We start from the raw sequence: 144,179 nt of genomic DNA on the forward strand, positions 1-144,179 counted from the left end.
CCGACTCGCACTAACTATTGGCGGCAACATCTCTTCTCCTCTAAATGTGCAGTCACTGGCAATTTGCCAGTAGTTTAAAATAATGATTCATTTGGAAACCACCTTAAAACTTACCTCAGAATGATGTCTTCCATCAACTGGGGTGGCACACCGCCGCTTGTGTCCTTTCTTCATCCGTTGTTTGGTCTGCTGCCGTTATCGTAGTCAAGTGGCACCGGCACCTGAGTTTTTTTTTTTTTTTTCACTGGCACCTGAGGTATTAGCGATATTTTCCTCGGCATGACCCGCCCTACTCTGCCTCTGATTGGCTCATCAGTCCTCATGCCTAAAGTTAACCAATCTAATCAGTGAAAGCAGCGAGTACCAGCCAATTAGAGGCAGAGGAGGGTGGGTCATGGCTTCACTATCCCCGAGGAAGAAAATAGGCAATCTGACTCACAGATATTACTGAATGATGCGCATCAGGGGGGATTTAGAAGTGGGTATACGCAATGCTGACTGAAAAATAAGTAGGTATACGCCGTATACCAGCGTATACCCTGGACTACACCTCTGGTCTCAACCCCGTTACCATCTTCAAACCTGTTACCCTAGTCTCAACCCTGTTACCATCTTCAAACCTGTTACCCTAGTCTCAACCCCGTTACCATCTTCAAACCTGTTACCCTAGCCTCAACCCTGTTACATTACAATTTTGTGATAAACTTTTGGAAAGGTTATGAAATACGAATGTAATGTTTGTTGAGCTCAGTCTGAAATGTTTAGAGCAATCATGATAATATTGATTTTTGTAAAAATTCTGAAGAGAAACCATACTTTTGATTTTAAAAAATGATGCGGCCACTGACACACAAAGTGTACATTTTAGATGGATCGTGGCCCATGAGTCAATGTTTGAATTAACAGCTTGGTACCTTCACAAAGACTTTGTGAAAGTGTGAGATTTTATAATGTTTTTATATATTTGCGATTATTGAATTTGTTTGAGGGACTTACATTAGCTAATTGGCATGTCACAGTAACCACCTTTCTATCCACAGATTTTATGCGGTCACACCATATAAAAAATCACCTCAGCTGTGATGGAAACAGGACGTTGAAATGCCTTTATGCGTAAATATTGACATAATAACCATCATATCGAAGTAAACTTGGAGTCACGCAATGATACGTTGTGTGGTCCTCCCACTACGACTCGGGAAACCATGCAGTTTATTAGGCTACAGATGAAATCACTTATGAACTTCAAAAGGGTGGAGAAATTGTACGGTGATCTTGATCTCCACGACCAAACAGTAGATGGTGCCATAGAGCTTTAAAAAATAAAAACACGCCTGGCAACAATGAGAGGAAAATGTTGTAACTATTGTGAATCAAACCGCTGTGTTAGAGAGAAGTGTGTTGAGACAGTTTTGATGGTTCAGGAGACAACGACTCGTCCAACTTCTACTCTTTATTTGATCTAACCCTTCAATCCAATAGTAGTAGAGTTCTGTACATTTTGTAATGGTATGTAGGTATGAGGTTGGGCTGGGCTAGGTGGTATGTAGGTATGAGGTTGGTTTGAGCTGGGCTAGGTGGTATGTAGGTATGAGGTTGGGCTGGGCTAGGTGGTATGTAGGTATGAGGTTGGTTTGAGCTGGGCTAGGTGGTATGTAGGTATGAGGTTGGGTTAGGCTAGGTGGTATGTAGGTATGAGGTTGGGCTGGGCTAGGTGGTATGTAGGTATGAGGTTGGGTTGGGCTAGGTGATATTAGGTTGGTTTGGGCTGGGCTAGGTGGTATGTAGGTATGAGGTTGGGTTGGGCTAGGTGGTATGTAGGTATGAGGTTGGGTTGGGCTAGGTGGTATGTAGGTATGAGGTTGGGTTAGGTTAGGTGGTATGTAGGTATGAGGTTGGGTTGGGCTAGGTGGTATGTAGGTATGAGGTTGGGCTGGGCTAGGTGGTATGTAGGTATGAGGTTGGGTTGGGCTAGGTGGTATGTAGGTATGAGGTTGGGTTAGGCTAGGTGGTATGTAGGTATGAGGTTGGGCTGGGCTAGGTGGTATTATGTTGGTTTGGGCTGGGCTAGGTTGTATGTAGGTATGAGGTTGGTTTGGGCTAGGTGGTATGTAGGTATGAGGTTGGGCTGGGCTAGGTGGTATGTAGGTATGAGGTAGGTTTGGGCTGGGCTAGGTGGTATGTAGGTATGAGGTTGGGTTAGGCTAGGTGGTATGTAGGTATGAGGTTGGGTTGGGCTAGGTGATATTAGGTTGGTTTGGGCTGGGCTAGGTGGTATGTAGGTATGAGGTTGGGTTGGGCTAGGTGGTATGTAGGTATGAGGTTGGGTTGGGCTAGGTGGTATGTAGGTATGAGGTTGGGTTGAGCTAGGTGGTATGTAGGTATGAGGTTGGGTTAGGCTAGGTGGTATGTAGGTATGAGGTTGGGTTGGGCTAGGTGGTATGTAGGTATGAGGTTGGGCTGGGCTAGGTGGTATGTAGGTATGAGGTTGGGTTAGGCTAGGTGGTATGTAGGTATGAGGTTGGGTTGGGCTAGGTGGTATGTAGGTATGAGGTTGGGCTGGGCTAGGTGGTATGAGGTAGGTTTGGGCTGGGCTAGGTGGTATGTAGGTATGAGGTTGGGTTGGGCTAGGTGGTATGTAGGTATGAGGTTGGGCTGGGCTAGGTGGTATGAGGTAGGTTTGGGCTGGGCTAGGTGGTATGTAGGTATGAGGTTGGGTTGGGCTAGGTGGTATGTAGGTATGAGGTTGGGCTGGGCTAGGTGGTATGAGGTTGGTTTGGGCTGGGCTAGGTGGTATGAGGTTGGGCTGGGCTAGGTGGCATGAGGTTGGTTTGGGCTGGGCTAGGTGGTCTGAGGTTGGGCTGGGCTAGGTGGTATGTAGGTATGAGGTTGGGTTGGGCTAGGTGGTATGTAGGTATGAGGTTGGTTTGGGCTGGGCTAGGTGGTATGAGGTTGGGCTGGGCTAGGTGGTATGTAGGTATGAGGTTGGGTTGGGCTAGGTGGTATGAGGTTGGTTTCGGCTGGGCTAGGTGGTATGTAGGTATGAGGTTTTAGGGTCTTGTGGGTGGATGTTATTGTTATTGTTTACACAATTTCACTTCAATTGAGGAAGACAGATGTTTTGCGTAGAGGAAATATCATAATTCCAAACCTCTCTCGTATTCACACTCTCACACGAACGTCAATCGCAGCACTCTTGCTAAGACATTTCACTTGCCGTCAGAACTATTCAAAGCTGTCTCATTTATTTTAGTGGTGATCGGTTGAAGCACCCATTAGGGAGACAGTGTCATTTCTTTAATGTTTACAAATAACAAAGAGTACCACAGCAAGTGGTTGCCTCCAGACTTCTCATAATGGTTCGAGGCCCATGAGTCGATGTTTGAATTAACAGCTTGGGCCCTTCACAAAGACAAGGGGTTGTCAGACAACGGGGCTGTTAGACATGGATCTATACCAACGAGCCCAGGTCATTTCCGTTTCCTTTGTGTGACGGAGATGATTTCATATGGTCTATTGTGCCAACCCTTCAGGGCTAGAGGCTTGGAGCTCTGGCCCTTAGAGTTCACTGTTAGTCAAAAGGGTTCCAAAATGGTTCTTCGGCTGTCCCCATAGGAGACAGGGTTCTACCTGGAACCAAAAAGGGTTCTTCAAAAAGTTCTGCTATGGGGACAGCCAAAAAACAATTTTAGGTTCTAGATAGCACCTTTTTCTTTTTCCTATGAGTGTTGAAGTTATTAGAGATGCGTTGGAAGATGCAGCCCACCGGAGCGACTTGGCTCAAGAACCATCTACTCCAGCTTTAGGAGGTGATGACTGAGGTGACTACATGATGTGGAAATCAGAAGTTTAGGCCTAGATTAAATCTGTATTGCGAAAGATGCGCGCTATAGCGCAATTTAAAGGCAATGTTCCCGTGTTAGTGGAGACTGGATTCACGGTAAACGCTGCATATGTTGGTTCATTCGGAAATTACCTTTACATTTAAATTGCGCTGTAACGCGAATCTTCCATGATACGGACTGAATCTAGCCTTTAATGTGTCATGGGTTTGGTTTGGAAAAAAAGGTCATGACTATTGCACCACCAGGACAGTTGGTCTGAAAAAAGTTAACTTTTATCCCCTAGATGGCAGGCTTGCTATTCGTGAACAGAGGAATTTATTCATGAACAACGCTTTGATACAGTATGAGAAAATGTTTTGTTTTAATAGCAAAGAAATGATCACAGGATCAGTAAATGGTAGTGCAGTGTACTGTTAGGCATCACTGTAATAGTGTTCAAAATAAATGGAACATTTCAAAATATTCCTTGAATGACTTCAGCAATAACAATGACATCAATAGATGTGGAAACATTCAGGGCTACAGTCTGTGATCTGGGAAGCTGTTTAAAAAGGGGCAATCTGCAATTTCAAACAATAACAAAACGTTACCCTGCCACTTTTGTGGTAAACAGCTGAGCGAAATGTAACCACTCAAACTCATAGACAGAGCTATGGGTACGAGGACTGACCACCAATGATATCAAAATTAGGCCTAGATTCAATCAGATCAGCGTTATCCTGCGGTAACTGACAACCGCGTCACATGAATAGAAATCCCATGCAGCTGTGTTACAAGTTCGAACCCCGGCATGTGTGATGTAATCTACACCTCAATTAGGGTGATAGAAATCCTTATTATTTAGTTCCCCAGCCCCAATCCAAAAGCTGTATACCAGTGCTGCCATTTTGTCAACAACAACAAAAAATATCTTAAATGTTATTTTTAATGTTAGTTCAATGTCAGTTTAAATGGATCTCAGTAGGAAGTGGTGTTTTGGGACATTACGAATGGAGCCACATTTCCGGAATTCACTTTGAATGTCTTTTGATTCGCAAAACAAGTTGCTAATTATTTGGCGCTCACTATTCATCAATGGTGGCTCGCCATTTTGGAATGTCTACACGCTAATCAATAGTGACACTGACAATATACAGTGTGAACGTACGAAACTGACATAGTACCGAGTAGAATCCTGCGTAAAAAGCTGAACTGACATTGTGGCACTGAGAATGTGTACCAAAACCTAACTGACATGGCCTGGAGAATGTACCGCGGTAGCTCAGCACGAGGGTGTGAAGTATGTGTGTTATGACAGAGCTGGTTTGCCAGAGGTGACGAGAGATGTTAGATAAGACAACAGACGGACCTGAGATCAAGAGAACAGCAGAATCCATTTTTTTTGTGTTACACCGGGGTGATGCAGTAACGTCATTGTGCGTTACGACAAATGTTTGAGGACATTTCAGAAATATTTTTCAACTGTGCTCTGCGTCTGTCCTACAATAGAACAGAAATACTCAACTCATCCAAAGGGCTCACATCCAAACCAATGTTAAGCTGTATTAGATAAAACATCACATTTCATCGAATTGTATAATATAATTGTGGTATGATGGAACACTTGGACCAGAAGAGATGGCAACCCACGATTTGGGTTTGTATACAAACTAACGGGAGCATGGACTAAACTGTCTGCCAATAACAATCACTTCACAGTGACAGAAATCTGTGCTCCCTTAAACATTCACAAATGAACATCCACATCCAAGCTTTCATTTTGTGATTTTTGCAGTTTTACCGGTTAATTCATACAACTGCAGAGATGACAGGGGTGCAGAGCAGGAAATAAAGCCCAGCAGAGCAGGAAATATACTTATCCTCCTCTCTTTCCCTCCTCCTCTGCCCTGCAGGTATTTCAAGTGCTAACACTCCTTTCCACAGCACTGCTGCCCACTGAACCTTGCCAGCCTGAAACTGAACCTTACCAGCCTCACACTGAACCTTACCAGACGCACACTGAACCTTACCAGACGCACACTGAACCTTACCAGACGCACACTCACAGGGCCAAGGAATTCTGTCTGCCAATGTTGTCCTGGGTGAGGGTAGTAGTAGCAGAGGGATCCATTTAGGGTCAAGCCCATTACATGGCCGGAGAGTATGCCACAGCGACTACATGTGAATGTGTGCGCTCACTTTTCAGCATGTCTGTATTGCATAGTGTATTGCATAGTGTATTGGGTTTGGTGTATTTGTATACTGATCTCAAATGAATGAATTTCTTTGCAAATGGACAATAACGTTATTGTGACTTATTCCCTATTAGGGGTGAACAAAATGACTCCAGTGGGTTAAGGTAAGGGATCCATTTGGCTTTTAAAATGGATCTACTGTGCTGACCTGTGTGTGAACCTGACTTGAGCGGTGCCACCCTTTTTGCCACATTATTGCATTATGTCTGGCATTACTGACCTGTGATAAAGTTCTATACAGGCATGCTGTTACCAGTTAATATAGATTACAAGTAAATATAGATTACCAGTTAATATAGATTACAAGTAAATATAGATTACCAGTTAGTATAGATTACCAGTATATATAGTTTACCAGTAAATATACATTATTAGTTCATATTTTTACCAGTAAATATAGATGACCAGTTAATATAGTTGACCAGTAAACATAGATTACCAGTTAATATAGATGACCAGCTAATATAGATGACCAGTTAATATAGATGACCAGTTAATATAGATGACCAGTTAATATAGATGACCAGTAAATATAGTTTACCAGTAAACATAGATTACCAGTAAATATAAATGACCAGCTAATATACAGTGGGGAGAACAAGTATTTGATACACTGCCGATTTTGCAGGTTTTCCTACTTACAAAGCATGTAGAGGTCTGTAATTTTTATCATAGGTACACTTCAACTGTGAGAGACGGAATCTAAAACAAATATCCAGAAAATCACATTGTATGATTTTTAAGTAATTAATTTGCATTTTATTGCATGACATAAGTATTTGATCACCTACCAACCAGTAAGAATTCCGGCTCTCACAGACCTGTTAGTTTTTCTTTAAGAAGCCCTCCTGTTCTCCACTCATTACCTGTATTAACTGCACCTGTTTGAACTCGTTACCTGTATAAAAGACACCTGTCCACACACTCAATCAAACAGACTCCAACCTCTCCACAATGGCCAAGACCAGAGAGCTGTGTAAGGACATCAGGGATACAATTGTAGACCTGCACAAGGCTGGGATGGGCTACAGGACAATAGGCAAGCAGCTTGGTGAGAAGGCAACAACTGTTGGTACAATTATTAGAAAATGGAAGAAGTTCAAGATGATGGTCAATCATCCTCGGTCTGGGGCTCCATGCAAGATCTCACCTCGTGGGGCATCAATGATCATGAGGAAGGTGAGGGATCAGCCCAGAACTACACGGCAGGACCTGGTCAACGACCTGAAGAGAGCTGGGACCACAGTCTCAAAGAAAACCATTAGTAACACACTACGCCGTCATGGATAAAAATCCTGCAGCGCACGCAAGGTCCCCCTGCTCAAGCCAGCGCATGTCCAGGCCCGTGTGAAGTTTACCAATGACCATCTGGATGATCCAGAGGAGGAATGGGAGAAGGTCATGTGGTCTGATGAGACAAAAATAGAGCTTTTTGGTCTAAACACCACTCGCCGTGTTTGGAGGAAGAAGAAGGATGAGTACAACCCCAAGAACACCATCCCAACCGTGAAGCATGGAGGTGGAAACATCATTCTTTGGGGATGCTTTTCTGCAAAGGGGACAGGACGACTGCACCGTATTGAGGGGAGGATGGATGGGGCCATGTATCGCGAGATCTTGGTCAACAACCTCCTTCCCTCAGTAAGAGCATTGAAGATGGGTCGTGGCTGGGTCTTCCAGCATGACAACGACCTGAAACACACAGCCAGGGCAACTAAGGAGTGGCTCCGTAAGAAGCATCTCAAGGTCCTGGAGTGGCCTAGCCAGTCTCCAGACCTGAACCCAATAGAAAATCTTTGGAGGGAGCTGAAAGTCTGTATTGCCCAGTGACAGCCCCGAAACCTGAAGGATCTGGAGAAGGTCTGTATGGAGGAGTGGGCCAAAATCCCTGCTGCAGTGTGTGCAAACCTGGTCAAGACCTACAGGAAACGTATGATCTCTGTAATTGCAAACAAAGGTTTCTGTACCAAAAATTAAGTTCTGCTTTTCTGATGTATCAAATACTTATGTCATTCAATAAAATGAAAATTAATTACTTAAAAATCATACAATGTGATTTTCTGGATTTTTGTTTTAGATTCCGTCTCTCACAGTTGAAGTGTACCTATGATAAAAATTACAGCCCTCTACATGCTTTGTAAGTAGGAAAACCTGCAAAATCGGCAGTGTATCAAATACTTGTTCTCCCCACTGTAGATGACCAGCTAATATAGATGACCAGTTAATATAGATTACGAGTTAATATAGATTACCAGTAAATATAGTTTACCAGTTAATATAGTTCACCAGTAAATATACAGTTGAAGTCAGAATTTTACATACACCTTAGCCAAATACATTTAAACTCCGTTTTTCACAATTCCTGACATTTAATCCTAGTAAAAATTCCCTGTCTTAGGTCAGTTAGGATCACCACTTTATTTTAAGAATGTGAAATGTCAGAATAACAGTAGAGAGAATTATTTATTTCAGCTTTTATTTCTTTCATCACATTACCAGTGGGTCAGAAGTTTACATACACTCAATTAGTATTTGGTAGCATTGCCTTTAAATTGTTTAACTTGGGTCAAACGTTTCGGGTAGCCTTTCACAAGCTTCCCACAATAAGTTGGGTGAATTTTGGCCCATTCCTCCTGACAGAGCTGGTTTAACTGAGTCAGGTTTGTAGGCCTCCTTGCTCGCACACGCTTTTTCAGTTCTGCCCACAAATGTTCTATAGGATTGAGGTCAGGGATTTGTGATGGCCACTCCAATACCTTGACTTTGTTGTCCTTAAGCCATTTTGCCACAACTTTGGAAGTATGCTTGGGGTCATTGTCCATTTGGAAGACCCATTTACGACCAAGCTTTAACGTTCTGACTGATGTCTTGAGATGTTGCTTCAATATATCCACATAATTTCCCTTCCTCATGATGCCATCTATTTTGTGAACTGCACCAGTCCCTCCTGCAGCAAAGCACCCCCACAGCATGATGCTGCCACCACCGTGCTTCACGGTTGGGATGGTGTTCTTCGGCTTGCAAGAAACCCCCTTTTTCCTCCAAACATAACGATCGTCATTATGGCCAAACAGTTCTATTTTTGTTTCATCAGACCAGAGGACATTTCTCCAAAAAGTACGATCTTTGTCCCCATGTGCAGTTGCAAACCATAGTCTGGCTTTTTTATGGCGGTTTTGGAGCAGTGACTTCTTCCTTGCTGAGCGGCCTTTCAGGTTATGTCGATATAGGACTCGTTTTAGTGTGGATATAGATATTTTTGTACCTGTTTCCTCCAGCATCTTCACAAGGTCCTTTGCTGTTATTCTGGGATTGATTTGCACTTTTCACACCAAAGTACGTTCATCTCTAGGAGACAGAACGCATCTCCTTCCTGAGCGGTATGACGGCTGTGTGGTCCCATGGTGTTTATACTTGCGTACTATTGTTTGTACAGATGAACGTGGTACCTTCAGGCGTTTAGAAATTGCTCCCAAGGATGTACCAGAATTGTGGAGGTCTACAAATTTTTTTCTGAGGTCTTGGCTGATTTCTTTAGATTTTCCAAAGAGGCACTGAGTTTGAAGGTAGGCCTTGAAATGCATCCACAGGTACACCTCCAATTGACTCAAATGATGTCAATTAGCCTATCAGAAGCTTCTAAAGCCATGACATCATTTTCTGGAATTTTCCAAGCGGTTTAAAGGCACAGTCAACTTAGTGAATGTAAACTTCTGACCCACTGGAATTGTGATACAGTGAATTATAAGTGAAATAATCTGTCTGTAAACAATTGTTGGAAAAATTACTTGTGTCATGCACAAAGTAGATGTCCTAAACGACTTGCCAAAACTATATTTTGTTAACAAGAAATTTGTGGAATGGTTGAAAAATGAGTTTTAATGACTCCAACCTAAGTGTATGTAAACTTCCGACTTCAACTGTAGATTACCATTAAATATAGTTTACCAGTAAATATAGATGACCAGTTAATAAAGATTACCAGTTAATATATTTGACCAGTAAATACAGATTGCCAGTTAATATAGATGACCAGTAAATATAGATTACCAGTAAATATAGATTACCAGTTAATATACTTTACCAGTAAACTATAGTTACCAGTTAATATAGTTTACCAGTTAATGTAGGTTACCAGTTAATATAGTTTACCAGTTAATATAGGTCACCAGTCAATATAGATTACCAGTTAATAATAATATAATATGCCATTTAGCAGACGCTTTTATCCAAAGCGACTTACAGTCATGCGTGCATACATTTTTTTTTGTGTATGGGTGGTCCCGGGGATCGAACCCACTACCTTAGCGTTACAAGCGCCGTGCTCTACCAGCTGAGCTACAGAGGACCACTGGTATATTAACTGGTAACATATATTAACTGGTAACATATATTAACTGGTAAACTATATTACCAGTAAATATAGATTACCAGTTAATATACTTTACCAGTAAACTATATTACCAGTTAATATAGATTACCAGTTAATATAGTTTACCAGTTAATATATGTTACCAGTTAATATATGTTACCAGTTAATATAGATTACCAGTAAATATAGATTACCAGTTAATATAGATTACAAGTAAATATAGATTACCAGTTAATATAGTTTACCAGTTAATATAGATTACCAGTTAATATAGATTACCAGTAAATATAGATTACCAGTTAATATAGATTACAAGTAAATATAGATTACCAGTTAATATAGTTTACCAGTTAATATAGATTACCAGTAAATATAGATTACCAGTAAATATAGGTTACCAGTTAATATAGATTACCAGTTAATAGAGTTTACCAGTTAATATAGGTTACCAGTAAATATATGTTACCAGTAAATATAGGTTACCAGTTAATATAGATTACCAGTTAATATAGATTACCAGTTAATATAGGTGACCAGTTAATATAGGTTACCAGTTAATATAGATTACCAGTTAATATAGTTTACCAGTTAATATATTTACCAGTTAATATATGTTACCAGTTAATATAGTTTACCAGTTAATATAGATTACTAGTTAATATAGTTTACCAGTTAATATATTTACCAGTTAATATATGTTACCAGTTAATATAGATTACCAGTAAATATAGATTACCAGTAAATATAGGTTACCAGTTAATATAGATTACCAGTTAATAGAGTTTACCAGTTAATATAGATTACCAGTTAATATAGCTTACTAGGTAATATAGTTTACCAGTTAATATAGATTACCAGTAAATATAGGTTACCAGTTAATATAGATTACCAGTTAATATAGATTACCAGTAAATATAGATTACCAGTTAATACTGCTTACCAGTTAATATAGGTTACCAGTTAATATAGATTACCAGTTAATATAGATTACCAGTAAATATAGATTACCAGTTAATACAGTTTACTAGTTAATATAGATTATCAGTAAATATAGATTATCAGTAAATATAGGTTACCAGTAAATATAGGTTACCAGTTAATATAGATTACCAGTTAATGTAGATTACCAGTTAATATAGGATACCAGTTAATATAAATTACCAGTTAATATAGTTTACCAGTAAATATCGATTACCAGGTAATATAGATTACCAGTAAACGATATTACCAGTTAATATAGATTACCAGTAAATATAGATTACCAGTTAATATAGGTTACCAGTTAATATAGATTACCAGTTAATATAGATTACCAGTTAATATAGATTACCAGTTAATACAGTTTACTAGTTAATATAGATTATCAGTAAATATAGGTTACCAGTTAATATAGATTACCAGTAAACGATATTACCAGTTAATATAGATTACCAGTAAATATAGATTACCAGTTAATATAGGATACCAGTTAATATAGATTACCAGTTAATATAGATTACCAGTAAACGATATTACCAGTTAATATAGATTACCAGTAAATATAGATTACCAGTTAATATAGATTACCAGTAAACGATATTACCAGTTAATATAGATTACCAGTAAATATAGATTACCAGTTAATATAGGATACCAGTTAATATAGATTACCAGTTAATATAGATTACCAGTTAATATAGATTACCAGTTAATATAGGTTACCAGTTAATATAGTTTACAAGTTAATATAGATTACCAGTTAATATAGGTTACCAGTTAATATAGTTGTGGTCCTCTGTAGCTCAATTGGTAGAGCATGGTGCTTGTAACGCCAGGGTAGCGGGTTCGATCCCCTGGACCACCCCATACATAAAAATGTATGCACACATGACTGTAAGTCGCTTTGGATAAAAGCGTCTGCTAAATGGCATATATAAATATATATGTTAATATAGGTTACCAGTTAATATACTTTACCAGTAAACTATATTACCAGCTATATATATAGATTACCAGTTAATAAAGGCTACCAGTTAATATTGTTTACCAGTAAATATAGATAACCAGTTAATATGGATTACCAGTTAATATACTTTACCAGTAAACTATATTACCAGCTATATATATAGATGACCAGTTAATATAGATTACCAGTTAACTGCTGTAGCTTCACTTATTTCCCTTCCTGTGTCTCAAAACGTTGGATCCCCTTAACATTATTTTGTTCCTTTCCACCAATAAACAGTAGTGTTGTGCAAAGCGGATTTGCTCACCATGACAACTACCCAACAGCATTACCCATCTGACCCCAAAAATAAAATGGACATAGCCATTTTTGTCACACTGCTTCATACAGTGCCCATTGACACAGCACAGGGTGGTGTGATGGCAATTTGGTGCTCTGTGGAACATTTGGTTGCCCTCTGGCCTAAGAGTCACTTCCTGGAGAGAGAGAGCTGATCAGGGTGACATGGAGGATTAGTGGGACTGGGCATCACCCGAAAACCGCCCGAGGTGAAAGCCACTGCTCCTGGTCCACATGAGGGACACACACACACAGACACACAGAGAGACAGCCATCTATATAAGTCACAGCTCGCTAGTCTTGGAAGAAATTAGTTTTTCATAAATGACACCAACTGTATTTTGTTAAAGCAAACCGATAATTCTGTCTGATAGCAACAGCAAATGACACAGTATGTACACAAACTCATTTGTTTCAAATACCTTCTCCATATCTGGTAAATGGTATTTATTCTGCGTAAAGAGACTGTTCAGACCTGTTTAGAAATGTGTTTTCTTTCCAGAAACTTTTGCAGATTGATCTTGCAAATGGAATAGTCCCGAAAGTGCACACCATACCCGTCTGGCACTCCAGGCAGGCTCAATCAAAAGCTCAAAGTAGAATCTCAAATCCTACTTGAACCCAGGTCTGGTAGGGATAGTGAGAGGCGTTCCAGCTGGACTGTGTTGACCTCCTTCAGTGATCCTGGCTGGGAGCATCAGCTGTGACCCCCAATGACATTACATAGCTATCTTAAACCAACAATAAACAACAATATATAAACAGCAACTGCTATCATTATTTTGCTGTCAGGCGCATGACGAGCAACTTGATGCAAAGTGTGACCCTACAACGCTATGGCAAATGTATTTTTCAGAGAAAGATGTTAGCAACCCTCGTGAAATTCAATTCCATGATATTGTAAAAGCCACAATCTGTGAAATGTGCACATGCACATACGTATAAGTTTTAGAAATGACTAGAAATCTAGACTGCGGCTTTACAAGATTAACATTTGGACTAAGTTTATCAAGGATCTGCCTGGCCACAAAATGTATTAATGAGAAAGAACAAGATGGGCTAGTAGGAAACACTTGAGAACTCCAAGATATTCGGAGCCGGACAAATTGCAACTTCATCAACTTTGGGAGTTTAACCATCGGCGGAGGGTGGGGAGTGACGGGGGGGACATCCACTTCAGGAGCCACCGAGGCATCAGCTTCGTCCCGCTTATTTCCCGGGCTGGAAACTGACCGGCCGGTTTGTGTTAGAGCCCCCCAGGAGTCCCATTCATTAAACATCACTTATACACCACGCTGAGAGGAGAGAGAAGCCAGACAACACACCTGGCCCCATCCTCCACATCGCCTCCCTCTTACTTAGCATGGCAGGAACTCAGGAAAAGGGACAGATTTCATAGGCATTTGTGGTTTGCTTTAAGATGGGAGGTTGGGACTGAATATGTTGAGAAGACAGCTTTGAAGTTTGCCATGCAACAACAACTAGTAGTGTGTGGTGGGGGAAGTCTCCTTTTTTCATGTGCTATTTTTGTATTTTTATACCCTGCCCCTGTGAGGATCTGATGTTTACACTACATGCCGAAGGATCATTAAAGTTGTATTGAATTTGAATTGACAATAGGTGAAATGGTGCATACAGACATGGATTATGGGTGGAAAGCTCTGCTGTACACTTCTATCAGCAACATTGCCCTGCTTCGTGTCTTCTGAAGGGGCACTTCAAGCTATTCTGTTGCAGATGACACTATAAGAAACATGTTTTTAAAGAGAAAGGCCAGAGAAAGGCAAAGGCAACGCATATGAGCAGAATTTATATAATGTCATTGTATTAAACAACATCAACAAAAATGCTGTAAAAATGTCATACATTCTCTATCTGCCTCCCATTGGGACAGTCGGAACAAACATGATCTGTTCAACAGACAGTGCTTCATTCATTATTTTACAGTCCATAGATACAATGCAGAAAAATAATAATTGTATAGGTCACAGTAAAAAGTACAGGTAATAATTTCCTTTTTTTTTTTTTTTTAAATCATAAAAATCTGTCAGGTCGTACCCCTTCCTAACCCCTCGCTACCTTTGCTCACAATAAGTAGTTTTGAGAGTTTTCTTTCAGACTCGAAAGTATGGAAATGCCTTGCTTACATAATCACAGCAACTCAGCAGAACTGGCATTGATTGGTAGTGAGCCCCTATTTTAAAGGTTTCAGGCACTGAATGTACTATGGCCAAAGCAGGTTTCGTCATATCATTTAATTAACCCTGAATGTAATCGTTATCTATATACAAATAAAAATGCAAGGATGTTCCCTTTACATACCAATGTACAACATAAGTCTGATTAAGTTTACATCTTGATACATAGAGAAGAGTAGAAGCGAGGGATTTAGTATTTTCATTGTCCTGATGCCTTCGGTTTTCACTCGAGCCATCGGTATGCATTCGACACTAAAATGTAGAATTGATTTGTAGGCAGTGGATGAACAAGGTTTAGTTGATTGACACTGGTGTTAACGCAACACCGTGGTCCTCTGACCCGTCCAGAGTTCATGGGATTGATGACAACAGGGGGGGATGAGTTGCATTCCTTCATCTCTTTCAGAAGAGGATTACAAGTCCCGCTTTTTCTTGTTTTCTATGTCTGCACATTCGTAAAAGGACAAAGTTAACTTTAGCTCTGATATGGCTGACGAGTGGAGACCCTTCTGTGAAGACATGGGCGTTTAAGAGGCAGCTCTTTAATCATCTAGGACCATGATGCATCTCCCTCATAGCCACAGAAGTAAGGATACTGCAGTACCCCCTGATAAATCTAAATAAAATAATAATACAAATATATTTTCCACAAAATTAGTGAACTAGGCCTTTATTACTGTATGAGCAGAGAACTAACCCCCCCAACCAAAAACATCTCGCCCCCAACCAAAAACTATCTTCCTGCCCCCCAACCAAAAACATCTTCCCCCCAACCAAAAACTATCTTCCTGCCCCCCCAACCAAAAACATCTTCCTGCCCCCCAACCAAAAACATCTTCCCGCCCCCCCAACCAAAAACATCTTCCTGCCCCCCCAACCAAAAACATCTTCCTGCCCCCCCAACCAAAAACATCTTCCTGCCCCCCCAACCAAAAACATCTTCCTGCAGCCATGACCTCCCTCTCTTTTTATTCCTTATAATCTCTTCCTCTATTCTATCTCTTTGATTGTGACACTCTTCCCTTGGCCTTCAGCTCCCTCTGCTGTGTTCAGCCTCACTGTGCGAGTCAAGTCAGTCAGGCTCCAGACAGTGGCTCCAGGGTCCGGGCTCCAGACAGTGGCTCCAGGGTCCGGGCTCCAGACAGTGGCTCCAGGGTCCGGTCTCCAGGGTCCGGGCTCCAGACAGTGGCTCCATGGTCCAGGCTCCAGACAGTGGCTCCAGGGTCCGGGCTCCAGACAGTGGCTCCAGGGTCCGGGCTCCAGACAGTGGCTCCAGGGTCCGGGCTCCAGACAGTGGCTCCATGGTCCAGGCTCCAGACAGTGGCTCCATGGTCCAGGCTCCAGACAGTGGCTCCAGGGTCCAGGCTCCAGACAGTGGCTCCAGGGTCCGGGCTCCAGACAGTGGCTCCAGGGTCCGGGCTCAAGACAGTGGCTCCAGGGTCCAGGCTCCAGACAGTGGCTCCATGGTCCAGGCTCCAGGGCCGGGGCTCCAGACAGTGGCTCCAGGGCTTCTCCTCTACTGACCTGACTTCTTCTCCTTCTGAAAGCTGAAACTGGTGCGCCGGCTCAGTTTACGTTGCTTCTGGGCAAAGTATTCCGCCCGCGACGTGCTGGCCCGAGACTCCAGGATGTAGTTCACCTGAGAATGAAAAACAAGGGATTGTGGGTAGTGTTTCAATTACAATAATATGTAGAAATATACGTATACTACGCTACATACAGTGGGGGAAAAAAGTATTTAGTCAGCCACCAATTGTGCAAGTTCTCCCACTTAAAAAGATGACAGAGGCCTGTAATTTTCATCATAGGTACACCTCAACTATGACAGACAAATTGAGATTTTTTTTCTCCAGAAAATCACATTGTAGGATTTTTAATGAATTTATTTGCAAATTATGGTGGAAAATAAGTATTTGGTCACCTACAAACAAGCAAGATTTCTGGCTCTCACAGACCTGTAACTTCTTCTTTAAGAGGCTCCTCTGTCCTCCACTCGTTACCTGTATTAATGGCACCTGTTTGAACTTGTTATCAGTATAAAAGACACCTGTCCACAACCTCAAACAGTCACACTACAAACTCCACTATGGCCAAGACCAAAGAGCTGTCAAATGACACCAGAAACAAAATTGTAGACCTGCACCAGGCTGGGAAGACTGCATCTGCAATAGGTAAGCAGCTTGGTTTGAGAGAAATCAACTGTGGGAGCAATTATTAGGAAATGGAAGACATACAAGACCACTGATAATCTCCCTCGATCTGGGGCTCCACGCAAGATCTCACCCCGTGGGGTCAAAATGATCACAAGAACGGTGAGCAAAAATCCCCGAACCACACAGGGGGACCTAGTGAATGACCTGCAGAGAGCTGGGACCAAAGTAACAAAGCCTACCATCAGTAACACACTACGCCGCCAGGGACTCAAATCCTGCAGTGCCAGACGTGTCCCCCCTGCTTAAGCCAGTACATGTCCAGGCCCGTCTGAAGTTTGCTAGAGTGCATTTGGATGATCCAGAAGAGGATTGGGAGAATGTCATATGGTCAGATGAAACCAAAATAGAACTTTTTGGTAAAAACTCAACTCGTCGTGTTTGGAGGACAAAGAATGCTGAGTTGCATCCAAAGAACACCATACCTACTGTGAAGCATGGGGGTGGAAACATCATGCTTTGGGGCTGTTTTTCTGCAAAGGGACCAGGACGACTGATCCGTGTAAAGGAAAGAATGAATGGGGCCATGTATCGTGAGATTTTGAGTGAAAACCTCCTTCCATCAGCAAGGGCATTGAAGATGAAACGTGGCTGGGTCTTTCAGCATGACAATGATCCCAAACACACCGCCCGGACAACAAAGGAGTGGCTTCGTAAGAATCATTTCAAGGTCCTGGAGTGGCCTAGCCAGTCTCCAGATCTCAACCCCATAGAAAATCTTTGGAGGGAGTTGAAAGTCTGTGTTGCCCAGCGACAGCCCCAAAACATCACTGCTCTAGAGGAGATCTGCATGGAGGAATGGGCCAAAATACCAGCAACAGTGTGTGAAAACCTTGTGAAGACTTACAGAAAACGTTTGACCTGTGTCATTGCCAACAAAGGGTATATAACAAAGTATTGAGAAACTTTTGTTATTGACCAAATACTTATTTTCCACCATAATTTGCAAATAAATTCATTAAAAAATCTTACAATTTGATTTTCTGGATTATTTTTCTCATTTTGTCTGTCATAGTTGACGTGTACCTATGATGAAAATTACAGGCCTCTCTCATCTTTTTAAGTGGGAGAACTTGCACAATTGGTGGCTGACTAAATACTTCCCCCACTGTAGCTTGTACAATTGGTTATTTTTCACACAGAAAAAAACGTATTGGTGTTGATGGGATGGTCAAATGTCAAATAGTCACAATTAATAATCAATTTGAAAATCCAAAAAGCAGGACATATTGCTTTTTCAAGTGGCATGGGACACCAGATGACTGACAGTCAGGATGACACCCTGATGTCTCGTTACATCCAGTAGATGTCACTAAATGGGAACATATGCTATTTAAGGAGAAACACGGACAGCTCATAAACGGCAGACTTATGAGCTGGGAGATCTGAGGCGAAGATAACGTAGATAATTTTAATGGAGGTTTAATGCCTAGACCTGAGATATAATAAGCTAAGCCTTAAGAGAGAGAAGGGATACTTCAAAAGACTCGTTTTAAAGGCGGAATTACCACGCCCTGTGGGATCCTCCTCATCCATGATGTTTTATTGGTAAATGCATAAACATGCTGTCAATAATTTCATGGCTAGTAAAATCCTTGGCATTCACATGGAAACCCTGTGCTTCGGACCAAAACGTTCACACTCAGGTAATTTTTTTTTAATATGGTCTGGTGTTTGGTTATAATGTGCCTCATGGGAGGCAGCTGTGATGTGTGTGACTATACCTTTTATGATGGTGGGAAGCGAGGGGGTCCGTTCCAAACAACAGATATGAGGGGTATGAGTTTGGATCAGATGAACATTCAAAATACTCAAGAGAAATATTGTTGCTGTAAAGTACTAATGTTTGTTTCTCTCACCTGCTTTATACGGAGGTCTCCCCGATATCCTGCCCTTCTTTTTAAACCCCCAGGCCACAGTGACTTGTAGTAATGAAAGCATTATTCCCTGCAATGTGTGGTCACACTCAAAAGGAATACCCCAGGGGTCAACTCCGGGCCCGCTGAGATTTCCCGAGATGGAATCATCAGGATAAGGGCACTTATCCAACCGCCAGCTCATGGGTCACACCTGCCAACCCCGGTGACATGCCTCCACCGAGCCACAGTGATGACATGCTACTGAAAGCCCTGTCCCCTGAGAGTAGGTAACTAGAGTCCTCACAATTACCTGCAATTTTCACCCCACCTGCTCTGACTTTCAACATGCACCCCACCTGCCCTGCCCTGGCCTTCACCCCACCCACCCACCCTGACCTTCAATCTTCACCCCACCTGCCCTGGCCTTCAACCTTCACCCCACCCACCCTGACTTTCAACTTTTCACCCCACCTGGCCTTCAACCTTCACCCCACCAGCCTTCAATTTTCACCCCACCTGCCCTGACCATCAATCTTCACACCACCTTCCCAGGCCTGCAACCTGCACCCCACCTTCCCTGGCCTGCAACCTGCACCCCACCTGCCCTTCAATCTTCACCCTAACTGCCCTTCAAATTTTCACCCTAACTGCCCTTCAATTTTCACCCTAACTGCCCTTCAATTTTCACCCTAACTGCCCTTCAACCTTCACCTCACGTCACCGCCCTTCAACCTGCACCCCACCTTCCCTGGCCTGCAACCTGCACCCCACCTGCCCTGGACTTCAACCTTCACCCCACCTGCCCTTCAGGAGATGCTCTCCCATGCTCCACTTTCAAGACTTATTACGGAAAAGTCCTTAAAAGTCAATTAATCATCAGTAACACTAATTAAAGAGAGTATCATTATCTTCCGTATTTTAATGGTTACAGTTGAATTATCATAGGCCGATGTGGTAAAAATGCCTCACGGCCTTAATCTACATTTTTAATAGGATATTTCATATTTGCATCTCTGAGTGCGCATACAATTAGGTTTTTTAACCCTACGGGTATGTGGGAGACTGCATAATAATATAGTACAACTGTCAATATCTGTCAATAGTGACTTGTACCCTGCAGACCTGACTTTGTAAAGTACATGAAGAGGTAAAACAACGTATTTCCATGTGACGTGGAAGCAAAAGGCACAGCGACCCACCCCATTACTCACCTTCAGCACGATCTCATTGACAGTAGCAGCATCAGACTCAAAATACAGGGGCTTGTAGTCGTGGTTGCTGAGGTGTGTGAGCTTGAATATTGCATGACCTGCAAGACAAGGAGGAAGAGGACGTTAAATACAAGACAGTAAAATAAGGAATTCACACAAACCAAGAGACTGTAAAATCATTGTCCCCACAGCAGGGATAAGGTTCACTTTTATATTACAGTCAAGGGACAGGACCTTTATATTACAGTCAAGGGACAGGACCTTTATATTACAGTCAAGGGGCAGGACCTAGACCTTTATATTACAGTCAAGGGACAGGGCCTAGACCTTTTTATTACAGTCAAGGGACAGGACCTAGACCTTTATATTACAGTCAAGGGACAGGGACTAGACCTTTATATTACAGTCAAGGGACAGGACCTTTATATTACAGTCAAGGGACAGGACCTAGACCTTTATATTACAGTCAAGGGACAGGGCCTAGACCTTTTTATTACAGTCAAGGGACAGGACCTAGACCTTTATATTACAGTCAAGGGACAGGGACAAGACATTTATATTACAGTCAAGGGACAGGACCTTTATATTACAGTCAAGGGACAGGACCTTTATATTACAGTCAAGGGACAGGACCTTTATATTACAGTCAAGGGACAGGACCTAGACCTTTATATTACAGTCAAGGGACAGGACCTAGACCTTTATATTACAGTCAAGGGACAGGACCTTTATATTACAGTCAAGGGACAGGACCTAGACCTTTATATTACAGTCAAGGGACAGGACCTAGACCTTTATATTACAGTCAAGGGACAGGACCTTTATATTACAGTCAAGGGACAGGACCTTTATATTACAGTCAAGGGACAGGGCCTAGACCTTTATATTACAGTCAAGGGACGGGACCTTTATATTACAGTCAAGGGACAGGACCTAGACCTTTATATTACAGTCAAGGGACAGGACCTAGACCTTTATATTACAGTCAAGGGACAGGACCTTTATATTACAGTCAAGGGACAGGACCTAGACCTTTATATTACAGTCAAGGGACAGGACCTAGACCTTTATATTACAGTCAAGGGACAGGACCTTTATATTACAGTCAAGGGACAGGACCTTTATATTACAGTCAAGGGACAGGACCTAGACCTTTATATTACAGTCAAGGGACAGGACCTTTATATTACAGTCAAGGGACAGGGCCTAGACCTTTATATTACAGTCAAGGGACAGGACCTAGACCTTTATATTACAGTCAAGGGACAGGACCTTTATATTACAGTCAAGGGACAGGACCTAGACCTTTATATTACAGTCAAGGGACAGGACCTTTATATTACAGTCAAGGGACAGGACCTTTATATTACAGTCAAGGGACAGGACCTTTATATTACAGTCAAGGGACAGGACCTTTATATTACAGTCAAGGGACAGGACCTAGACCTTTATATTACAGTCAAGGGACAGGACCTAGACCTTTATATTACAGTCAAGGGACAGGACCTTTATATTACAGTCAAGGGACAGGACCTAGACCTTTATATTACAGTCAAGGGACAGGACCTAGACCTTTATATTACAGTCAAGGGACAGGACCTTTATATTACAGTCAAGGGACAGGACCTTTATATTACAGTCAAGGGACAGGACCTAGACCTTTATATTACAGTCAAGGGACAGGACCTTTATATTACAGTCAAGGGATAGGACCTTTATATTACAGTCAAGGGACAGGACCTAGACCTTTATATTACAGTCAAGGGACAGGGCCTAGACCTTTATATTACAGTCAAGGGACAGGACCTAGACCTTTATATTACAGTCAAGGGACAGGGCCTAGACCTTTATATTACAGTCAAGGGACAGGATCTTTATATTACAGTCAAGGGACAGGACCTTTATATTACAGTCAAGGGACAGGACCTTTATATTACAGTCAAGGGACAGGACCTTTATATTACAGTCAAGGGACAGGACCTAGACCTTTATATTACAGTCAAGGGACAGGACCTTTATATTACAGTCAAGGGACAGGACCTAGACCTTTATATTACAGTCAAGGGACAGGACATTTATATTACAGTCAAGGGACAGGACCTAGACCTTTATATTACAGTCAAGGGACAGGACCTTTATATTACCAGTCAAGGGACAGGACCTTTATATTACAGTCAAGGGACAGGACCTTTATATTACAGTCAAGGGACAGGACCTTTATATTACAGTCAAGGGACAGGACCTTTATATTACAGTCAAGGGACAGGACCTAGACCTTTATATTACAGTCAAGGGACAGGACCTAGACTGTGGGAACACTACAATGTACCACATCTATTGATGGGAAAAGTGCTTCTAGCCAAATCAAAGCTAAGGTGATGCATTAAACCACCAATGTGAAGCAGTAAACCCAATGCACAAATCATTAGGCTGCTATCAGTCTACTGGTAGTTCAATGTGCTTATGATACAGTGGGGAAAAAAAGTATTTAGTCAGCCACCAATTGTGCAAGTTCACCCACATAAAAAGATGAGAGAGGCCTGTAATTTTCATCATATGTACACGTCAACTATGACAGACAAAATGAGAAAAAAAATTCCAGAAAATCACATTGAAGGATTTTTTATGAATTTATTTGCAAATTATGGTGGAAAATAAGTATTTGGTCAATAACAAAAGTTTCTCAATACTTTGTTATATACCCTTTGTTGGCAATGACACAGGTCAAACGTTTTCTGTAAGTCTTCACAAGGTTTTCACACACTGTTGCTGGTATTTTGGCCCATTCCTCCATGCAGATCTCCTCTAGAGCAGTGATGTTTTGGGGCTGTCGCTGGGCAACACAGACTTTCAACTCCCTCCAAAGATTTTCTATGGGGTTGAGATCTGGAGACTGGCTAGGCCACTCCAGGACCTTGAAATGCTTCTTTACGAAGCCACTCCTTCGTTGCCCGGGAGGTGTGTTTGGGATCATTGTCATGCTGAAAGACCCAGCCACGTTTCATCTTCAATGCCCTTGCTGATGGAAGGAGGTTTTCACTCAAAATCTCACGATACATGGCCCCATTCATTCTTTCCTTTACACGGATCAGTCGTCCTGGTCCCTTTGCAGAAAAACAGCCCCAAAGCATGATGTTTCCACCCCCATGCTTCACAGTAGGTATGGTGTTCTTTGGATGCAACTCAGCATTCTTTGTCCTCCAAACACGACGAGTTGAGTTTTTACCAAAAAGTTATATTTTGGTTTCATCTGACCATATGACATTCTCCCAATCCTCTTCTGGATCATCCAAATGCACTCTAGCAAACTTCAGACGGGCCTGGACATGTACTGGCTTAAGCAGGGGGACACGTCTGGCACTGCAGGATTTGAGTCCTTGGCGGCGTAGTGTGTTACTGATGGTAGGCTTTGTTACTTTGGTCCCAGCTCTCTGCAGGTCATTCACTAGGTCCCCCCGTGTGGTTCTGGGATTTTTGCTCACCGTTCTTGTGATAATTTTGACCCCACGGGGTGAGATCTTGCGTGGAGCCCCAGATCGAGGGAGATTATCAGTGGTCTTGTATGTCTTCCATTTCCTAATAATTGCTCCCACAGTTGATTTCTTCAAACCAAGCTGCTTACCTATTGCATATTCAGTCTTCCCAGCCTGGTGCAGGTCTACAATTTTGTTTCTGGTGTCCTTTGACAGCTCTTTGGTCTTGGCCATAGTGGAGTTTGGAGTGTGACTGTTTGAGGTTGTGGACAGGTGTCTTTATACTGATAACAAGTTCAAACAGGTGCCATTAATACAGGTAACGAGTGGAGGACAGAGGAGCCTCTTAAAGAAGAAGTTACAGGTCTGTGAGAGCCAGATATCTTGCTTGTTTGTAGGTGACCAAATACTTATTTTCCACCATAATTTGCAAATAAATTCATAAAAAATCCTACAATGTGATTCTCTGGATTTCTTTTTCTCAATTTGTCTGTCATAGTTGACGTGTACCTATGATGAAAATTACAGGCCTCTCTCATCTTTTTAAGTGGGAGAACTTGCACAATTGGTGGCTGACTAAATACTTTTTTCCCCCACTGTATATGACCATACACAGTACTGTACACACAAACATCAGATTCTACTACACATGTTGTCCAAGAGTGAGCGGTAGAAGTTCCCAATTGAAGGCACATTACTATGCTATGTCATTACTGATTGATTGGGAGTCTTTTAATTCAGCTTCCTTGAGCATCTCTGTACAATCCACAACAATGAAACTTTACATTAACTGAGTGAATTCTGTCGGACCTTCTCCTGCTTGGCTACGTTTCCTCGTCTTTTTACTCCCTTGGTATCTCCTGTAGTCGTTTCTGATTTCATGGCTAACCTTGTGCTCTGGACAACCAATTCATTACTGTTAATGCATCGCCATCTGATGTAAATCAACCAGGGGGCTCAATAAGCAAGTGAAGGCTAACATATGCAGATGTACAATTCCCAAAAGTATCACCCCCATCATACATCTCAGAGTCTAGCCAATTGGCCACAATCAATTCTGGGGGATTTAAGTGGCTGGTATTAATTCATTTTTCTGCCCGCAACGTTCCTCAAAAAGGGGTCCGGTCTACAAAGAACTGGACCCTAGAATCATGCATCTTGGGCAATAAAAATCTGCTCAAAGACAACATGTCAAAGCTGGGGAAAAATGGCTCTTGCTAATGGATTCTCAAAAGAAAATAGCTTTTAAGCAATCAATCTTTACGTTTTTTTTATTCGAGAAAAAAACGAATTTTCCTCATTAAAGGAGCTGGGTGTCATAGCCTCTTTGTGGCTATGTGGCGTAATGAAAACACTATTAACATTGATCACAATTATAAGGGCTCATGCTGATATCCCTTCGATTACCACACCACTTTCTGGTTTCACTAACAAATATGTAAGCAGAATAATTTAAGATTGCTTGCAGCCACTCTGAAATGCACATTTTGAATTATACCCAAGATAGGAAAAAGAACGATTAACAAAAATAAACGCAACATGCAACAATTTCAACGATTTTACTGAGTTACAGTTCATAGAAGGAAATCAGTCAATTTAAACAAATTCATTAGGCCCTAATCTATGAATTTCACATGACTGGGCAGGGGCGCAGCCATGAGTAGGCCTGGGAGGGCATAGGCCCACCCACTTGGGAGCAGGGCCCAGCCAATCAGAATGAGTTTCTCCCCACAAAATGTCTTTATTACAGACAGAAATACTCCTCAGTTTCATCAGCTGTCCGGGTGGCTGGTCTCAGACGATCCCGCAGGTAAAGAAGCCGGATGGGGAGGTCCTGGGCTGGCGTGGTTACACGTGGTCTGTGGTTGTGAGGCCGGTTGGACGTACTGCCAAATTCTCTAAAATGACGTTGGAGGCGGCTTATGGTAGAGAAATGAACATTAAATTATCTGGCAACAGCTCTGTTGGACATTCCTGCAGTCAGCATGCCAATTGCATGCTCCCTCAAAACTTGAGACATCTGTGGCATTGTGTTGTGTGACAAAACTGCACATTTTAGAATGGCCTTTTATTGTCCCCAGCACAAGGTGCATCTGTGTAATGACCATGCTGTTTAATCAGCTTCTTGATATGGCCTCCCGAGTGGCGCAGTGGTCTAAGGCACTGCATGGTTAATCTGTAACTATTGAGGATTATTCTAGTCACCCGTTAAAGAGATGTCAAGTGGTTAATCTGTAACTATTGAGGATTATTCTATTCAAGCATCAAAGAGATGTCAAGTGGTTAATCTGTAACTATTGAGGATTATTCTATTCAAGCATCAAAGAGATGTCAAGTGGTTAATCTGTAACTATTGAGGATTATTCTATTCAAGCATCAAAGAGATGTCAAGTGGTTAATCTGTAACTATTGAGGATTATTCTATTCAAGCATCAAAGAGATGTCAAGTGGTTAATCTGTAACTATTGAGGATTATTCTAGTCACCCGTTAAAGAGATGTCAAGTGGTTAATCTGTAACTATTGAGGATTATTCTATTCAAGCATCAAAGTGATGTCAAATGGTTAATCTGTAACTATTGAGGATTATTCTATTCAAGCATCAAAGAGATGTCAAGTGGTTAATCTGTAATTGAGGATTATTCTAGTCAAGCATCAAATAAATGTCAAGTGGTTAATCTGTAACTATTGAGGATTATAATCTGTATCACCCTCAATGCCATCGCTAGGTCCCAACACTAGTATCTCTTCTACATATCCACGTCTCAAATAGGAAGATGGGAAAGTGACTCAGCCTCCTCTCCGACACAGGTACTCTCTCAGACTCTATTCTAGCGGCCTGGCGATGTGGAACAAATATCTCGCCCAGTGGGGAAGGCAGAGCAGGGGGGGAAGACAATGGAGGAGGCGCACTGTGGCTGTCTTCCCTCAATGTGTGTCTGCAGAGAGGAGCAGGGCCCTCATTAACTCTGACACCGGCTCTTATGTATGCCTTCATTAGGGGGATAAGAATAGAGACTCATGTATGCATTCATTAGGGGGGTAAGAATAGAGACTCTTATTTATATATGCCTTCATTACGGGGGTAAGAACAGAGACCCTTATGTATCCCTTCATTACGGGGCTAAGAACAGAGACCCTTATGTATCCCTTCATTACGGGGGTAAGATTAACTCTGACACTGGCAAGAATAGAGTCTGGTTCCAAAAAGTGGGGCGCTAAGCCGTAACTGATGCAGCCGTGTGGAAAATCTTTGTGGGAGTGTCATGGCAACCCCCTTAGCTCCATCCTATCAGCCATCAGTCCATTTTACCACAGAACTAACTCCTTTATACTTGTACATTTTAATGCAGGAAAACTGAAATCCATTTGACCTAATTTCTACCAGTATGTCACCTATGAAACTAGAGGGGGAAAAAAACTCTAGATCACCTTTACACCACACGCAGAGACACATAAAAAGCTCTCCCTCTCCCTCCATCTGTCAAATCTGACCATAAGTCTATCCTCCTGATTTCTGCTTACAAGCAAGAACAGGAAGTACCAGTGACATGCTTAATTCGGAAGTGGTCCGATGAAGCGGATGCTAAGCTACAGAACTGTCTCGCTAGCACAGACTGGAATATGTTCCGGGATTCAGGGGTTTACCACATCAGTCAACAGCTCCATTAATAAGTGAATCGACGATGTCGTCCCCACAGTGACCGTACGTACATATACCAACCAGAAGCCATGGATTACAGGCAACATCTGCACTGAGCTAAAGGCTAGACCTGCCACTTTAAAGGAGCGAGACACTAACCCAGAGGCTTATAAGAAATCCCGCCATGCCCTCCGACGAACCATCAAACAGGTAAAGCTCAATACAGGACTAAGATCGAATCCTACTACACCGGCTCTGACGCTCGTCGGATGTGTCAGGGCTTGCAAACTATCACAGATTAAAAAAGGGAAACCCAGCCATGAACTGCCCAGTGACACGAGCCTACCAGACGATCGAGGCAAGCAACACAACCATGCATGAGAGCACCAGCTGTTCCGGACGACTGTGTGATCACGCTCTCCGTAGCCGCTGTAAGACCTTTAAACAGGTTAACATTCACAAGGCCGCAGACAGATTACCAGGACGCGTACTTAGAGCATGCGCTGACCTGGATCCTGGACTTCCTAACACGCCGCCCCCATGTGGTGAAGGTAGGCAGAAAAACATCCGCCACAACACATCCTCCACACGGGGCCCCTCAGGGGTACGTGCTTAGTCCCCTCCTGTTCTCCCTGTTGACCCACGACTGCGTGGCCGCGCACGACTCCAAACCATCATTGAGTTTGCCGACGACACAACGGTGGTAGGCCTGATCACTGACAATGATGAGACAGCTTATAGGGAGGAGGTCATAGACCTGGCAGTGTGGTGCCAGGACAACAACCTCTCCCTAAACATCTGCAAGACAAATGAGCTGATCATGAACTACAGGAAACGGAGGGCCGAGCATGCCCCCATTCACAGGGCTGTAGTGGAGCGGGTCGAGAGCTTCAAGTTCCTCAGTGTCCACATCACTAAGGACCTATCATGGTCCAAACACACCAACACAGTCATGAAGAGGGCACGACACCGCCTCTTCCCCCTCAGTAGGTTGAAAAGATTTGGCATGGGCCCTCAGATCCTCAAAAAGTTATACAGCTGCACCATCGAGAGCATCTTGACTGGCTGCATCACCACTTGGTATGGCAACTGCTTGGCATCTGACCGCAAGGCGCTACAGAGGTTAGTGTGTACGGCCTAGTACAACACTGGGGTCGAGCTCCCTGCCATCCAGGACCTCTATAACAGGCGATGTCAAAGGAAGGCCCAGAAAATTGACAAAGACTCCAGCCACCCAAACCACACTGTTAATCTCTGCTACTGCACGGAAAGTGGTACCAACACACCAAGTCTGGAACCAGCAAGGCCCTGAACAGCTTCTACCCCCAAGCCATAAGACTTATAAACAAGACTGCTAAATAGCTAATCAAATGGCTACCCAGACTACCTGATTTGACCCTTTTTTGCACTAACTCTCTTGCACTGACTCGATGCACAACCAGTGGACTGTACCGACACACTCACACTGACACCCCAACAAACACACACACAGAGACACTACATACGCCAACACACACATAACATGCAACACACAAGCATACTGACACCACACACACACTTTCACACTCACCACATATGCTGCTGATAGTCACTTTATCCCTACCTATATGTACTGTACATAGCTACCTCAATTACCTCGTACCCCTGCACATCGACTCAGTACTGGTACTCCCTGTATATAGCCATGTTATTTTCTACTCCATATACAGTGAGGGAAAAAAGTATTTGATCCCCTGCTGATTTTGTACGTTTGCCCACTGACAAAGACATGATCAGTCTATAATTTTAATGGTAGGTTTATTTGAACAGTGAGAGACAGAATAACAACAACAAAATCCAGAAAAACGCATGTCAAAAATGTTATAAATTGATTTGCATTTTAATGAGGGAAATAAGTATTTGACCCCTCTGCAAAACATGACTTAGTACTTGGTGGCAAAACCCTTGTTGGCAATCACAGAGGTCAGACGTTTCTTGTAGTTGGCCACCAGGTTTGCACACATCTCAGGAGGGATTTAGTCCCACTCCTCTTTGCAGATCTTCTCCAAGTCATTAAGGTTTCGAGCCTGACGTTTGGCAACTCGAACCTTCAGCTTCCTCCACATATTTTCTATGGGATTAAGGTCTGGAGACTGGCTAGGCCACACCAGGACCTTAATATGCTTCTTCTTGAGCCACTCCTTTGTTGCCTTGGCCGTATGTTTTGGGTCATTGTCATGCTGGAATACCCATCCACGACCCATTTTCAATGCGCTGGCTGAGGGAAGGAGGTTCTCACCCAAGATTTGACGGTACATGGCCCCGTCCATCGTCCCTTTGATGCGGTGAAGTTGCCCTTAGCAGAAAAGCACCCCCAAAGCATGTTTCCACCGCCATGTTTGACGGTGGGGATGGTGTTCTTGGCGTCATAGGCAGCATTCCTCCTCCAAACACGGCGAGTTGAGTTGATGCCAAAGAGCTCCATTTTGGTCTCATCTGACCACAACACTTTCACCCAGTTCTCCTCTGAATCATTCAGATGTTCATTGGCAAACTTCAGACGGCCCTGTATATGTGCTTTCTTGAGCAGGGGGACCTTGCGGGCGCTGCAGGATTTCAGTCCTTCACGGCGTAGTGTGTTACCAATTGTTTTCTTGGTGACTATGGTCCCAGCTGCCGTGAGATCATTGACAAGATCCTTCCGTGTAGTTCTGGGCTGATTCCTCACCGTTCTCATGATCATTGCAACTCCACGAGGTGAGATCTTGCATGGAGCACCAGGCCGAGGGAGATTGACAGTTGTTTTGTGTTTCTTCCATTTCCGAATAATCGCACCAACTGTTGTCACCTTCTCACCAAGCTGCTTGGCGATGGTCTTGTAGCCCATTCTAGCCTTGTGTAGGTCTACAATCTTGTCCCTGACATCCTTGGAGAGCTCTTTGGTCTTGGCCATGGTGGAGAGTATCTGATTGATTGATTGCTTCTGTGGACAGGTGTCTTTTATACAGGTAACAAACTGAGATTAGGAGCACTCCCTTTAAGAGTGTGCTCCTAATCTCAGCTCGTTACCTGTATAAAAGACACCTGGAGCCAGAAATCTTTCTGATTGAGAGGGGTCAAATACTTATTTCCCTCATTAAAATGCAAATCAATTTATAACATTTTTGACATGCGTTTTCTGGATTCTTTTGTTGTTATTCTGTCTCTCACTGTTCAAATAAACCTACCATTAAAATTATAGACTGATCATTTCTTTGTCAGTGGGCAAATGTACAAAATCAGCAGGGGATCAAATACTTTTTTCCCTCACCAAGCTGCTTGCCTATTGTCCTGTAGCCCATCCCAGCCTTGTGCAGGTCTACAATTTTATCCATGATGTCCTTAGACAGCTCTCTGGTCTTGGCCATTGTGGAGAGGTTGGAGTCTGTTTGATTGAGTGTGTGGACAGGTGTCTTTTATACAGGTAACGAGTTCAAACAGGTGCAGTTAATACAGGTAATGAGTGGAGAACAGGAGGGCTTCTTAAAGAAAAACTAACAGGTCTGTATGAGCCGGATTTCTTACTGGTTGGTTACTTAAAAATCATACAATGTGATTTTCTGGATTTTTGTTTTAGATTCCGTCTCTCACAGTTGAAGTGTACCTATGATAAAAATTACAGACCTCTAACATGCTTTGTAAGTAGGAAAACCTGCAAAATCGGCAGTGTATCAAATACTGTATACAGTGGGGGAAAAAAGTATTTAGTCAGCCACCAATTGTGCATGTTCTCCCACTTAAAAAGATGAGAGAGGCCTGTAAGTTTCACATTGTAGGATTTTTTATGAATTTATTTGCAAATTATGGTGGAAAATAAGTATTTGGTCAATAACAAAAGTTTCTCAATACTTTGTTATATACCCTTTGTTGGCAATGACACAGGTCAAACGTTTTCTGTAAGTCTTCACAAGGTTTTCACACACTGTTGCTGGTATTTTGGCCCATTCCTCCATGAAGATCTCCTCTAGAGCAGTGATGTTTTGGGGCTGTCGCTGGGCAACACAGACTTTCAACTCCCTCCAAAGATTTTCTATGGGGTTGAGATCTGGAGACTGGCTAGAGCCACTCCAGGACCTTGAAATGCTTCTTACGAAGCCACTCCTTCGTTGCCCGGACGGTGTGTTTGGGATCATTGTCATGCTGAAAGACCCAGCCACGTTTCATCTTCAATGCCCTTGCTGATGGAAGGAGGGTTTTCACTCAAAATCTCACGATACATGGCCCCATTCATTCTTTCCTTTACACGGATCAGTCGTCCTGGTCCCTTTGCAGAAAAACAGCCCCAAAAAATGATGTTTCCACCCCCATGCTTCACAGTAGGTATGGTGTTCTTTGGATGCAACTCAGCATTCTTTGTCCTCCAAACACGACGAGTTGAGTTTTTACCAAAAAGTTCTATTTTGGTTTCATCTGACATTCTTCCAATCCTCTTCTGGATCATCCAAATGCACTCTAGCAAACTTCAGACGGGCCTGGACATGTACTGGCTTAAGCAGGGGGACACGTCTGGCACTGCAGGATTTGAGTCCCTGGCGGCGTAGTGTGTTACTGATGGTAGGCTTTGTTACTTTGGTCCCAGCTCTCTGCAGGTCATTCAATAGGTCCCCCGTGTGGTTCTGGGATTTTTGCTCACCGTTCTTGTGATCATTTTGACCCACGGGGTGAGATCTTGCGTGGAGCCCCAGATCGAGGGAGATTATCAGTGGTCTTGTATGTCTTCCATTTCCTAATAATTGCTCCCACAGTTGATTTCTTCAAACCAAGCTGCTTACCTATTGCAGATTCAGTCTTCCCAGCCTGGTGCAGGTCTACAATTTTGTTTCTGGTGTCCTTTGACAGCTCTTTGGTCTTGGCCATAGTGGAGTTTGGAGTGTGACTGTTTGAGGTTGTGGACAGGTGTCTTTTATACTGATAACAAGTTCAAACAGGTGCCATTAATACAGGTAACGAGTGGAGGACAGAGGAGCCTCTTAAAGAAGAAGTTACAGGTCTGTGAGAGCCAGAAATCTTGCTTGTTTGTAGGTGACCAAATACTTATTTTCCACCATAATTTGCAAATAAATTCATAAAAAATCCTACAATGTGATTTTCTGGATTTCTTTTCTCTCAATTTGTCTGTCATAGTTGACGTGTACCTATGATGAAAATTACAGGCCTCTCTCATCTTTTTAAGTGGGAGAACTTGCACAATTGGTGGCTGACTAAATACTTCTTTCCCCACTGTATATAAAAAAAAATAAGAATCTTCCGAAATGCATTTGGGGAAATCGTTCAGTTAAAATCAACTGACACTGCGTAAAAATATACTATAAAGTCGGGTCAACTCCATTTAAACTGGACATGGCTATGCTTCTGCTGTCTGTTCTGTCATCACAAACCTAATCAAACCTGCATGAGACCATCTTAGTTGCACTCCTATTCTCCAGAGACTCTGGTGTACCTCAGGGCTCAATACCGAGACCTCCCGAAATGACCCAGGATATCTCCGCCTCCCTCCCCCTTCCACTCCACCTCCCTGGAGAGAGGGACCCAGGATATCTCAGCCTCCCTCCCCCTTCACCTCCCTGGAGAGAGGGACCCAGGCGGTCGACCCCCCTTTTGAGGAGCAGTTGATGAATAGATCAGAGGAGCGATGAGCACCTCTTGCGACGCGACAACCACGACTCCCTCTCACCGTCCGCACCTCATTAATCACGCTATTGTCTGATTTGAAAGGCAAGCCATGTAAGTGTCATATCCACTCAAAGCCAAGGAGAGGCCTAGCCGAGGGGATACGGCACACCATCAAAATAGACAAAATCTTCAACATAAACCACAAAGAGAAACAGACATAGGTCCTTAGTTATGAATAGGTCTAGGGACTGGTTTGTTAATGAGCCGAGGTAAGATGTACCATCTAAGCGGTCAGAATTTATTTTCATTTAATAGCTTAAAGTTAAGGGGAAAAATATAAACATTATTCAATTTCTGCACTTTATTTTTTGATAACTACAATTGCATAGTACGAACATAGTACCAGGCCAAATGTCCACAGTATAAAGTGGTGTTCATAACATGCTTGCTGCCGTACTTCTGGACTGAAAAATAAACAGGTCCTTGAAAAACAGAGAACGTCATCATATTTGTACTTCCCTGCAGGCGAAATAGGCTATCCTTGTCAGGTGCCACAGGCTGCACACAAAAACATATGCACTTTTGTCAAAAGGCTTTGAGAAAAAAAGTGACTGAGTGGGGTGGGCAGCAGGGGGGGTGGGGCGGGCTGACTGCTTGTTTGGTGTGATACTGATTATGGGAACATGAGACTTTTGGGGTCTTTCATAGCCACACATGCTTCCCATTTAAAGTCAATAACTCCATTCTTCCCCCCGCTTGTCGATGTGACAGTGAACGCTTGCCCCAAGTTCCAGTTTCATTGTAATCACTTACACACTCCCTCCCCTGCAAAACCTCCTTTTCAAATTAAGAGAGAAGTCCACTTTGGTCACTGCTGTTCTCATCATCATCCCCCACACATGTGCACACACACCACACACACACACCACACAACCACACACACACACACACCACACAACACAACCACACCACACAACCACACACACAACCACACATACACACCACACAACCACACACACACACACACACACACACACATACATACAAACACACACACACCACACAACCACACACACAAACCACACACACACACACACACACAAACACCACACAACCACACACACACACACACACACACACCACACAACCACACACACACAAACACACACACACAACACAACTACACCCCCGCATACACCACACAACCACACACACACCACACACACACCCACCCACACACCACCCACCTCCCACCCACACCACACATCCCTTGGAGAGTTCACAGTATAGCCATGACCATACTGGGAAAAGGGTTATTAAAGCTACAATATGTAACGTTTTGGGCGACCAGACAAATGCACATAGAAATGTGAGTTATAGATCTGTCATTTTCATTAAAAGCAAGTCTAAGAAGCGGTAGATCTGTTACATGTGGGCTATTTCTATGCTTCCTGTTCTTAAGTTTCGTTTTTTTGCGTTTACGGTTTCGTACACCAGCTGAAAATACAATATTTTTGGTTATGGAAAATATATTTCACAGCGGTTTAGATGGTACAACGATTCTCTAAACTATACTTGCGAGTCACATAAACTGAAATTAAGCGAACTATTAGAATTTTAGCAACCAGGAAACGGTGGAGCGATTTCTGCATAGTGCACCTTTAAAGTTGATTCCTGAAAGTAAACGGTGTCTTGCAGTGGCATGATTTTAATTCGTCTGAAAAATTTCAGCCACACCAATCATTTTTTCCCCCCCGAATCGTTCGTTAGAGTCAGGTTACAAGGACATTTACCGACGTATCAGGGCGTTAGGCCAGACTATTTCACAAGGGTGCCCTATTAACGAACATGTGCTAATGTATTGACATCAAGCATATACCGACAGAAAGGTGAACAAATTGCAAAGGACCCTTGGCACATTCTAACACCTAACAAATTAAACAAAGCATGAGTTAAACATAATATATAAAGACACCGAAAGAGGATCCCGTACCATGGAACACAGCGCTAAGCACAGACTGCAGATACATTTTCTGTGACTGAACGTTACACAAAGACTCCTTTACTAAATTCTTCCCCGCGGAACTCAAAGAGAAAACCTAACAGATGAGGTAGGAAACCTGCAGAACCAATCACATTGCCTTACAACAGCTGCTGGTAACCATGAAGCAAACACGGCAAGGATACGACAACACAACCAAATTAAATAAATAAATAAAAATTTGACACAGAGGCAATGAAAGAGACACTGTGACGACTACAGTTCTAACTTCCACTCAGTGGAGGTGTCGGAAAGCAGCATTCCCCCATCCCTTCCCTCCTCTTCCTGCACACTCATCCCCCTTTCACTCCTGCATTAGCCGGCCTTCATTAATCTTCGTGCCGTCTTCTTTACCTAGTCATGTAGAACCGCTCGATGGAGAGAGAGAGAGAGAGAGAGAGAGAGAGAGCTGGGCCCCTGTGCCAATTACCAGGTCAACGGAGTGTTGAGCCCCAGCGACGCAGAGGAATGAGCTCTTAGAGGGAGATGTGGGTTAGCTGGGGCCAATGAAGGGCTAATATTGATGGACACGGGTGGGAGAAGAGGTAAGCAGGGGACGTGTTGGGGAGAGGAGCATAGGATCAGGGGTGAGGTGGATGCTGTCTATGTAAGGAAAACGTTGAAATAGGTAGTGGAATGAGTTGCATGATATAGTTGAATGTACAATGATATTTTCTTTCCGTATTTTACTCATTTTCATAAATGTTATCTTCAGTTGTTCGTACTACATCACGCTACGTACTGTAAACATAATCAGTGGAGTCATATTCCAATCTGTTGAATGTGCAGAACCTCAAACACAATGAATACACCCTCCAATAGACCTAAAGGACTGGAGTAGTGAGGAGCGTTGGGCAGCGGTAGTGCTTCAGCCTGCTAAGAACATACTGTCCCACAGGATCAAATCCCACCGTGACACTTTCCTTCTTTATCCCCTCTACAACTGTACCCCGTTCTCCCTACCTTCTAACCTGCTCCGTTCTCTCTACCTTCTAACCTGCTCCGTTCTCTCTACCTTCTAACCTGCCCCGTTCTCTCTACCTTCTAACCTGCTCCGTTCTCCCTACCTTCTAACCTGCTCCGTTCTCCCTACCTTCTAACCTGTTCCCGTTCTCTCTACCTTCTAACCTGCCCCGCTCTCTCTACCTTCTAACCTGCCCCGTTCTCTCTACCTTCTAACCTGCCCGTTCTCTCTACCTTCTAACCTGCCCCGTTCTCTCTACCTTCTAACCTGCCCCGTTCTCCCTACCTTCTAACCTGCCCCGTTCTCCCTACCTTCTAACCTGCCCCGTTCTCTCTACCTTCTAACCTGCCCCGTTCTCTCTACCTTCTAACCTGCTCCGTTCTCTCTACCTTCTAACCTGCCCCGTTCTCTCTACCTTCTAACCTGCTCCGTTCTCTCTACCTTCTAACCTGCCCCGTTCTCTCTACCTTCTAACCTGCTCCGTTCTCTCTACCTTCTAACCTGCCCCGTTCTCTCTACCTTCTAACCTGCCCGTTCTCTCTACCTTCTAACCTGCTCCGTTCTCTCTACCTTCTAACCTGCCCCGTTCTCTCTACCTTCTAACCTGCTCCGTTCTCTCTACCTAACCTGCTCCGTTCTCTCTACCTTCTAACCTGCTCCGTTCTCTCTACCTTCTAACCTGTTCCATTCTCTCTACCTTCTAACTTGCCCCGTTCTTTCTACCTTCTAACCTGCCCGTTCTCCCTACCTTCTAACCTGCTCCGTTCTCCCTACCTTCTAACCTGCCCCGTTCTCCCTACCTTCTAACCTGCCCCGTTCTCCCTACCTTCTAACCTGCCCCGTTCTCCCTACCTTCTAACCTGCCCCGTTCTCCCTACCTTCTAACCTGCCCCGTTCTCTCTACCTTCTAACCTGCCCCGTTCTCCCTACCTTCTAACCTGCCCCGTTCTCCCTACCTTCTAACCTGCTCCGTTCTCCCTACCTTCTAACCTGCCCCGTTCTCCCTACCTTCTAACCTGCTCCGTTCTCCCTACCTTCTAACCTGCCCCGTTCTCCCTACCTTCTAACCTGCCCCGTTCTCCCTACCTTCTAACCTGCCCCGTTCTCTCTACCTTCTAACCTGCTCCGTTCTCTCTACCTTCTAACCTGCCCCGTTCTCTCTACCTTCTACCCTGCTCCGTTCTCCCTACCTTCTAACCTGCTCCGTTCTCCCTACCTTCTAACCTGTTCCGTTCTCTCTACCTTCTAACCTGCTCCGTTCTCTCTACCTTCTAACCTGCCCCGTTCTCTCTACCTTCTAACCTGCCCCGTTCTCTCTACCTTCTAACCTGCTCCCGTTCTCTCTACCTTCTAACCTGCTCCGTTCTCTCTACCTTCTAACCTGCTCCGTTCTCTCTACCTTCTAACCTGCTCCGTTCTCTCTACCTTCTAACCTGCTCCGTTCTCTCTACCTTCTAACCTGCTCCGTTCTCTCTACCTTCTAACCTGCCCCGTTCTCTCTACCTTCTAACCTGCCCCGTTCTCCCTACCTTCTAACCTGCTCCGTTCTCCCTACCTTCTAACCTGCCCCGTTCTCCCTACCTTCTAACCTGCCCCGCGTTCTCCCTACCTTCTAACCTGCCCCGTTCTCCCTACCTTCTAACCTGCCCCGTTCTCCCTACCTTCTAACCTGCCCCGTTCTCCCTACCTTCTAACCTGCCCCGTTCTCCCTACCTTCTAACCTGCCCCGTTCTCCCTACCTTCTAACCTGCCCCGTTCTCTCTACCTTCTAACCTGCCCCGTTCTCTCTACCTTCTAACCTGCCCCGTTCTCTCTACCTTCTAACCTGCTCCGTTCTCTCTACCTTCTAACCTGCTCCGTTCTCTCTACCTTCTAACCTGCTCCGTTCTCTCTACCTTCTAACCTGCTCCGTTCTCTCTACCTTCTAACCTGCCCCGTTCTCTCTACCTTCTAACCTGCTCCGTTCTCCCTACCTTCTAACCTGCTCCGTTCTCTCTACCTTCTAACCTGCCCCGTTCTCTCTACCACCTAACCTGCGCCGTTCTCTCTACCTAACCTGCTCCGTTCTCTCTACCTTCTAACCTGCTCCGTTCTCTCTACGTTCTAACCTGCCCCGTTCTCTCTACCTTCTAACCTGCTCCGTTCTCTCTACCCTAACCTGCCCTGTTCTCTCTACCTTCTAACCTGCCCCGTTCTCTCTACCTTCTAACCTGCTCCGTTCTCTCTACCTTCTAACCTGCCCCGTTCTCTCTACCTTCTAACCTGCTCCGTTCTCTCTACCTAACCTGCTCTGTTCTCCCTACCTTCTAACCTGCCCCGTTCTCCCTACCTTCTAACCTGCCCGTTCTCCCTACCTTCTAACCTGCCCCGTTCTCCCTACCTTCTAACCTGCCCCGTTCTCTCTACCTTCTAACCTGCCCCGTTCTCCCTACCTTCTAACCTGCTCCGTTCTCTCTACCTTCTAACCTGCTCCGTTCTCTCTACCTTCTAACCTGCTCCGTTCTCTCTACCTTCTAACCTGCCCCGTTCTCTCTACCTTCTAACCGGTCTCAATAAAGAAGACAATACATAAGGACCCACATTGTTTTGGGGGGACGTTAAAAAGGACTTGAGTATCCACAAATACAAGTCATTCAAAAAACCACATGCGATAATAACGTATCCTCCTTCCTCCAGAGAACGCCGACACACACAACCCCTTTTCTTCCACTCTCATTCCTGGGAGTCCAGATAACTAATTCAGTCATACTCATCCAGCGCCTACATCCTCCTCCCCCACCCCCTTGGCTTCCAATGTCTGTTACATACATAGATACATCTGTAGATAATGATCAGGGCTGGGCGGAGATGGAGACTGGGTATTGGTAATGCAGTGTGAATAGAGGGGGAGAGATGGAGACTGGGTATTGGTAATGCAGTGTGAATAGAGGGGGAGAGATGGAGACTGGGTATTGGTAATGCAGTGTGAATAGAGGGGGAGAGATGGAGACTGGGTATTGGTAATGCAGTGTGAATAGAGGGGGGAGAGATGGAGACTGGGTATTGGTAATGCAGTGTGAATAGAGGGGGAGAGATGGAGACTGGGTATTGGTAATGCAGTGTGAATAGAGGGCGAGAGATGGAGACTGGGTATTGGTAATGCAGTGTGAATAGAGGGGGAGAGATGGAGACTGGGTATTGGTAATGCAGTGTGAATAGAGGGCGAGAGATGGAGACTGGGTATTGGTAATGCAGTGTGAATAGAGGGGGAGAGATGGAGACTGGGTATTGGTAATGCAGTGTGAATAGAGGGGCGAGAGATGGAGACTGGGTATTGGTAATGCAGTGTGAATAGAGGGGCGAGAGATGGAGACTGGGTATTGGTAATGCAGTGTGAATAGAGGGCGAGAGATGGAGACTGGGTATTGGTAATGCAGTGTGAATAGAGGAGAGAGATGGAGACTGGGTATTGGTAATGCAGTGTGAATAGAGGGGGAGAGATGGAGACTGGGTATTGGTAATGCAGTGTGAATAGAGGGGGAGAGATGGAGACTGGGTATTGGTAATGCAGTGTGAATAGAGGGGGAGAGATGGAGACTGGGTATTGGTAATGCAGTGTGAATAGAGGGGGAGAGATGGAGACTGGGTATTGGTAATGCAGTGTGAATAGAGGGGGAGAGATGGAGACTGGGTATTGGTAATGCAGTGTGAATAGAGGGGGAGAGATGGAGACTGGGTATTGGTAATGCAGTGTGAATAGAGGGGGAGAGATGGAGACTGGGTATTGGTAATGCAGTGTGAATAGAGGGGGAGAGATGGAGACTGGGTATTGGTAATGCAGTGTGAATAGAGGGGGAGAGGTGGAGACTGGGTATTGGTAATGCAGTGTGAATAGAGGGGGAGAGATGGAGACTGGGTATTGGTAATGCAGTGTGAATAGAGGGGGAGAGATGGAGACTGGGTATTGGTAATGCAGTGTGAATAGAGGGGGAGAGATGGAGACTGGGTATTGGTAATGCAGTGTGAATAGAGGGGGAGAGATGGAGACTGGGTATTGGTAATGCAGTGTGAATAGAGGGGGAGAGATGGAGACTGGGTATTGGTAATGCAGTGTGAATAGAGGGGGAGAGATGGAGACTGGGTATTGGTAATGCAGTGTGAATAGAGGGGGAGAGATGGAGACTGGGTATTGGTAATGCAGTGTGAATAGAGGGGGAGAGATGGAGACTGGGTATTGGTAATGCAGTGTGAATAGAGGGGGAGAGGTGGAGACTGGGTATTGGTAATGCAGTGTGAATAGAGGGGGAGAGATGGAGACTGGGTATTGGTAATGCAGTGTGAATAGAGGGGGAGAGATGGAGACTGGGTATTGGTAATGCAGTGTGAATAGAGGGGGAGAGATGGAGACTGGGTATTGGTAATGCAGTGTGAATAGAGGGGGGAGAGATGGAGACTGGGTATTGGTAATGCAGTGTGAATAGAGGGGGAGAGATGGAAACTGGGTATTGGTAATGCAGTGTGAATAGAGGGCGAGAGATGGAGACTGGGTATTGGTAATGCAGTGTGAATAGAGGGGGAGAGATGGAGACTGGGTATTGGTAATGCAGTGTGAATAGAGGGGAGAGATGGAGACTGGGTATTGGTAATGCAGTGTGAATAGAGGGGGAGAGATGGAGACTGGGTATTGGTAATGCAGTGTGAATAGAGGGGGAGAGATGGAGGCTGGGTATTGGTAATGCAGTGTGAATAGAGGGGGAGAGATGGAGACTGGGTATTGGTAATGCATGTGAATATAGGGGAGAGATGGAGACTGGGCATTGGTAATGCAGTGTGAATAGAGGGGAGAGATGGAGACTGGGTATTGGTAATGCAGTGTGAATAGAGGTGGAGAGATGGAGACTGGGTATTGGTAATGCAGTGTGAATAGAGGGGGAGAGATGGAGACTAGGTATTGGTAATGCAGTGTGAATAGAGGGGGAGAGATGGAAACTGGGTATTGGTAATGCAGTGTGAATAGAGGGCGAGAGATGGAGACTAGGTATTGGTAATGCAGTGTGAATAGAGGGGGAGAGATGGAAACTGGGTATTGGTAATGCAGTGTGAATAGAGGGCGAGAGATGGAGACTGGGTATTGGTAATGCAGTGTGAATAGAGGGGGAGAGATGGAAACTGGGTATTGGTAATGCAGTGTGAATAGAGGGCGAGAGATGGAGACTGGGTATTGGTAATGCAGTGTGAATAGAGGGGGAGAGATGGAGACTGGGTATTGGTAATGCAGTGTGAATAGAGGGGGAGAGATGGAGACTGGGTATTGGTAATGCAGTGTGAATAGAGGGGGAGAGATGGAGACTGGGTATTGGTAATGCAGTGTGAATAGAGGGGGAGAGATGGAGACTAGGTATTGGTAATGCAGTGTGAATAGAGGGGGAGAGATGGAAACTGGGTATTGGTAATGCAGTGTGAATAGAGGGCGAGAGATGGAGACTGGGTATTGGTAATGCAGTGTGAATAGAGGGGGAGAGATGGAGACTGGGTATTGGTAATACAGTGTGAATAGAGGGGGAGAGATGGAGACTGGGTATTGGTAATGCAGTGTGAATAGAGGGGGAGAGATGGAGACTGGGTATTGGTAATGCAGTGTGAATAGAGGGGGAGAGATGGAGACTGGGTATTGGTAATGCAGTGTGAATAGAGGGGGGAGAGATGGAGACTGGGTATTGGTAATGCAGTGTGAATAGAGGGGAGAGATGGAGACTGGGTATTTGTAATGCAGTGTGAATAGAGGGGGAGAGATGGAGACTGGGTATTGGTAATGCAGTGTGAATAGAGGGGGAGAGATGGAGACTGCCTGGCTGATTAAAGCAGCCTCTACAACGGACAGAGATGGAAGCTAGGGAGGCGGCAGCTTGGGGAGAAAAGAGAGGAGGCCTCGTCTACGGGGCTTTATTACAGATGGCAGGAGATGATGGTGGGTTAACAGAGATACGAGAACACACACACAGGCGATGAGCTAGGTTCTATCAGCCTGGTGGACGTGTGGGGGAGACCGTCGTGGAAACGCCGGGCGGCTTCAACGATTACAATCTGTATTTGATGGTCCGTATTGCTGTCAGTTAAAATAAGACATCTGCTTAGTCGCAAGGTGCAACCTGAAGATAGATCACTCTATCCAGTATCACCATTGACTTGTAATACAGGTTATGTTTACTGACTGCTACTAAACGCAGCTTCTTCAACTGAATCTTCTGGTATTTACAGCCTCTTATGGAAGGTCTCAGCACTCTGCCAAAGTCAAACCAGAGGAATATACAGTCAAAGGTGACTAAATGAATATGATCCCCCGAAAAATGAGTGCTTTCAGTGTGAGGGGGATACAGTGGGGAAAAAAAGTATTTAGTCAGCCACCAATTGTGCAAGTTCTCCCACTTAAAAAGATGAGAGAGGCCTGTAATTTTCATCATAGGTACACGTCAACTATGACAGACAAATTGAGAAAAGAAAATCCAGAAAATCCCATTGTAGGATTTTTAATGAATTTATTTGCAAATTATGGTGGAAAATAAGTATTTGGTCACCTACAAACAAGCAAGATTTCTGGCTCTCACAGACCTGTAACTTCTTCTTTAAGAGGCTCCTCTGTCCTCCACTCGTTACCTGTATTAATGGCACCTGTTTGAACTTGTTATCAGTATAAAAGACTCCTGTCCACAACCTCAAACAGTCACACTCCAAACTCCACAATGGCCAAGACCAAAGAGCTGTCAAAGGACACCAGAAACAAAATTGTAGACCTGCACCAGGCTGGGAAGACTGAATCTGCAATAGGTAAGCAGCTTGGTTTGAAGAAATCAACTGTGGGAGCAATTATTAGGAAATGGAAGACATACAAGACCACTGATAATCTCCCTCAATCTGGGGCTCCACGCAAGATCTCACCCCGTGGGGTCAAAATGATCACAAGAACGGTGAGCAAAAATCCCAGAACCACACGGGGGGACCTAGTGAATGACCTGCAGAGAGCTGGGACCAAAGTAACAAAGCCTACCATCAGTAACACATTACGCCGCCAGGGACTCAAATCCTGCAGTGCGAGACGTGTCCCCCTGCTTAAGCCAGTACATGTCCAGGCCCGTCTGAAGTGCATTTGGATGATCCAGAAGAGGATTGTGAGAATGTCATATGGTCAGATGAAACCAAAATATAACTTTTTGGTAAAAACTCAACTCGTCATGTTTGGAGGACAAAGAATGCTGAGTTGCATCCAAAGAACACCATACCTACTGTGAAGCATGGGGGTGGAAACATCATGCTTTTGGGCTGTTTTTCTGCAAAGGGACCAGGACGACTGATCCGTGTAAAGGAAAGAATGAATGGGGCCATGTATCGTGAGATTTTGAGTGAAAACCTCCTTCCATCAGCAAGGGCATTGAAGATGAAACGTGGCTGGGTCTTTCAGCATGACAATGATCCCAAACACACCGCCCGGGCAACGAAGGAGTGGCTTCGTAAGAAGCATTTCAAGGTCCTGGAGTGGCCTAGCCAGTCTCCAGATCTCAACCCCATAGAAAATCTTTGGAGGGAGTTGAAAGTCTGTGTTGCCCAGCGACAGCCCCAAAACATCACTGCTCTAGAGGAGATCTGCATGGAGGAATGGGCCAAAAATACAAGCAACAGTGTGTGAAAACCTTGTGAAGACTTACAGAAAACGTTTGACCTGTGTCATTGCCAACAAAGGGTATATAACAAAGTATTGAGAAACTTTTGTTATTGACCAAATACTTATTTTCCACCATAATTTGCCAATAAATTCATTAAAAAATCCTACAATGTGATTTTCTGGATTTTTTTCCTCATTTTGTCTGTCATAGTTGACGTGTACCTATGATGAAAATTACAGGCCTCTCTCATCTTTTTAAGTGGGAGAACTTGCACAATTGGTGGCTGACTAAATACTTTTTTTCCCCACTGTATGTGTTTACCAGTCAGTGACCTTGTGTGTCACCACACACAAACACAGTGCACACAAACACACACACACACAGTACACACACACAGTACACACACACACACACACACAGTACACACACACACACACACACACACACAGTACACACACACACACACAGCACGCGCACACACACACAACGGTGGTACTCACTGGGGCTCCTCTCCTCCACAAGGTCACAGGCACAGAGGTGGTCTGAATCGATGGAGATAGGCTTCTGTCGGATCCAGAACTTGGTGCTGGTCTTCTGGTTGGTGACGGGGTCAATCTCCACCTTTTCCCCCGAGATGCCTGCATGGGGGACAGGGAGTGAGGTGAGAGCGTAGGGGAGAGAGAGAGATGGCAGAGGTCAAATCATCTACTCCACACCGATTCTACTCTCCATCCTCCATTTTGTTGTGGGACACAACAGCATCTCTCGTGGATTGTCACTGCGTAAAGCGTCGGCGTAATCCGTTTTTGTGAAAATGATGGTGCTGTGTGGCGTTAATGGCCATTCACAGTGCTAATCTGTCATCACTGTCGCCTAGGCTCTGCTGCTGCGCACAAACACACACTACACACACACACACACACACACACACACTACACACACACTACACACACACTACACACACACTACACACACACTACACACACACACACACACACACACACAGAGAGAGAGAGACAGTAAAATGGATGCTAGAGATGTCCATGGACATAGAGATGTGACACAGCAGATTAAGTACAGACAGATTCCCCAGGAGGGGATCTATAGCGGGTCCTATTCAATCAAAATCGCTAACCAGGTTTACGAAAAATGGCATTCCTAACACATTGCGAAAAAGCAGGTTTGAATTTAAAGGTTCCATCCATTTTTTGACTTTTAAATTAATGATATACGCATTGATTCTCGAAGAATACAACTTATAGATGCCCTTCATAAACGGCCCTTTGATAAATAACTTGGTAACCAAAGCAACAACGTCACAAACGTGAGGACATTTAGCGTTGATTTTTGTCATTAAGCTGAGGAAATGTATTTTAAAAAGCTAATCTATTGAATTACTTGTTTATTTTAACTGTTGTGCCGGATACATGGCCATAAAAATAGCACCTTAAATTCCCTGAACGGGATGACTCGACAGAATGGGGACATATCGGGCTCTTGCAATGCCACCAATGGAGACAGGTTTGGTAATTCTTTGTGTGTTTCTCTCCTGTTTTGTTCATGTTTTCATCAGGCAAGCCAGTGGGTTGGATGAGAATTACATTTTGATGCTCTCTATAAAGGTAATGGAGACTAGGCTACACACACACACACACACACACACACACACACACACACACACACAAAGAGAGTGGGGCCTGTGGTCTATGACAGATGTGTCAGCTGTCAATCAGAGCGGTTAATGTGAGGGAGTGATGAACCCGGCTGTCAATCAGAGCGGTTAATGTGAGGCAAAAGGGGGGCGGAGAGATGAACCAAGGGATTTGTTTTGTATTGAAATCCTTGGGTAGGCTGCCTAAGTGTTTTTTTTGGGTCGCCTAAGTCCAAATAGTGTATAAAAATACATTTTCAATGTGAAAAAACGCTTTCAGTGTAAACTTAAACGACTAAACAAGATATAAAGTAATGGAGCTATATATTTTAACTAACAATCACCAAAATAAAGGCTAGACAGTCAGGGAGTATTGAAAATTCCCAAAACAATGAATTTAGCAGTACTGATTGTTATGTTTGAGCAAAAGAACACAGCATTAGCCATGGCAAAATGCATAGAATTGCAGGAAATGTGCTTTAAAACTGCAAAATGTTCTCTTAACTCCATGGCAGAATACGTAGAATTGCAGGAAATTAGCTTCAAAACTGAAACAATGTATCTTCGCTCCATGGAGAAATGTGTTGAATTACAGGAAATTGCCATATATATATATATATATATATATATATATTTTTTTTATCTCTACACTGCCAAGATGGGGGGGCCTAAAAAATTATTTGAAATCCAGCTCCCATTGCCACGCCCCTGCCACACCCACCACCTAAGCCACTTTTTGAATCCAGAAAGAACCCTGGAACCCAACTGTCAATCAGAGCGCTTAAAGTGATGGAGTGCAGGAAAAAGGGCAGAAAGATGATCCCGGCTGTCAATCAAACGATGGTCACCATTTCCACGGGGAACAGAAAGATCCGGGTTGCGTCTCAAATGGCACCCTATTCCCTATTTAGTGCACTACTTTTGACCAGAGCCCTATGGTCAAAAGCAGTGCACTAGTAATGAATAGGGTGCCCTTTTTTGGGACTCAGACCCAATCGCAGCCGCATGGAGTGCTGGGAGAAAAAATGTAGTACTGGGAGACAACATGGAGTACTGGGAGACAACTGGGACCGCTTTGATGGAGGAAGTCTGTTTTTTGTGTGTCATCATTGAAAATAGAGGTCGCTTCCCTTCACCCCCCATTCTTCTGTAAAAGGTTGAGTTCAGTTTTCTGTAAAAATCTCAGTTTGGATTTTAGAGGTAAGGCATTTGAGACCACTAGTGCCTCTTCCATTGCCTCAATTTAAAATGCAAAAATGAGTCATTTTGACAGATTCAAATTAGAAAAGTATTGCATTTCGGTGTCCATTTTTATGTTTATGTGCAAGTTCCACGTTGGTAATAAGTGTGTCATCCAAAGTGTATACGGTCTTATGCAAATCACATGAATGACCCTGTCAAAGCTATTCGCTGCTCTGGCACCCCAATGGTGGAACAAGCTCCCCCACGACGCCAGGACAGCGGAGTCACTCATCACCTTCCGGAGACACTTGAAACCCTACCTCTTTAAGGAATACCTGGAATAGTATAAAGTAATCCTTCTTCCCCTACCCCCCATAAAAAAAAGAAGGAAAAAAAAGTGGTTGTCCCACTGGCTATCATAGGTTGAATGCACCAATTTGTAAGTCGCTCTGGATAAGAGCGTCTGCTGAATGACGTAAATGTAAATGTAAATAAAATATCTGATTAAAGATGAATTTCTTTCTGCTCTACTGGAATGACAATTACAGATTACCACTAAAAGGGAATCAGAAGGATCCCGGCAGAACCTATTCTAACTTCCACTCTATACATCACAGCCACTGATGTAATATGGACTCAGTCACTTGTATTGATGATAATGGTTATTAAATTGCCACCCTATTTTTCCATGGCCACATGGAATTGGTTGCTATAACAAGCCCTAATCCAATTCCGTGACAGAGGCCTCGCCTAATGCTATGTGAAGGGGGCAGATTGAGCATCACATTGAGGGTTATTAGAAAAATTAAGATGGGGCTGGCACCCCCAGACCCCCCTGTCTTACACGACCTCCTCTATAACTGCTTTCCAGGGCCATCAGTCCGTTCTCTTATAGTGGGAAAAGAGAAGACCGCCGACCATCTGTGAGTGAGTTGTTCTGAACTATAACGAGAGACGACACTTTCCCAATAACCGCACCGGTAATTCGGCCCATTCATTTCCCTCACCGCGGTTAACAAGCTTTTATTAAACCAGCAGCATTGCATGGCTGCCGCCACCATCTTTTCTCATTTGCATCAATTAGGAATAAGCCCAGAGCTGAGCTCTCTGGGCGGAGGTGGACTCCAGCAGTGACGCTGGGCAGAGTGTTTTGTTACGGAGGTTGGGGGGAAAAGCAGCGTGAACCAGTGTCTGCAGACAAAGAGACGACAGTGGGACGCGACGTGCGTCAAGAATCTGAAGCCCTGAGGAAGAAGCGCACCAGCCATGGGAGGCAGAGGATACCAAACAGTATGAAGTGGAAGGTCTGCAGGCTTGGTTGAGTAAAGATAAAGTCAAGTCCACCTCTCTAGCCTCTCTCTCTGCCCCTTAGTGCTGAGCCAAATGTCGGTTATTTTTCGTTTTTTTAAACAACTAATTGACCAATTATTTGAATTCCATTGTGTTCTGAGTTTTTCTGTGAGATCAATGCGCTGCAGTTTCTCTAGAGATAAATCAGATCCAGCCTGAACTGTGCGATGTAGTGAGGAGTTGTAGTTTCCAACAGGCCAATATTCTACATAGTTTAGGGCAGAAAATGTGGTAATTAACTACAATGACCATAATCCATTGCGCGGCTACCTGTCCGGCCTGTGTTTCTTTTACGCTACGTAAGAGACAGAAGAATGTGCGATCAATAGGGGATACATAGAGAGCAGTTTCTTCACAAGGTGTCTCTACCTGAAAATACATGATCTAAGTGATTGATAGTTGGTATTCAGCAGTCATAAAAGTATGCCTTATTTACCTTGAAGAACTACTAAAATAGTGATTTTGTCAGACAGCATAGTCAACAGCTCTATAGAGATGAGATGATAGGCCTCCTGTAGCTGGTAGAGCATGGCGCTTGCAACGCCAGGGTTGTGGGTTCGATTCCCACGGGGGGCTAGTATGAAAAATGTATGCACTCACTGACTGTAAGTCGCTCTGGATAAGAGCGTCTGCTAAATGACTAAAATGTAAAATGTAATGATGACTTGGAATGAAATAGTAAATTAATCAAATAAAACAAAATGTAATATACACAACTGAAATATTTTAATAAAGTAAAGAAATGTGAATAAATGATGGTTAATAAGTGATAAGCAGTAATGGGCGGTCACTACAATCATGGGACTTTTATCAATTGTTTTATTCTGTGTTGTTACAGCATTCAATGCACATAACGCATAGTGCATTTAATGTTAGTTTTTTTTAATTATCGAAACTGAAATCATGATTTCTTTCATAATCGCATCGAAACCGAACCGAGCTCAAAAAGCACTAATCGCTCAGCACTACCGCCCCTAACACAGCTTCCCTCCCTGACAACATCTGTCTTCCTTCACCTGCAGCGGCCCCTCCCCCCTTTCTCACATTTGACAGTGTCCAGATACAAGCGCACACACACACACACACACACACACACACACGACTTTTGCACACTGTCTGCTCCTAAAGCCTCTAGCTCAGTCCACATAAATCCCAGAGCTATGGGACACTGGGACATTCCTGCCTCTGTGAATGTGGGATTGGGATTGACCTTTCCCCCCCGATGTTGACATTAAGTAACATCAGTTTGTACCACTAGCTAGCAACACAGGACACTGCCCATCCACTTTCCCTAAATGTCTCTCCTGCTTCTTTGTTTTTAGTCCCACCCAGCCACCCTCAACCCCTCCCATCTATCTCTGAAGACCATCCAGTTCTGATTTCTAATTGCCATATATTTTTCTAAGCCTTTCTATTCTCATAGTTTCTACAGATTGTTAATTCAAGATTAACATTTTTACTAAGAGTATTATTATATTATTGATCGATTGACTATGGCTTTTCACGTCACCCAGCAGTGCTATTTGCAGAGTTAGCTCCAGGTAAATGTTGCAATTCTTCAGCCATTCCTGAACCTGCGACCAGAAACAAGCTACATATGGGCAGTACCAAAACAAGTGACCTAATGATTCCATCTCTCCTGCTTCTATTTCTTCAGCGCTTGGGACTGTAATAGAATCCCTCCGATGTCATCGTACAGTCAGAGTGGTGTCTTCTTGGAAAATACGTAATGGCGCTAAAGCACAGTAGGTGGTGTGGGATGGGTTGAAAAATACAAACCCCACAGCCATTACAAACGCCACAGCCATTACAGACCCCACAGCCATTACAAACCCCACAGCCATTACAAACCCCACAGCCATTACAAACCCCACAGCCATTACAAAACCCCACAGCCATTACAAAACCCCTCAATGGTTTGTCAGCAAGGCTTAGCGCCAACACCCGCCCCCCCCCCCACCTTTCTGCTCTTCTCCAACTTTGTTTAATCTGACACGCTGAACGTATCTGTTGACGGTTAAGCCGTGGAGTTCGCTAGCTGCCGTCGCCTCTGAAACCCCAGGAAACCCCCTATCTCTGAGAAACACTGGGGAGAGCATCCGACAGGTCTTTTGGTTTAAGAACCCATCCTCTGTCAGCCTAGGGAGAGGAGGCTCCACAAAGCTGGCAGCCTGGTTTCAATTCAATAATATCAGCATGAATGCAAAAAGCGGCTATAATATGTGAAAATGTGAGGCGTTGTCGTTACATGTGTCTGACAGCTGATGGGTAACACTGTGAATGAGATAAATCATTCATTTGAATTCGAAAAAATGTGCCCAAAAGCCAACAGTTTATGGCTTGGCAAAGCCTCAGGTTGAGATGTCAGATGTTGAAGTTTATCAAACATGAAACAACAGTATTACTATTCATTCTACTTTACAAATACAGTTCCATCAAATTATCCTCAATTTGCTATTGGCTGTGACAGTTAGAGAGGGGTTAAGAGATGGGCTGTAATGGGCTGAGACAGAGAGAGAGGGGTTAAGAGATGGGCTGTAATGGGCTGAGACAGAGAGAGAGGGGTTAAGAGATGGGCTGTAATGGGCTGAGACAGAGAGAGAGGGGTTAAGAGATGGGCTGTAATGGGCTGTGACAGAGAGAGAGGGGTTAAGAGATGGGCTGTAATGGGCTGAGACAGTGAGAGGGGTTAACAGATGGGCTGTGACAGTGAGAGGGGTTAACAGATGGGCTGTGACAGTGAGAGGGGTTAACAGATGGGCTGTGACAGTGAGAGGGGTTAACAGGTGGGCTGTGACAGTGAGAGGGGTTAACAGATGGGCTGTGACAGTGAGAGGGGTTAACAGGTGGGCTGTGACAGTGAGAGGGGTTAACAGATGGGCTGTGACAGTGAGAGGGGTTAACAGATGGGCTGTGACAGTGAGAGGGGTTAACAGGTGGGCTGTGACAGTGAGAGGGGTTAACAGGTGGGCTGTGACAGTGAGAGGGGTTAACAGGTGGGCTGTAATGGGCTGAGACAGAGAGAGAGGGGTTAAGAGATGGGCTGTGACAGTGAGAGGGGTTAACAGGTGGGCTGTGACAGTGAGAGGGGTTAACAGGTGGGCTGTGACAGTGAGAGGAGTTAACAGGTGGGCTGTGACAGTGAGAGGGGTTAACAGATGGGCTGTGACAGTGAGAGGGGTTAACAGATGGGCTGTGACAGTGAGAGGGGTTAACAGGTGGGCTGTGACAGTGAGAGGGGTTAACAGATGGGCTGTGACAGTGAGAGGGGTTAACAGGTGGGCTGTGACAGTGAGAGGGGTTAACAGGTGGGCTGTGACAGTGAGAGGAGTTAACAGGTGGGCTGTGACAGTGAGAGGGGTTAACAGGTGGGCTGTGACAGTGAGAGGGGTTAACAGATGGGCTGTGACAGTGAGAGGGGTTAAGAGCAGAGGATATTTGTCCCATGTGCTGGTTACGGCAGGAGTAACAGAGTATCCAAAGCACATGTAAAAACTGCACTACTAGACTGACAGACTTTGATTCAAAATAGCGCAAGTCCAACTGTGAACAAGGACTGTGTGGTTTGAACAAAGGACATGTTCACGCTCACAGTCCTCATCAGTCAGACCAGGAGGAGACAGTCTGCTTCCCAAACGCCACCCTATTTCCTATACAGTGTACTACGTTTGACCAGAACCCTATGGGCCGTGGTCAAAAGTAGTGCACTAAATAGGGAATAGGGTGGCGTTTGGAACGCTGCACGTCTCCTCCTGGTCTGAATTAGCGCTCATTACCACAGCCAATGGGCCAGTGGGGGGGGTACAGTGGTTACCATGGCAGATTGTTGTAAACAACAAGATTGATCCTGCTTTCCAGGAAGTGACCCGGTGACCCTGGGTTGACCTGTGGCAACGTGATTGGAGGGGGAGATTTAGTTTCTTTCTCATGCCATACCTAAGTCCTCTGGCTGAAACCTAACCTGGGGTAAACGCCTGCCTGACTAATTCGAAACAGAGAGGGACCCAACTATTAAGGTATAAACAGCATTTCATAAAAAGGTCTCTATTTTTGATATTGCCTTGGAAGGCTGGACCAACGTGTTGTCTGTGGCAAAGGAAGAATGGAGAGCAGGGTTGGGCCGGGATGGGGGTAGGGTTCAGCAGGATCGGGCCCGTGTGGGGGTAGGGGTAGGGAGAGCAGGGTTGGGCCAGTGTGGGGTGGGGGTAGGGAGAGCAAGGTTGGGCCAGTGTGGGGTGGGGGGAAGGGAGGGAGAGCAAGGTTGGGCCAGGGGTGGGGTGGGGTGGGGGTAGGGAGAGCAGGGTTGGGCCAGTGTGGGGTGGGGGAGGGAGGGAGAGCAGGGTTGGGCCAGTGCGGGGTGGAGGGAGGGAGGGAGAGCAGGGTTGGGCCAGTGTGGGTTGGGGGGAGGGAGGGAGAGCAGGGTTGGGACAGTGTGGGTTGGGGGGAGGGAGGGAGAGCAGGGTTGAGCCAGTGTGGGGTGGAGGGAGGGAGGGAGAGCAGGGTTGGGCCAGTGTGGGGTGGGGGGAGGGAGAGCAGGGTTGGGCCAGTGTGGGGTGGGGGTAGGGAGAGCAGGGTTGGGCCAGTGTGGGGTGGGGGTAGGGAGAGCAGGGTTGGGCCAGTGTGGGGTGGGGGTAGGGAGAGCAGGGTTGGGCCAGTGTGGGGTGGGGGGAGGGAGAGCAGGGTTGGGCCAGTGTGGGGTGGGGGTAGGGAGAGCAGGGTTGGGCCAGTGTGGGGTGTGGGTAGGGAGTATTTACCGAGCTGTACGTCAGTGGTGAAGCGGAGCTTGTGGATCATGCTGATCTTGAAGGACTTGTAGCGATGGCTACTCAGCATGTCCTGCACCGTGGTGATGTCCATGGGAGGATCTTCCTCTGAACTGTCCTCTCCTCTAGAGCCTGACAGAGAGAACGGAGAGACAAACAGGGTGGGAAAGAGAGAGAAAAAGGAGGTGGGAGAGAGAGAAACAGGGGGTGGGAGAGAGAGAGAAACAGGGGGTGGGAGAGAGAGAAACAGGGGGTGGGAGAGAGAGAGAAACAGGGGGTGGGAGAGAGAGAGAAACAGGGGGTGGGAGAGAGAAACAGGGGGTGGGAGAGAGAGAGAAACAGGGGGTGGGAGAGAGAGAAACAGGGGGTGGGAGAGAGAGAGAAACAGGGGGTGGGAGAGAGAGAAACATGGGGTGGGAGAGAGAGAGAAACAGGGGGTGGGAAAGAGAGACAAACAGGGGGGTGGGAAAGAGAGAGAAAAAGGAGGTGGGAGAGAGAGAGAAACAGGGGGTGGGAGAGAGAGAGAAACAGGGGGTGGGAGAGAGAGAAACAGGGGGTGGGAGAGAGAGAGAAACAGGGGGTGGGAGAGAGAGAAACAGGGGGTGGGAGAGAGAGAAACAGGGGGTGGGAGAGAGAGAAACAGGGGGTGGGAGAGAGAGAAACAGGGGGTGGGAGAGAGAGAGAAACAGGGGGTGGGAAAGAGAGACAAACAGGGTGGGAAAGAGAGAGAAAAAGGAGGTGGGAAAGAGAGAGAAACAGGAGGTGGGAAAGAGAGAGAAAAAGGGGGTGGGAAAGAGAGAGAAACAGGGGGTGGGAAAGAGAGAGAAACAGGGGGTGGGAAAGAGAGACAAACAGGGTGGGAAAGAGAGAGAAAAAGGAGGTGGGAAAGAGAGAGAAACAGGGGGTGGGAGAGAGAGACAAACAGGGTGGGAAAGAGAGAGAAAAAGGAGGTGGGAAAGAGAGAGAAACAGGGGGTGGGAGAGAGAAAGAAACAGGAGGTGGGAAAGAGAGAGAAACAGGAGGTGGGAAAGAGAGAGAAACAGTAGGTGGGAAAGAGAGAGAGGAAAGAGAGAGAAACAGTAGGTGGGAAAGAGAGAGAGGAAAGAGAGAGAAACAGTAGGTGGGAAAGAGAGAGAAACAGGAGGTGGGAGAGAGAGAGAAACAGGAGGTGGGAAAGAGAGAGAAACAGTAGGTGGGAAAGAGAGAGAGGAAAGAGAGAGAAACAGTAGGTGGGAAAGAGAGAGAAACAGGAGGTGGGAAAGAGAGAGAAACAGGGGGTGGGAAAGAGAGAGAAACAGGGGGTGGGAGAGAGAGAGAAACAGGGGGTGGGAGAGAAAGAAAAAGGAGGTGGGAAAGAGAGAGAAACAGGAGGTGGGAAAGAGAGAGGAAAGAGAGAGAAACAGTAGGTGGGAAAGAGAGAGAAACAGGAGGTGGGAAAGAGAGAGAGGAAAGAGAGAGAAACAGTAGGTGGGAAAGAGAGAGAGGAAAGAGAGAGAAACAGGAGGTGGGAAAGAGAGAGAGGAAAGAGAGAGAAACAGTAGGTGGGAAAGAGAGAGAGGAAAGAGAGAGAAACAGTAGGTGGGAAAGAGAGAGAAACAGGAGGTGGGAAAGAGAGAGAAAGAGGGTGTGGGGGAGAGAGAGAGAGAAGAGAGAAAGAGGGGGTTGGAGAGAGAGAAAGAGGGGGTGGGAGAGAGAAAGAGGGGGTGGGAGAGAGAAAGAGGGGGTGGGAGAGAGAGAGGGGGTGGGAGAGAGAGGGGGGTGGGAGAGAGAGAGGGAGGGAGAGAGAGAGAGATGGGGGTGGGAGGGAGAGAGAGAGAGATGGGGTGGGAGAGAGAGAGGGGGAGGGAGGGAGAGAGAGATGGGGGGAGGGAGAGAGAGAGAGATGGGGGTGGGAGAGAGAGAAAGAGGGGATGGGAGAGAGAAAGAGGGGGTGGGAGAGAGAAAGAGGGGTGGGAGAGAGAGAGGGGATGGGAGAGAGAGAGGGAGTGGGAGAGAAACAGGGGGTGGGAGAGAGAAAGAGGGGGTGGGAGAGAGAGAGGGGATGGGAGAGAGAGAGGGAGTGGGAGAGAGAGAGGGAGTGGGAGAGAGAGAGGGAGTGGGAGAGAGAGAGGGAGTGGGAGAGAGAGGGGGTGGGAGAGAGAGAAAGATGGTATGGGAGAGAGAGGGGGTGGGAGAGAGAGGGGGGTGGGAGAGAGAAAGAGGGGGTGGGAGAGAGAGAAATAGGGTATGGGAGAGAGAGAGGGGGGATGGGAGAGAGAGGGGGGTGGGAGAGAGAAAGAGGGGGTGGGAGAGAGAAAGAGGGGGTGGGAGAGAAAGAGGGGGTGGGAGAGAGAGAGGGGGTGGGAGAGAGAGAAAGAGGGTATGGGAGAGAGAGAGGGGGTGGGAGAGAGAAAGAAGGGGTGGGAGAGAGAAAGAAGGGGTGGGAGAGAGAGAAAGAGGGGGTGGGAGAGAGAGAAAGAGGGGGTGGGAGAGAGAGGAAGAGAGAGAAAAACAAGAGACTACTTTCAAACCAACAGTAGGTGAAACCTTGCATTGAAGAAACATTTAAGCACAGGCTACAAAAATATGTTCAGATGAGAGATATTCAGGCCTTTAGAGGTGGTATTGAATCAAACCAGGAGGAGGATACTCTGTGTAGGGTGAAGTTGCACCTAGATGCTGATCTTGGGATAGTTTTGATTGTTGATTGTCACTAATTGTTAAGGCTATGGTTGGGGGAGGTGAAGCTGATCCTCGATGACGCCGGAGCAGGATACTCACTGTTTTCCCTGACCAGGCAGAACTCCAGGGTGCTCTGGCTCTCCAGGCTGCTGTCCAGATCCACAGCCATGTTGGGCTCTGTCTGCCTCTCCAGACGGTACATGGGACCTGTGGCACAGCAAGCACAGGGTCAACGCAATGCAACGACTGACTCCACAGAGACCCATGGATTACCATATACAGTCGACTGCTGTGGCGACGCAAGTGCACCTATACAGGCTTTTATACAGGAAGTAAGAATAATGTACAATACTTTAACTCCAACATCTGAAGGCTTGGTCCGTCTTTTAAAGTTTACACTATGGAAGCATTCTTGGCAACGACACCGGTGTGATTTAGAATATTTCATGTTTTGTGTACGTGCGTTTGTTCGATATAGACAAAAAGAACCGAACCAAGACACAGGGGGAAACAGGTGAGAAAGGGATGGGGGCAGGCAGACAGGAAGAGGACTTGGGAGTTCAAGAATTAGCGGGACACGCAACAAAGATGCTCTTTGGCTCCTGCCACACTCGTCAAGACCAAGGGCACAGGGGTCACAGCTCCTCTCCTCTTCCAATACCCACAATCCCATCCCCATCCTGGGCGCTCCTTTGGCTCAGCTCAAACAAAAGGCTGCATTCAGCCTCTCCCTCCCTCTCCTCCCCCTGGTCTCTATTCATCTCTGGCTCCAGGCATGTCAAGGTCAGCGCTCCACCGCCGTATTTAGACGAACGTAACCGGGAGCCCAATTAGATTCGCAACCTTTTCTTTTCTTCCCGGCGACTCCGAGCTTCCATAATGGGGACCCATTTTTAGGTGACCTCTTTGGGCCCGGAGATGCAATTATATCCCCTCGGAAACGACCAACAAAGAAATAAAGTAAAACTGTACGACGGTAACAGAAGAAATGATACTAGATCAGGAACAGAGAATTGGCGTCCGCTGCTCCTGCCCTGCTTTGCTGTTGTTCTTAAGAGTTCGACTGGGCAGGCTCTCTTCATTTCAGGCATTCAAGAGCAGAAAATGTTACATTTACAGACGCAAAAGTACACATTGGATAAAGCACACCCGAAATGTCCACTGAAGTTAGGTGACATTTTGCATCCTGTCTGCAAGGCCAAAAAATGCACTCAGCCAGTGATCAGTCAAGCGATTGATTTGCTCGGAAATAATTAATTTACGATATGTAGATGTGGTGATGTCATAGCTTTTTTTTTTTTTTTACAGTCTTTAAAGAAGTAGCCGTGACAAACAGAGATTGAATTAACAAGTAACTGGTGATGTGGCACAGGCACATTGCATTATATCTAAAGATATACATTTAATCAAATTTGTCCTTCTGAATCAATAATACATGTTGCTTCTGAAAGATGGCACAGGACGTAGACGTCTCTACCTGAAAGCACCTCGCCGTCCAACCACCCCAGCAACGTGCCAATATTATGTAAGGTGGACTAAAAATCCACCAGGAATGTGTTTTTAATTCTTCTCCTGCTTTCTTTCCTACAAAAAAGGAGGCAAAAATCCATATAAAAGCAGCCAAGTCTAAGTATGGCAAAAGACTTTGGGCAATATTTACCCTTTCTCAAATACCGCGGGTTTCCAAAATGTCACCCGAGCCTCAGCGAGCCAGCAAAAGAATATGCCTCGAAGACCTGGAGCGTATCGTGCGTTCACAAGGTAAACAAACACGCTAAGAACGTGCTAAAACCAGCTGTATCGCACAGTGGTGGGTAAAATATTGTAATGTTATCCTAATAACAATTTGCTCTAATCACTGTTTGACTGAGGGTAGCGAAATCTTCGCTACAACTTTGAATTGGGTGTAGAATACGCTTGAAGTTGCATGTGAATTCTTCATCAGCGTCTTCGGTAGAGGCCGCGAACCTCAAAGGGGGGTCACTGCCGAGATGTGGAGTCGGAGGGAGGGCGAAAGAGTGTGACTAATGGTGAACACGGAAAATGACCTTTTAGATTTCTGCCTGACGATGGTGGTGGTGGGCGAGCCTTGGTAAAGGACATGACGTGACCACCAGGATAAAGAAAATGAAAAGCCCTCCTGACAAAAACCACATGCTGAGAGGAAAAGATGCCCTGCCTTGGTGTATGTGTGTGTGTATAAAATGTTTGTTACTGGGTGAATGTGTGTGTGCATAACCTTTCAAGGGACCGTGGAGGAGGTGTGGGCTTTTAGTGCAGTTCATAGGAGTAAAACCAACTAATAGAACTAAAATGAAACAGTGACTGAAACAGAACGCTGGCAAGAAAACTGTTGAGCCATCCTTATTTAAGCCTGGGGGCAACTAACATCTGATTGGTTAACGAGACTGTCTCCATAAGGACAACTGCACATCATTTATTTAACTGTTTATAACACTTTCCTATAGATTCATTCATTGCTCACATACCAATGAGACAAAATTCTAAATAAACTAAAAAGTAACACCCTTGCCTTTCGTGAACTAACAGTCACACTTCACTTTTTCCTATTAGCTGATAGGTATTTTATTGAGGAAAAATGCACTTACTATAACTGAGACGTGGTTGTCTCACCTAGCCATCTTAAGATGAATGCACTAACTGTACGTGGCTGTGGATTAAAGCATCTGCTAAATGACTAACATGTAGAAAACATATAAGAAAAACACAGACATCTAAAAAAAACATGGACACACTGTTTTACTCAGACACACTGTTTACTCAGACACAGACACACCTACTCACGTAGACAAAGGCAAGGTGCACACACACACACCATCTCCCCCGAGCTTCAGACCTCATTTGCAGTTCAAACACACGTGTCGTCCTAGGCCCAGCCATCACCTCCTCCCCAAATGTCACCACAGTTTGCCCGATAATGTGCTCGAGCCCCATTCAATACCCCCTTATCTTCTGGCACAGACCCACCCGTTTTATATTCCCCCAACCTTCACACACCACGTCATATTTCATAGCATTTAGAGCATCCGCGTCTGGCCATTTCATTCAGTTTACCCATTTATACACTGCAAATTTAGCCCCTTTTATACATGTTGGGTTACTGGGGGGATTTTATTTCTTCATGTGATATTTGGGTATGTTTTTGAGTGTTTCTAACGTCCTTATGGACTGGGGCCATCTGATTATAAGCACATTTAGAGGAGAGAGGGGAGAGGGGCTGTCAGTGATAAGCACTCTGCCCTTAAGGAAGGCGAGGTCGTGTCACCTTGCCGAGTACCGAGATGAATTTCATACATAAAATGGCCGCATGGCTACATTCAATTGCATCCCGGGTCTGTCTAGACGAATTCTGAACAGCACGTTATGATGAAGTATGTTTGGTTCATGGCAATTTTTCACTGTTGCTGTTCTTTTGACCTAACGGGTGTTTGGTAGAACTGGGGATTAGCACAATCAGTCAAGGAGCACGCATTTATGCTAAGCTCCCACTACAGAAAAACAAATACAAAGATGCTACGATACAAAGGATTCTGTTAAAAATGGCACTTCATCAGACAATGAAAACTAAAATTGCCAATACCAGTATTTTTTGGCGCAAACTCAGGCCATTGATCCCATTCTAGACGTAAATCACTGGAGGTAAAAACACAGAGGTAAAAACTGTCATTCAAGCACTGCAAGATGGCGAGACCTTGAACTCTTATTGTGAAAAAGAAAGTGAGGGAGAGATTGAAAGAGAGCACGAGAGACAAAGAAGATTGGAAAAGAGTCTCACTCTAGTGAGTAAATAAATAATCAATACTCATCTAAATGTAAATGAGAGAGTAGCCCTCTCTTGATAGTGTGTGTGCGTGTGAGAGTGTGTGTATGAGAGAGGTGGTGTTTGGGGTTATCAACCGGCCAATTTTCCACAGACACTGGGCCACAACCTAATCACCATCACTCAGGTCCTGGACTGCAATGGATCTAGAAATAAATCCAAAGCATCACCTGAGCTCCCACCATGTTAGCTAGGCCAGGCAAGGAGACCACGCTTCACTGGCCTCAAAGGTTCTTCTATGAGATTTGGTGGGCATCTGTGTAGACGTATGGCAGCTTTGCTAATGACACCAGATAGAGCAGGTGCTGAGTGAAAATTAAAAGGGGATTGGGACTAAGCCCTGTGGTACTCCATTGTATCTTTTTACAGAAGAGGCATACTTCTACCTTTGACCCATGTCTGTTTGCAGATTGTTTGTGTTGGAATTCCCCCTGAAAGGCTCAGAGCAGTGACACTGCTCAGGGAAGATCACACAAATGTTGAGGTCTAAGGCAAGGTTACTCATCCGGCAAGTGTAGTTCACCAAACACACCTCCGCAACACCAGGAACATTTAAGTCTAACATTAACATTTAGAGCGAAGGAAAAAAACATCTAAAGAATACTAATCATTTGGGCAGACTGACTGAAAAAAATAAACCACAAGTGTGTGTGTGTGTGTTTTTGTGAGAACATCTGTGGATGACTGTACTGCCGAGAGGATCAGATTTGTTTTCCTCTAACTTGTTAAAAACAAGGAAAGACCATAGAGACAGGTGGTAGGCTGAGTTGACACCCGTTATTGCAGAAAAAAGCTGTCAGGAGGAAGGGAAGTCTTCCACATTCACCACAAGTCAGGAGGAAGGGAAGTCTTCCACATTCACCACAAGTCAGGAGGAAGGGAAGTCTTCCACATTCACCACAAGTCAGGAGGAAGGGAAGTCTTCCACATTCACCACAAGTCAGGAGGAAGGGAAGTCTTCCACATTCACCACAAGTCAGGAGGAAGGGGAAGTCTTCCACATTCACCACAAGTCAGGAGGAAGGGAAGTCTTCCACATTCACCACAAGTCAGGAGGAAGGGAAGTCTTCCACATTCACCACAAGTCAGGAGGAAGGGAAGTCTTCCACATTCACCACAAGTCAGGAGGAAGGGAAGTCTTCCACATTCACCACAAGTCAGGAGGAAGGGAAGTCTTCCACATTCACCACAAGTCAGGAGGAAGGGAAGTCTTCCACATTCACCACAAGTCAGGAGGAAGGGAAGTCTTCCACATTCACCACAAGTCAGGAGGAAGGGAAGTCTTCCACATTCACCACAAGTCAGGAGGAAGGGAAGTCTTCCACATTCACCACAAGTCAGGAGGAAGGGAAGTCTTCCACATTCACCACAAGTCAGGAGGAAGGGAAGTCTTCCACATTCACCACAAGTCAGGAGGAAGGGAAGTCTTCCACATTCACCACAAGTGTTTAATCCGTCAAGTTGTCATGTCAGACCGAGACAGATACTCTGGGATGCCCCCATGAAGCAAGTACACAAACACACACCCACACTTGTAGAGAAGACATGTAGTTAAAGTTGATAGGATAAGTGCTCAAAAGTAGCTGGATACAGTATAACTAGACGCTATACAGTATGTCCTAGAAGATATGGCGTTGTCTGACCAACAGAGAGCCAGAGTGTTGGTGTGTCTGACCAACGGAGAGCCAGAGTGTTGGTGTGTCTGACCAATGGAGAGCCAGAGTGTTGGTGTGTCTGACCAATGGAGAGCCAGAGTGTTGGTGTGTCTGACCAATGGAGAGCCAGAGTGTTGGTGTGTCTGACCAACGGAGAGCCAGAGTGTTGGTGTGTTTGACCAATGGAGAGCCAGACTATTGGTGTGTGTGGTATAGTGTCCGCTGAGCTCACTGTTATTTCAATGATTATCTGTTATTATCGTTAATCGCCGGCACATTATACAGTCAGTGTCGTATTACCCACAAGGAGGAAGATTCTTAGTTAAAATTGCTGCCTTGCTTGCCTAGCTTTCCATTGTGCTATCCTTCGCACTTAACCTATTCAATTCTCAGAGGAACGGGCAACCCTTGGTTCTATTCACAGGCAGCTCTCACCTGAAATGAGGGCTAAAAGTGACACTTTTGAAAACGTAAAGACAAAATCTGGAAACGTTACAGGGATAATGGCCCCCTACTCAGTAGCTGTGGAAGAGCTCCCCTGCTGCTGGAAGGTTGATGTTAACTGGTGATGTAGTTTACCTCAGGAGACCGTGAGGTATTTCTCAACACATTTATCCTTCGCCCCGGCACTACAGAGGGCCTTTCAAGATTAAACAAGTTCAAGTTTATTTTCTTTCAGTCAAATGAGCAATTGGGAACGCTTTGACGAATTAGATCATTTCAAACACTTTTGTGGGAAGAATGATCACTGGGCACTGTGTGTGTGTGTGTGTGTGTGTGTGTGTGTGTGCGCGCGCCTTATGCGTGCGTGCATGAGCATCTGTGTCTTAATGGTAGGGGGCTTTAGAAAAATATTTTTTCCCGTAGACACGGCCATTGAGGCAATTTCAGTAAGCGGTGGGGAATGGTTTCAGTTTTGATCCAAGGGGCTTCCCCTGGCCCCAATTCCCGTAGCTATTCCCAACTACGACTTCACACAACTCAAGCAAAAGCCCCCAGAAAGTGAAAAAGTAGTCATCCGTTATACCCACCGTTTTAGTCATCCTTTATACCCACGGCATTAGTCATAATTTATACCCACCATATTAGTCATCCTTTATACCCACGGCATTAGTCATCCTTTATACCCACCGAATTAGTCATCCTTTATACCCACCGTATTAGTCATCCTTTATACCCACCGTATTAGTCATCCTTTATACCCACAGTATTAGTCATCCTTTATACCCACAGTATTAGTCATTCATTATACCCACCGCATTAGTCATCGATTATACCCACGGCATTAGTCTTCCGTTATACCCACCGCATTAGTCATACGTTACACCCACGGCATTAGTCATCATTTATACCCACCGTATTAGTCATCATTTATACCCACCGTATTAGTAATCCTTTATACCCACCGCATTAGTCATCCGTTACACCCACGGCATTAGTCATCATTTATACCCACCGTATTAGTCATCATTTATACCCACCGTATTAGTCATAATTTATACCCACCGTATTAGTCATCCTTTATACCCACCGCATTAGTCATCCTTTATACCCACCGCATTAGTCATCCGTTACACCCACGGCATTAGTCATTATTTATACCCACCGTATTAGTCATCATTTATACCCACTGTATTAGTCATTTATACCCACCGTATTAGTCATCCTTTATACCCACCGCATTAGTCATCCGTTACACCCACGGCATTAGTCATCCTTTATACCCACCGCATTAGTCATCCGTTACACCCACGGCATTAGTCAGCCTTTATACCCACCGTATTAGTCATCCTTTATACCCACCGTATTAGTCATCCGTTATACCCACCGTATTAGTCATCAGTTATACCCACCGTATTAGTCATTCTTTATACACACAGCATTAGTCATCCGTTATACCCACGGCATTAGTCATCCTTTATAACCACTTCATTAGTCATCCTTTATACCCACCGTATTAGTCATCCTTTATACCCACGGCATTAGTCATCCTTTATACCCACTGCATTAGTCATCCGTTATACCCACCGTATTAGTCATCCGTTATACCTCGGCATTAGTCATCCGTTACACCCACGCCATTAGTCATCCTTTATACCCACCGCATTAGTTATCCTTTATACCCACGGCATTAGTCATCCGTTATACCCTCGGCATTAGTCATCCTTTATATCCACTGCATTAGTCATCCTTTATACCCACGGTATTAGTCATCCGTTATACCCACCGCATTAGTCATCCGTTATACCCACAGCATTAGTCATCCTTTATACCCACCGCATTAGTCATCCGTTATACCCACCGCATTAGTCATCCGTTATACCCACCGTATTAGTCATCCGTTATACCCACGGCATTAGTCATCCTTTATACCCACTGCATTAGTCATCCTTTATACCCACGGCATTAGTCATCCGTTATACCCACCGCATTAGTCATCCGTTATACCCACAGCATTAGTCATCCTTTATACCCACTGCATTAGTCATCCGTTATACCCACCGCATTAGTCATCCGTTATACCCACCGTATTAGTCATCCGTTATACCCACTGTATTAGTCATCCTTTATACCCACCGTATTAGTAATCCGTTACACCCACGGCATTAGTCATCTGTTATACCCACCGCATTAGTCATCCGTTATACCCACAGCATTAGTCATCCTTTATACCCACGGCATTAGTCATCCTTTATACCCACGGCATTAGTCATCCTTTATACCCACGGCATTAGTCATCCTTTATACCCACGGCATTAGTCATCCTTTATACCCACGGCATTAGTCATCCTTTATACCCACGGCATTAGTCATCCTTTATACCCATGGCATTAGTCATCCTTTATACCCACCGCATTAGTCACCCTTTATACCCACCGTATTAGTCATCCATTATACCCACCGTATTAGTAATCCGTTATACCCACCGTATTAGTCATCCTTTATACCCGCGGTATTAGTCATCCTTTACACCCACGGCATTAGTCATCCGTTATACCCACGGCATTAGTCATCCGTTATACCCACGGCATTAGTCATCATTTATACCCACCGTATTAGTCATCATTTATACCCACCGTATTAGTAATCCTTTATACCCACCGCATTAGTCATCCGTTACACCCACGGCATTAGTCATCATTTATACCCACCGTATTAGTCATCATTTATACCCACCGTATTAGTCATAATTTATACCCACCGTATTAGTCATCCTTTATACCCACCGCATTAGTCATCCTTTATACCCACCGCATTAGTCATCCGTTACACCCACGGCATTAGTCATTATTTATACCCACCGTATTAGTCATCATTTATACCCACTGTATTAGTCATTTATACCCACCGTATTAGTCATCCTTTATACCCACCGCATTAGTCATCCGTTACACCCACGGCATTAGTCATCCTTTATACCCACCGCATTAGTCATCCGTTACACCCACGGCATTAGTCAGCCTTTATACCCACCGTATTAGTCATCCTTTATACCCACCGTATTAGTCATCCGTTATACCCACCGTATTAGTCATCAGTTATACCCACCGTATTAGTCATTCTTTATACACACAGCATTAGTCATCCGTTATACCCACGGCATTAGTCATCCTTTATAACCACTTCATTAGTCATCCTTTATACCCACCGTATTAGTCATCCTTTATACCCACGGCATTAGTCATCCTTTATACCCACTGCATTAGTCATCCGTTATACCCACCGTATTAGTCATCCGTTATACCCTCGGCATTAGTCATCCGTTACACCCACGCCATTAGTCATCCTTTATACCCACCGCATTAGTTATCCTTTATACCCACGGCATTAGTCATCCGTTATACCCTCGGCATTAGTCATCCTTTATATCCACTGCATTAGTCATCCTTTATACCCACGGTATTAGTCATCCGTTATACCCACCGCATTAGTCATCCGTTATACCCACAGCATTAGTCATCCTTTATACCCACCGCATTAGTCATCCGTTATACCCACCGCATTAGTCATCCGTTATACCCACCGTATTAGTCATCCGTTATACCCACGGCATTAGTCATCCTTTATACCCACTGCATTAGTCATCCTTTATACCCACGGCATTAGTCATCCGTTATACCCACCGCATTAGTCATCCGTTATACCCACAGCATTAGTCATCCTTTATACCCACTGCATTAGTCATCCGTTATACCCACCGCATTAGTCATCCGTTATACCCACCGTATTAGTCATCCGTTATACCCACTGTATTAGTCATCCTTTATACCCACCGTATTAGTAATCCGTTACACCCACGGCATTAGTCATCTGTTATACCCACCGCATTAGTCATCCGTTATACCCACAGCATTAGTCATCCTTTATACCCACGGCATTAGTCATCCTTTATACCCACGGCATTAGTCATCCTTTATACCCACGGCATTAGTCATCCTTTATACCCACGGCATTAGTCATCCTTTATACCCACGGCATTAGTCATCCTTTATACCCACGGCATTAGTCATCCTTTATACCCATGGCATTAGTCATCCTTTATACCCACCGCATTAGTCACCCTTTATACCCACCGTATTAGTCATCCATTATACCCACCGTATTAGTAATCCGTTATACCCACCGTATTAGTCATCCTTTATACCCGCGGTATTAGTCATCCTTTACACCCACGGCATTAGTCATCCGTTATACCCACCATATTAGTCATCCTTTATACCCACGGTATTAGTCATCCGTTATACCCACCGTATTAGTCATCCTTTATACCCACCATATTAGTCAGCCGTTATACCCACGGTATTAGTCATCCTTTACACCCACGGCATTAGTCATCCGTTATACCCACCATATTAGTCATCCTTTATACCCACGGTATTAGTCATCCGTTATACCCACCGTATTAGTCATCCTTTATACCCACCATATTAGTCATCCGTTATACCCACGGCATTAGTCATCCGTTATACCCACGGCATTAGTCTTCCGTTATACCCACGGCATTAGTCATCCTTTATACCCACCGTATTAGTCATCCTTTATACCCACCGTATTAGTCATCAGTTATACCCACCGTATTAGTCATCCTTTATACCCACCGTATTAGTCATCAGTTATACCCACCGTATTAGTCATCCTTTATACCCACGGCATTAGTCATCCGTTACACCCACGACATTAGTCATCCGTTATACCCACAGCATTAGTCATCTGTTATACCCACGGCATTAGTCATCCTTTATACCCACGGCATTAGTCACCCTTTATACCCACCGTATTAGTCATCCGTTATACCCACCGTATTAGTCATCCGTTATACCCACCGTATTAGTCATCCTTTATACCCACTGTATTAGTCATCCTTTGCACCCACGGCATTAGTCATAATTTATACCCACCGTATTAGTCATCCTTTATACCCACGGTATTAGTCATCCTTTACACCCACGGTATTAGTAATCCGTTATACCCACCGCATTAGTCATCCGTTATACCAACCGTATTAGTCATCCTTTATACCCACCATATTAGTCATCCGTTATACCCACGGCATTAGTCATCCGTTATACCCACGGCATTAGTCTTCTGTTATACCCACGGCATTAGTCATCCTTTATACCCACCGTATTAGTCATCCGTTATACCCACCGTATTAGTCATCCGTTATACCCACCGTATTAGTCATCCTTTATACCCACGGTATTAGTCATCCTTTGCACCCACGGCATTAGTCATAATTTATACCCACCGTATTAGTCATCCTTTATACCCACGGTATTAGTCATCCTTTACACCCACGGTATTAGTAATCCGTTATACCCACCGCATTAGTCATCCGTTATACCAACCGCATTAGTCATCCTTTATACCCACCATATTAGTCATCCGTTATACCCACGGCATTAGTCATCCGTTATACCCACGGCATTAGTCTTCCGTTATACCCACGGCATTAGTCATCCTTTATACCCACCGTATTAGTCATCCGTTATACCCACCGTATTAGTCATCCGTTATACCCACCGTATTAGTCATCCTTTATACCCACGGTATTAGTCATCCTTTATACCCACGGTATTAGTCATCCTTTACACCCACGGCATTAGTCATCATTTATACCCACCGTTTTAGTCATCCTTTATACCCACGGTATTAGTCATCCTTTACACCCACGGTATTAGTAATCCGTTATACCCACCGCATTAGTCATCCGTTATACCAACCGTATTAGTCATCCTTTATACCCACCATATTAGTCATCCGTTATACCCACGGCATTAGTCATCCGTTATACCCACGGCATTAGTCTTCCGTTATACCCACGGCATTAGTCATCCTTTATACCCACCGTATTAGTCATCCGTTATACCCACCGTATTAGTCATCCGTTATACCCACCGTATTAGTCATCCTTTATACCCACGGTATTAGTCATCCTTTATACCCACGGTATTAGTCATCCTTTACACCCACGGCATTAGTCATCATTTATACCCACCGTTTTAGTCATCCTTTATACCCACGGTATTAGTCATCCTTTACACCCACGGTATTAGTAATCCGTTATACCCACCGCATTAGTCATCCGTTATACCAACCGTATTAGTCATCCTTTATACCCACCATATTAGTCATTCGTTATACCCACGGCATTAGTCATCCGTTATACCCACAGCATTAGTCTTCCGTTATACCCACGGCATTAGTCATCCTTTATACCCACCGTATTAGTCATCCTTTATACCCACCGTATTAGTCATCAGTTATACCCACCGTATTAGTCATCCTTTATACCCACGGCATTAGTCACCCTTTATACCCACAGCATTAGTCATCCGTTACACCCATGACATTAGTCATCCGTTATACCCACATCATTAGTCATCCGTTATACCCACAGCATTAGTCATCCTTTATACCCACGGCATTAGTCATCCGTTACACCCACGGCATTAGTCATCCGTTATACCCACGGCATTAGTCATCCGTTATACCCACCGTATTAGTCATCCTATATACCCACCGCATTAGTCATCCGTTATACCCACGGCATTAGTCATCCGTTACACCCACGGCATTAGTCATCCGTTATACCCACCGCATTAGTCATCCGTTATACCCACCGTATTAGTCATCCTTTATACCCACCGCATTAGTCATCCGTTATACCCACCGCATTAGTCATCCGTTATACCCACCGTATTAGTCATCCTTTAACACAGAGCTCACGTCTGGGAGAGAGAGGTGAAAATAGAGCTCACGTCTGGGAGGGGGAGGTGAAAATAGAGCTCACGTCTGGGAGAGAGAGGTGAAAATAGAGCTCACGTCTGGGAGAGAGAGGTGAAAATAGAGCTCACGTCTGGGAGAGAGAGGTGAAAATAGAGCTCACGTCTGGGAGAGAGAGGTGAAAATAGAGCTCACGTCTGGGAGAGAGAGGTGAAAATAGAGCTCACGTCTGGGAGAGAGAGGTGAAAATAGAGCTCACGTCTGGGAGAGAGAGGTGAAAATAGAGCTCACGTCTGGGAGAGAGAGGTGAAAATAGAGCTCACGTCTGGGAGAGAGAGGTGAAAATAGAGCTCACGTCTGGGAGAGAGAGGTGAAAATAGAGCTCACGTCTGGAGAGAGAGAGGTGAAAATAGAGCTCACGTCTGGGAGAGAGAGGTGAAAATAGAGCTCACGTCTGGGAGAGAGAGGTGAAAATAGAGCTCACGTCTGGGAGAGAGAGGTGAAAATAGAGCTCACGTCTGGGAGAGAGAGGTGAAAACAGAGCTCACGTCTGGGAGAGAGAGGTGAAAACAGAGCTCACGTCTGGGAGAGAGAGGTGAAAACAGAGCTCACGTCTGGGAGAGAGAGGTGAAAACAGAGCTCACGTCTGGGAGAGAGAGGTGAAAATAGAGCTCACGTCTGGGAGAGAGAGGTGAAAACAGAGCTCACGTCTGGGAGAGAGAGGTGAAAATAGAGCTCACGTCTGGGAGAGAGAGGTGAAAATAGAGCTCACGTCTGGGAGAGAGAGGTGAAAATAGAGCTCACGTCTGGGAGAGAGAGGTGAAAATAGAGCTCACGTCTGGGAGAGAGAGGTGAAAACAGAGCTCACGTCTGGGAGAGAGAGGTGAAAACAGAGCTCACGTCTGGGAAAGGGAGGGGTGACCAAAATGATCTTGCCTGTCATCTGACTTCAGCTAGTTGGGCATAATCAATATTATTTCTTTAACCCTTTACACTGGTGGGAATTGGCCTATATAGATAGGGGTACATTGAAATGTTTCTTACAGAAGAAATATGAAATGCATATGCATAAGCATGGTAGCAATTGAAAGGGAACAGTTTGGAGATCATGGGAAAATTATTAGACCAACGTTAACGACAACAGTTACCCCCCTGACACAAAGACTGAATCTAAACATTACACTGTTGATTTTATGTGCATTTTACATTTACTGTACTTTTCCGGCGCATTTGTTGATAAAGAAACCTGAAAATACTCTGGAAACATTAAGTAACATGATAAGAATATTCCTGGAAAATGTGTGGTAGGTGCAACAAAAGACTAATACATGACAAGGGCTTGAGTGAGAGGACTAACTGGTGTCTCCAAGTGGCCATACACCTCTCCAGACTGTGCACAGTTCCTAAGTCATTTCAATGCACTTATGACTCAAAGAAGAGTCTTCAACTATAAGGTGCTTTTTTGAGCTCTCCTGGCTGTGATGTTGAGGAACTATAGTAAGCAGACTGGTAGTTGATTTGTTTGGAACACAACCCTGCATCCCCGCCATCACACAATTACTGTTGTTTACGCAATCCAAAAATGGCCCATTTTATAAATCGCAGTCTGGGTCAGGTGTGCATCGTTTTAAAAGTTTGTTCTATTGCCAACATGACTTGCTAAGTTCTAAAATATTAGCTTACAGTGTTAGGCTTTCACAAGGCAATTCAGAGAAAGAGATCGTAATTTTGATGCACATTGAATGCATTCAGGTGCGTGTTCCACGGCTAATTTCCTTCACAGTAGACAAACATAAGGAATTTGTGTTGCTAAACAGAATTTCACTCCCCATATTTCAGGTGATATGTCCAAATTCTAACAGAAACATATTGGTTCATATTCAAAATAAAAATAAACAAAATCTATTTAGAAATGGTGTATCGTGAAGCTCTTTACAAAGTGCCCTGTAGTTTCTAGAAGCAGAGTGCTGAAAAGGAAGATTCAGTCATCGGCAAAGCACATCCACTTCAACTCACTTAGTAAGCATGTCCCAAGAACGGTGCTTCATTCAATTTTCATGGAGTTAAATGGAACTCGGCTTTTGTTAACCAGAGGGTATGCATGCTATTACATTCCTAAAGAATGCTTTTAGCACAAATGACATTTACAACAGGATGTAAGTTCAAGACACAGACTTCTTTTTCCTTAACTTCTACTAATAGCTGTGCAGCACTGCATTTTGGGAGAAAACCCCATTGATGTTTTTTCTCCAACTCAGTCCGAGAAGACAAAGACAAGATGGTTATCTTGGTGCAAGGACATTGAACACGATATCCCAACGAAAATGAAATTAATGGCAACAACAACAAAAAAACTATAACAAAAGGGGTAGGACAAAGCCACTGGCAAGGTTAGTTCTGTGGAAAGGTTAGCTCCATTTGAGGGAGCTAGTTAGGGGATTGCTAATGTCTTCATCACTCTAGGCCCTGGTAGACAGTAGGCGGAGGTCTCAAGCAATACAAAAAAAATAGGTAGACATGCCATGGCCTTGTCCAGTCTGAGGGGATCGTCGCCATCATCACCACCATCATCATCATCATCAAACATTGTCTTCAGTGGTTGTGACAGCAAGCCACTGAGGATGGAGGAGGTCATTAGAACAAGGGGGTGCAGGGGCACGCTGGTGATCAGGTGGGGACACATCAGCATCATCACCGGCAGATGAAAGGGACAGCCAGTTGTAGTACAAGCCGGGGAGGAGGGGGGAGACGAGGACAACGAGAGAGAATAGACCTCCCTCCCTCCCACACTGCTCTCCACTCAGCACGTGGACTGTGCTCTCCACTCAGCACGTGGACTGTGCTCTCCACTCAGCACGTGGACTGTGCTCTCCACTCAGCACGTGGACTGTGCTCTCCACTCAGCACGTGGACTGTGCTCTCCACTCAGCACGTGGACTGTGCTCTCCACTCAGCACGTGGACTGTGCTCTCCACTCAGCACGTGGACTGTGCTCTCCACTCAGTATGTGGACCTGTTGTGTGTTTTATTCTCTACTGTGCGCTCCGTGCCTTCCCGACATGACCCCTTTCAGGCGGGAGAGTACGCCCGCCCCCCCCCCCCCCCGCACCTGCTTCATCTGTGTCCTGGCATTGGAGAGGCGATCAGTTCCGTCTGACTTTTGTATTAAAACCTCAGACGCTATCAGATCCCCAGGTGATCTGGGCATGACAAATTAAACTCCGTATGGCAGCGCTATCAGAGATCGCACCCTGATGGCTTTTCTGGGGGGACGCTTTGTGTGAAGACAGCAACACATAAGTGGGCATGCGCAAACTCAAGTACACACACACACTTGTGCATGCACTCGCACACTCAAAATATGAAGCACACTACTTACTAACAAATGCTACTTTTGTTGTTTGGTGCTTTACAATGGCGTTAATAGGACTTTATAAGCATGTAATAAAGCATCTAAGTCCCATACCTGAGCCTTTCTGAGAGCCTTTCCTCTTCTTCAGCGCCTTCTGCAGGATCTCCTTCATGGTCACCTTCAGGCTGTCCACTGGGATGAGAGAGAAACCATGAACAGCATTTCTGTAGAAAAAACAGGGGAGAGAAAGAGAGAGATAGAGAGAGACGGAGGGAGAGAGAGAGAGGGAGAGAGACAGAGAGAGAGAGAGAGAGAGAGAGAGAGAGAGAGAGAGAGATGGAGGGGGAGAGAGAGAGAGAGACGGAGGGAGAGACGGAGGGAGAGAGAGAGAGCGAGAGAGACAGCGAGAGAGAGAGAGAGAGACGGAGGGCGAGAGAGAGACAGCGGGAGAGAGAGACGGAGGGAGAGAGAGACGGAGGGAGGGAGAGACGGAGGGAGGGAGAGACGTAGGGAGAGAGAGACGGAGAGAGAGAGAGAGACGGAGAGAGAGAGAGAGGGGAGGGGGAGAGAGAGGGGAGGGGGAGAGAGGCGGAGACAGAGGAAGAGGGAGAGGGGAGGGGGAGAGAGGCGGAGGCAGAGGAAGAGGGAGAGAGAGAGGGTGAGTCAGAGGAAGAGGGAAAGAGTGAGGGGGGAGAGAGAGGAGAGAGAGAGAGAGAGAGAGAGAGAGAGGGGGAGGGGAGGGGGAGAGAGGCAGAGACAGAGGAAGAGGGAGAGAGAGAGGGTGAGTCAGAGGAAGAGGGAAAGAGTGAGGGGGGAGAGAGAGGGAGAGAGAGAGAGAGGGGGGGAGAGGGGGAGAGACAGAGGAAGAGGGAGAGAGAGGGGGGAGAGGGAGAGAGAGAAGGGGGAGAGAGAGAAAGAGGGAGAGAGTGAGGGGGGAGAGAGAGGGAGAGATAGAGGAAGAGGGAGAGAGAGAGAGAGAGAGAGGAAGAGGGAGAGAGAGAGAGAGAGAGGAAGAGGGAGAGAGAGAGAGCGGGGGGGGAGAGAGAGGGGGGGAGAGAGAGGGAGAGATAGAGGAAGAGGGAGAGAGAGAGACAGAGGAAGAGGGAGAGAGAGAGAGACAGAGGAAGAGGGAGAGAGAGAGAGCGGGGGGAGAGAGAGAGGGGGAGAGAGAGGGAGAGATAGAGGAAGAGGGAGAGAGAGAGAGACAGAGGAAGAGGGAGAGAGAGAGACAGAGGAAGAGGGAGAGAGAGAGAGACAGAGGAAGAGGGAGAGAGAGAGAGACAGAGGAAGAGGGAGAGAGAGAGAGACAGAGGAAGAGGGAGAGAGAGAGAGACAGAGGAAGAGGGAGAGAGAGAGAGAGACAGAGGAAGAGGGAGAGAGAGAGAGACAGAGGAAGAGGGAGAGAGAGAGACAGAGGAAGAGGGAGAGAGAGAGAGACAGAGGAAGAGGGAGAGAGAGAGAGACAGAGGAAGAGGGAGAGAGACAGAGGAAGAGGGAGAGAGAGAGAGACAGAGGAAGAGGGAGAGAGAGAGAGACAGAGGAAGAGGGAATGAGAGAGAGATTAGTTATATAAGGGAAGAAATAATACATCTACAGACAGTGACAACAAAGCGCCCGCCTCAGCAGAAGTGAAACAAATATCAGTAGGCTCTCTCCAGTTGACTCGTGGGACACAAACACCTGATTCGTTATCCTAAAAGCATCACGTCGCATTTATCAGATTGTTAGGGCCAATAGCACACGTATTTACTAGCACCACTTGGGACACTTCATTTTGGGCACTTTTAAAAGATAGGAGCGCTATTTATGATGCCATTAAAGCAGGCGAGTGGGAAGCGGTCTCGCAAAACAGTTTAGTCAGAAGAAAGCCTTTGTTCTATTGGATAAGGGGCTCGCAGATTTGTTTCGCTATCCATCAATCATGCAGATGCCGTGTCTTAACCCATAACACATGAGGGTATGATGTCATAACAATCTCAGTAGTAATTCAGGAAGGTTAACCTGCTACAGTTCTGAGTGAATTGGAATGCGTCACCTTCCTAAAAGTAAATGATGATGAAGGAAGGTTTTAAAGTAGTATAAAGCCAGCATAAAACAAGTGCACAGACAAAATTAGACCAACAAAATGGAACATGGAAATTTAGACAACGTGGACCAACTAGACCAAATCATGTAAACTAAGTGTGTGTGTGTGTGTGTGTGTGTGTGTGTGTGTGTGTGTGTGTGTGTGTGTGTGTGTGTGTGAAATTCCCTCTAACACTTCTGCACCACACACCCAAAAAAAAACAGTGGTCACAGAACAGGAAAGAGTACAGTCCTCCGTCCTGGTTTCAGTCAGGTCTGGACAGAACAGTCCTCCGTCCTGGTTTCAGTCAGGTCTGGAGAGAAGTCCTCCGTCCTGGTTTCAGTCAGGTCTGGAGAGAACAGTCCTCCGTCCTGGTTTCAGTCAGGTCTGGAGAGAACAGTCCTCCGTCCTGGTTTCAGTCAGGTCTGGAGAGAAGTCCTCCGTCCTGGTTTCAGTCAGGTCTGGAGAGAACAGTCCTCCATCCTGGTTTCAGTTAGGTCTGGAGAGATGTGACCATCCATCCTGGATTCAGTCAGGTCTGGGCAGAACAGTCCATAGGCCCTGGATTCAGTCAGGTCTGGGCAGAACAGTCCTCCGTCCTGGTTTCAGTCAGGTCTGGACAGAACAGTCCTCCATCCTGGTTTCAGTCAGGTCTGGAGAGAACAGTCCTCCGTCCTGGTTTCAGTCAGGTCTGGAGAGAACAGTCCTCCGTCCTGGTTTCAGTCAGGTCTGGAGAGAACAGTCCTCCGTCCTGGATTCAGTCAGGTCTGGAAAGAAGTCCTCCGTCCTGGTTTCAGTCAGGTCTGGAAAGAACAGTCCTCCATCCTGGTTTCAGTTAGGTCTGGGCAGAACAGTCCATAGGCCCTGGATTCAGTCAGGTCTTGGCAGAACAGTCCATAGGCCCTGGATTCAGTCAGGTCTGGGCAGAACAGTCCTCCGTCCTGGTTTCAGTCAGGTCTGGACAGAACAGTCCTCCGTCCTGGTTTCAGTCAGGTCTGGAGAGAACAGTCCTCCGTCCTGGTTTCAGTCAGGTCTGGACAGAACAGTCCTCCATCGTGGTTTCAGTCAGGTCTGGAGAGATGTGTCCATCCATCCTGGTTTCAGTCAGGTCTGGACAGAACAGTCCATCTGCCATGGTTTCAGTCAGGTCTGGAGAGAACAGTCCTCCGTCCTGGTTTCAGTCAGGTCTGGAGAGAACAGTCCTCCGTCCTGGTTTCAGTCAGGTCTGGAGAGATACAGTGCCTTCGGAAAGTATTCAGACCAATTGACTGTTTTCCCATTTTGTTAGGTTACAGGCTTATTCTAAAATTGATTACATTGTTTTTTTCCCTCATCAATCTACACACAATACCCCATAATGACAAAGCGAAAAGAGGCTTGTAGAAATGTTGGCTAATTTATAAATATTTTTTAACCGGAAATATCACATTTACATAAGTATTCAGACCCTTTACTCAGTACTTTGTTGAAGCATCTTTGGCAGCAATTACAGCCTCGAGTCTTCTTGGGTAAGACACTACAAGCTTGGCACACCTGTATTTGGGGAGTTTCCCCCATTTTTCTCTGCAGATCCTCTCAAGCTCTGTTACGCTGGATGGTGAGTGTCGCTGTACAGCTATTTTCAGGTCTCTCCAGAGATGTTAGATCGGGATCAAGTCCGGGCTCTGGCTGGGCCACTCAAGGACATTAAGAGACTTGTCCCGAAGCCACTCCTGCTTTGTCTTGGCTGTGTGCTTAGGGTTGTTGTCATGTTGGAAGGTAAACCTTCGCCCCAGTCTGAGGTCCTGAGCGCTCTGGAGCAGGTTTTCATCAAGGATCTCTCTGTACTTTGCACCGTTCATCTTTGCCTCGATCCTGACTAGTCTCCCAGTCCCTGCCGCTGAAAAACATCCCCACAGCATGATGCTGCCACCACCATGCTTCACCGTAGGGATGGTGCCAGGTTTCCTCCAGACGTGACGCTTGGCATTCAGGCCAAATAGTTCAATCTTGGTTTCATCAGACCAGAGAATCCTGTTTCTCATGGTCTGAGAGTCTTTAGGTGCCTTTTGGCTAACTCCAAGGGGCTGTCATGTGCCTTTTACTGAGGTGTGGCTTCCGTCTGTCCACTCTACCATAAAGCCCTGATTGGTGGAGTGATGCAGAGATGGTTGTCCTTCTGGAAGGTTCTCCCATCTCCACAGAGGAACTCTAGAGCTCTGTCAGAGTGACCATCTGGTTCTTGGTCACCTCCCTGACCAAGGCCCTTCTCCCCCGATTGCTCAGTTTGGCTGGGTGGCCAGCTCTAGGAAGAGTCTTGGTGGTTCCAAACTTCTTCCATTTAAGAATGATGGAGGCCACTGTGTTCTTGGGGACCTTCAATGCTGCATAACTGTTTTGGTACCCTTCCCCAGATCTGTGCCTCGACACAATCATGTCTTGGAGCTCAACAGACAATTCCTTCGATCTCATGGCTTGGTTTTTGCTCTGACATGCACTGTCAAGTGTGGGACCTTATATAGACAGGGGTATGCCTTTCCAAATCATGTCCAATCAATTTAATTTACCACAGGTGGACTCCAATCAAGTTGTAGAAACATCTCAATGATGATCAATGGAAACAGGATGCACCTGAGCTCAATTTCGAGTCTCATAGCAAAGGGTCTGAATACTTACTTAAATAAGGTATTTCTGTTTTTTATTTGTAATACATTTGCAAAAATGTTCTGTTCTCAATTTGTCAATGTGGGGTGTTGTGTGTAGATTGCTGAGGATTTTTATTTATTTAATCCATTTTAGAATAAGGCTATAACGTAACAAAATGTGGAAAAAGTCAATGGGTCTGAATGCTTTCCGAAGGCACTGTATGTCCACTCCTATTTGCCTGGGCCTGTCCTCCCCCTAAGGTTGAGCCTGACAACTTCAGCAACTGGCTGGCCTTCACATTGGCTTTGGTTGTGTGGTCAGAGGTCTTCTTGCTGACCACAGCCCAGCCTTCAGGTCAGTCTGGGAGTCTCTCCATCCTTCTCACCTTCTCCCTCTTTCTTAGCCCCCCTGTCCATTTAATCTTATTTATTGTCATAAAAAAAATATTGAGGCCAGGCCCAGTGGAGCGTATTGAACCCTCGCAGCACCATGTACTGAGACAAGAGACCCATTCCTATTCACCCCCCTTCTCCCTGAAGTGTGCAACTGTTCATTCCCTTCACACTCTTTAGATAGGGATCAGCTCAGCACCCCTCACACTGCTTTACTCCTCAACCAGGGCAATGATCCAGGGCCAAGCTTGGGTTTAGCCTAGCCTAGCCACCAGATGGAGCGCTTAAAGGGCCCAGCTAGCCTAGCCTAGCCTAGCCACCAGATGGAGCGCTTAAAGGGCCCAGCTAGCCTAGCCTAGCCTAGCCACCAGATGGAGCGCTTAAAGGGCCCAGCTAGCCTAGCCTAGCCTAGCCACCAGATGGAGCGCTTAAAGGGCCCAGCTAGCCTAGCCTAGCCTAGCCACCAGATGGAGCGCTTAAAAGAGTCCAGCTAGCCTAGCCACCACTAACATTGGGTGAACAGCTGCAGTGATTGTTCTCTATCTGGTTTACATAAGACTACACGTTGTGCATTGTTTTACTAAATAAATACTGTACCAAACACCTTATTTAGATGTAAAATTTCTCAACTAAAACATCCTCGGCAAAAACATCAATTATTTACAGATTTCTTGAGTTATCTTAGATTAAGTCTGGGGATTTTGAGGAAGTGAACTCGGCTCACGGGGGACAAACATCATTAACCAAATGCTGAATCGGTCCGGGAACACACCTCCAAGACTGAAATCTTGTTTTTCTAATGAGCAACAGGAAAAACAGACGTGCCAATTGGCATGTTCTGTGGCTCTTTAACCTCTACGGGATCGGTGTCCCTATACTGGGAGAGTTGCTGCTCAATATGCGATATGTGACAAGAATGGCGTTGTAAACAACAGCCAACTTTCAGGGACATAGACATGTCTTATATGGGCAGAAAGCTTAAATTATTGTTAATCTAACTGCACTGTCCAATTTACAGTAGCTATTACAGCAAGAAAATACCATGCTATTGTTTGAGGATAGTGCACAACAACAAAACACTTTTATCATGGCAACTGATTTGATACATTCACCTTTGAAGGTAAATAATGTACTTACATTCAGTAATCTTGCTCTGATTTATCATCCTGAGGGTCCCAGAGATAACATGATGTGTAGTTTTGTTTGAAAAATAAATTTTATATTCAAATGTAGAAACTGTATACATTTACCAATTCGGCACATTTGGGAAAACTTGTGTAGTGATGTAATTCTTCACTGGATCAGTCTGAAACTTTGCACACACACTGCTGCCATCTGGTGGACAACTTCTAAATTACACCTAGAATTCTACATCACTGTCTGGCTTTTCTCTTGCATTTCAAAGATTATTCAACAACAACAAAAATAAATGTATTTTTGTTTGTATTATCTTTTACCATATCTAATGTGTTATATTCTCCTACATTCACATTTCCAGAACCTTCAAAGTGTTTCCTTTCAAATGAAATCAAGAATATGCATATCCTTACTTCAGGTCCTGAGCTACAGGCAGTTAGATTTGGGTATGTCATTTTAGGTGAAAATTGAAAAAAAGGATCCAATCCTTAAGAGATTTTAGAGATTTTAGTCATTTAGCAGACGCTCTTATCCAGAGCGACTTACAGTTAGTGAGTGCATACATTTTTCATACTGGCCCCCCCCCGTGGGAATCGAACCCACAACCCTGGCGTTGCAAGCACCATGCTCTACCAACTGAACTACAGGAGGGCCTTAAGAGGTTTTAAACAGTCCAGCTAGTCTAGCCATCAGACGGAGCGCTTAATCTGTGGTTAAAGAGCAGAGCCTTTTGGGCCCAGGCCAAATGGTAATCTACAGTAGTGCATGTCTGTAAAGTAGAACCAGGGGTGCTCTGTGATTTAGGCTACAACAGACATAGATACACACACACACACACACACGCACACACATATATTTACAAACACACACACTTTAACACTTGTATACACAAACAAGGACACAGGAAGACACACACACACATACCGCCTGAGTCTCTGGCCATCATCGAGTGCCAACTTCTCCCTGGCAGAGGCAGCCTCTCCAAACCCGATTAGCAATTAAAATGAATAGGAGCTCCTTAAACAGCTCTCTCCGATAAATTAACACAACAAACTGATTAGAGTAAAGCCCCTGGGCACAACACAGAAAAAAACATCTCTAACTGGGGGGCAACCTGCTCTAACTGGGGGTAAACTGCTCTAACTGGGGGTAAACTGTTCTAACTGGGGGTAAACTGCTCTAACTGGGGGTAAACCGCTCTAACTGGGGGTAAACTGCTCTAACTGGGGGCAACCTGCTCTAACTGGGGGTAAACTGCTCTAACTGGGGGTAAACTGCTCTAACTGGGGGTAAACTGCTCTAACTGGGGGTAAACCGCTCTAACTGGGGGTAAACTGCTCTAACTGGGGGCAACCTGCTCTAACTGGGGGTAAACTGCTCTAACTGGGGGCAACCTGCTCTAACTGGGGGTAAACTGCTCTAACTGGGGGTAAACCGCTCTAACTGGGGGTAAACCGCTCTAACTGGGGGGCAACCTGCTCTAACTGGGGGTAAACTGCTCTAACTGGGGGTAAACTGCTCTAACTGGGGGTAAACTGCTCTAACTGGGGGTAAACTGCTCTAACTGGGGATAAACTGCTCTAACTGGGGGTAAACTGTTCTAACTGGGGGTAAACTGCTCTAACTGGGGGTAAAATGCTCTAACTGGGGGCAAACTGCTCTAACTGGGGGCAAACTGCTCTAACTGGGGGTAAACTGCTCTAACTGGGGGTAAACTGCTCTAACTGGGGGTAAACTGCTCTAACTGGGGGTAAACTGTTCTAACTGGGGGTAAACTACTGGGGGTAAACTGCTCTAACTAGGGGCAACCTGCTCTAACTGGGGGTAAACTGCTCTAACTGGGGGCAACCTGCTCTAACTGGGGGTAAACTGCTCTAACTGGGGGTAAACCGCTCTAACTGGGGGTAAACCGCTCTAACTGGGGGCAACCTGCTCTAACTGGGGGTAAACTGCTCTAACTGGGGGTAAACTGCTCTAACTGGGGGTAAACTGCTCTAACTGGGGGTAAACTGCTCTAACTGGGGGTAAACTGTTCTAACTGGGGGTAAACTGCTCTAACTGGGGGTAAAATGCTCTAACTGGGGGCAAACTGCTCTAACTGGGGGTAAACTGCTCTAACTGGGGGTAAACTGCTCTAACTGGGGGGTAAACTGCTCTAACTGGGGGTAAACTGCTCTAACTGGGGGTAAACTGTTCTAACTGGGGGTAAACTGCTCTAACTGGGGGCAACCTGCTCTAACTGGGGGTAAACTGCTCTAACTGGGGGTAAACCGCTCTAACTGGGGGTAAACCGCTCTAACTGGGGGGCAACCTGCTCTAACTGGGGGTAAACTGCTCTAACTGGGGGTAAACTGCTCTAACTGGGGGTAAACTGCTCTAACTGGGGGTAAACTGCTCTAACTGGGGGTAAACTGCTCTAACTGGGGGTAAACTGTTCTAACTGGGGGTAAACTACTGGGGGTAAACTGCTCTAACTAGGGGCAACCTGCTCTAACTGGGGGTAAACTGCTCTAACTGGGGACAACCTGCTCTAACTGGGGGTACACTGCTCTAACTAGGGGTAAACTGCTCTAACTGGGTGCAACCTGCTCTAACTGGGGGTAAACTGCTCTAACTGGGGGTAAACTGCTCTAACTGGGGGTAAACTGCTCTAACTGGGGGTAAACTGCTCTAACTGGGGGTAAACTGCTCTAACTGGGGGTAAACTGTTCTAACTGGGGGTAAACTACTGGGGGTAAACTGCTCTAACTAGGGGCAACCTGCTCTAACTGGGGGTAAACTGCTCTAACTGGGGGTAAACCGCTCTAACTGGGGGTAAAATGCTCTAACTGGGGGTAAACTGCTCTAACTGAGGGTAAACTGTTCTAACTGGGGGTACACTGCTCTAACTGGGGGTAAACTGCTCTAACTGGGGGTACACTGCTCTAACTGGGGGTAAACTACTGGGGGTAAACTGCTCTAACTGGGGGTAAACTACTGGGGGTAAACTGCTCTAACTGGGGGTAAACTACTGGGAGTAAACTGCTCTAACTGGGGGTAAACTACTGGGGGTAAACTGCTCTAACTGGGGGTAAACTGCTCTAACTGGGGGTAAACTGCTCTAACTGGGGGTAAACTAATGGGGGTAAACTGCTCTAACTGGGGGTAAACTACTGGGAGTAAACTGCTCTAACTGGGGGTAAACTACTGGGGGTAAACTGCTCTAACTGGGGGTAAACTGCTCTAACTGGGGGTAAACTACTGGGAGTAAACTGCTCTAACTGGGGGTAAACTACTGGGGGTAAACTGCTCTAACTGGGGGTAAACTGCTCTAACTGGGGGTAAACTGCTCTAACTGGGGGTAAACTACAGGGGGTAAACTGCTCTAACTGGGGGCAACCTGCTCTAACTGGGGGTAAACCGTTCTAACTGGGGGTAAATTACAGGGGGTAAACTGCTCTAACTGGGGGCAACCTGCTCTAACTGGGGGTAAACCGTTCTAACTGGGGGTAAACTACTGGGAGTAAACTGCTCTAACTGGGGGTAAACTACTGGGGGTAAACAGCTCTAACTGGGGGTAAACTGCTCTAACTGGGGGTAAACTACTGGGAGTAAACTGCTCTAACTGGGGGTAAACTACTGGGGGTAAACTGCTCTAACTGGGGGTAAACTGCTCTAACTGGGGGTAAACTGCTCTAACTGGGGGTAAACTACTGGGGGTAAACTGCTCTAACTGGAGGTAAACTACTGGGGGTAAACTGCTCTAACTGGGGGCAAACTGCTCTAATTGGGGGCAAACTGCTCTAACTGGGGGTAAACTACTGGGGGTAAACTGCTCTAACTGGGGGTAAACTGCTCTAACTGGGGGTAAACTGCTCTAACTGGGGGTAAACTACTGGGGGTAAACTGCTCTAACTGGAGGTAAACTACTGGGGGTAAACTGCTCTAACTGGGGGCAAACTGCTCTAATTGGGGGCAAACTGCTCTAACTGGGGGCAAACTGCTCTAACTGGGGGCAAACTGCTCTAACTGGGGGCAAACTGCTCTAACTGGGGGTAAACTACTGGGGGTAAACTGCTCTAACTGGGGGCAACCTGCTCTAACTGGGGGTAAACCGTTCTAACTGGGGGTAAACTACTGGGGGTAAACTGCTCTAACTGGAGGTAAACTACTGGGGGTAAACTGCTCTAACTGGGGGCAAACTGCTCTAACTGGGGGCAAACTGCTCTAACTGGGGGCAAACTGCTCTAACTGGGGGTAAACTGCTCTAACTGGGGGTAAACTGCTCTAACTGGGGGTAAACTACAGGGGGTAAACTGCTCTAACTGGGGGCAACCTGCTCTAACTGGGGGTAAACCGTTCTAACTGGGGGTAAACTACTGGGGGTAAACTGCTCTAACTGGGGGCAAACTGCTCTAACTGGGGGCAAACTGCTCTAACTGGGGGCAAACTGCTCTAACTGGGGGCAAACTGCTCTAACTGGGGGTAAACTACTGGGGGTAAACTGCTCTAACTGGGGGTAAACTGTTCTAACTGGGGGTAAACTACTGGGGGTAAACTGCTCTAACTGGGGGCAAACTGCTCTAACTGGGGGTAAACTGCTCTAACTGGGGGTAAACTGCTCTAACTGGGGGTAAACTACTGGGGGTAAACTGCTCTAACTGGGGGCAAACTGCTCTAACTGGGGGCAAACTGCTCTAACTGGGGGTAAACTGTTCTAACTGGGGGTAAACTGCTCTAACTGGGGGTAAACTGCTCTAACTGGGGGTAAACTGCTCTAACTGGGGGTAAACTGCTCTAACTGGGGGTAAACTGTTCTAACTGGGGGTAAACTGCTCTAACTAGGGGTAAACTGCTCTAACTGGGGGTAAACTACTGGGGGTAAACTGCTCTAACTGGGGGTAAACTGCTCTAACTAGGGGTAAACCGCTCTAACTGGGGGTAAACTACTGGGGGTAAACTGCTCTAACTGGGGGTAAACTGCTCTAACTAGGGGTAAACCGCTCTAACTGGGGGTAAACTACTGGGGGTAAACTGCTCTAACTGGGGGTAAACTACAGGGGGTAAACTGCTCTAACTGGGGGCAAACTGCTCTAACTGGAGGTAAACTGCTCTAACTGGGGGTAAACTGCTCTAACTGGGGGTAAACTGCTCTAACTGGGGGTAAACTGCTCTAACTGGGGGTAAACTACTGGGGGTAAACTGCTCTAACTGGGGGTAAACTGCTCTAACTGGGGGTAAACTGCTCTAACTGGGGGTACACTGCTCTAACTGGGGGTAAACCGCTCTAACTGGGGGGTAAACTGCTCTAACTGGGGGTAAACTGCTCTAACTGGGGGTAAACTGCTCTAACTGGGGGTAAACTACTGGGGTAAACTGCTCTAACTGGGGGGTAAACTGCTCTAACTGGGGGTAAACTGCTCTAACTGGGGGTAAACTGCTCTAACTGGGGGTAAACTACTGGGGGTAAACTGCTCTAACTGGGGGTAAACTGCTCTAACTGGGGGTAAACTGCTCTAACTGGGGGTAAACTACTGGGGGTAAACTGCTCTAACTGGGGGTAAACTGCTCTAACTGGGGGTAAACTGCTCTAACTGGGGGTAAACTGCTCTAACTGGGGGTAAACTACTCTAACTGGGGGTAAACTGCTCTAACTGGGGGTAAACTACTGGGGGTAAACTGCTCTAACTGGGGGGCAAACTGCTCTAACTGGGGGTAAACTTCTCTAACTGGAGGTAAACTACTAGGGGTAAACTGCTCTAACTGGGGGTAAACTACTGGGGGTAAACTGCTCTAACTGGGGGTAAACTGCTCTAACTGGGGGTAAACTACTGGGGGTAAACTTTTCTAACTGGGGGTAAACTACTGGGGGTAAACTGCTCTAACTGGGGCAAACTGTTCTAATGCTGGGCATACACAACACGACTTCTAAAATCTTAACAACTTGGACATTGACATCAGTATTGTTGAGAATGACGAGGCTAGAGCTAATCTTGGATTGGTTCATCTCGATTTCAATACATTCATTCAAAGTTTATAGAAGTTTACAAAGGAAAGTTAGATGCTATCCTCCTTAACAGTTCATGAAATGAACAATATGTTAAGGGCTGACCTAAATCTACACAAACCAGAGAAAATCACTCCTTCCTCAGCCTTTAATAAATCCCTGAAATTGATTTCAAAGAACCAAGCGAGCATTTTCCATGTACTTCACAAAGTGACAGCGGAAAAGACGACCACATGTCGGGCTGAGGATGTGCCACTTCAGCTGTCTTAATACTCACACAGAGATGAACATCTCCTAGACCAACTCTCACACAGAGATGAACATCTCCTAGACCAACTCTCACACAGAGATGAACATCTCCTAGACCAACTCTCACACATAGATGAACATCTCCTAGACCAACTCTCACACAGAGATGAACATCTCCTAGACCAACTCTCACACAGAGATGAACATCTCCTAGACCAACTCTCACACAGAGATGAACATCTCCTAGACCAACTCTCACACAGAGATTAACATCTCCTAGACCAACTCTCACACAGAGATGAACATCTCCTAGACCAACTCTCACACAGAGATGAACATCTCCTAGACCAACTCTCACACAGAGATGAACATCTCCTAGACCAACTCTCACACAGAGATTAAAAAAAAAAAAAAAATCTCCTAGACCAACTCTCACACAGAGATGAACATCTCCTAGACCAACTCTCACACAGAGATGAACATCTCCTAGACCAACTCTCACACAGAGATTAACATCTCCTAGACCAACTCTCACACAGAGATGAACATCTCCTAGACCAACTCTCACACAGACATTAACATCTCCTAGACCAACTCTCACACAGAGATTAACATCTCCTAGACCAACTCTCATACAGAGATTAACATCTCCTAGACCAACTCTCACACAGAGATTAACATCTCCTAGTCCAACTCTCACACAGATATTAAAATACAACAACGCATCAAAACATCTATGTCAAAGCATATCACCTGACAATTCAGAAACAAAATCTACCTTGATAACCCCTGATAAAACCATTTCATACTTATTGGCTAGCCAATTAATTTATCCAATTCAATATATAAACAAAGTGTTTCTGAGGAGGAGGGAGAGAAAGGGGAGACTGGTTTCCAGACAGGATAAATAGGGGGACTGGTTTCCAGACAGGATAAAAAGGGGGACTGGTTTCCAGACAAGATAAAAAGGGAGACAGGTTTCCAGACAAGGTCCTCTGCCAAAAAAGGAAACCGATTCAGAGTTGAGAAATTTAGAGTGCAATACAACATACACAGAAGCTTACAGCTTGACATCTGGATTTGAATCATTGCGATTGCTGTGATGAATATTCTGGAAAATAAAAGGGAGGTGGGAGAGGAGGGGACTTAGTGATGGTGAGGTGGTTGGTTCCTTTCCTGGATTTGCGACTGACGAAATACACATTTCTCATTGGGTGGGGATAGTTGTTGTTTTTTGTGTATTGGATTTCCCTTTTTCATTTTGGCAACGCGTTCAGAATTCTTAGGCCTTTACACGTTTCCTCTGCTGAAAATAAGGAGCCTAAGAAGAAAAAATAAAATGTAGGTAAAAAGTGAAAAGCTTTGAAATTGAAAACGGCCTATAATTATAAACTGGAGGAAATGCATCATCAGAATCTGATTGTTCGTTTTAAATCAGATTGTCATTATGGATTGGTTATCGGACGGACGACGCCTTTCATTTGGACACTGCTTACAAATTGCTTGACAAACGGTCTTATTAGAAAAAGACATATTGGATAAATATGCCCATCCGGTAACAGCGTTTCATCGTCACCATGTATGTGGCTCTTTGGTACGGGGCATAATAACTGTGTGTGTGTGTGTATATATATACAGTGGGGGAAAAAAGTATTTAGTCAGCCACCAATTGTGCAAGTTCTCCCACTTAAAAAGATGAGAGAGGCCTGTCATTTTCATCATAGGTACACGTCAACTATGACAGACAAATTGAGAAAAAAAAATCCAGAAAATCACATTGTAGGATTTTTAATGAATTTATTTGCAAATTATGGTGGAAAACAAGTATTTGGTCACCTACAAACAAGCAAGATTTCTGGCTCTCACAGACCTGTAACTTCTTCTTTAAGAGGCTCCTCTGTCCTCCACTCGTTACCTGTATTAATGGCACCTGTTTGAACTTGTTATCAGTATAAAAGACACCTGTCCACAACCTCAAACAGTCACACTCCAAACTCCACTATGGCCAAGACCAAAGAGCTGTCAAAGGACACCAGAAACTAAATTGTAGACCTGCACCAGGCTGGGGAGACTGAATCTGCAATAGGTAAGCAGCTTGGTTTGAAGAAATCAACTGTGGGAGCAATTATTAGGAAATGGAAGACATACAAGACCACTGATAATCTCCCTCGATCTGGGGCTCCACGCAAGATCTCACCCCGTGGGGTCAAAATGATCACAAGAACGGTGAGCAAAAATCCCAGAACCACACGGGGGGACCTAGTGAATGACCTGCAGAGAGCTGGGACCAAAGTAACAAAGCCTACCATCAGTAACACACTACGCCGTCAGGGACTCAAATCCTGCAGTGCCAGACGTGTCCCCCTGCTTAAGCCAGTACATGTCCAGGCCCGTCTGAAGTTTGCTAGAGTGCACTTGGATGATCCAGAAGAGGATTGGGAGAATGTCATATGGTCAGATGAAACCAAAATATAACTTTTTGGTAAAAACTCAACTCGTCGTGTATGGAGGACAAAGAATGCTGAGTTGCATCCAAAGAACACCATACCTACTGTGAAGCATGGGGGTGGAAACATCATGCTTTGGGGCTGTTTTTCTGCAAAGGGACCAGGACGACTGATCCGTGTAAAGGAAAGAATAAATGGGGCCATGTATTGTGAGATTTTGAGTGAAAATCTCCTTCCATCAGCAAGGGCATTGAAGATGAAAGTGTGGCTGGGTCTTTCAGCATGACAATGATCCCAAACACACCGCCCGGGCAACGAAGGAGTGGCTTCGTAAGAAGCATTTCAAGGTCCTGGAGTGGCCTAGCCAGTCTCCAGATCTCAACCCCATAGAAAATCTTTGGAGGGAGTTGAAAGTCCGTGTTGCCCAGCGACAGCCCCAAAACATCACTGCTCTAGAGGAGATCTGCATGGAGGAATGGGCCAAAATACCAGCAACAGTGTGTGAAAACCTTGTGAAGACTTACAGAAAACGTTTGACCTGTGTCATTGCCAACAAAGGGTATATAACAAAGTATTGAGAAACCTTTGTTATTGACCAAATACTTATTTTCCACCATAATTTGCAAATAAATTCATTAAAAATCCTACAATGTGATTTTCTGGATTTTTTTTTCTCATTTTGTCTGTCATTGTTGACGTGTACCTATGATGAAAATTACAGGCCTCTCTCATCTTTTTAAGTGGGAGAACTTGCACAATTGGTGGCTGACTAAATACTTTTTTCCCCCACTGTATATATGTGTGTGTGTGCGTGCATGCCTGCATCCAAATGTTTGTGTGTGCACAATCAACCAGTGAAGGTTTGACAGGTGGAATCTAGAGATCAAATGTATTACGAAACCTGGCTAAAATCTCATATGGTTCTGTTTTTTTTGTTTAACAGCTAATATGGAGGCCACATGTTCCTTTGTAATGTGCCCTTGGCCAGCAGTATGCTTTGCTCCAAGAAAAGCACCATGGGAATTGCATGGTGTTCGAGAGGGAATACTCCCTGAAAGGATTGCCTTGCACTGTTGCCTTCCCCCTTAACAACCTTCACTCAGAGTCTCAAGATAAAAAGTTGGTGTTGGAATCTATGGATGTCACAAATCTAGGGAACAGTTTAATATTTTATTAAAAAAATTAACATCCACGTCATCAGCACCCAGGGAGCAGTTGTTGTTGGGGGTTAAATGCCTTGCTCAAGGGCAGAACGGCAGATATTCCACTTTGCCGGCTTGGGGATTCGAACCTGCAACCTTTCAGTTACTGGCCCAACGCTCTTAACCGCTAGGCTACACGCCATGAACCCAGAACCCTAGCGTTGCTAATGCCATGCTCTACCAACTGAGCCACAGGAAGGACTATGTTATGGCTGCTTTATAGGACTTACATTCGGACAAAGAGGGACTGCTTGGCGGCCATGCCGGGGGACGAGTACTTCTCGACCAGGGCCAGAGTGCTGAAACCAAACTTGTGGATGGGCTCGTTGGAGTCCAACGGGGGGAAGTCCGTGTCAACCTCCCCGTCATCCTCTGCTATGTGGAGGCAGTACGAATTCACGTTCTCACTGGAGGAGAAAGAGAGAGGGATGAGAGAAAGAGGAAGAAGGATAGGAGAGAGAGAGGCAGAGGGTTGGGAGAGAAAGAGGGAGGATAGGAAAGAGAGATAGAGAAAATGATAGGGAGGAGAGAGAAAGAGAGAATATGAGAGAGAGAGAGAGAGAGAAAGATAGAGAGAAAGGGAGGACCGGAGAGAGAGAAACAGAGAATAGGAGAGAGGGAAAGGGATATGAGGAGAGAGAGAGAGAGAGAGAGAGAGAGAGAGAGAGAGAGAGAGAGAGAGAAAAGCAGGATATGAGAGGGGGGTAGGAAGGAAAGAAAGTGTCAATATTTAATATTGGTTACATCAGTGAATAAAGAATAGATCTGCTAGCAAAGTGACCGTGGAGCCATCCTCTGTTAAAGTGAAATGGAGTTCAGTGCATTTGTGTATGTACTTTTGTGTGTATGTGTGCGCACATTAAAACAGTCCCCACAATCCTGTCAGCAACACTTGTGTCCATAACTTCACCCCATCAACCCAACCTAAACAAGAGTCCCCTCTCTCCGCCCCCACTACACCCCCTCGTCCAATTTCTCCGCCCCCACCCCACCCCCTAAAGTCTCCTCTCTCCGCCCCCATCCCCTAGAGTCCCCTCTCTCCGCCCTATCCCCTAAAGAGTCCCCTCTCTCCGCCCCCACCCCTAAAGAGTCTCCTCTCTCCGCCCCCACTCCGCCCGAACCCCACCCCCATAGTCTCCTCTGCCCCCACCCCCTAAAGAGCCCCCCCCCCCCACACACCCCCACCCCCTGAAGCATCCTCTTGGCATCCATTCATGGTTTCCATGAAAACCTTACAGAGGGGCTACGACCGTCCCCAGCTTTGGACCGTAACAATGACAGACACTGAACAAAACATACAGCGACACGATTTACGCCGTCGGGGCAATTAAAAGAGAGGGTAATTAAAATGGAGACAACACAGAGGGGCTTGTTCTAGTGTAGAATGGAACAACTTGGGGGGGGAGGGGGGGCCTCCAAAAGCCTTTCTTTCCATCACTTCAGAACCAGATTCATTCACCAAATACATTTATACATACTGCTATGTTACCTGGTGATATGGTGCTACTAGTGATATACATATTGATATGTTACCTGGTGATATAAATACTGATATGTTACCTGGTGATATACATACTGATATGTTACCTGGTGATATGGTGCTCCTAGTGATAGACAACATACTCAGAATGTTACCTGGTGATATGGTGCTGCTAGTGATAGACAACATAGTCAGAATGTTACCTGGTGATATGGTGCTCCTAGTGATAGACAACATACTCAGAATGTTACCTGGTGATATGGTGCTGCTAGTGATAGACAACATACTCAGAATGTTACCTGGTGATATGGTGCTGCTAGTGATAGACAACATACTCAGAATGTTACCTGGTGATATGGTGCTTCTAGTGATAGACAACATACTCAGAATGTTACCTGGTGATATGGTGCTGCTAGTGATAGACAACATACTCAGAATGTTACCTGGTGATATGGTGCTGCTAGTGATAGACAACATAGTCAGAATGTTACCTGGTGATATGGTGCTCCTAGTGATAGACAACATACTCAGAATGTTACCTGCTGATATGGTGCTGCTAGTGATAGACAACATACTCAGAATGTTACCTGGTGATATGGTGCTGCTAGTGATAGACAACATACTCAGAATGTTACCTGGTGATATGGTGCTGCTAGTGATAGACAACATACTCAGAATGTTACCTGGTGATATGGTGCTGCTAGTGATAGACAACATACTCACAATGTTACCTGGTGATATGGTGCTGCTAGTGATAGACAACATTTAGATAGTTTCATTCCAAAACACTATATATCCATTTTGAGAAATGTTGATCAATTAGCTTTTATTGTTTAAGGAAATTATGAAAGAGATTGGTGTGTTTTTTCCCTATCTAATCATGGCATGGGGTTGTTCAATGACAGACATGTATTTGTTTAAAATCTATCACTTGATGGTTTCATTTCAGAGACAAATAATTTTAGGCTAAATGCTATATATCCGCCTCACTCTCAGAGAAATAAGTAGTACTGTTAGGTTTTACCCCCAGTAGTTTACCCCCAGTTAGAACCTGTAGATGTAACAAATAACTACATGTTTAATAAAGAACTGTCCAAATGATACATTTATGACATCAATATTAAAATCAAATCAAATCAAATCAAATTTTATTGGTCACATGCGCCGAATACAACAGGTGCAGACATTACAGTGAAATGCTTACTTACAGCCCTTAACCAACAGTGCATTTATTTTAAACAAAAAAAGTAAGAATAAAACAACAACAAAAAAAGTGTTGAGAAAAAAAGAGCAGAAGTAAAATAAAGTGACAGTAGGGAGGCTATATATACAGGGGGGTACCGTTGCAGAGTCAATGTGCGGGGGGCACCGGCTAGTTGAGGTAGTTGAGGTAATATGTACATGTGGGTAGAGTTAAAGTGACTATGCATAAATACTTAACAGAGTAGCAGCAGCGTAAAAAGGATGGGGTGGGGGGCAGTGCAAATAGTCCGGGTAGCCATGATTAGCTGTTCAGGAGTCTTATGGCTTGGGGGTAGAAGCTGTTGAGAAGTCTTTTGGACCTAGACTTGGCACTCCGGTACCGCTTGCCGTGCGGTAGCAGAGAGAACAGTCTATGACTAGGGTGGCTGGAGTCTTTGACAATTTTGAGGGCCTTCCTCTGACACCGCCTGGTATAGAGGTCCTGGATGGCAGGAAGCTTTGCCCCAGTGATGTACTGGGCCGTACGCACTACCCTCTGTAGTGCCTTGCGGTCAGAGGCCAAGCAGTTGCCATACCAGGCGGTGATGCAACCAGTCAGGATGCTCTCGATGGTGCAGCTGTATAATTTTTTTGAGGATCTGAGGACCCATGCCAAATCTTTTTAGTCTCCTGAGGGGGAATAGGCTTTGTCGTGCCCTCTTCACGACTGTCTTGGTGTGTTTGGACCATGATAGTTCGTTGGTGATGTGGACACCAAGGAACTTGAAGCTCTCAACCTGTTCCACTACAGCCCCGTCGATGAGAATGGGGGCGTGCTCAGTCCTCTTTTTTTTCCTGTAGTCCACAATCATCTCCTTTGTCTTGGTCACGTTGAGGGAGAGGTTGTTGTCCTGGCACCACACGGCCAGATCTCTGACCTCCTCCCTATAGGCTGTCTCATCGTTGTCGGTGATCAGGCCTACCACTGTTGTGTCGTCGGCAAACTTAATGATGGTGTTGGAGTCGTGCCTGGCCATGCAGTCATGGGTGAACAGAGAGTACAGGAGGGGGACTGAGCACGCACCCCTGAGGGGCCCCCGTGTTGAGGATCAGTGTGGCAGATGTGTTGTTACCTACCCTTACCACCTGGGGGCGGCCCGTCAGGAAGTCCAGGATCCAGTTGCAGAGGGAGGTGTTTAGTCCCAGGATCCTTAGCTTAGTGATGAGCCTAGAGGGCACTATGGTGTTGAATGCTGAGCTGTAGTCAATGAATAGCATTCTCACGTAGGTGTTCCTCTTGTCCAGGTGGGAAAGGGCAGTGTGGAGTGCGATAGAGATTGCATCATCTGTGGATCTGTTGGGGCGGTATGCAAATTGGAGTGGGTCTAGGGTTTCTGGGATTATGCTGTTGATGTGAGCCATGACCAGTCTTTCAAAGCACTTCATGGCTACAGACGTCAGTGCTACGGGTCGGTAGTCATTTAGGCAGGTTATCTTAGAGTTCTTGGGCACGGGGACTATGGTGGTCTGCTTGAAACATGTTGGTATTACAGACTCAGTCAGGGACATGTTGAAAATGTCAGTGAAGACACTTGCCAGTTGGTCAGCACATGCTCGGAGTACACGTCCTGGTAATCCGTCTGGCCCTGCGGCCTTGTGAATGTTGACCTGCTTAAAAGTCTTACTCACATCGGCTACGGAGAGCGTGATCACATAGTCATCCGGAACAGCTGGTGCTCTCATGCATGCTTCAGTGTTGCTTGCCTCGAAGCGAGCATAGAAGTGGTTTAGCTCGTCTGGTAGGCTTGTGTCACTGGGCAGCTTGCGGCTGTGCTTCCCTTTGTAGTCTGTAATAGTTTTCAAGCCCTGCCACATCCGACGAGCGTCAGAGCCAGTGTAGTATGATTCAATCTTAGACCTGTATTGACTCTTTGCCTGTTTGATGGTTCGTCGGAGGTCATAGCGGGATTTCTTATAAGCGTCCGGGTTAGAGTCCCGTTCCTTGAAAGCGGCAGCTCTACCCTTGCGGATGTTTCCTGTAATCCATGGCTTCTGGTTGGGGTATGTACGTACGGTCACTGTGGGGACGACATCATCGATGCACTTATTGATGAAGCCAGTGACTGATGTGGTGTACTCCTCAATGCTGTCTGAAGAATCCCGGAACATGTTCCAGTCTGTGCTAGCAAAACAGTCCTGTAGCTTAGCATCTGCGTCATCTGACCACTTTTTTATTAACCGAATCACTGGTGCTTCCTGCTTCAGTTTTTGCTTATAAGCAGGAATCAGGAGGATAGAGTTATGGTCAGATTTGCCAAATGGAGGGCGAGGGAGAGCTTTGTATGCGTCTCTGTGTGTGGAGTAAAGGTGGTCTAGAGTTTTTTTTCCCTCTGGTTGCACATTTAACATGCTGGTAGAAATTAGGTAGAACGGATTTAAGTTTCCCTGCATTAAAGTCCCCGGCCACTAGGAGCGCTGCATCTGGATGAGCGTTTTCCTGTTGATTAATGGCCTTGTACAACTCATTCAGTGCAATCTTAATGCCAGCATTGGTTTGTGGTGGTAAATAGACAGCTATGAAAAATATAGATGAAAACTCTCTTGGTAAATAGTGTGGTCTACAGCTTATCATAAGATACTCTACCTCAGGCGAGCAAAACCTCGAGACTTCCTTAGTATTTGATTTTGTGCACCAGCTGTTGTTTACAAATATACACAGACCGCCACCCCTTGTCTTACCGGAGTCAGCCGTTCTATCCTGCCGATGTAGCGTATAGCCTGCTAGCTGAATGTTATCATTGTTGTCGTTCAGCCACGACTCCGTGAAACATAAGATATTACAGTTTTTAATGTCCCGTTGGTAGGATAACCGTAATCTTAAATCGTCCATTTTATTCTCAAAAGCTTGAACGTTGGCTAATAGGATTGATGGAAGAGGCAGTTTACTCGCTCGCCGTCGGATCCTTACAAGGCACCCGGATCTGCGTCCGCGATATCTCCGTCTCTTCCTCACGCGAATGACGGGGATTTGGGCCTTGTCGGGTGTCTGTATGATATCCTCGCGTCGCCTCGTTGAAGAAAAAAATCTTCGTCCAATGCGAGGTGAGTAATCGCTGTCCTGATATCCAGAAGCTCTTTTTGGTTATAAGAGACGATGGCAGAAACATTATGTACAAAATAAATTACAAATAACGTGGAAAAACACACATAATAGTACAATTGGTTAGAGGGTTGGTTAGAGGGCTGTAAAACGGCAGCCATCTTCTCCGGCGCTGTTCAATGTTTAAAAACAATAATTCAATAGAGTAACATGAGATCTATATGTAAAACATTTACATTTGACATTTTAGTCAGTTAGCAGATGCTCATCCTGTCAGCCAGTCTGGTGGTGTTGGATCTAACAGTAAAGACATCCTGTCAGCCAGTCTAGTGGTGTTGGATCTAACAGTAAAGACATCCTGTCAGCCAGTCTAGTGGTGTTGGATCTAACAGTAAAGACATCCTGTCAGCCAGTCTAGTGGTGTTGGATCTAACAGTAAAGACATCCTGTCAGCCAGTCTGTCAGTACCTGTGCTGTGCCCTTAGAGAGAGAGAGCGAGAGAGAGAGAGAGAGAGAGAGTGAGTGAGAGAGAGAGTGGGCGCAGGTGGAGAGAGGGAGGGAGGGAGGGAGAGAGCGAGGGTGGAGAGGAGAGAGAGAGAGGGCGCAGGCGGAGAGAGAGAGAGAGAGGGTGGGGAGAGAGGGTGGGCCGGAGAGAGAGAGAGGGTGGAAAGAGAGATGTGGGGAGACAGGGGAAATCGCAATCCATCCGACAGGTCCATTTCCCCACCCTACACCGACTGTACCACAACCTTCCCTACAACTCTCACTCTCTCTCTTCCATCTTCTCCCACCTCCTTCACTTTCAGTCACTCTCACAACACATTGTGTCGTATGGTTCCCTTGCTGTGCAGACACTCTTCGTTTCCCGAAAGGCGAGGACAAAGAGAAGCCTTCCTCGAGCCACAAGTTACAAGTTGTAGAGATTAGAAGGTAAATACAGAAATACACATTTTGAAACAGACTGCTTATTCTATTTGCGACCATCTAGTCTCAAGGGCCTTTGTGCCCCACCTACAGTAGTACATTTAGGAGAAACACTTCTTCCACTATAGCGCTCTTCATGAACGTAGCATATTAATTCACACAAGCTTAACAAACTGCTAACTTCATCAACACCATAGTGCCCTAAAAGCTCATCACTAAGCTAAGGACCCTGGAACTAAACACCTCCCTCTGCAACTGGATCCTGGACTTCCTGACGGGCCGACCCCAAGTGGTAAGGGGTAGGTAACAACACATCTGCCACGCTGATCCTCAACACGGGGGCCCCTCAGGGGTGCGTGCTCAGTCCCCTCCTGTACTCCCTGTTCACCCATGGTTGCATGGCCAGGCACGACTCCAACACCATCATTAAGTTTGCCGACGACACAACAGTGGTAGGCCTGATCACCGACAACGATGAGACAGCCTATAGGGAGGAGGTCAAAGACCTGGCCGTGTGGTGCCAGGATAACAACCTCTCCCTCAACGTGATCAAGACAAAGGAGATGATTGTGGACTGAGCACGCCCCCATTCTCATCGACAGGGCTGTAGTGGAACAGGTTGAGAGCTTCAAGTTCCTTGGTGTCCACATCACCAACAAACTATCATGGTACAAACACACCAAGACAGTCGTGAAGAGGGCACGACAAAGCCTATTCCCCCTCAGGAGACTGAAAAGATTTGGCATGGGTCTTCAGATCCTCAAAACATTCTATAGCTGCACCATCGAGAGCATCCTGACTGGTTGCATCATTGCCTGGTATGGCAACTGCTCGGCCTCCGACCGCAAGGCACTACATCACTGGGGCCAAGCTTCCTGCCATCCAATACCTCTATACCAGGCGGTGTCAGAGGAAGGCCTTAAAAATTGTCAAAGACTCCAGGCACGCTAGTGCAAGCAGTACCGGAGCGCCAAGTCTTGGTCCAAAAGGCTTCTTAACAGCTTCTACCCCCAAGCCATAAGACTCCTGAACAGCTAATCATGGCTACCCGCTGCTGCTCCTCTGTTTATTATCTATGCATAGTCACTTTAACTCTACCCACATGTACATATTACCTCAATTACCCTGACTAACATGTGCCCCTGCACATTGACTCTGTACCGGTACCCGCTGTATATAGCCTCCCTACTGTTATTTAATTTAATTATTTTTTACTTATCTATTTTTTACTTAACACTGCATTGTTGGTTAAGGGCTTGTAAGTAAGCATTTCACTGTAGGGTCTACACCTGTTGTATTCGGCGTATGTGGCAAATTTGATTTGATCATTTATCAGTTTTGTAAAACAACTATCACTCTACCTCATCCCTTCAGTCTTTCTTTAATCTGCAATTTGTCCCACCTTCCTTTAAATATCATAGACTTTGCATTGGAATGGTCAGTATGTGAATTTCATTATCCTTGTAAACATGCCAAGTTAATGTAGGACTTTTTAAGTTGCACCCAATATAAAGAGCGCCTTGGTATTTATTTCTAATATGAAGATTTCATTAAGAATCCCTCCAAAGAGCACCTTTGAACACAGGCGTAGCTAGCGTATAACACCTTGTAAACCCCCAGCACTCTGTTCAGTAGCTAGCGTATAACGCTTTGTAACCTATTAGCACTCTGTGTTCAGTAGCTAGCGTATAACACCTTGTAACCCCTCAGCACACTGTGTTCAGTAGCTAACGTATAACGCTTTGTAACCTATTAGCACTCTGTGTTCAGTAGCTAGCGTATAACACCTTGTAACCCCTCAGCACACAGTGTTCAGTAGCTAGCGTATAACGCTTTGTAACCTATCAGCACTCTGTGTTCAGTAGCTAGCGTATAACACCTTGTAACCCCTCAGCACACTGTGTTCAGTAGCTAGCGTATAACGCTTTGTAACCCCTCAGCACACTGTGTTCAGTAGCTAGCGTATAACGCTTTGTAACCCCTCAGCACACTGTGTTCAGTAGCTAGCGTATAACGCTTTGTAACCCATCAGCACATTGTTCAGTAGCTAGTGTATAACACCCTGTAACCCCTCAGCACACTCTGTTCAGTAGCTAGCGTATAACGCTTTGTAACCCCTCAGCAGTGTTCAGTAGCTAGCGTATAACGCTTTGTAACCCCTCAGCACACTGTGTTCAGTAGCTAGCGTATAACGCTTTGTAACCCCTCAGCACACTGTGTTCAGTAGCTAGCGTATAACGCTTTGTAACCCCTCAGCACACTGTGTTCAGTAGCTAGCGTATAACGCTTTGTAACCCCTCAGCACACTCTGTTCAGTAGCTAGCGTATAACGCTTTGTAACCCCTCAGCACACTGTGTTCAGTAGCTAGCGTATAACGCTTTGTAACCCCTCAGCACACTGTGTTCAGTAGCTAGCGTATAACGCTTTGTAACCCCTCAGCACTCTGTGTTCATCTAGGTACTGCATCTCCACCCCTTGTGCTCTCCACTGTCTCCAGCCTTCATCAGATCCGTTAACACAGTGGCCCAGGGCTCTTCCCTAGGGACATGGACTGCTTTAGGTGTGGGGGGGGGTCAAAGGTCATGTCATTTCTACAGAGGGGAGGAGTGAGTGTACCCCCCTTATCATCCTCTATCTGTACCTCTTCTCTCCTTCTCATCTCTGCTCCTCTCTTCCTCTTCTCTGTGTGTGACAGGGCCCTCCAGGGGACCAAGGGTTCATTGCTATGCTACTCATGTCTCACCTCAACCTCCCAGCTGGGTGTTTTGATGTTGTTTTGTTACCCCCCCCCCCCCCCCCCCTCTCCCTCTCCCTCTCCCCCTCTCCCTCTCCCTCTCCTCTTTTGCATTCTTTCTCTGTTTCCCCTCCTCCAAACAGTATCCACTTTCAGCCTGGCTCTCTACTAAATCCTGATGCTGTTGCCACGGGACCCAGGAGTTGCATTGTTCCACTGTTGATTGTGTGAACCGTGGAGACTATTCAAGAAGGTGGCGTCAAATAAACAAGGGTAGAAATCTTAGTGCTATGACGGTTGAGACTGACGCTGGTGATCAATAGGGCAACACATTAGCCCAGATATCAAAGACAGATGATTAACCAAAGAAAGTATTTTCTGTTCAAATCAGGCTTGGGGTCAATTCCATTTCAATTCAGGTGAATTCAGCAAGTAAACTGAAATGTTTTGGCATTAAATGGAATTGACCCCAACCCTGGCTCAAATACATCCACTAGTGAAACAAGTTCGTATTGTTATTATATTGTCATTTTTGTGTTTTTATATTGTCGTAAATTATGTTGGTGTATTTATGTTTGTGTGGTCATTACTTCCCACAAGCCTAAAAACATTGGATTGCTGGAAGCATAGACTAAAGCAGGGGATCACCAACCTTTTCAGGCATGAGAGCTACTTTTAAAACATGAAACTTGTTGCGAGCTGCAGGCATATTCTTCTCTTCTCTACCCTGCAACTCTTTCCCGTGACCTTCGTGTGCAAGATATTTGTTTTCTGTCAATATACCTTGTCACATAATGGTTAATAAACAACTCTAAGGGTCCCCATAAAATTATATTTTGTATTTTCGGGAATTCTGTTTTCTCCGTATTATTTTTTTTCTCCAGGTTTTGGATTTTGGTTTAGTTTGTTTACTCTCAATATTACAATTATTCATAGAGAAAGAACAAACATGGATGTTCTGAGTCCATGTCAATGCCTAAATCACATCAGAAGACCAATTTTGAGGTAAGATTTTTTTTGTTTGCATTATTCAGAAAGAGGAAAGTGTCGGTCTAGTGATGTTTATGTTAGGCCTACTGCTGCAGCACAAAACAATGGCCACCTAATTGATACAAATATTCACGATATCTTTCTGTCAGGTAAGCCTACTTTGCAGTTAATAATTAATTGAGAAGGTTTTTGGGGAAAGTCATTCTGTCTACCCACAAGACGGTTATCATTAGCATCGCTAAGTGGCTACATACGGAGTGATAGACAAATGTGCGCATCAAATAGACAAACGGGCGATATTGTTGTAAATGTATTGGCAGATATTTTGTTACGTTTGGCTTTTTAAGACAATAGTGGCTAAGCAGGGGTAGGATAATGTCAATGTGGCTTCTGATTGGATAGTAGCCGCGAGCTATATGTTTATGACAGTTTGCGATGGAACACATGAAAAAAATGCATGTACTTTCAGAATTTCTTGGTGAGCTACTCATAGGTGGGCTGAGAGCTACAGGTAGACCCCTGGACTAGAGGATATCTACCTGTTTGAGACCCCTGGGCTAGAGGATATCTACCTGTTTGAAACCCCTGGACTAGAGGATATCTACCTGTTTGAAACCTCTGGACTAGAGGATATCTACCTGTTGGAAACCCCTGGGCTAGAGGATATCTACCTGTTTGAAACCCCTGGACTAGAGGAGATCTACCTGTTGGAAACCCCTGGACTAGAGGAGATCTACCTGTTGGAAACCCCTGGACTAGAGGACATCTACCTGTTGGAGACCCCTGGGCTAGAGGATATCTACCTGTTGGAAACCCCTGGACTAGAGGATATCTACCTGTTGGAAACCCCTGGGCTAGAGGACATCTACCTGTTGGAAACCCCTGGGCTAGAGGACATCTACCTGTTGGAAACCCCTGGGCTAGAGGATATCTACCTGTTGGAGACCCCTGGGATAGAGGAGATCTACCTGTTGGAAACCCCTGGGCTAGAGGATATCTACCTGTTGGAAACCCCTGGGCTAGAGGATATCTACCTGTTGGAAACCCCTGAGCTAGAGGACATCTAGCTGTTGGAAACCCCTGGGCTAGAGGACATCTACCTGTTGGAAACCCCTGGGCTAGAGGAGATCTACCTGTTGGAAACCCCTGGGCTAGAGGAGATCTACCTGTTGGAAACCCCTGGACTAGAGGAGATCTACCTGTTGGAAACCCCTGGACTAGAGGAGATCTACCTGTTGGAAACCCCTGGACTAGAGGAGATCTACCTGTTGGAAACCCCTGGACTAGAGGAGATCTACCTGTTGGAAACCCCTGGACTAGAGGATATCTACCTGTTGGAGACCCCTGGGCTAGAGGATATCTACCTGTTGGAAACCCCTGGGCTAGAGGAGATCTACCTGTTGGAAACCCCTGGGCTAGAGGATATCTACCTGTTGGAAACCCCTGGGCTAGAGGACATCTACCTGTTGGAGACCCCTGGACTAGAGGAGATCTACCTGTTGGAAACCCCTGGGCTAGAGGATATCTACCTGTTGGAGACCCCTGGGCTAGAGGACATCTACCTGTTGGAAACCCCTGGGCTAGAGGATATCTACCTGTTGGAAACCCCTGGGCTAGAGGATATCTACCTGTTGGAAACCCCTGGGCTAGAGGATATCTACCTGTTGGAAACCCCTGGGCTAGAGGATATCTACCTGTTGGAGACCCCTGGGCTAGAGGATATCTACCTGTTGGAAACCCCTGGGCTAGAGGATATCTACCTGTTGGAAACCCCTGGGCTAGAGGATATCTACCTGTTGGAGACCCCTGGGCTAGAGGATATCTACCTGTTGGAGACCCCTGGGCTAGAGGATATCTACCTGTTGGAAACCCCTGGGCTAGAGGATATCTACCTGTTGGAGACCCCTGGGCTAGAGGATATCTACCTGTTGGAGACCCCTGGGCTAGAGGATATCTACCTGTTGGAGACCCCTGGGCTAGAGGATATCTACCTGTTGGAGACCCCTGGGCTAGAGGATATCTACCTGTTGGAGACCCCTGGGCTAGAGGATATCTACCTGTTGGAGACCCCTGGGCTAGAGGATATCTACCTGTTGGAGACCCCTGGGCTAGAGGATATCTACCTGTTGGAGACCCCTGGGCTAGAGGATATCTACCTGTTGGAGACCCCTGGGCTAGAGGATATCTACCTGTTGGAAACCCCTGGGCTAGAGGATATCTACCTGTTGGAGACCCCTGGGCTAGAGGATATCTACCTGTTGGAGACCCCTGGGCTAGAGGATATCTACCTGTTGGAGACCCCTGGGCTAGAGGATATCTACCTGTTGGAGACCCCTGGGCTAGAGGATATCTACCTGTTGGAAACCCCTGGGCTAGAGGATATCTACCTGTTGGAGACCCCTGGACTAGAGGATATCTACCTGTTGGAGACCCCTGGGCTAGAGGATATCTACCTGTTGGAGACCCCTGGGCTAGAGGATATCTACCTGTTGGAGACCCCTGGGCTAGAGGATATCTACCTGTTGGAGACCCCTGGGCTAGAGGATATCTACCTGTTGGAAACCCCTGGACTAGAGGGAGTTTCTACCCTATTTATTATGCCAGTAATTTACTTTCAAATCAAAGTAAGGAGAGTGAACAAGTGCACACTTTGGAAGGAAGGATAGATATTTGGGACATAGCCATAGTGTCATGGGCACTCACTTAAGTTTGGGTTCGCGGCCCTCGCTGGTGTACTGCCAGCAGATGAGGCCGATGAGGTCGTGGACCCGAGCGTTGGCGATGGTCACCACCATCATGGGATGCAGCTTCTCCTGTGCAGACTGCATCGAGAGGTAGACGTCAATTTTTTTGGTTGCGGTTGTACCTACGTGGCCCTGCAGGAGAGAAAAGGGAAAAAAAATACAATTAAAGTTACACTGTACATTAATCGTCATAATCACTTACGGTCAAATTCTAGCTTAGGATATGTCTGCATAACTGAAAATAAGTGCATATTGGCATTTAAATGCATGCAAAATGCTGACGTTAAATGTTAACGTTCATCTCAGGTTCAAATTGTTTGCCTTGATAGTGAAAAGATGCCCTGACATAAATGCATATAAACAATGCACTGTGGACCTATAAGTTGCTCTAAATAATTGCTGGTGGTAAGGTCCTCCGGCTTTTCTTTGGCAGACTACTTTCCTTGAGTACATTATAATAATAATAATAATAATATGCCATTTAGCAGACGCTTTTATCCAAAGCGACTTACAGTCATGCGTGCATACATTTTTGTGTATGGGTGGTCCCGGGGATCGAACCCACTACCTTGGCGTTACAAGCGCCGTGCTCTACCAGCTGAGCTACAGAGGACCACATTATAGTTGCTTGTGGATTTTTAAGATGTGAGGAGACGTTTAAATGATATGCCATCAGGAACACAGGATCCATTATAATTCAGCCTCTGTGTGTTTAATCGCTCCAAACGGGCTTGATACATGACGTTCTTTAAGTGTTAGGCTAATTTATCTGGCAGCAGATCATTTCAAACCAGCATAGAAGATATCACCGTAAACATACAGGTAGACATACTGAAGGTGTGTTTCTACACAGAACACACCACTGGAGCACAAACGACGTCTACACGGTACACTGACAAAATTGTGGTAAGCCTGCTGCTTAGTTAAAGCACGGACCAAGCCTCCACTGAAAATGTATTTGATATGATTGGGAAGACTAGCTGAGACAAAAATCAAGACTCCCATATGCATATCTGTTGATTCATAGGGTTAGCTCATCTCTTTGGTCAGCCAATACAAGCCAGTAATTAGAATTAATACACAATATAGTGTCCCTCCCATGCCTAGGAATGAGCGATTTGAACACAGTTGCAGAAAGTGTGACATTGTGGGGAGTTACAGCAAGAAAGGAAGACAATGGTGAGATCAATTTAATTCAAAGGAAAATAGCAACCCAGTGCTTGCATGAAATGACGCACAATGACAAATCTACAAGGTAAACCGTAAGCTGTCAGAAAATGAAAGAGGAGGCTATTTGCGATGCTGAAAACAGGTAGAGCTTTTAGGGCCAAGGTGTGAGGAGGACCCAGGGCAGAATTTAACACGCGGCGGCAGCACGGTTCAATAAGCTGAGGCCTGGAAATTAATTTGACCCCAGGAGATTTTTGCAAAGTGTCTGAAGAGGAGGAGGAGGAGGAGGAGGAGGAGGAGGAACAGAGAACAAATACATAGGTCTCTTCTAGCCGTTTATCATCATAAAACCTCCTTGATAAAATGGATGGGATTTTTCCATTTTTGAGGAAATGCTGAAAAAACAGTATTTTACACTTTCTACATTGGTCGACTTTTTATCACCTGTGTATCTATTTTCTGTGTATCAATTATTAGTCCTACTGAAAAGTGATACAGTTGAAATCTGAGACGGTAGGTTTTACGCCATTTATTTATCATTTCCACATGCAATCAGAAAGGGAAGGCGAGAACAAGATCTCATTTCCAAATGGTACTTCATTAAATCGGAGCCAGAAATCAGTTCTGATGGAGCAATACATTAGAGGAAAAAAGGACATAATACATTACTGTATTTGGAGAGAAAAAACTTCCTCCCTTCAGTGCCAAGCTGCATTCAATAAATTCCACAATTTATTTATTAAATTACTAAAATTATTTTTTGGGTAAAGGCCTTTCATTAGCTCCTCCACATAATGGGTTTTATGCACGCATCGTGCTTCCCGTTGACAGCGGCAATTTCTTAAATGACGCATTTATAGTTTTTTAATCATGCCAGAAAGCCCGAGTTGAAGGCACTTTTCTACTGACCCGCGAATAATGATGCATCAAGCGTTTCGACTGACTGGAAGCGCCAAATTATAGAGTCATTTGGACCAAAAACGTAATTTTTCCCATCAAAGGGCCCAGATGTTTTCAGAGGCTCCAGTGGTCACGGGGGCAGCTGAGAGACGAGTGCGTGGCGGCGTCATCGGCATGGTGATCGTCACAACCGCGCCGCCAGGCCCCATCTCTGCTCCTCGCTGAGGCCCGTGTTGTCTCCTGACCCTGACTTCATTACACGACAAAATAAAACCATAAAAAGCTAAGCAGCCACCGTCCAGCCTCGAGTCTATCCTATTGTCTTACTAGGGAGGAATAATTCATTACCTACTGGCATATTTCAACTCTGGTGAAAACATATCAGCACCAAATTAACTTTGAAAAGGGAACTAAAATATAATGTCAGGTGGAATATATAAATGTTTGGCATCAGATTTTATGGCCACAAAATTGTGCTGCGCTGTGCACTTACCTTAATTAAATACAAAACAAGGCACTGCGTATGCTCTCGAGGTTCAAGACGTCATATTTCCTAGGTGTACCAGACCACAATTCTGTCAGTTGCTAAGTAAAAGCCATTCTATTGTCACAACAATTACATTATACAATTCCCCTCTGACTGTGATGTATTACACAGAGAGGGTGATCAGTTTAACCTCATGGGTTTATCAGTTTAACCTCATGGGTTTATCAATTTAACCTCATGGGTTTTAGTATGGTATACAGTGCCTTCAGAAAGTATTCATACCCAATGTTCCCTCTAAACGGCAGAGCAGCTCCCCCCAGGTCTACCGCGCAGAAGAAATATCAGCCCACAGAGAGAAGCACGAGATTGAACTTCACTCAACTCTCTAGAGTTTTCCCTGTTAGTTAACACTATCACCGTTTCCCTTTACTGTGGCAATTGCGATCGAAATCAACGCAATATTTGCCACTTTCAACGCAACATACCGAAACAAAACAAACTATGCAAGAGATTGTTTGTTGTAGGGAGAACGCATCAGAGTAGGATTATATTGCGTTGACGCGCACGACTCAGCGCATACTCCACACAGACCGGTGCGGCATAACCAATCAGAGCTGCAGTAGGCCAATATGCAAATAGACCATTGCCATATATGGATCTGTGCCGTTTACTTTGAACTGGACTGTTTACAGCATGAGCAGCCATGAGTAGAAGTGCTTGTTTTGAGATCCAAGCGAGAGCTGCATATATCCATCCACATGTGCGCATTTTGTTAATATATCCTTTGCTAGTTAGTGAGTTATTAGCCCAGTTATAGATCATTTGTAGTCAGCAATAGGGGAGGGATTGCTTCCTACAAGAGTACAAAACGTGTACATTTCTAGCCATCTTTGAAAAGCTAGTCAGGTAAAGAGCTTTTTTTTGTCTTAAAGCTGCAGTGTTGTATTTTGAGACAAGCTTGAATAAGCTAAATAGCCAATAGGCAGAGGGTAGCATAATTTGTCTGATTCTCTGTAATAATGGTATGGGAATAATAATGCATTTTACTTTGTAAAGTGGTTTCTTGCATCAAACAACACAAAAACATTTTCAGTCACCTCCTTGTCTGAAGGACAAGTGGATTAACGGGTTAATGTCAAGCCCTGCATGTTTTTTTAAAAAAGTATCATGGAATGTAGGCCTACATTGAACACCACACATTGGCTGCTACTGTAGGCTGAACGATAGAACAGCTATTACCATGTTAAAATGTTATGGGATGCATTTTCTCTATTGTTTTTGATGGTAGGCCACTCTGGTAGGCCTACATTATAATAAAATAGCCACAGTAGGTTACTTGGCCACTGTTAAAACTGTAACTTAAAGCGGGTACAGCCACAGAGTTCAAAGTAAACGCGCGCTGGAAGTTGAACTGAATTTTCACAACGTTCAAGTTTGCGCTCAGCAGACCTGAAATTTGCTCAGTGCCGAAAAACATTAGAGGGAACATTGTTCATAACCCTTGACTTATTCCACATGTTGTAGTCCTAATGAAAGGTGAATTCCTCTCCAAGTGTCAGGTGGAAAGCAGACTGAAACAGGTTTTGCTCTAGGATTGTGCCTGTGCTTAGCTCCATTCCGTTAATTTTTTATCCTAAAAAACGTCCAAGTCCTTAACGATTACAAGCATATCCATAACCTGAAAATATGGAGAGTGGTACTCAATAATGTGTTGTATTGGATTTGCCCTAAACATAACACTTTGTTTTTCAGGGAAGAAAAGTTAATTGCTTTGACACATTTTTTGCAGTATTACTTTAGTGTCTTGTTGCAAACAGAATGCATGTTTTGGAATATTTTTTATTCTGTACAGGCTTCCTTTTCACTCTGTCAATGAGGTTAGTATTGTGGAGTAACTACAATGTTGTTGATCCATCCTCAGTTTTCTCCTATCACAGCCATTCAACTCTGTAACTGATTTAAAGTCACCGTTGGCCTCATGGTGAAATCCCTGTGCGGTTTCCTTCCTCTCCGGCAACTGAATTAGGAAGGACGCCTGTATCTTTGTAGTGACTAAGTGTATTGATTCACCATCCAAAGTAACTTCACCATTCTCAAAGGGATTTTTTAAATGTTTACCCATCTACCAATAGGTGCGCTTCTTTGCGAGGCATTGGAAAACCTCCCTGGTCTTTGTGGTTGAATCCGTGTTTGAAATTCACTGCTCGATTGAGGGAAGTTTGTGAAGCAAATTCTTTCTTCTGAACTTATTTAGGCTTGCCATGACAAAGGGGTTGAATACTTATTGAATCAAAACATTTCAGCTTTGAATTTTTTAAATTTTATTTTTATAATAATAATCCACTTTCCACGTAACAGCATGAAGTCAGGCTAACGTAACAGCATGAAGTCAGGCTAACGTAACAGCATGAAGTCAGGCTAACGTAACAGCATGACTCGCCAGTGACTCGCTCAATACGGAAGTGGTCAGATGACGCTGATGCTATGCTACAGGACTGTTTTGCTAGCACAGACTGGAATATGTTCCGGGATTCATCCAATGGCATTGAGGAGTATACCACCGGCTTCAAGTGCATCTACGACGTTGTCCCCACAGTGACCGTACCTACATAACCCAACCAGAAGTCATGGATTACAGGCAACATCCGCACAGAGCTAAAGGCTAGAGCTGCCGCTTTCAAGGAGCGGGACACTAATCCGGACGCTTATAAGAAATCCTGCTATGCCCTCAGACGAACCATCAAACAGGCAAAGCTTCAATACAGGACTAAGATTGAATCCTACTACAACAGTTCTGACTCTCGTCGGATGTGGCAGGGCTTGCAAACTATTACGGACTACAAAGGGAAACCCAGCCACGAGCTGCCCAGTGCCACGAGCCTACCAGATGAGCTAAATGCCTTTTATGCTCGCTTCGAGGCAAGCAACACTGAAGCATGCATGAGAGCATCAGCTATTCCGGACGACTGTGTTATTACGCTCTCCGTAGCCGGTGTGAGCAAGACCTTTAAACAGGTCAACTTTCACAAGGATGTGGGGCTAGACGGATTACCAGGACGTGTACTCAGAGCATGTGCGGACCAACTGGCAAGTGTCTTCACTGACATTTTCAACCTCTCCCAGACCGAGTCTGTAATACCTACAGGTTTCAAGCAGACCACCATAGTTCCTGTGCCCAAGAAAGTGAAGGTAACCTGCCTAAATGACTACCACCTGGTAGCACTCACATCTGTAGCCATGAAGTGCTTTGAAAGGCTGGTCATGGCTCACATCAACACCATCATCCCGGAAACCATAGACCAACTCCAATTCGCATACTGCCCCAACAGATCCACAGATGACGCAATCTCAATCGCACTCCACACTGCCCTTTCCCACCTGGACAAAAAGAACACCTATGTGAGGATGCTCTTCATTGACTGCAGCTAAGCGTTCAACACCATAGTGCCCACAAAGCTCATCACTAAGCTAAGGACCCTGGGACTAAACACCTCCCTCTGCAACTGGATCCTGGACTTCCTGACGGGCCGACCTCAGGTGGTAAGGGTAGGCAACAAGACATCTGCCACGCTGATTCTCAACACCGGGGCCCCTCAGGTGTGCGTGCTTAGTCCCCTCCTGTACTCTCTGTTCACCCATGACTGCGTGGCCAAGCACGACTCCAACATCATCTTTAAGTTTGCTGATGACACAACAGTGGTAGGCCTGATCACCGACAACGATGAGCCAGCTTATAGGGAGGTGGTCAGAGACCTGGCCGTGTGGTGCCAGGTAAACAACCTCTCCCTCAACGTGAGCAAGACAAAGGATCTGATCGTGGACTCCAGGAAAAGGAGGGCCGAACACGGCTCCATTCACATCGACGGGACTGTAGAGGATCGGGTCGAGAGTTTCAAGTTCCTTGGTGTACACATCACCAACAAACTATCATGGTCCAAACACACCAAGACAGTCGTGAAGAGGGCACGACAACACTTTTCCCCCTCAGGAGACTGAAAAGATTTGGCATGGGTCCCCAGATCCTCAAAAAGTTCTACAGTTGCACCGTCGAGAGCTTCCTGACCAGTTGCATCACCGCCTGGTATGGCAACTGCTCGGCATCCGACCGTAAGGCGCTACAGAGGGTAGTGCGTACGGCTCAGTACATCACTGGGGCCAAGCTTCCTGCCATCCAGGACCTATATACTAGGCGGTGTCAGAGGAAGGCCCAAAAAATTGTCAAAGACTCCAGTCACCAAAGTCATAGACTGTCCTCTCTGCTACCGCACGGCAAGCGGTACCGGTACAAGTCTAGGTCCAAAAGGCTCCTTAACAGCTTCTACCCCAAGCCATAAGACTGCTGAACAATTAATCAAATGGCCACCCGGACTATTTACATTGACACCCCCCCACCCTTTGTTTTTCCACTGCTGCTACTTGCTGTTTATTATCTATGCATAGTCACTTTACCCCTATCTACATGTACAAATTACCTCGACTAACCTGTACCCCCGCACATAGACTCGGTACCGGTACCCCCTGTATATAGCCTCGTTATTGTTATTTTATTGCATTACTTTTTCTTTTCTTTTGTACTTTCGTGTATTTAGTAAATATTTTCTTAACTCTATTTCTTGAACTGCATTGTTGGTTAAGGGCTTGTAAGTCAGCCTTTCACTGTAAGGTCCACACCTGTTGTATTCGGCGCATGTGACAAATAACATTTGATTTGAAGTCAGGCTAACGTAACAGCATGAAGTCAGGCTAACGTAACAGCATGAAGTCAGGATAACGTAACAGCATGAAGTCAGGCTAACGTAACAGCATGAAGTCAGGCTAACGTAACAGCATGAAATCAGGATAACGTAACAGCTTGACGTCAGGCTAACTTAACAGCATTAAGTCAGGCTAACGTAACAGCATGAAGTCAGGCTAAAGTAACAGCATGACGTCAGGCTAACATAACAGCATTAAGTCAAGTTAACATTGTGTTTTTGACTGTACATTTTGTTTATCCAATATGTAACTCTGTGTTGTTGTTGTTGTTTTTATCGCACTGCTTTGCTTTATCTTGGCCAGGTCGCAGTTGTAAATTACTTAACTGGCTTACCTGGTTAAATAAAGTAAATAAATACAAATAATATGAAGTCAGGCTAACGTAACAGCATGAAGTCAGGCTAACATAACAGCATTAAGTCAAGCTAACGTAACAGCATACATTTAGGCTAACGTAACAGCATGAAGTCAGGCTAACGTAACGGCACGATCCGAAATTTACAAACAAACTGCCTCTTTTCAAGATTCTGACACTAAGAGCGGCAAGTCTCTGGCAGCTAACGTCATCCTCTCTGTGCGCTTGTCTGAGGCATCTTAGCTAATAAACTCTACGTCATCCTCTCTGTGCGCTTGTCTGAGGCATCTTAGCTAATAAACTCTACGTCGTTTATCTTTAACAGAGAGGAGAAAGGAGAAAGGAGACAGATAGTTGCAGAGTGGCAAAGACAACAGCGAGAGAATATTATGTCAGCAGCCCTCTTAAAACAACTTAAATGAGCTTGTAATGTTCGTAGATAAAAAAAATAAAAAAAACACTTCTGAACACTAGACGGTTTTACATTTGACTAGTCAGTCAAGCCAGACTGTACTGAGCTGGTTATCAGTATGAGACGTAGGCTACACCTAGCGACACATATATGAGTAGAGTGATTCCCATCATCAGGCTGAACAGTCGAGTTCGCACACGTGGCATTGTTGTGATAAACTTCGGTGAACTTCTCAGTCGTAAAACTTAAATTACTAGCCCAGGTGTTTTTTTGCCTCAACTGCGGAGATGCCCTGGCGTCTGTCAATAATAAGTTCTGTCATCAAGCCAGTTTGATATTTAAAACACTGATTGCATTTAAAACGCACTTCTTGGTCTATTACATGACAAAAAAGTGATGGACAGCCTTGCGTTTTGACATGGCAGAAATCAATCATGCAGCGCAAGATAAAGATGCTGTTAGATTCCACCGGAGAGGATATGTGCATGCGTTATTACACGTTTGATTCGATCTGTTTATTTGTTAAAATGTGAAACAATGCCCGGCAATTATAAAAGAATGGACGTTTTACGGTAGTTTCGAGGAGCTGATTGGCTGACACCAGATTCATTTCTGACACGCCTCGCATCTGATCAGAGCACTACCAAACATGTCAGAAAATCAGAGCGGGGGGGGTAAAACCTATCAATCTCAAAATCGGGGAAATGCTTACACTTTGCGATTTAATGTCCCCCCCCTCCCCTCCCCAAGCCGTTTGTATGCGATTTGAGAATGGCCAAAAATAGTGTCTAGTCGTATAGTGTCTAGTCAGCCTTAGTGCTGAAGTGTCTGCTTTAATCAGCTAACACAGTACCTTGATGTTTAACAACTGGGCTTTGAGAACAAACAGTTTACAGTGCATGCCATGGTATAGCCCACTCATGTCATATCACAACCACTCATCCAATCAATGAGTGGACTTGTCCAATCGATATGCTCCACAATGAAAACATCTTGCATCACTATGCATGGGTTCATTTCTCAAGTGATGCAAATCGTCAACCAAAAAAGAAAGGCCATCAAACTGTCTTTAATGCAAAATGAAAAGAACCTGGAGTGTTAGCGGCCACCATTGAAGAGAAATATGCATCGGTGCCACCATCAATTAATCCTTAAGAAGTCTCCAGAGGTATTTGTTCCGTTAAAAGTGATCGCAATGTTTTCTGTATCCATGGTGATGATTAATCAAATACACGGACTCCATTTCACTAATCATCACCGTAATGAGTTGGTCCCTGTGTCGCCGGGCTACAGTCTCAGGACGGTTGCTATGGTAATGTCAGGATGGGGAGGCTAGGGGCCTTGATGTGTTGGGGGAAGGGTCGGGGAAGTAGACGAGCAGCCCCACCCCCAGGCGGACCATGCCGTGTGCACAGGTGCCAATGTCTATTATTTTTGCTGCTTGCTTTGTCTTGTACGCAGTCTTCCCTCCTGTCTACGGAGCAGAGTGGGGTTCAGTTGCTCAGTGCGTGTTTTTTCGACCCCGGGATGTCCTTGACAAACCATGGTCCTTCTGTATAACCTATGTTTTCACACTGTTTTTGGTGTTATGTTTGAGGTATGCTACTGGTAACTCCTACCCTCCATATCTTTTCAACAGGTTAAAATTATTTTCAATCTACGGCCACTGATTGTGTTCCTCTAGAATATCTCTAACTTTTCCAGTTAATGAATGTCACCTGTAGTATCGAAATGGAGGATGTCAGTTCCTCTTTGGCTGCTGGAGATATATATTTCACTCAGGCATCAGTCATTCACAGCTCATTGAGCGAAACGAAGAGGATCTGGACAGATTACGTGGCGAGAGAAAATGTCAAGTCCCATTGAAGTTGGGTGTACTCTCCATTTTCTAAAGTAATAGACCAGCTTCATGGAGCTCTTCTCTACTCATGTGTGCAGAGGGACCAGCTTTAGAACCCATTCGACACCTAGGTAGAGCAAAAGATAACAGACTTCACAGAAGAGAAGCAAAGACGCCGATAGGAAACTAGACAGGTGAACTGTGCAATCTTTTCCAACTCCCATCCGACGAAAGGTCCTTGAAGCTAGCTGCCACCCTGCCCCTCCCGCCGTGTAGCAGCTTTAATTTCACCCCTTCGTTAAAAGGGAAGAGTTGGTGCCGGTAGGTAATGAGCAGATCAATTCTCCCCGTCTGACCGGCGGTGCTTTGGGTTCCGTGCCTTTGTGCTGAGCACCTCCCCTGAACGATGACAACGTGTGATGAACTGCAGGTCAGAGGTACTCGGAGGCCTCCTTTGGAAGTGACAGTTTTAAGTGGTGGGTCTCTTACAGGTCCTCGGGGCCTTCGGCCTGCTGTTTAACCACTGAGGGCAGCGGTTAATAATATCCAATGAACTTAGCGTTGGGCTAGCCGGTAGCTTTGGTGTCTATTAGGCCTCCTGTAGCTCAGTTGGTAGAGCATGGCGTTTGCAACGCCAGGGTTGTGGGTTCGATTCCCACGGGGGGCGTAGTATGAAAAATGTATGCACTCACTAAACTGTAAGTCGCTCTGGATAAGTGCGTCTGCTAAATGACTAAAATGTAAAAAAATATATATATATTAATTGTTGAGAGGACTAGCTAGGGGGCAAGTTGGGAGTGAGGGGAAGGAGTGTACATGGCTCTGGTTAGGGGGCTGGTTGGGAGGGAGGAGGAAGGAGTGTGTATGGCTCTGGTTAGGGGGCTGGTTGGGAGGGAGGAGTGTGTATGTGAAAAGAAAGTCCATCGTGCGTGTCACATGTACACATCAATAAGAGTCAGACACACAGTTCCCTAAATATAGCTCTGTGGCAACAGACTACCTGACAATATAAAGGGCTTCTCCTTGTGGAGAGATTATTCAAAGTGAATAAGAGTCTTATGAAACCATGTAAAAACGGCATTGGTGGTCAACAAGTCAGGTCACAGTATGTCTTCAAATCTTAATAGGTTTATTTTCTAGAGAATACCAATAGTCCCATTCGCAACCATTATCCTGTCACCACCACAAAATGGTATAAAAACAGGGGGGGGTAATATTTCTGAGCAATTTAACAGCGTGTTCGATTATTTCCTGAGATAGCGTTGAAAATGCAGATGAGGCTTAATGATCGCTTCTCTCTTGCTCTCCTTTTAATCTCCACTGACAAAAGAACAAGGGGATAAAATAAAAACGTCTAAATATTTTCTATGATTCAGTATTACTGGGAAAGAGTGTAATAAAAGATGCAGTCCAGAGAAAATACTTCATTGACTTCCATTGCTCTTGGGGATTTACTCACTAGTAAACAGTTCTAGGAAGACCTACCTCCAGGAAATGCAAAGAACGGGTGAAAAAACACTGTGGGGGGGGGGGGGATAAAAAAAGAACCCCATCGCTCTGTACTCTACCTGTCTGCACATTAATCTTAAAATGCAGTTTAATTCGATCTGTGTCCTCCTCCCTGATGCGGCCCGCCACGAGATTCGATTACGGCGACTATACTTTTTAACTGCTGTCAGAGCCGGGCGGGCGAGGTCTGTGTAAACATCTGCCCGAGCACATGGACGCCTCTCATTACTCGGGCATTAAATCAAACCGCCGCAATGAATCTTTATCTGCGACCGACGCCACCCGGCCTCGTACACGCCGACCCAAATGAACGCAAGCCGCATTAAAAGCGCTCATCTTCCCGCTCCAAAAAGTGCAACTGTAAACCTGACGTCTTTGCGACCGACGCAAGACCAGCTGTTACTGCCACTGGTGACGGGAGAGATACGTGTCTTTCAGCAAACTTGGCTAATCTGCAACCAGATGTCTTGGAGAGACAAAAAAGAGAGACACCAACTACCTCGTTGCTGAACGAAAAGAACGTATCAACGGAAAAAAGTGAGGTGGATTTCTGAATCATATTTCACTGACGTACTGTTAACACAGCTCATATACATTTAAATCCATAAACCAACGTGGAAAACTGGAGACAAGAGATGGTGGATTATAAAAGGTCATCTGTAATGTAAATATTATTTCTAATATTGGGGGATATTGCAGAGGCTAAGGCAGGCTCGTCCCCTGGTTCCGTCAGCAGAGGCCGTCTTTGGCATGAATCAAAGGCTATTTGTTTAATCTGAGCCACCAGGTTGTCTGCGAGCTGCCAAGGCACTTTGCCGCGACCTTTGCTCTTTTCCACAAATCCCTGTAAAAGGCCCGAGCAATTCACCCTGACATTTATTCGACACACAATTCTCCCAGTGTGCTCTTTCCTCTGGATCATGTCTAAGAGCAAAATGACAGAAATAAGGTCACAAAGCCTTCAGAGACTTTCGCCTGCGCCATTAGCGATGAGAAGCTGCTCCAAAATTGCAATATACATTCGGAGATGGTTCCCAAGTTTTGGAATTACTGCCTAAGTGCTTGTAAATGACATTGCCATAGCAGGGAAAAAGGCCTGATGCATCTGGGGAGGAATCAGAAAAAGAAAATAAGCTAAATCTTTAGGTTTAGAGAGCAGGAGCGAACGTTTGCTAGTTTATTTTGTATGCACGTGAAACATGATACCGGTTGGCATCAAACTTGATTTGTCTTTCTTTGCAGTACAACAAAAAAGAAATACATTTTCATGCTTTCAAGATACATTAACTAATTCAGCATCGTTTTATCCAAATCAGAGATATGTTACCAGACACCTGGGAGCACCTACCTTGCCGTCGAATTTGGAGTATTCGTTGAAAGGGTTGTTGAGCTGCTGGGGGCATTGCTCGAGCCGGAGGGAGAGGGTTGACTTGGTACCAGTGCTCCTGGGCCTATCTTTGAAGTCCCTCTTCTCAAACAGGGAACCCAGGTCTTCCGCTGGGACAGAAAATGAAGTGTTGACGGCAAACAGAGAGTGATTGAACAACGTATTCATATTCTCTCTGACGTTATTGATTGTGCCAGGATTTCAAGTCAAACAGGACTTTAGCATTAGGCCTATACATTGTATAGTAGTACATTTCACTACATAGCGTAGGTGTGACAGTTTCTGTAACATGCTATCGGATTTTGTGACATCACATGTGGAGATTGATCAAAGAAAAATAACCATTCCCTGGTTCCATGAAAATTCCCTATGCAGCACTGTAGTTGTCTGAGATCAGTGTAAAGAAAGGATCATTGAAGCTTTTACTCCATTGAAACTCCTATCAGATTTTGCCCCATTGAAACTCCTGTCAGCTTTTACCTCATTGAAACTCCTGTCAGCTTTTACCTCATTGAAACTCCTATCAGCTTTTACCTCATTGAAACTCCTATCAGCAAATATTTCTGGAGAGAAGGAGAAATGTAGTGTACCTGATTGCGAAGACGACCTCTCCTTCCATTGAATGTTTTTGCATTTGATCTGGTTCTGTCGCTCCTTCCTTAACCTTTCAAGTCTTTGAGCTTTAAAAAATAAGAAAATAAAACAAGGATTAAAAAAAAAAAGTCAGACCAACAAAAGTCATTCTTCTCATTTTTTGACCATTGTCATTGGTCAGGGTCATGCAGTCACACTAGGAGAGGGAAAACAGAAACTGAAGTTTATTTAAAGTACATTTGACGCAAGGGAACACTGTGGACACTGATGGTAAACAACATCTCGGGAGGTGTGAGATATGCTACGAGGAACACTGGAGGGGGACGAGAAACACTCTCGCTGGGCAGTGTCAAACCTGTCCGCCCAACACAGATGACCACCCCCCACCCTACCCAATGTTTCCCCTAGGATTTTTTTCAGCAGCAGTGGCAGTTACCTGGGGGGGGGGAGGGGTCTTCCTGGGGCATACATCTATACATCTACATTATAGAAATAAAACAAATAGATCTAGACATCTACATTATAGAAATAAAACACATAGATCTAGACATCTACATTATAGAAATAAAACAAATAGATCTAGACATCTACATTATAGAAATAAAACAAATAGATCTATACATCTACATTATAGAAATAAAACAAATAGATCTATACATCTACATTATAGAAATACAACTAGACACTTCAGGCAGTCCAGAGTCAAACAGTCACACTTTCGTTTTGTCTATAAAAACGTTTTGTACCAGGTTTTATATAGACTTGTCTTCTTACCAGCCACCCCTGGTTTCTCGCGCCTTTCTTGTTGACGTCCTGGTGAGACAGTCAGCCACTTCAGGTGAAGTCTCAGCAGAAGAACACTCAGACCCCAAAACACCACCGCTTCCCCAAACACAACAGGAGCCAAGGGAGCCAAAAGGAGATCGTCTAGCCAGACTTCAGATGCCTTTGGACTCCCTCTGATTCTGGCAGTAAACCCAAGCACCTCACAATGGATCAAGTTGTGCTCCGGGCATTTTTAACTCTCATTGGTTCCCAGCTAATTCCATACAAACCCACCATGCCCACCTCTGCCTTTAAAGGGATTCCTAGCACACAAGCATCCTCCTGACTGACGTGAACCCACATCATGGAAATCGCGGAGGTTTACGGCTCGCCTATATTGCATAGTGTGTATGAGTAACACATTGGTGAAGACAATTAGCTTAGCTAGCTAGATAACCTTGAGGGTCACGTTTGACACAGTACCACTGTAGAAACAAATGAGGCTATTCCCATCAATTTGGTGGGCTGACTAAATTCTCCCTTCAATAAAAAAAATGTCCCAGCTCTGTGCATTAATAGTAATTAATGGTTACTGTACCCTGTCCCTGTAAAGGTTGAATACATAATATCATGGGCTTGAATCTCACTCCATCAATCGTGTGCTCATAATAATGTACCTTCATTGAATAACACAGGATTCCCCGTGGCTACTCAATAACATGTTATGCCTTATCCATCAGCCTACCTTTACAGAGAACCCTTCATTGATAACCATTCATTGATAACCCTTCATTGATAAACCTTCATTGATAACCCTTTCAAGGTCCTCAAGAGCTGGTGTCCATGAGTTAAAGGGTTAACAACAAGAGGCATTTTTTTTTTTTTAACAATATTTTTCATTTGGGCAATAGAGCGAACAAAAGCATCATTTACATACAAATCAAGCCCCGGCGATCCCCTGATTACCATGGCCTCTGCCCACAACTGCTGTGCCAACCGTCCATAAAATCAAGAGAAGTGGAAAGCCTTAAAGAAAAACACTATGAGGAATAACGTTGTAGACCATGAAGGCATGCCTCGGGAGCCGTGAACCCAAACTTTAATTACTCCATGAAAACATATTATTGCCCGTTTGATTTTCAGACACAACCAAATCAGCACTCACTGTACCGAGTACAGCACGGTTTAATTTCTTGGCTAATAAGTTCTGAGACTTGAACTGGAAATCTGGAAAGAGGGAAGGTTACAGGTCCAATGAACTCCTCCCTACTTCACACACAGCCTACCCCCATCCTGACATTGGTGTGAAATCGTTTACAAAATAAGAGTCCTCCTCAATATAGCAGTGTTTTTTCACATGTAGCACTACAAAGTGGCACTGCCCAATGTCTCGCTTCAAGCACTGGGCAAAGCACTTACAGTAGCGGACAGATATATTGCCAGTGGCACCCTTGCACTTTTCTTAAATAATTCCCTATTTCTTCTCAAATGAGTTGACATTTTTAAAAAAAAGAACTTTTGTCAACATTGCAGAAATGGTTTTTTTTGGGGGGGGAAACTTGAGATTACAATTAGAATTAAGAAAATAAAAACCAATGGTATTGACACAATTATTGGCAACCAAGAGCTAGTACTTGGTTAAACAAACAGCCTTTGGTGAAGACAACTGCAGACAAATGCTTCTTGTAGCCATCAATGAGCCATGCTGCACCTTTCTGCTGGCAATTTGGCCCACTCTTCAGCTGCAAACTGCTCCAATTTGTCAATGTTTGAGTGGTGCCTTCTGATAAATGCTTTTGATGGGATTTAGATCTGAACTCATCGTTGGCCACTCCAGAACAGTCCAGTGTTAATTCTTGAACCATTCCTGGGTGCTTTTTGATGTTTGTTTGGGTTGTTGTCCTGCTGGAAGGTCCACAAACTTCAACAGAGACCCAGTTTTTGGACACTGGGTTGAAAATTGCACTCAAAAACACCTTGATAATCTGCTTATATCCTAATGTCTTGCACACGTTCAAGGCCCCCAAGTACCAGAGGCAGCAAAGCAACCCCACGGCATTATCGAACCGCCCCCATGTTTGATTGTAGGGAGGGTGTTATTTTCTTTGAACGCTTCATTTGGTCGTTGTAAAACATAGGAAGACCCCACTGCTGAAAGAGACAAGAACTCCCCCCCCCCATTGAACGTTGCAAAAACCCACCGAAACAAGCCTAAATCCTGGGGAAATGTTCTCCGGACCAATGAAACAAAATTAGAGCTCTTTGGCAATACAAATCAATGCTATGTTTACCGATGACCAATGAAGCATTCAACGTAAACGTGTAAAAACCTAAACGTCCACCTCTGAAAATCACAAGCCCAGGGACAATAAATGAGCAGAGTGAACCAAGCAGGCTCTGTCAAAGACCACTTTCACAGCCACTAGGCCTAATTGTTCTGAGTTCTGCTTGGTGCACCCAACCTAAATAATTCCTCTGGGGTAACATGGTCAATAAACCCCAAGCCTGGGTTCAACTAGTATTTGTTTCCTTTCAAATACTTTAGTGGCGCTTGATTGAGCTTGCCTGATTGTAAGGGAACCAATGGAAAAGTTCCAAAAGTGTAAACCCCACCCACCTAGCGCTCCAAGCAGGCAAATGCTCAAAGTACTTGTAAGAAAACAAAATACTTTTGAAACCCACATCTGATTAACACCAGGCTTTTGTCAGAGATAAAAATGTATTTACTCTAATTGTATAATTATTTACAACATTCATACTGCCCTGGTGTTTTATACAAGCTTGTTCATGGGGTAATACATGTGATTTTCAAAGACAGACTTTACAGCAGGGCTGGGGTCAATTCTATTCCAATTAATTCAGAAAGAGAATGACTATTTTCTATGTGGACTTCTGCAATTAATTCACAAGGCTAATTAGGAACTGACCCCAACCTGCTCAGCAGTCTCTTTATTAAACATACAGCATCAACCTGTTGTATTGCTGCCTTCTACAACAAGAAGCACCACCCCACTGGCCAACTAGCCTATGTGAGTAAACCACTGATCTGAATTCCACACGACAGCCCCACAAACAGCTCGCTCACTAACTGGTTCTCTTGCCACAGTCAGAGCCCCATTGTTTACCTGTGTTGGAGCGCCGGCGGATGCCAAAGTCCCAGCTGGAGGTGATGTCCAATGACTGGGAGAGGTCGCTGCCCGGGTTCTCCCCTCCGCTGCCCCCTTCGCCTAGGGAGCCTGAACCCAGTGACCCCCCGCTGCTACCGGGCACCGAGGCCAGCTGCCACTTCTCCAGATCCACGTCGTGGTCGATTAGCACCATCTCACACATGCCCGTGTCATCGCTGGTCACATGGGACTGCCGGATGTGGGCCAAAATAATGGCTGGGTTGTCCAAGAAAGCCATTCTGCGCTGGTTTGACTGCTTTCTGTGTGCTTGCTTTCTCTCTCTCTGTGTGTGTGTTTCTCTCTCTCTCTCTCTCTCTCTCTCTCTCTGTGTGTGTGTTTTCTCTCTCTCTCTCTCTCTGTGTGTGTGTCTCTCTCTCTCTCTCTCTCTCTCTGTGTGTGTGTTTTCTCTCTCTCTCTCTCTCTCTCTGTGTGTGTTTTCTCTCTCTCTCTCTCTCTCTCTCTCTCTCTCTCTCTCTCTCTCTCTCTCTCTCTCTCTCTCTCTCTCTCTCTCTCTCTCTCTCTCTCTCTCTCTCTCTCTCTCTCTCTCTCTCTCTCTCTCTCTCTCTCTCTCTCTCTCTCTCTCTCTCTCTCTCTCTCTCTCTCTCTCTCTCTCTCTCTCTCTCTCTCTCTCTCTCTCTCTCTCTCTCTCTCTCTCTCAGCCGTCAGTGGGGTCTTCTTCTCCTCCTCTTAGGGGTTATTTCCTCCTCTCCATGGGACATGTGTGCCAGCCTGATGGGGCAGAGTTAAGAGAGATTAGTGTCTGCCCCACAATATGCAATCTGAGGATGGGGGGGGGAAATTATGTATTCAATTCATTAGCCACGTTCAACATATTTATTCTGATGCTAACTAACACCAGTTTAAGAGCTAGGCATTTACACCAGTGCAAACAACCTGTTACTTTCTAGCGCCCCCCCCTTTTGTAGGCCCACAGATCAATAATTTTTTAGGAACTCAGTTGGGGTCTCAACTTACTGTTGAGAGTTAGAATAATAGAATACACAAGGTGCAATATGGAAATTTGGTTGTGCATCAGCAGTTGTTCTATTGTTATGACAGTCACTCAATTAGCCCATGTCAGTCTAGCGGCCAGCTACACTACATGACCAAAAGTATGTGGACACCTGCTCGTGGGCATTAATATGGAGTTGGTTCCCTCATTTGCTGCTATAACAGCCTCCACTCTTCTGGGAAGGCTTTCCACTAGATGTTGGAACATTGCTGCGGGGACTTGCTTCCATTCAGCCACAAGAGCATTAGTGAGGTTGGACACTAATGTTGCGCGATTAGGTCTGGCTTGCAGTCGGCCTTCCAATTTATCCCAAAGGTGTTCGATGGGGTTGAGGTCAGGGCTCTGTGCAGGCCAGTCAAGTTCTTCCACACTGATCTCGACAAACCATTTCTGTATGGAACTCACTTTGTGCTAGGGGCATTGTAATGCTGAAACAGGAAATGGCATTCCCAAAACTGTTGTCACAAAGTTGGAAGCACAGAATCGTCTAGAATGTCATTGTTACACTGTAGCTTTAAGATTCCCCTTCACTGGAACTAAGGGGCCTAGCCCGAACCATGAAAAACAGCCCCAGACCATTATTCCTCCTCCACCAAACTTTACAGTTGGCACTATGCATTCGGGCAGGTAGCATTCTCCTGGCATACGCCAAACCCAGATTTGTCCGACAGACTGCCAGATGGTGAAGAGTGATTCATCACTCCAGAGAACGCGCTTCCATTGCTCCAGAGTTCAATGGCAGCGAGCTTTACACCACTCCAGCCAATGTTTGGCATTGCGCATGGTCATCTTAGGCTTGTGTGCAGCTGCTCAGCCATGGAAACCCATTTCATGAAGCTCCTGACGAACAGTTATTGTGCTGACGTTGCTTCCAGAGGCAGTTTGGAACTCGGTAGTGAGTGTAGCAACCGAGGACAGACTAATTTTACGCGCTAAGCGCTTCAGCACTCGGCGATCCCGTTCCGTGAGCTTGTGTGGCCTACCACTTCGCGGCTGAGCCGTTGTTGCTCCTAGACATTTCCACTTCACAATAACAGCACTTACAGTTGACCGGGGCAGCTCTAGCAGAACTTTGACGAACTGACTTGTTGGAAAGGTGGCATCCTATGACGGTGCCACGTTGAAAGTCGAGCTCTTCAGTGAGGCCATTCTACTGCCAATGTTTGTCTATGGAGATTGCATGGCTGTGTGCTCGATTTTATACACCTGTCAGCAACGGGTGCGGATGAAAAAGCCAAATCCACTCATTTGAAGGGGTGTCCATATACTTTTGTATATATAGTGTATCTAAACGTGTAGTAACCATGGTCGAATTACCGACCAGGAGGTGGGCCCATTGATCATCAGATATCATATTAAAAACTGCAATTTTTTCTCTTCGCCCTATGGCAAAAAAAAATGAATTGTATGAAATTAGTTAGAAAATTGCTTAATCTTCTCTCCACCCCATGGAAAAAGGTGTAGAATTGCAGCAAACTTACTTTAAAACTGCAACATTTTCCCCACGCCCCATGGCAAAATGTGTAGAGTTGCAGGAAATTAACTCTTAAACTTTAGAATATATATTTTTTTGTTGTCTTCACTGTCACGAGGGGAACCGCTAAAATGTTTTGCTCGCAAGATGAGTTCAGATTTTTTTGTGGCCCCCACCTCCATCAAAGTTGCCCATCCCTGGTCTAGAGGAAATTTAAAAAAGGTGGGAACCAAAAAGGTGGGAACCAGCGGTCCACTGTAGCTCAGCTGGTAGAGCACGGCGCTTGTAACGCCAAGGTAGTAGGTTCGATCCCCGGGACCACCCATACACAAAAAATTTATGCACGCATGACTGTAAGTCACTTTGGATAAAAGCGTCTGCTAAATGGCATATTATATTATATTATAAATGTAAAATAAAGACATTAAGTAAAGACAATGGAGTAAATGTTTTTCTTTGTCATGTATTCCTTTCTGATTCTGAATACAATGGGGAAATGTTTACTAGGCCTAAATCTGTAGAAAAGATATCAGCACTAACAAAAAGGATGGTTGATAGAGCCTATGTGGGCTATCTAAGTCTAGAGCCTAATGCAAAGAAAATGTGCTGCACACCAACTAGGACTACTCTGTCCTTGGTTACATAAATCTGTGGCTGGCAATTTCATCACAAATGGCATCAGATCAAGTAGAAGAAGAAGACACCCCATGTAGAACAAAGGGAGCAGAGACTGTTTCAGAGTCTAGGGAGCAGAGACTGTTTCAGAGTCTAGGGAGCAGAGACTGTTTCAGAGTCTAGGGAGCAGAGACTGTTTCAGAGTCTAGGGAGCAGAGACTGTTTCAGAGTCTAGGGAGCAGAGACTGTTTCAGAGTCTAGGGAGCAGAGACTGTTTCAGAGTCTAGGGGGCAGAGACTGTTTCAGAGTCTAGGGAGCAGAGACTGTTTCAGAGTCTAGGGAGCAGAGACTGTTTCAGAGTCTAGGGAGCAGAGACTGTTTCAGAGTCTAGGGAGCAGAGACTGTTTCAGAGTCTAGGGAGCAGAGACTGTTTCAGAGTCTAGGGGGCAGAGACTGTTTCAGAGTCTAGGTGGAATACAATACGAATTCCTTCAACAACCACAAAACAGTCGTGAGAATCCAAAACCTACAATATGTTAGCTTCTAGTAGGGTTATTAAGATATTAAATTATTGCATCTGAGCTCCTAGAGTGTGCGGCTTTCCTTTTCTTTTTGAAGTGTTTTACGCCGTCAGCCAGCACCTCGCCTAAATAGGTGTGCGTTTCTTTCGCCTTTAGCTTCTAGTAGGAAAACACAATTGTTATCTAGCCTACTACTCTAGCACCATGACACTTAGAAATCCCAACTGGTATAGAGCATTACATAACTATAGAGGAATGCTAATTGGCTAATTAACTAGGTAATTAGCTAATTATGGCTTTGCTGAGGGATGCCTTGATGAAATATGACAACACCTCTCCCACTTTCTGTGGCACCTGTGCGTCCCTCCAGCTGTCACTGCAAAAACACTCTAGCAGTCGTAAGCAGGTGATAAAGTGGTGTCATTTGCAAACTCAAGTCTTATCAGCCTTAGAATTCCTATCATGACGTGGAAGGGAAAAGGGAGAACACAGAATAGCCAATGTCAGGGGTCTCCAACCCCCGTTCCTGTAGAGCAACATTGTAAAATGTTTTGCCACGGTTTGCACTAATAAATACACTCCAGGACCAGGAGTTGAACCTGTGCACATGTACACACCTTATTCAAAAGGGCAATTCCACAGTAACAGAATTATAAAGAGACTTCGATTTTATTAGGATCCCCATTAGCCGACGTCAATGGTGACAGCTAGTCTTCCTGGGGTCCGAGACATTACAGACAAAAATACATTTAAAAACATGAACATAGAAATTACAGACTTATATATACACAGTATATACGAAGAAACACATTTACAAAAAATGCAAATACAAAATAAAATAAAAAAGAATGTGTGTGCAGTGTGTGTGTGTAGTGTGTGTGTGTAGTGTTTGTGTGTGTAGTGTGTGTGTGTGTGTAGTGTTTGTGTGTGTAGTGTGTGTGTGTGTGTAGTGTTTTTGTGTGTAGTGTGTGTGTGTGTAGTGTTTGTGTGTGTAGTGTGTGTGTGTAGTGTGTGTGTGTAGTGTTTGTGTGTGTAGTGTGTGTGTGTAGTGTGTGTGTGTGTGTAGTGTTTGTGTGTGTAGTGTGTGTGTGTGTAGTGTTTGTGTGTGTAGTGTGTGTGTGTGCGCGCATCTATCAGTTACACACACAGTATCAGTCAAAAGTATGGACACACCTACTCATTCCAGAGTTTTTCTTTATTGTTACTATTTTCTACATTGTAGAATAATAGTGAAGACATCTAAACTATAAAATAACACCTATGGAATCATGTAGTAACCAAAAAAGTGCTTTATATTTTAGAAATGACAGTCCATCATGTCTTTTCTAGGTACTTCTTTGCAGCACTTGACCATATCACCAGGCAATAGTCAAGATTAGATAAAAGTAGAGCCTGCAGGACTTGTTTGGTCGACAGTGGTGTAAAAATGCTGAGCATCTTTTCATCACAGACAGACCTCTCCCCATCTATATAATTGAATCAATATGCCTTATCCATCACAGTTTACAGTCTAAGGTGACACCATGAAGTTTAGTTTCCTCAACTTGCTCAACAGCCACATCATTCATAACCAGATTTAGCTGAGGTCTAGAATTTATGGAATCAATTGTACCATATACAATGCTTTCAGTTTTAGACTAGTTTGTTCAAGACTAGTTTATTACTAGCCACCCATTCCAAAACTCACTGCAACTAGCTGTGGTTTTCACTAGCTGTGGTTGTTGACGTGTAGAATGTTGAATCAGCATACATAGACACACATGCTTTGTTTAAGGCTAGTGGTAGATCATTAGTAAAAATAGAACAGTAAAGGACCAAGAGAGCTGCCTTGCGGAATACCACACTTTACATGTTTTACATTAAAGAAGACCCCCTGTGTTCTATTGGATAGACGGCTCTCAACCCGTGGTGTGGTAGAGGATGTAAAGCCATAACACATGAGTTTTTCCAATAACAGATTATGATCAATAATATCAACGGCTGCATTAAAGTCTAACAATACAGCTTCCACAATCTTCTTATTACATTTTAGTAAATAATAAATAATATGCCATTTAGCAGACGCTTTTATCCAAAGCGACTTACAGTCATGCGTGCATACATGTTTTGTGTATGGGTGGTCCCGGGTATCGAACCCACTACCTTGGCGTTACAAGCGCCGTGCTCTACCAGCTGAGCTACAGAGGACCACATGTTGTTAGTCATTTAGCAGACGCTCTTATCCAGAGCGACTTACAGTTAGTGAGTGCATACATCTTTTTTTTCATACTGTTGAGTGCCATCCTCTATAAGCATGCTGAAAGTCTGTTGTTAATTATTTCACAAGAGAAATAGCATTGTATCTGGTCAAACACCCTTTTTTCCAGAAGTTTGCGTAGAGCCGGCAGCAAGCTGATTGGTCAGCTGTTAGAACCAGTAAAGGGAGCTTTACCATTCATACTTTTCTCCAGGCTCCGATTAAAGATATGACAAACAGGAGCGGCAAATATAGTCCGCTACCATCCTCAGTAGCTTTACATCTAAGCTGTCAATACCAGATGGATTCTCATTATTGATGGACAACAATTTTTCCACCTCTCCCACACTAACTTTAATGAATTCTAAATTGCAATGTTTTTCATTTATTATTAGGTATTTTATTAATATGATGGCTCACAATTTGTTGTTGGCATTTCATATCTGAGTTTTTCCACCTTGTCAATGAAAGTGTCATACAAATTATTGGCAATATCAAACGGTTTTGTGATGAATGAGCCTTTCATTTCAATGAAAGATGGCATTGATTTCGCTAGTTAGCAAGCGACCTTGCAAGTTGATCTGTAACAATACATTCGTAAAATATTTGCTTGTTAGTTGGCTGAAAATTTAATTGAACCCAGTAGTCATAAATGCAAATGATTTGGTTTAATTTGAAGTTATACATTTAAAAAGTTATTTCTGTTGGAGTTTACATTATAGGGAATAGGCTGGCTCCATATGACATCACACCCCGACATGGCTCCATATGACATGACTTTGGCATTCTGATCGGTTTTATGTAATAACTCTTATCGTGGAATTGCCAATATGTGACTGTGTTACCACTACACCACAGCTCTGCACAGGACTCGGCTACTTTTAACATTTTCCACAAAACTTTTTACAAAAACACATTTACTTGCAGAACTGCGCAGATGCAAAGTTTGATAACAGAATGACGGTAAATTCTCCCTCTGTTTTTTTTTTTATTGACTACGTTTTCCAAAAACTCTTAAATATCTGCTCTGAATTAAGATTCAAATATGTCTGCAGATAGAATGGGACGTCATCTTCAGCTATGATATGACACCTTGAGTTTGAAAAAAATCGATTTTGGTTATTGAACTACAGTAAGTGAAGTGGATTAACACCCGGTAACGGAATGACATGAGTTCCTGAGCTGTCCTTTACAGAAATGCATATTTAATTATGGATATGATTGTCATTGTCATTCTCTTCAGGGTGATGTAGCCAGAATATATAGGCTAGCTACACAAAGTAGAAATAGGCAATATATGCTTTGATCAAAGTAATAATGTATTTTTCAGCAACTTGTATGGAAACAAACATTGAAAGTGTATCCAAATTGATCAACCTCACAAAAGAAAAAACATAAATCTTTCTTGAAACTTAATGTGATATCAATAATAGATTACATTTGAGGTTCCCAATGTCTTTTTCTTAATTATAACCAAAATAATTTGCCCTACACTTTTGGTACACAAAAATAAAACACATGTAGGCCTTTTTCATGTGCAGACCCACACAGACACCCAATTTGGTCCAAGTTTACCTCAGGGATAGCCTCTACAAAATGAAAATGTTCTCTATTGTCTGAAACCAGTGTTGGAAGGACCCTAAAGGGCCGTCCACATAAAGGACGGTAACTATAACGATTTAAAAAATGAAAGAAAAGGAAAAGTCGTTCTAATTCAAGTGAACAGCAGCGTCCACTCTCCAGTGACACATTGCATTCGGAATGTATTCACTACTGTCTTGGTGTGTTCGGACCATGATAGTTTGTTGGTGACGTGGACACCAAGGAACTTGAAACTCTTGACCCGCTCCACTACAGCCCTGTCGATGTTAATGGGAGCCTGTTCGGCCCTCCTTTTCCTGTAGTCCACGATCAGATCCTTTGTCTTGCTCACATTGAGGGAGAGGTTGTTGTCCTGGCACCCCACTACCAGGTCTCTGACCTCCTCCCTATAGGCTGTCTCATCGTTGTCGGTGATCAGGCCTACCACCGTTGTGTCGTCAGCAAACTTAATGATGGTGTTGGAGTCGTGCTTGACCACGAAGTCGTGGGTGAACAGGGAGTACAGGAGGGGACTAAGCACGCACGCCTGAGGGGCCCCGGTGTTGAGGATCAGTGTGGCAGATGTGTTGTTGCCTACTCTTACCACCTGGGGGCAGCTTTCAGGAAGTGGGAGGTGCAGAGGGAGGTGTTTAGTCCCAGGGTCCTTAGCTTAGTTATGAGCTTTGTGGGCACTATGGTGTTGAACACTGAGCTGTAGTCAATTAATAGGTGTTCCTTTTGTCCAGGTGGGAAAGGGCAGTGTGGAGTGCGATTGAGATTGTGTCATCTGTGGATCTGTTGGGGCGGTATGTGAATTGGAGTGGGTCTAGAGTTTCCGGGATGATGGTGTTGATGTGAGCCATGACCAGCCTTTCAAAGCACTTCATGGCTAGTGCTACGGGGCGGTAGTAATTTAGGCAGGTCACCTTCGAATTCTTGTGGTCTGCTTGAAAACATGTAGGTATTACAGACTCGGTCAGGGAAAGGTTGAAAACGTCAGTGAAGACACATGCTCTGAGTACACACCCTGGTAATCTGTCTGGCCCCCGTGGCCTTGTGAATGTTGACCTGTTTAAAGGTCTTGCTCACATCGGCTACGGAGAGCGTTATCACACAGTCATCTGGAACAGCTGGTGCTCTCATGCATGCTTCAGTGTTGCTTGCCTCGAAGTGAGCATAAAAGGCATTTAGCTCGTCTGGTAGGCTTGCGTCACTGGGCAGCTTGCTACTGGGTTTCCCTTTGTAGTCCGTAATAGTTTGCATGCCCTGCCACATCCGACGAGCGTCAGAACCGGTGTAGTACGATTCAATCTTAGTCCTGTATTGACGCTTTGCCTATTTGATGGTTTGTCTGAGGGCATAGCGGGATTTCTTATAAGCGTCCGGATTAGTGTCCCGCTCCTTGAAAGCGGCAGCTCTAGCCTTTAGCTCGGTTCGGATGTTTCCTGTAATCCATGGCTTCTGGTTGGGACGACGTCGATGCACTTATTGATGAAGCCGGTGACTGAGGTGGTATACTCCTCAATGCCATTGGATGAATCCCGGAACATATTCCAGTCTGTGCTAGAAAAACAGTCCTGTGGCGTAGCATCCACGTCATCTGACCACTTCCGTATTGAGCGAGTCACTGGTACTTCCTGCTTTAGTTTTTGATTGTAAGCAGGAATCAGGAGGATAGAATTATGGTCAGATTTGCCAAATGGAGGGCGAGGGAGAGCTTTGTATGTGTCTGTGTGTGGAGTAAAGGTGGTCTAGTTATTTTTCCTCTGGGTGCACATGTGACATGCTGGTGGAAATGAGGTAAAACTGATTTAAGTTTGCCTGCATTAAAGTCCCCGGCATTTTCTTGTTTGCTTATGGCCTTATACAGCTAGTTGAGTGCGGTCTTAGTGCCAGCATCGGTTTGTGGTGGTAAATAGACGGCTACAAATAATATAGATGAGAACTCTCTTGGTAGATAGTGGGTCTACAGCTTATCATAAGGTACTCTACCTCAGGCGAGCAATATTAGACATCACGCACCAGCAGTTATTGACAAATAGACACACACCCCCGCCCCTCGTCTTACCAGACGTAGCTGCTCTGTCCTGCCGATGCACGGAAAACCCAGCCAGCTCTATATTATCTGTGTCGTCGTTCAGCCACGACTCGGTGAAACATAAGACATTACACATCAAGTTTGTTTTCCAGTGATTGCACGTTGGCCAATAGAACCGATGTTAGTGGCAATTTACTCACTTGCCTCCGAATCCTCCCAAGGTATCTCTGCCTTTTCTTCACGCGAACGACGGGATTTGGGCCTGGTCTATGGAAAGCAGTATATCCTTCAAGTCGGACTCATTAAAGAAAAAAATACTTGTCCAGTTCGAGGTGAGTAATCGCTGTTCTGATGTCCAGAAGCTATTTTCGGTCATAAGAGACGATAGCAGCAACTTTATGTACAAAATAAGTTACAAACAATGCGAAAAATAAATTTAAAAAATAGCACAGTTGGTTAGGAGCCCGTAAAACGGCAGCCATCCCCTCCGGCACCAATATATTATATTAATAGGCCTACAGCGTGCTGTAGGATGCGTTGATCAGTTGATTGACAGGTGCAATGTAGAACAATAAACTTTCCTCTCGTGTGAATGCTCGCCAACGTTTTATAGTTATGTATAGTTTATCGTTATAGTTATCGTTACAGTTATCGTCCTTGGTGTGGACTGCCCTTTAGTGAGCTCTTGAATGACGAAGACAAATCCCTTTCTGTCCTTTTTTCAGAAGTGAGAAACATGTAGGCTATGTCATCACTCTCCTCCACAGCAGCTACTTGTGCTAAATATGCCCAATATACTCAACACCACAACCAAGTCTCCACTTTTTGGAGCAGAAGATGAAGATGCTAGTTACAGTAGGCTAAATGGAAAGAGAGGGGGTTCATAGGTAGGTGTCAGTCAGAGCCGGGAGAGGTGCTATTATCTGGAGAGAGAGAAGAGAGAGACAGACTTCTACTGTACTACATCCACAACACTAGCCAGATTGATAACATATGCTTACTGTGTGATGTTCAACAAAACATGCAACTTTCTTTACAGTCAATAAACACAGGCATTGCACTGAAAACCTGTTTCACAGCCTGAGTGTTGTCATGGTGTTGACATCTTAAACATGCACCAAAAAAAGGTGCTGCAAACATGTGACCAGTCTTGCATTGCAACAAAGTGTGTACATGTGTTTTGTCTGCTAGCTAGCTGATAACCACCCACATTTCTGACATACTAGCTATGGGTCAATAGTTACAGAGTGGAATCTTTTGAGTGGGGGGGCACTGATGGTTAGTAACTCTCACTCAGATATCATTAAAAACTGCAAACATTTCTTTCCACCCTATGGCAAAATGTGTAGAATTGCAGGAAATTAGCTGTAAAACTGCTTTTTTTTTCTCCGCCCCACGGCAAAATGAGTAGAATTGCATGAATCCAGGCACTTGTTTCTAATCCAGGCACTTGTCATCTCCCGTCTGGATTACTGAAACTCGCTGTTGGCTGGGCTCCCTGCCTGTGCCATTAAACCCCTACAATTTATCCAGAACGCTGCAGCCCGTCTGGTGTTCAACATTCCCATGTTCTCTCATGGCACCGCACACTCCACTGGCTTCCAGTTGAGGCTCGCATCTACTACAAGACCATGGTGCTTGCCTACGGAGCCGTGAGGGGAACTGTTCTCTACGCCCCATAGCAAAATATGTAGAATTGCAAGAAATGTACTTTTTTTTTAAAATCTCTCCTCTGTCATTTGAGAGCCGCTCAAATGTTTTGCTCGCAAGGTGGGGTGAAAAAGGCTAGGGCCGGCTCTAACTGCATGTGGGTATGCAGATCCGCAAGCCACTGCGGCCTCTCATCAAAGTTGCCCATCCCTGAGCTAGGTAATACGAACGAAGCAGACAACTCAAGCTTCCTCGCGTGTTTGTAGCTAACTGGCTACAAACTCACTGCACACTAGGCTAGGCAGTAACGTTAGCTAGCTAACAGCAGCATCATAAGTGCAAAACACGGTAGTAACCACGATAGCCGGCAGAAGAGAGTAAGTTAGCTAGCAAGTTGGCTAGCTATCTAGTGTGTTGTTTGGTGGTGATGCCAGGTTTTTAGCCAAGGTAAGTTAGCAACTCGCGCGCTAACTAGCTAGCTACCTGCATATATGTTGGTTACATTAACTAGGTAGCGTTCTAGGTAGAATTTCTCGAAATAACCAGAAGATGTAAACAAGCAAGCGTAAACTCTCTTATCTTGCTACTGTAGTTCTATAATTCCCAATAAACAGAGGATAAACTAGCTAGCTAATGTTAATCTTACTCTAGCTAGCTAGGCCTTTGCTTGCGCTAGCTACTGTTGGGTATTTGTGCCTTACAAACCTGCTAACCTACCGTTATGCATGCCTTATCCGAGGAAGCGAAAGGTCCGAGTTACACTGTACCATCTGTGCATACATCCAGTTACAGTGTCTCATTTCAATAACGCAAAAATAAAAACTTTAACTCTTAGAAAATCAACAATAAACTCCATGACAATGTATTTCCTCTGTTGACAGTGTTGATGCAGTTCCTACACACCGGAAGTGGAGTGTGAAAGCGAGGGGAGGTGGAGCGTCAAAGCGAGGGGAGGGACCCAGCCCAGACACAACACCCCAGACAAAACTTGACAGACGTTTGGCTAAACCAATCATATTTAAGAAAATAATCAACGCGCTCACCAATAGCCAATGAATATATTGCATTGAACAGTCAAAGAGAATTGAACAACTTTACATTTTCTTTACAATTAGGTTTGAAACTCATAGTGTAGTTTGCAGCTAATTTTCTTTAATATTTCTATAGTGTGTGTGTGATATACTAGTGTGCAAAGTTATCATCACACACATTTGTTGAGAGACAGTGTGTATGATGAGAGAAGTAGGTACATGTGTGAATGCATGCTTGTCTTTCCATAGCATCATGCATTATGTGCATATGAGAGTGTTTTGCATGTGTGTAGGTAGGCTAACCATCAATGGTGTTCATGCACCCCACCTCACCCCTTCTTTTACGCTGCTGCTACTCTCTGTTTATTATCTATGCATAGTCACTTTAACTCTACCCACATGTACATATTACCTCAATTACCTCGACTAACCTGTGCTCCTGCACACTGACTCTGTACCGGTACCCCCTGTACATAGCCTCCCTACTGTTATTTTATTTTACTGCTGCTCTTTAATTATTTGTTATTTTCATTTTTTACTTATCTATTTTTTACTTAACACTTATTTTTCTTAAAACTGCATTATTGGTTAAGGGCTTGTAAGTAAGCATTTCACTGTAAGGTCTACACCTGTTGAATTTGGCGCATGTGGCAAATAGCATTTGATTTGATTTTATGTCTATGGACGAGTGCAATTGTGTCTGTGTTTGTGCCTGCCTGCATAGGACAGTTAGTTGTGCATAATTTGCATAGGGTGTTCAATCCCCAACAACAAGGAATGACTTATACAGTGGGGGAAAAAAGTATTTAGTCAGCCACCAATTGTGCAAGTTCTCCCACTTAAAAAGATGAGAGAGGCCTGTCATTTTCATCATAGGTACACGTCAACTATGACAGACAAATTGAGAAAAAAAAATCCAGAAAATCACATTGTAGGATTTTTCATGAATTTCTTTGCAAAGTATGGTGGAAAATAAGTATTTGGTCACCTACAAACAAGCAAGATTTCTGGCTCTCACAGACCTGTAACTTCTTCTTTAAGAGGCTCCTCTGTCCTCCACTCGTTACCTGTATTAATGGCACCTGTTTGAACTTGTTATCAGTATAAAAGACACCTGTCCACAACCTCAAACAGTCACACTCCAAACTCCACTATGGTCAAGACCAAAGAGCTGTCAAAGGACACCAGAAACAAAATTGTAGACCTGCACCAGGCTGGGAAGACTGAATCTGCAATAGGTAAGCAGCTTGGTTTGAAGAAATCAACTGTGGGAGCAATTATTAGGAAATGGAAGACATACAAGACCACTGATAATCTCCCTCGATCTGGGGGCTCCACGCAAGATCTCACCCCGTGGGGTCAAAATGATCACAAGAACGGTGAGCAAAAATCCCAGAACCACACGGGGGGACCTAGTGAATGACCTGCAGAGAGCTGGGACCAAAGTAACAAAGCCTACCATCAGTAACACACTACTCCGCCAGGGACTCAAATCCTGCATTGCCAGACGTGTCCCCCTGCTTAAGCCAGTACATGTCCAGGCCCGTCTGAAGTTTGCTAGAGTGCATTTGGATGATCCAGAAGAGGATTGGGAGAATGTCATATGGTCAGATGAAACCAAAATATAACTTTTTGGTAAAAACTCAACTCATCGTGTTTGGAGGACAAAGAATGCTGAGTTGCATCCAAAGAACACCATACCTACTGTGAAGCATGGGGGTGGAAACATCATGCTTTGGGGCTGTTTTTCTGCAAAGTAACCAGGACGACTGATCCGTGTAAAGGAAAGAATGAATGGGGCCATGTATCGTGAGATTTTGAGTGAAAACCTCCTTCCATCAGCAAGGGCATTGAAGATGAAACGTGGCTGGGTCTTTTAGCATGACAATGATCCCAAACACACCTCCCGGGCAACGAAGGAGTGGCTTTGTAAGAAGCATTTCAAGGTCCTGGAGTGGCCTAGCCAGTCTCCAGATCTCAACCCCATAGAAAATCTTTGGAGGGAGTTGAAAGTCCGTGTTGCCCAGCGACAGCCCCAAAACATCACTGCTCTAGAGGAGATCTGCATGGAGGAATGGGCCAAAATACCAGCAACAGTGTGTGAAAACCTTGTGAAGACTTACAGAAAACGTTTGACCTGTGTCATTGCCAACAAGGGGTATATAACAAAGTATTGAGAAACTTTTGTTATTGACCAAATACTTATTTTCCACCATAATTTGCAAATAAATTCATAAAAAATCCTACAATGTGATTTTCTGGATTTTTTTTTCTCATTTTGTCTGTCATAGTTGACATGTACCTATGATGAAAATTACAGGCCTCTCTCATCTTTTTAAGTGGGAGAACTTGCACAATTGGTGGCTGACTAAATACTTTTTTTCCCCACTGTATATTGCATGTGACACAAAATAGCATGTGGTAACTAAACATCAACTCACTGACTTTCACAGCCCTCTGACTGGGGCTCCGTTTACTCTGTAGGCTACCTGGGAACTCATACAGGCTCTGTGTAAATAGAGTGGGGTTTGACAGGAGCATATTTCAGTGATGAATGCTGCATCCATTTCAGGAGCTCCTCTCTCCCTCAACTCCTGGGAGAGGTGCGCTGGTACTTCAAGGTCAAGTGAAAAGAGAGTGTCATCATATAGCTCAGGGGGAATGTCAGAAAAACATTTATTCCACCCGCACCTCTGCAACAGCTGCAGAGTGATTGTGAGAGTATCAACAAAGCGTGTCTGTCCTTCCTTGGGAAAGGCCTCTCGCTTGAATCCGTGCCAACATTAAAGTGGAAATATTTACAAAATGTTTAAAATGATTTAATGTTGGAATGTTGAGTCAGGCACAGGGCTAAAAGCGCTCAGTTGTATATATTTTTTCTGCTGGGTTATGACACGATGGACATACTGTATAGAACAACATATGATTTTAATACTGTATTAGCCAGACTTTTCCCCAAGTCAAACGAATTGGATAATTACAGCATGTTTCCCATCGTAAAGGTTATGGTCATAATGGACATGGTCCTGGAATCTGCATTTACAACCAAATTGTTGGGATCTAAATATAATTAATTATATTTCAGTGGTTGGGATATGGCATAACCATTAAATGCAATGCATATTAAAAGGACATTATTCATTTGATTGCAGAATTCAACATCACATCATCCAAAACCAATATTTGTACTCTAATTCAAAACCTGAATGGGACAGAGACAATAAATATTTGTAATTGTATTGTCAAACTCAAGTGTTAGTGTACTATTAGGTCATGCTATTGTCCTCTGCAGTGGGCAAAGGAATTACATGCGGATTGTAAATCTGATTAGGAAATAACTAATTCTATATTTGAGATTGTCAAACAACAAGTGAAGGTGAAATGCATTATTATTTTTCAGGCCACAGAAACAGAAAAAGTTATGCACCATGACTGATAAATGGTTCACACATTGTACAAAAGCATTTAATCAATGACTTCAAGTGTTATACCAATAAATATCTGTAATATTTCCAAGCACACTGACTACAATGAATCCCATACAGCTGACATGTATGATGTATGATTCTCTCTGCATGTATGGTTTATGGTATCTCTTTACTGTCAATTAAAAAGCCTGCCCATAAACAACAATGAAATGAGTTCGGTGATTTACATGCTATTGTATATTTAAGCAATAAGGCCCGAGGGGGTTTGGTGAATGGCCAGTATACCACAGCTAAGGGCTCTTCTTAGGCACGACGCAACGTATATGGTTGCTTGCTGTTTGGGGTTTTAGGCGGGGTTTCTGTATAGCACTTTGTGACATTTGCTGATGTAAAAAGGGCTTTATAAATACATTTGATTATTTATTTATTTATTTATTATAAAGCGGTTAGTTTGGGTCCTGGATGCTGATTGGCTGAAACAGCATTTCAGATATGTGTATATCAGACATTCTACAACGGGTTGGTCAAAACAAGCATTGTGATTGGTTGAGACGCGTTATAAGTCATACTAAAAAAAACTTTTAGCACGGGTAAGCCTATGACGTTAAAATTGGAATCTTGTTTTCTGTTCCATCTGACAAATCCCTGCTCATCCACTGTCCCTTCAGCCCAGCCAGCCAATTCATTGACTTGATCTCCACTGTAAAAGGCATCTAGACATTGCTTCTAGCCTAACATTTGGTTTGCAACAACAGGGATTTGTACAAACGTTGCTGTCTGTCTCACGACACTTGCAAACATCATTTCAATATAGAAATTCTCCACTGTCCTATTGAGAATTAACGTGTCAGGACGAGACAGACATCTTTTCTCAGTCAGTCGAAATCATGAATCAGCATCAATTTAATGGATATATACAAAGAAATGTCAATTGAAAAACAGGTGAAGCGAAATGCAGCTAGTTTGCTGTCTTAACAGCTTCAGTTTGAAGTGTTTGCGTTAGCTGTGTAGTTGGCCAGCTCCTCTGAGTAGCGTCCTGACGAGGGAACACATTTTCTATGCCAGGCGAAATCACGCATCATTAGCTCATTGTTATGGATGTATCCAAAACAGCCGAAACAAACACAAATGCAGCTACTTCGCTGTTATTCTGGCTGCACTGTTTGACCTGACTGTGTTAGCCGTAGTTGGCTAGCTGGCAAGCAAGGGATGAGAGCGTTGCCAGCCAGCATGGCAACAGAACATTTAAAACGAAGGACTGGATCACGTCCATAGATATAGAACAAAAAGACTTCACAACTGGGTTTTTATTTTACCTTTATTTAACTAGGCAAGTCAGTTAAGAACAAATTCTTATTTACAATGACGGCCTACACCGGCCAAACCCGGATGACGCTGGGCCATTTGTGCGCCGCCCTATAGGACTCACAATCACGGCCGGTTGTGATACAGCCTGAAATCGAACTAGGGGGTCTGTAGCGACGCCTCAAGCACTGAGATGCAGTGCCTTAGACCGCTGTGCCACTCGGGAACTTGCATCTCTGGCAACCTAACCGATAGAATGAATGGCCAGCAGGCTTGGCTAGCAACCATAGATGTGTCTGATTAGGCCTGTATTTTCGTTGAGGGATGAAATAGTAGCCCATGAATACATTTATTAAAATAAAGATTTTTATTTAATTGGCAACCCGTTGTAGAACAGCACTTGTACACTCGAGGTTGTGCAACACAACTCCAACTCGTACCTACAGTGCATTCGGAAAGTATTCAGACAAATTGATTAAATAAATACAAATCCTCATCAATCTACACACAATACCCCATAATGACAAAGTGAAAACAGGTTTTTATACATTTTTGCAAATGTATTAAAAATAAAAAACAGAAATACCTTATCTACATAAGTAAACAGAGCGAAAACCAAGCTATGAGGTCGAAGGAATTGTCCGTAGAGCTCCGAGACAGGATTGTGTCGAGGCACAGATCTGGGGAAGGGTACCAAAGAATTCTGCAGCATTGAAGATCCCCAAGAACACAGTGGCCTCCATCATTCTTAAATGGAAGAAGTTTGGAACCACCAACACACTTCCTAGAGTTGGCCACCCAGCCAAACTGTGCAATCGGAGGAGAAGGGCCTTGGTCAGGGAGGTGACCAAGAACCCGATGGTCACTCTGACAGAGCTCCAGAGTTCCTCTGTGGAGATGGGAGAACCTTCCAGAAGGACAACCATCTCTGCAGCACTCCACCAATCAGGCCTTTATGGTAGAGTGGCCAGACAGAAGCCACTCCTCAGTAAAAGGCACATGACAGCCCGCTTGGAGTTTGCCAAAAGGCACCTAAAGACTCTCAGACCATGAGAAACAAGACTCTCTGGTCTGATGAAACCAAGATTGAACTCTTTGGCCTGAATGCCAAGCGTCACATCTGGAGGAAACCTAGCACCATCCCTACAGTGAAGCATGGTGGTGGCAGCATCATGCTGTGGAGATGTTTTTCAGCAGCAGGGACTGGGAGACTAGTTAGGATCGAGGGAAAGATGAACAGAGCAAAGTACAGAGAGATCCTTGATGAAAACCTGCTCCAGAGCACTCAGGACCTCAGACTGGGGCGAAGGTTCACCTTCCAACAGGACAGTGACCCTAAGCACACAGCCAAGACAACGCAGGAGTGGCTTCGGGACAAGTCTCTGAATGTCCTTGAGTGGCCCAGCCAGAGCCCGGATTTGATCCCGATCTAACATCTCTGGAGAGACCTGGAAATAGCTGTGCAGCAACACTCCCCATCCAACCTGACAGAGCTTGAGAGGATCTGCAGAGAAAAATGGGAGAAACTCCCCAAATACAGGTGTGCCAAGCTTGTAGCGTCATACCCAAGACGACTCTAGGCTGTAATCGCTGCCAACGGTGCTGTAAAGGGTAAAGGGTCTGAATACTTAGTAAATGTGACGTTTCAGTTGTAATTTTTTAATACATTTGCAAAAAATTCTAAAAACCTGTTTTTGCTTTGTCATTAAGGGGTATTGTGTGTAGCTTGATGAGGGCAAAAAACGCTTTAATCTATTTTAGAATAAAGCTGTAACGTAACAAAATGTGGAAAAGGTCAAGGGGTCTGAATACTTTCTGAATGCATTGTATTTAGCACAGCCGTGCTAAAAAAAAGTTGTTTACCTCTCCCTCTCGTGTACAATTGCTTTAATGGGTATGTCCCAAAAATAGTAGTTTACTGTTCAATCTATGTTGCTAACCAGTTTATAATACCAATTAGGCACCTCGGTTTTGTGGTATATGGCCAATATACCACGGCTAAGGGCTGTATTCAGCCACTCTGCTTTGTGTCGTGCCCTTAGCCATGTTATATTTAAGCAATGTGCCCGAGGAGGTGTGGAATATGGCCAATATACCACGCGGAGTGCCTAGATACCACCCTTAGCCACGGTATATTGGCCATGTGCAGATAACTGCCAAAATAAAGGAAATACTTGAGTACACCTCTGCTACTCATTGTTTATTATCTATGCATAGTCACTTTACCCCTACCTACATGTACAAATTACCTCGACTATCCTGTACCCCAGCACATTGACTCGGTACCGGTACCCCCTATATATAGCCTCATTATTGTATTATTATTATTATTATTTCTATTTTTTTTAACTTTAGTTTATTTAGTAAATATTTTCTTAACTCTATTTTCTTAAAACTGTATTGTTAGTTAAGAGCTTGTAAGTAAGCATTTCACAGTAAGGTCTACACCTGTTGTATTCGGCGCATGTAACAAATACAATTTTATTTTATTTGATTTTATGTCTATGAACACGTGCAATTGTGTCTGTGTTTGATTTAAATGAACAGCCCTAACAGCCCTGCGTTTGCTTGAATGTGAAAGTTAAGATATAAACCATTGACAGAATCTAACAATTTCTCTATCTACCTAGCACATGCTGATATATGACATATTTCAATCAACACATCGTAACAAATCTGCTGTTCGTAAGACCGAACTAGCTTTATGGAAATGAGGTTGAGGTCTAAGAGATTGCAAACAGTTAGGCCTACTTCCTGTCAAAATGACTCAAATAATTGCTTGCAAGGACAACGTCCATAGTGAAGTGCCCAAGTAAAATACATAGCTCGTTGGTTGACTAAAAGTGTGATTGTTCAGATTGCTCAGAGGCCTTACGCACAGTGAGCTGAAAACACAGGTAAAGCCGTCTACACCCAGGCTACAGTGGATCATAAATCTGGAAAATGCAGGCAGCACAGAAAGCAGCCAACATGACAACTCCGGGTTAGGCCTATCCACCCAAGAAAACGGGAGCCCCCTGTTCTTTTAAAAGTTTAAATTTGTTTAACTTGAGTGGCAGAGAAAAATTCCCTGTGCATGCAACGGGTGGAAGCTGCCGTCCCTCCCCGTGCCACTGCTACCAGGGTTGGAGGCAAATCTGCCGTCAGCTTTACATTTTTAAAACAATGGAGGCGGCTGCGTTGGTTGTGTGTATAAGCAGCTTCAGGTATTTCCAGTCATGGCGAAGGCAATACGCTAATAACAGGCCTACTCAGTTTCTCAATTAGGCTATGTAGGCCTGACACCCAATTCAGTCTAAACTCGCATTGTATAAATCCATATTTCTGTATGTGTTTTGATTTGTTTAACTTATGCCTTATTGCACGTGGAAGCGGACTCTCCCATTGGAGATAATTTTGTACCTCATTTGAATATGAATTCATTTAAATGTCCTTACTTTTCATCATGTTGCCTAGGTTAAGGAGGGGATCATTGGAAGGCCAAGGTGCCCCCTTTGGTCCGACTCTTCTCCAGAAGACCACATTCCTCCATTTAACAGTTCGGCACTGCACATGCATTGATGCCACAACTTTGCCATTTCAAGCATGGTTACATTATGAATCTACACTTCCTGATCCGGAATGCACCATTCCAAGCTTCTTGTTGAAAGCATTTGTTAACCGACGAGATGCGTGCATTCTGTTATTATCTTGCCATCACAGGTTTTGGCTGGGCCTAATGTGCCATCCCACGGCTACTCTAAACGCCACTCCCTGAAAGTTGTCAAAATAAAGCTGAACAGAAAACCATGCTTTAATCCACATACGCCTACAATGGTATATCTCACATCATTGTCTACGTTATTTTATTATCGCTGAACTGCCTGAACACTGTCTTTGTCTCTCCAGTTGTGCGTCGAAGTCTCAGAGTTGCTGTCATAGCAACCAAAAGGGAGGACCACCATGCAAATATCACTCGTGGCAACGACCAATGGAAAGTTACTGACTGCCCACACAATTATCTCAAGGGTGGGCCATTGACTCTGATATTCCATCATTGGTGGATTTGACCGTCAGTCTACCTCAGCAGAGAGTCGATTGGAGTAAAAAAAGCCCTCTCTTTCACGTTTAGAACCTTGTTCCCCTAGAACAGGTCAGGTAGTAGTTGGTTCACGTGAGCTACGGAAGGGGGAGTTCTCCACATTTAGTTGCATTCTAGCGTTTTTATAGCACCCAACTCGATCATGTCTGTGCGCCTTCACATTGAATGGGTTAAGTGACGATGCATCTTTTTATGCATGATCAAATTAAGAGTCATACTTTGCGTTGTCTGAATAGGTGTCCTCTTCAGATCAGGAGCATCATATCTCAGGGTTATGTGCTGTATGTAGTATAGCTTACAGTAGGGGTGACAAAGGACGTACATCTCTGAAAGGGGTGGAGCTTCATACCGTTTTTCTATTTTTTTGTATGCTATAGCGTTCAGTCTATCACGTCCTCCCAATCGCTCAGCGCACCACCAAAAGCCGTCAACTAACCTAAGACGGACGTTATTTTGACAGGAGTAGACCTACAGGAATTTACGCATTGCTATTTGTTGCGCAATCATACCATTTCTTTGTCAAATTTTAAACTTTTAAAAGTGGCCTACTCGTTCGTAATTTTTCTAGCACATTATTACCTTGATTTTTTTGCAGCAGGTAATCCACTGCAACTTTTGAGAAAAGCAAGAGGTGGTGCATTTTGACATTGTTATTTTAGCTGGTCCACATTGTGCTGGTTTGCAAGTTGCGCTTGGATTGCTGGTTCTATGGAATCTTGGAAGTTCGTATCAAGACCAGAAAAACGAGGATGCCAAGAGGATACGCAGGGAGAATCGGTAGAAGACAACATTCAGACTGAAAACAGCACGGACCTTTTGCATGAATAGGCTACCTGCAAGACACACCTCTCTCTATTGCCTAGGCTACTCAGATGCGTTAGTGTTAGATGCTGAATATCATATTGATTTTAGACTGAAACATAATTTTCATTCCATGCTGTTAATTGAAGAAAACTATCAGAGAAGATTATTTATAGTCGAGTACCGTTCTCGGTAACCTATAATTTAAAATTTTCTGTACCAGATCGCGTTCAATTTTCAATGTGCCATCAGCCGGACAATATTGCTCCTGTATGTGATTGAAACATATACAATCTTCTCTCTTTGCCTCGCTGAAAAGCGCATATTGATTGTGTTGCGGCATCATGATGGAGGAACAAGCCCGGATAATGCAGGCGCTCAGCGGCGTGACTCTGGCTGGCCATTCGGTACAAGGAGGCATGGGACTACCGCCGCCCCACGGACACGAGGGGACGGATGGGGACGGAAGAAAACAAGATATTGGGGACATTCTTCATCAAATAATGACAATTACCGACCAAAGTCTGGATGAGGCGCAAGCAAAGTTGGTCCCTTTTAATTATTTTTAATTTCGCGAATTAATAATTGTACACGAAGTGGGCTAATTATTTCATTGTGGGTTATTCTGTAGATAGAGGCTACAGGCATAGTCTATAGGCCAATAGCAACTTTTGAAATTCTGACAGATTGTTCATTGGAAGCCTAATGTTCAATAAGGTAGTTTAGGCATTATGTCTCATGTGCCCTATCTTGCAAATTGTGTCTTTGACCAAATAAAATGTTAACATGATAATGACAAACATACAGTGATAACTATACAATTAACTTAATGTGAAGTTGGATGCCATTGTGGAACTATATACCATAAATTCTACATGTGCCTTATGAGGCCTATGAGTGTGAGTTATTTCCCCACTTTTAAAGGCACAAAACTGATATTATAGCTAATGTTGTTACTAACAAGCATATTTTTATTTACTGACAAAGGAAACATGGATTGAACTGTCACAGAATGAAACCCGCGCTCTTCAGTGTTCTCTGCGAAATCAAAGAGAAAACAGGTGAGTACAAAAGCTGTAACTACACTATTTTAGGGAACCTTACCTACTAGTAATAGGTTTTCATTGTAGTCCACTGTTCTTTGCGCTCGAAAACACGATTTAATCATATAAAATATACAGCTACATTTTCACAAGATACTCTGTTTGTCCATTTAGCAGATGAGATCGAACACCGCTTGCACCAGTTTGACAGTGTTTCAGTATGAGCACGCGGACGACCTGTGTGCATTGGTTGGCAATCAATGTGTCAGCATATGTCGAACGGCTAAACAGGACTGTATAATTCACTATAGCTAACATTATATTGTATTATATTGGACGTGGGCCTACTAGACTGAGGCGGAAATTGAAGTTGAATAAGACGAGCCTATAATGTTGCTCTCCAGCATTTTTTGCACCCGGAAGAAAACATCACAAAATATTGCCATGGCAGTTGAAGAGAATCTGTCACACTCTATGAAGAAACTGGCACATTTCTTGTAATTATAATTTAACAGTGTGAGTAAACACCGCGCTAAGGTTAATTTAGATTGGAATTCATGTCTAATGATGTAAAATCTGGATCACACTGTATGTCAAGTTAATCAAAGAATTGTGACATATATTTTAATCTTCCTTGGTGATGATAGTGTAGTTAAAAACACATATAATTCAATAGATTTTACATGGATACTTCAAGCTACAAAAGCACAAGTGTAGCCTATTGTGATATATATTTATGTACGGGTGAGAGGACAATAGATGGACAAACAAAGCCTCCTCTTGTAGAGGTTGGTGACATCATTTTAACACAGTGTGGAAAGGTGTGCAATTACATTTCTCTGTGATTTGAGAGGGGAGATGGTAAAATACATATTGACACAAACATTGACAATTATCGAATGAGTAACCTTCAACCCCTTGGGGTAACGTTAAAACTAGATGATCAGGGGGTCAGAGATCATCACCAATTAACGCCTGTGCTTGGCCAGCTTTGGAGCCATTGTGAGCCATGTAGTTAAGAGTGACTTGAGGAAACAACATTTAATGAACTTCTCAGTCACAAGAGATGTTTAAAGTATGAGAGAGAGAGAGAGAGGGAGGGAGAGAGAGAGAGAGAGGGAGAGAGAGAGAGAGAGAGAGAGAGAGGGAGAGAGAGAGAGAGAGAGAGAGAGAGAGAGAGAGAGAGAGAGAGAGAGAGAGAGAGAGAGAGAGAGACTTAGAAGGCAAAAGGAATATGATAACTGATTTTGCACAAGGGATGACAGCCTCTAGAAATGACTTCAAGCTATAGGTAGTGTAAGGGCTAAAAGTGAGCATCGCCCCAGATAGAAATATGGACTATGGCTGTGGATTTACTGTTTGGCTTCATTGTACACAATAGATGGTTATGGGTTATTACTGGAATATTCATAGTGCATTTTCATAACAATCTCATGTTAAGCCATGAAGTCTCAGCAAGTGATTGCAGATTTTTATAAATATTCAGTGTAATTATTTCAGTAGTCTAGGCCTATAGAGTTGTGATTTAAAGGCCTATTATTTATGTTATAATTGTAAAACTGTTATACTGGTTGGATTATACAGTATGGCACTGTATTGATGTTTTTTCAAAATCTCTTACACTACAAATTATTTTGGACTGAGCCAGTCACCGTATTTAGTTTGCAGATACTGGTTTAAGAAATACGTTTTTGTTGTAAAAATCTCTATGGCTAATTAATTATGTTTCACAAAGCTTAACAAATATAGTCCCATATTGCTAATTATGAGAATTATTGTTGACTTGCATAGGCCTGTTGTTATTGGCATTACACCACGTTATGTTTTTTACAAAGGTAAGAGCATTAGCATTGTGTTGTCTTGGCAGCTTGAAGTAAATGGACAAAGCTGTACTTAAAGCCCAATAGGAGCCTCTTGTTATTTTATAAAATACTGCAAAAGGAAAGTTGTGGAATCAAATTCCACGTTGCGTTCGCTGGAAAACAATCAAGTGCATTCACTATATCGCTTTTATTGCAGCTTTCTTTTTCTCATATTCCTTTTTAGACGTTCATTGTAAATCACCTTTAGTGTTGAGCCGTGCGTTTCATGGGGTTTCACATGAGCTTAGATTGTTAACAGTGATTGGTCTTTTATTTTGACTGTGCTGGGGTTGGGTGCCTACATCTCAGAGAGGGATGCCGTGCTAAATATGTCTGTTGTGTGTAATATACATATATATATATATCTTTTGATTGAACTGTAGCCGTGTGTGTTGTTACAAAGGATAGCATGGTCGAAGAGCAATGGTTATTAAATATACAGTGTAAAACAACGACTCCATATTTAGCTGGATAATATTTAGCTGGATAACATTTCTAATGAACTAATATTTTGGATGGACTAATATTTTCTGATGGACTAAACCCAGGAAATGAATGGAGAATGCATTTGAATGTTTGTACATATTAATGTACATAGGGAATTGTACATAATTCTCACAATTTAGTTCAAGACAGTATAAGTAAAAAAATATTCTTAGCTGTTATGCAGAGTAAGGGTCGACCTAAAATCCTCATTGGCCAAGTTGGAAACGGAGCACCTCGTCGTTAGGAACAGAAGGCTTCAAGGCTCAAATGATAAATGGAATGTGAATTGTTTTTGGAAGCAAATGTAACAAATGTTTAGGGACTGCAGCCGAGAAAGATAGAGGAGCCTTTTATTGTGTGTGTGTGTGTGTGTGTGTGTGTGTGTGTGTGTGTGTGTGTGTGTGTGTGTGTGTGTGTGTTGTGTGTGTGTGTTTGTATACGGATGACTAGTATGCAATAGGAAAAATAGTAAGCGCTTGTGAACCTCGCTATGATCTAGCAAATAAAATGACAAGTACTTTTTGGTATTTACTGTACAAAATGCTACAATGAGAATTATATTGGGTTCTTTATTTTGGCATTTTACACAATTTTACTGCATTACTGACCAGTAGCCACTGAAAGTATGGATAAAAATAGTATGTTTAGGAGATACTCTTAGTCAATGAGTCTTAGTGCCTTCTGCAGGTTGTTCCTCAAAGAAGGCACTGTGTGCCGAAAGGGTTGGTTAGGTTTACCCATTCAATTACAGGGAGCATATATAGTGTGCGACTTTGTTTCTTTATTTTGATACAGTAATATCGAGTTATAAAAGCGAATTAAGCTAATTACGGTGCTAATTAAGTCATTAAGACATTTGGTCGGGAGCATAAACGATCATACGACAATTAACTACATTTACATTGTGACCCCTGAAATATTTTGTCCAATATTTGTGGGTTCAGATTTGTCTGGGAAACACAGGGAGTGGTTTGGAGAAAACAGATGTGGTCTACTACCTACTTAGTGGAATCATACCTTTATACGCCCGTGTAGTCTCCTCTTACTTTGAGAAGTTTACTTCAGTCTCTGGCAAAGAGAGGAAGGGAGAGAGATGTCTGCTTGCTATGTGTTTCAAAATAAATCGTGACAGTT

General features: G+C 44.6%; 3 protein-coding genes across 7 annotated transcripts in view; 1 reads left to right on the forward strand and 2 right to left on the reverse strand.

Annotated features, from left to right (window-relative positions):
• LOC121575676 (E3 SUMO-protein ligase KIAA1586-like) overlaps positions 1-549 on the reverse strand; it is a 3,962-nt gene extending 3,413 nt beyond the window's left edge. For 2 of the 3 annotated variants that reach the window (XM_041888938.2, XM_041888937.2), the window contains exon 1: positions 1-549. This exon is cut by the window's left edge. The gene's annotated coding sequence lies outside the window, so the exon portion shown is untranslated. The other variant, XM_041888935.2, reaches the window with a different exon arrangement.
• A 15,286-nt stretch (positions 550-15,835) lies between these two features.
• Positions 15,836-118,206, reverse strand: mapkap1 (MAPK associated protein 1). The gene is made up of 11 exons (XM_041897337.2): positions 117,840-118,206; positions 113,946-114,035; positions 113,317-113,465; positions 100,500-100,672; positions 87,616-87,792; positions 71,397-71,506; positions 55,307-55,414; positions 52,538-52,678; positions 44,101-44,238; positions 20,214-20,311; positions 15,836-16,572 (listed from the first exon to the last, which is right to left on the reverse strand). Exons 1-11 carry the CDS (start codon positions 118,117-118,119, stop codon positions 16,450-16,452), a joined length of 1,587 nt encoding a protein of 528 aa, XP_041753271.1. The 5' UTR covers positions 118,120-118,206; the 3' UTR covers positions 15,836-16,449.
• Positions 118,207-138,903: 20,697 nt separating this feature from the next.
• Positions 138,904-144,179, forward strand: part of LOC121581927 (pre-B-cell leukemia transcription factor 3) — a 116,578-nt gene continuing 111,302 nt past the window's right edge. For all 3 annotated transcript variants that reach the window (XM_041897334.2, XM_041897335.2, XM_041897336.2), the window contains exons 1-2: positions 138,904-140,198; positions 140,642-140,715. In XM_041897334.2, coding sequence (XP_041753268.1) covers positions 139,999-140,198; positions 140,642-140,715 — 274 coding nt within the window. In that variant the 5' untranslated portion in view covers positions 138,904-139,998. The remainder of the gene's footprint in view (positions 140,199-140,641; positions 140,716-144,179) is intronic.

The sequence above is a fragment of the Coregonus clupeaformis genome, chromosome 15 (genome assembly GCF_020615455.1).
Source record: "Coregonus clupeaformis isolate EN_2021a chromosome 15, ASM2061545v1, whole genome shotgun sequence".
NCBI classification, from domain to species: Eukaryota; Metazoa; Chordata; class Actinopteri; order Salmoniformes; family Salmonidae; genus Coregonus; species Coregonus clupeaformis.

Bases quoted from the DNA above. Each gene is read 5' to 3' on its own strand.
- mapkap1 (XM_041897337.2), bottom strand. From the start codon at position 118,119: ATGGCTTTCTTGGACAACCCAGCCATTATTTTGGCCCACATCCGGCAG. The intron at 114,036-117,839 runs GTAAACAATGGG...TATTTTTTAAAG, and splicing joins CCGCCGGCGCTCCAACACAG to CTCAAAGACTTGAAAGGTTA. The intron at 100,673-113,316 runs GTAGGTGCTCCC...TCTCTCCTGCAG, and splicing joins ACTCCAAATTCGACGGCAAG to GGCCACGTAGGTACAACCGC.